Source organism: Copadichromis virginalis, linkage group LG6 (assembly GCF_057382275.1).
Source record: "Copadichromis virginalis isolate Kocher_CV1m ecotype Utaka linkage group LG6, C_Virginalis_male_GT1.1, whole genome shotgun sequence".
NCBI lineage: Eukaryota > Metazoa > Chordata > Actinopteri > Cichliformes > Cichlidae > Copadichromis > Copadichromis virginalis.
Window position 1 is genome coordinate 28,782,727 of NC_140623.1, and position 144,179 is coordinate 28,926,905.

Here is a 144,179-nt window from a genome sequence, read left to right on the forward strand (position 1 = left end):
TCGGCGACTGTAGGAAGGAAAAACTCAGACAGGAAGAAACCTCAGACAGAACCAGGCTCGGAGAGAGACAGCCATCCACCGTGACCAGTTGGGGTGAGGGGAGGGAGACAACACAAAAGACTTGCTGTGGAAGAGAGCCAGAGATTAATAATAACTAATGATTTAATACAGAGGTGTGTATAAACACATACTGACTGAAAAAGGTGAGTAAAGAAGAAACTCTCGGTACATTGTGGGAACCCCCCAGTTCACTAGACCTATTGCAGTGTAACTAAAGGAGGGTTCAGGGTCACCTGATCCAGCCCCAACTATATGATTTATCAAAAAGGAAAGTTTTAAGCCTGATCGTAAAAGCAGAGAGAGCGTCTATCTCCCAAATCCAAACAGGGAGCTGGTTCCACAGAAGAGGGGCTTTAAAACGGAACTTTCTGTCTCCCATTCTACTCTTTGTAGTCCCACTTAATACTTTTAGTGCAGCGTTGTGGATCAATTGACTATTTTTCAGGGAGTTTTTAAAACAACCTGATAAAAATGAATTACAATAGTCCAACCTAAAAAAAAGATATTTCAGGGAATCCTTTTTTAAGAAATTCACATCCAGCACACGGAACTTTCTTTCTGTGGACAGATCTTTATAAAACATGGTCGTCCTGCTCCTTATCTTTTTCATTTGTCTGTGGCTTTACGTCCTGATTTTCAAATATTATAACAATTACAAGTGTGTTTTTATTTCGCTTTGTCAAATTTTTGCTTAGTTTCCATGCACTGTTTGCATCTTCTCTATCAGTCAGTGAAGTTCTGCAGTGCATATCCTTTTGCAGTCTCCCATTCTGTTATTTCCTCCAAGCCTTTTGGCATGACATGGCTACTGAGTTTGCATCAGAGCTGGATAGTCTCATGATAGAACTGGTAGATCCAGCATGATATTTGATGTCACAGTGATCATTGTGACTGACAAAAGACAGGCAACAACAAACAACAAGCTGATAAACAAACCCTACACTAAATCTCTGCGCTCCTTTTTTCATAAATAGACTATATTTAAACATGTATATTTCCTAAAAACTGAGTTTAAGATTACATTGAAGCTCTGTGGGAATATAATATGTCGTTTTAAAATGTATTTTTTATATAAAAAATATACATATATTCTGTGTATTATGTAAAAATTACCTTTCTTTATAACTAGAAACTAAATCTAAATCAATGTTATATTCATTAACTTATATTATATAAGCTTTGGATCCAGATGCTGCTGTGCTGGTAGTGAGTGACAAGAGTTCTGAGCCGAAACGCAGACAGTGTTTACTGTCACTGGTTTGTTTAGCTTGCCACTGCATTTCCCTCTCTCTAAGAGAAGGGGAATTCAAAGTCACACAAATAGATAACATGTAAATGACAAGCAAATCGACAGGGGAAGTAAGGCTAGTGTTTCCCTGACAGAATGGGGTTTGCAGAGAAAATGAAAAACTCAGAGTCCGCAGGTTTGAGTAATTTCTCTGTCATTCAAAATAGTTATTTTTAACACTTGAATTTAAAAGACACCGAAAATACAGAAATACATATCTTGGGTTTAAGTGAACGTAATGTGCGCATAAAACGCACACATGAAGCGTGACTTCTTTTCCGAGGCCAACATCATGCACAGGTCTAGAAACACACGGATTACCACACAGTTCCACTTCCCAGCTCTACACTCTCAGCGGCAGCAGCAGCCGTCGTCATTGTGCTCACATGCGCCTCGCTCATACACTTCCTGTTTGCCGTGTTTGTGAGCCAGTTTTTGTATGTAAAGCGCAGAACGGCGTACGGCTCCGCTCTTTTTACCCAGGATGTGGGTTTGCCTATTAAATCGTGATGTGCGTGTTGAATGAATGGCAGCGACGCTGAACAGGAGACACCTTCCCTTGGATTTTTTGGACTTTTAAGACACGCACAGGGGCTATGGAGGCTGGCCAATAACCCACAGGTAAGACTGTGAAGAAGGAAATATTTTATTCTAAAGGCGACCAGCAGTGTTCCACTCGCAAATGGGTTAACTGTGTACAGATATGTTTGTGTTGAATTTCATGAACCTTTGATATATGACAACAGACTGTTTGTGTCACCTGTGCGCATCTACGTTTGCATCTAAGAGTCGACAGTTTATGACGCCGTCAAAGTGAAGCTGCTTCTGTCATTCATCTATTGTAATCTAGTTGTTCCTCATGTACGTGTGTTTTATGGCACCAGAGCTCGTTTCTCAGCAGTGTTAAAAACTGTTTTGTTTTCTGTCAGCATCAAACACTGATGGGAAACCTGTGATCTGACAGACCTCCACAGTCCTACCATTATGGTGACTTCTGCTTTTCTAGACTTTCTATGTGATTCATGCCTATAGTATTCAGTGAGGAAGTATAGAGATGCAGAAGCACGTGTTAGATGCCTGGATGGTGTCTAAAATATATGTTGTGATTTTTAGAAGGAGAAAAGTACTTGAAGCTAGTGGGACCAGGCGATCAGATGAAGGAAGAGTTGTGGGTCAGCACTTTAAGTTGCACCAATGAGCTGAAAGGTTTCCTGTCCTTGGGGTCATTTTGGTTGCCATGGAAGTCTATTGGAGTTTAACCAGGGATGCAAGCAAAGGATCCCGATTTACTCGAAGCTTCAGTTCAGGGTGAGAAGAAAGACCAAGTTTTCTTGATTGTCCACCCACAGAAATGCCACCAAGCAAACTGCTGAACTCGTGATACCTGTTACTGGGGAAAAAAAACAACAACCCTTTGCTGTTCACACATGGGTTACAAGTACAATACAATTAAAGGTCACTCGAGGAGCTTTTTGAATAAAGTGCCTAGTAATTTAGATACTTGTCACCAGTAATGTAATGATGTAGCTGCATTTGTCACACTGTGATTTTGAGTGATATTGAGAAGACAAAACAAAAATATAAGATAAAACTCACTTCAAAAAAGAGAGAAGATTTTTAGACATTCTGCAACATCACTTTTCCATGTTTTGGGCTGAGATTTTGCTTTTTACGTTGCGTGGCCTCAAGCAGACCCAAGTGATGCATCTAATCATATCAGTTGTTTGCAGTTGATGAGACTTCCCACATTTTCCTTTGAAGCTATGAAAGGTTTTGTATAACTTCCTCTGCATATGCAGAAATGATCCCTGGTGATTGTCTTCGCAACCAGATTCACCAGAAATGATCTGCTGTGTTTTTAGGTCAGGATTGTGATCTTTGTAGGCGTTCTATTTGTGACTGGAGTCATGTTTCAGGCGTACGCATGATTTACCCACTACCCCATGTCACAATTTTCTCAAGAAAGTTAAAAAATGAAAAAGAACTACACGCTACTCCGTGCTTCCACCCCACCCATTAGATGATGACATATTTGTTCTGCACAACGGCAGGAAGGGATCATCTATTTTTCATAGAAATAGTCCAATTTCACAATCGAGTTGGAATACAATCACTCCTATGTTGAGAAATAATAACTGCTGGAGCAGCTCGCGGACCATTTGTTGTATCGAAGAACACGGACAATCAAGCCTGTTGATTTGTGGGTATGAGATTGTTGACCACAATTTCACATCTAGGAGGGTTGACTGCAGAATCCTACCGCTAAAGTGTGTTATTCGTCAAATTGTTTCCTGTTTGTCTCTTTAAGGCTTTGATATCAGTAAAATCTTCGTGCTCACCTTTACGACACATACTTTGAGGTCAACACCCCCGGGTGTGTAAACACATGCATCTGTTAGCATTCACTATACATATACTATATACTGTTGTATATAGTTAGAACACAGACAAACATTCCTATATACTGACTATGCTGCCTATATGCTGTTGTATATAGTATATATAGTTTTTGTTATTTTGTTTGTTTGCTCAGTCTTGTTTGCAGTGCTTCTACTGCCTCCTCTGAGTTTCATAATCTGATATTAAAGAACCTGATATTTGCATTAAAATTTTCATATGTTTATCAGTGTTTATTCAGGAAGTGAAAACCAAAGTTTACATAGAGTGACCAAACAGGCCCTTTGTTTTGCTGCTGTAATTAGCAGCACAACAGCATATGTGTGCATCTCGTTGCATTATTAGTATAAAAGCTGATGATTCTAAACAGCCGTGCACATGCACGCAGAGCTGAAGAGCAAGTTCACCTTCATTATTTCCTAATGAGGTATTTTCTAGATGCTCTAAAGTAGGAAATACAGCATAATAGCATTAAACAAAAGCCACATCCACACAGTGTTACTTTTTGACCTGCTTAGCTTATATATAATGCCAAGTGGTCACCGGTAGAGGTTGTTTGGACTAAAGGGAAGCACTTAATTACAACAGAGCTTTGGAGTTGGACTGCTGTTATTTCCTAAAGCCATAAGAGGCAGGTTCACATCCACTAGGTCAGGGGAAGAGAGTAAGGTTGGATGTGAATATTGAAGTTGTGAAAGGGTTTGGGGCTGGGGTGAGGGTGATGGTGGGGTGTGTGACTGTCAATTAAAATGAGAGGCACGTATGTATTATGCACATATATACACAGAGATCTCGTCCCTGGTCTGTGGGAGTATATCTAAGAGTCTGATCACACCACAACAATAGAGAGGCACCTGCTTCCTCAGCGACGCAGGGAAGCTATCTTCCTGTTAGGAAGCATTCGGTAATGGGATCTGTGGGAGACATGGGAAGAGGTCCGTGAGGAGATGGAGGGAGAGGAAAAAGAGGACATTGTGAGAAAGAGAGGGACGCAGGCTGAGGTGAAACGTTGGATGCGCTGTGGGAAGTTTGATGAAAAACCCTACAAGAAGCACAAGTGAGAAATGGGCTTATAAAGGGAAGATAACCGGGTGGCGGGGGGGGTGTTCACTCTACACAAAAACCAGTATGTAAGAACAATGTTAATGTCATCGTGACAAAATCAAAACCCAGAATTCATCCTTTGGATTTCATACAGAAGCTGTTTCTGTTTGGATCAGCTGTTGCTTGAATGGCCGGCTTTTCTCAGTGTGGAGCAGGCAGGTAAGAGAAAGGAAAAAGGAACTAAACATTTGTGGGTGGAATAGTGGTATAGTCTGGTGGTTTGGGGATGCTATTATTGACAGAGCGGGGAGTCTATCAGAGTCAAACATTGGCTAAAAGCTTAAAAGCTATCTCTGTGAGAGATTACCATTTGGTTGTATGTTGATCTCCTGATGGTAGACAGAGCTATCAGTTAATGTTTTCCTAGTTTGTTTCTTCCTAGAATAGATTGCTTCATGCAGATGTTGAAGATCAAAACACGACACCATCCGTGTTTTTAGTGCATGAACCATGCTTATTTTTTATTTTTTAAGCTCTTTAAGGACTGTCTCTGTAACATAATGCTTACTTCGCTTTACGTTTTTGAAAACTAGCTCTAAACCGTAGAAACACTGCTTGTTGTTGTCAGAATGTAAGCCATGAAAAAGTGGAAGTGACCTTGTTGACTCTTAGGGATGTACTGCATACATCCTCTTATGAAACACCACAAAGTCGCTGCATTTGCAACATGACTAGCAGGTCTATGTAAACAACTTCGATGACGCTTATGGTTGAATTTTGCTGCAAAAATCCCTGTAGTTGCATAAGCCCAGAAAATCCGCAACAATCTGGATGTGGTATATAGCTGTTTTTGCCGTATTTCTATTATAGTGTTTATGATTTCCACTGACAGGTTAATAGTTCAGCAGACACCCTCGCTGTTTTTAAGATTAATAATAGCTGGATGTACATCTTACATTGCAAAAGGGTGTGTGATGGCAGCTTCCTAAAATATATCTGACTTTTCTTTGAGAAGAATACCAAACAAAAGCTTAATCATCCATGTTTGGTAAAAGAGTACTGAATAAGTAACATAGAGGGACTATACCAGTTGGTTCTTTCATATGTAACACTTTCACTGCATCATACAGTGCTATCATCTCTTTTATTACCTTTACGTGTCCTCATTGAACGCCACGTTGGATGTAAGAGTCATTACAACTTTAATTTATTAGTTCCTTCCACATCAACTGGGCTCATATCCAGCTCTGTCCAGCCCTGACAATTACCGGAGCACTCAATACAAGGATCCAACGCACACGGCTCTGTAGTCCTGCTCAGTGCCGCTGGAACACTTTTAGAGACAATACATCTCTGGGGAGGAGGGACGGCTGAGAAAAGTGCTGCATGGTGGTTTTGTTTATGCCTAGAGCTGAAGGTATTGTTATTGAATGGTAACTTTAGGAAAGTGGAGTGCTGTGGGATAATTGAGTTTCATTCATCTGGCCTCCTGAACTTGGGATTTGCATGAACTTCCTGACCCGTGCCTATGGCAAGGTTGGAAGTTTGGATGTCAGTGCTGTGCATCTGTACTTAAGCACGAGTTGTGAGTAAAAATAAGGACAATTGTTTGGGGAAACAATAGCGCACATTTTCCTAAAGGTGTTTTGTGCTGTGCTGTGTTGTCAATGTCCACAGCACTGTTCCCTATGAGTTGTTGTGGCTCATAGGGAACAGTCTGACATTTTGAGAAATATCCTTGTTAACTTGCTTGTTAGATGATGATCAACTATTGTTCTGGTTCATAGGTTAATATAAAAGTCACTTAAATACAAATTTACAGTTGGTATCTAAATGTTTTAGCTCATTATGGAGACTGGAAACAGGAAGTGCACTTTCCTTGGTTCTTTCCAAAGATAAAAAACTGCCAAATAGTATCATCTTGTTTAGCTAATCCAAGAAAAAGAGAGGCGTAAAAGCAAGCTGTTTGTTCCGTATCTTCCATAAGGTCATTATAGACATTTATCATTATGACGTCTTTCTTCAACAGATTTTTTTTTTTTTACACATCTTTTGTGGACACATACAAGCATGTGATTCAGTCTGTGTTAATCCAAGTTAACCAGCTGCTGCCCGTCTAACTCTGGCCAAGAAACAAGCACATTCCCAAATGCCAGCCTGCTCTCAAGCATACAGACTGTTGGTGGCCAGGGTTGTGTTTAGGCTGTGGGGACTTAAATCTAGTTTCACAAACACTAACAAACTTTCCCTTCCTGGGCAATGTCTTAAGTACTTGAATTGCAGACATGTTTTACTGTTACTCTAGAGTGGGGTTACTAATAGACTAACTAGCATTTGATACATGTCAGAAAAAATCTCCAGGTAATCAGTGTAACTCAACTTCCTGTCCTCTGAAGTCAAGGATAAACAGTTATGTGCTTATGTGTGTCAGTGTGTGTCAGTTAGAGTTATTAGGCGTGTAGGTGTATAAAGATCAAGTGAGTAATTTGGTAACACCGTTCATCTGTCAGCCAGCATGTATTTCTAGCTTTCATCTGAAGTGGGGAATTTGTGAACCTGTCAGGGGAAATTTTGAGGAGATATAATCAGACACACAGCTTGATGTCATTACTCATTTCTGGTCCTGGTCTACCATCACTCCATAACCATTCTTGTTGAAGATTACACTGACTAAAAAAAATGTGAATGTGAAATCAGTGTGGAAAAAAAGCCATTATTACTAAATGAAAGTTATTTTTTTTCTTGGTACTGTTGACACCGGTGATGTTTCTGTACACAGCATGCTGATAGTTTTTTTTAAACTTTGGCACATTCAGATTTCACTTAAAGGAATAAAATAACTCTTGAAGGACAAACTCGATTAAGCTGTTGAGCGTTTCTGTCGGGGGGAGGTAGAAGATCTGATTGGTTGCTCTGTTTCTAAAATTGTAAATCTTCTAAAAGCGCTGTCGCCTTCATTTTAATTTTAATTTTATTTTTGTTTTTACAGAAGTATTTGTTCTGCTTCTTATATTTGGATGTTTCCTCATGCTTGCACATGCATTTATTGCATTTCCAAATTCTTAAGTGAGTCAGGAGAAACGTATTGAGGAGATACGTAATGCATTATCAGCAAGCTTATTTCTGACCATGTTAAACAATCTTTTTCCAACATTAACTATGGAAAACGCGCCTGTTCTATGTGTACATGCATTAACAAGTTAGAAGCTGTTTATTGGTTTCAATAATACATTTAGGCCCCAAATTATTGAATATGTTAACCCTAAAACTAGAGTATTGCACATGAAAATGTCTCTCATGCCTCTCTCGTCAATGCAACCGATACAGAGCTACTTTTATATATTAATTAACTAGTTGCGTATGCTTCTGGAGCTCGAACTCATTGTCCAGCCAGCCAACTTTAAGCTTGTTTACATCCTCTTTTAATAGATCGTAGGTTAGTTTCCTCTTCCCATTACAGAGGCTGGTCATGTGTGAGTTTGCTCATGCAGATTATTTGGGAAAAACATGTAAAAATGCATATTCAGCAAGAAATGCTGATGTTTCCCCCAAAATGTTCAAAAAGCTGTTGTCTAACCTGGATATGAAAACCATCTGTGTAATACAACATATCACACAGCTGGGGTCATCATTGCATCTAATGGGGTCATTACATGCAATTAGGTCATGGTAACATTGTGTAGCTGGACTCTGTTATGGGAAGTCTGGAAAAATCTAAGAATAATTAGATTCATACCATGCCATGGTGAGTTGGATGCAACTAAGGGTGCTTGAAAACCCATGGTTTTCCTGACAAATTATGAGAGAGTGCACTTTTTGTTGTATCGAAAGCAACAGGCTTCTTTGAAAATGGTTTCTGTGGCTATTCCTAATAAGAGTACAAGCTGGCCCACACAGAAACACCTGTTTAATTTGAACTGAAAGGCTAGATGGGGAAATTTTATAGTTGCCCGTGAAAAGAGATGTTCACTTTACCGTTTTCAAACCTATGAACTACTTTCTTCTTTATAAACTGTTTGGTTAGCGGTTAGGTCCAGTTTTCAGCTCTGAAATTGTGTCGTTAACCTTCTGCCACCACAAATGTTGTTCTTCTACATATAAAAACATCCAAGAATTACAAGTGACTACTCAGCCCATTTTAATTTGACTGGCGGACGCCTGTGTTTTTCCTTACGCATATGTCTTATGAGATGTGTTCATAACAGAACTGAAACAGCTTGCCACACCTGGGTTGTCCTCAGTTGCTGCATGAAAAACAGCCAAACGCGCTGATAAACTGAAAGTTTAAAAAAAAAAGTGAAGTTCAGTACATCCTCATGAGTCAGTGGTAAAATATGACGCACATTTTTGTCATACAGGAATTCTATAACAAGCTCTTCCTCGCCATATCTCTCTCATTTATAGGATTGCAGAGTGTGTGTGTGTGTGTGTGTGTGTGTGTGTTAATTTTAAAATCACTTCGGGCTGGGGGGTTTTCTTTTATCCTGTTAAAAATGGTGAAAATTGTTTGCTTTCCAGTTTGTTTTCCTTTAAAATTTTCTCAGTCAAAGCTTGTTGAGCAATATGTAATGTCTTAAATCCAGAAATTCCCATCCTTGTACAATGTAACTGCTGAATACACTATAACTGAAGCAGGTCTGCTTAAAACCGTTGTATTAAAGTGGTCACAGATCCATTTAAGTCTTTAGATAAATATGGCTGCTTTGAGGCAGCGGAGGTTTCTGTCAAATGTGTTTAGGACATTTCAGGAACTATAGCAACAAAACAGTGACACAAATAGCCCTGTGTCTGTTTTCCTTACCACTTAGATTATGGTTTGTGTATCTTCTTCTGACTGATTTTCATACTTGCCGAGTGAACTGCCTTCATGCAAAGTAAATGCGATAACACAACACACTGTTGAGGAAAAGAGAGGAGCATGTGTGTACGTTTGCATGGGAACATTATGCATGAATGTATTTGAAGATAATCTTCCACAGAAGACATTAAAGGGCATTGAGATGCTTATCATATTTCGGTGCTTAATAATCATCTCTCTCCTGCCTCTTTCCAGAACCTGAGTGGTGAATATGCAGCACACCTCTTGTACAGAGGACCGGATCCAGCATGCTCTGGATAGGTGTCTGGATGGACTGCGGCAAAGTCCCACAGCAGCACATCACTGGAACGGTAAGATCCTGCAGTTTTACCAAGGACTTATAGGATCACCGCTAAGATCTGGTTATAAAAGAAGGTTATAATCAGACAGCTGATCCTGTGAAGCCTTAAAAAGCTTTTCTTGGACAAACGCCATCCTCTGAATTTTACAACACCATTTTTTTAATGTGCATCTTTTTAGAGATGTACAGAGCAAATGCTTGGTTGTGCTCCTATCTGCCATGGCAATATAATCACATCATTTGTTTTTGTTAGTGTCGTCACTGCACCAAATATCTTTTAATCTTTATTATTTTTATAATAAAGAGATAAAGCCACGAGGAGCCTGATTCAGAGTTTCATACACAGAGTCTGAACTCTGTGTGCACAGATATAATTGTTACATTTGTTATATGGAGTTATATTGGTCGCAGCTCATTCTGTCTCTCACTTCACCTCCTTGTATTGTGACTTGTATTGGTTCACTGGCATAGTTTACTGGGACAAAATGTGTGGCTAAGCCATCGTAAATGTCAATAGTTCTGACTAACTAAATCGTATCACGGCATTAACCATGGCTCTTGTTAATATGTTTGTTGTAAGTTTTGTAATTTTATCTGCTTACAGCAGGTTTTTCAGTCTAAAGTGCCATACAATGAACAGAAATCGTTCATTACAGGCGTTCATTTAGAGTGTGGGGTCAAAATTCTGTTTCTAGGAAGGTAAAGGCACCACATTTTCTCAGAAGTATCAACCTCTAGCAAGCACATTTGGACATGTGTAACATGTGGTGTTGACAGAAAAAGTTGTTTGTTCACGAGCTCTTAACACAGGGACTGTGCGCGACATACGCTCAGAAGAGTCTGAGCTGCTTGTTGATGACACTGTTGCTGAAAGATCATTGGTGGAGCACACTATTGGGTGTTGAAGGAAGTTGTGTGAATAGACAGCTGGGAGGAAGTGGTGGTACAGACCGCAGCGTGTGTGTGAGGCATCAGAAGCAGGAGGTACTGTGATGCAGAGTATAAAAACAGGGCGGAAGATCAAACTGGCATCGGCCTCCGCACGTCAACCAGTGTCAGATAGAATGACGCATACCTGTGCAAACTGATCGGTGGTGATGATGTGATTTTGGCATTTAAAACGTGACCTGAAGGTCTTAGTTTGGTGTTCTCGTTTCATCATTCGTTTTTTCCAATTCAGAGCTTTTATTTTTATTTTTGAAATGCATTGACCGGATAAACTTCCAGGGATATGTAATGTGCTACATTCACGTAAACGTCCACATGTTGAGCACAAGCCGTCTACTGAAGCACTGATGTATTACATTCTGGATCTTAACAGGATCATTCAAAACAGGCAGCTGTATTCCCATAACCAGCAATATTAAAAAAGACTAGAGCTCCCAAGTGGTTAGGTGTGATCATGATGCAAATAGCGCACTGCTTTTTAGAGATGTTAGGTAGCGCACTTGGATGCAAAGGCCTGTTTATAGGACGGCATTTGTGTTTGACTGCTAAAGCTTTAATTCCTTAGATTGATGTGCAATCTAAGTCACGGAGATCGAGGGATCATATCAAAATAACATGCTTGTGAGGAGTCAGGTGTCATTTTCAGTTGTTTTTGTGACTGTGATACACCACACTCAAAAAAACAGATCGGTGTGGTTTGAAATACTGTATTCACAGATCTACTTTGTTGTTTTTAATTCAGGTTTCTGTTTCACACTGTAACAGAAAACAGTAAAACATTATTATGTATACCAAAAGCTTTATATTGAGACTTTTGATAAAAAGTTAATTGATTATCTGGGACTTGCCAACTGCACTTTTACCAAATTACCCTTTGTGAATAACCTAGTGCAAAATAAATCTTTCAAACTGAGATCTTATCTTGTTTTTATTTTATTTTTTTCTAACAACAGGAAATCCATCCTGTCGTATTTGTACATACACAAACATCCTTAGTGAAACAGTGAACAAAAGGTGATAATACACACCTATGATACGCACCAGAAGTGACAGCTTGAGACTTCAAAAAGCTGTTGGGTGTTTTTTGCAAACCAGTGTCAGAGCCTAGCACAATATTGTCCAGTGCCTTGTTTCATTACCACTATGGGGTACGTTTGATGGCTACTAAAAATATGTAGAAAATTAGAATCGTAGCATTAGATATTAAATATGTGAGAATGTCAAGCATATATGTTGTTTATAGCTGTAAAAACGCATGTATTGCAGTGCTGATGTGCTCAGTGGGACAGTCAATGAACCGATGGAGCCTGGAGGAGCTGGTGAAGAGAGATCCGGACAACTTCATCATCCTTTTACAGCAGATCATCAGGAAGACCCGAGAGGTGAGAGGTCAAGGAGAAAAGATGTATTAATCATTGATGAATGAATGCTATAATAATCAAAAGTCTACATTAACTAATCCTTACTCGCTTTATGTTGTGTTCATCTGTTCGTGCGATCAGGTTCAGGAGCAGTGTCAGTATGAGCTGGTGGCTCCTCTCGCTATCATGTTCTCCTCCACGCTGTTGCAGGTACAGCTTGTCTAAAAACAGATGTTATCAAAATATGTGACCTTTCTTCACCTCTCAGTAGCATTCAGAGTGTTCCAAGATGGTATGAGCTTTCTCCATCTTAAAGTTCAGTTAGTTTCTCAATTCAATCCCCTGTGACGTATGTTCAAGCAGTTACAGGATAATTACATAATACTAGAAACCGTAACAATGAAAGATGTGAAAGGAAGCCTTTTCATCATGCAGAAATCATGCCTACAGAAAACCTTTGATTTATCCGTTTATTCTTTCTTGCTAAATATTTTATTTTACATATATTTTTGTAATATACAACAAATGAACAACCATAGTATGACCCAAACATGACAATAAGATATGTAATACATTTCATTTCCTGAAAAAAGAGCAGAACTGAAAAGAACAGTTTTGTATTGCTTTGTGTTTCCACCTCTTATGAACTAATACATCCCACTTAATGGACCAAATGGCTCCAATTAAAAGCATTCTCTGATCCCTCTGGATCAAATTATGATTGTTGATCAGCCAGTTGCTCCAAAAGAAAATGGTCTTTCCGTATTGGATCAGTTAGGCACAGTTATTCACTATATAAATAACAAGTTATTTAAATAATTCATCGAGGTTTTATATAAAACAGAGTAATAGTTTGAGTTATGCTTCAAAGCTTCTAGATTGTAGAAGTAGAACTGAATTATGAACAATTATGATAATCGTAGTTTCAGTATGTTGTTGGTCTTCTGAGATGGATCTTGCGGTCTACAGAGCTCCTGTAGAGTAAAAACATCTTTTTGTGCTTTGGTCTTAGACACCGTACTGCACTGATAACACAGACCTGCTGGAGGAAGCCATGGATGTGTTTTGCCATTTCCTCACATGGCCTGAACCCTACTGCAGTGTGTGTAAAAAGCTTCTCTCCACAATACAGCTAGAAATGAAGGCCCCAGGTAAATATGGAGAATGTTGTTTATTTTTTGTGGTCCTTCTCTTCTTTATGTGTCTGTTTAATTCACACATCTTTGCCCTCTTAGACATACTATGCTTAATTTACCTCTTGCTTATCCACCTGTTGTAACTGTACTCCCCCTAGTGATAAGTCAAAGAAATGCATTTAGGATAACGCTTGGGGGGAAAAAAGAGCTCTGCTTGTAGCGTGTACACCTGACAGAGGCAGGATGATGACGTGGTTTCAGGTTTAAGAGAAACTTCTTCATTCTAACTGGATATTGTTTGAAAACGGATGTAGTATCAGCATTTACAGAAAGCAGAAACCACAAATGAGTGAGGAAATTCAGCTGAATGGTCAGGTATTTCAAAAGATTAAAAAAACAAAACAACAAAAGACGACTTAAGATAAGATAAGATAAGATAAGATAGAACTTTATTAATCCCTCGGGTGGGTTCCTCTGGGAAATTCGATTTCCAAAAAAGCACAGCACCGACAGAAGTTACAGAGTTATACACACACACATATATATAAATACAGAGACAATATAAATAAAATATACGAAGGGGATAAATAGAATAAATAGGAATAAAAATAAAAATACAAGTGAATTGCACATTTCAAGTATTGAGTCTATTGCACCGTTGACTATTTACAAAAGTATTGCACAAAAGGTATTGTACAGTGAGGTGAAGAGGCACTACAGCTTAGTTGTTCCCTCCTTTGTCCTCCTGTTTCCCCTCCCTCTCCCCACCAGAGAGGAGTTAAACAGTCTGATGGCGTGTGGGACAAAGGAGTTTTTAAGTCTGTTAGTTCTTGTCTTTGGGAGAAGCAACCTGTCACTGAACAGACTCTTCTGATTGTTTATGGCCGTGTGCAGAGGATGCCTGGCATTGTCCATAATGTCCATCAGTTTCTTTAATGTCCTTTTCTCTGCCACTGTCACCAGAGTGTCCAGCTTCATGCCGACCACAGAGCTAGCCCTCCTGATCAGTTTCTCCAGCCTGGATGAGTCCTTCTTTGCTGTGCTGCTCCCCCAGCACACCACAGCATAGAAAAGTACTCCAGCAACCACCGACTGCTAAAACATCCTCAGGAGCTTCCTGCAGATGTTAAAAGACCTCAGCCTCCTGAGGAAGTACAGTCGGCTTTGGGCTTTTTTATACAGGTGCTCTGTGTTGCATGACCAGTCCAGTTTATTGTCCACCCACAGCCCGAGGTACTTGTACTTGTTGACCACCTCCACCTCCTCCCCCTCTATCTGAACCGGCAGTGGACCTGCTCTAGACCTCCCGAAGTCCACAACCAGTTCCTTAGTCTTTGAGGTGTTGAGTTGCAGGTGGTTTGTGTGACTCCATGCGACAAAGTTCCTCACCAGACTTCTGTACTCCTCTTCCTGATCATCCCAGATACACCCCATGATGGCTGTGTCGTCTGCAAACTTCTGAATGTGGCATAATTCAGAGTTGTAGCAGAAGTCAGAGGTGTACAGGGTGAAGAGAAGAGGGGACAGCACAGTTCCCTGTGGTGCTCCTGTGCTGCTGACCACTGTGTCAGACGTGATGTCCTTCAGCCTGACGTACTGTGGTCTGTCGGTGAGGTAGTCGGAGATCCAAGCCACCAGGCAGGGGTCCACCTCCATCCTGTTCAGTTTTTCTTGAAGCATACAGGGCCGGATGGTATTAAAGGCACTGGAAAAGTCAAGAAACAGGATCCTGACCGTGCCTTTTCCCCCATCCAGGTGTGAGTGGGCTCTGTGTAGGAGGTACAGGATGGCATCCTCCACTCCGACACCCGCCTTGTATGCAAACTGTAGTGGGTCCTGGGCATGTTGTACCTGTGGTCGGAGGAGGTTGAGGAAGAGCCGCTCTAGAGTCTTCATAAGATGTGACGTCAGTGCCACCGGTCGGAAGTCATTCAGCTCATTGGGCCGGTTCTTTTTGGGGACCGGGACGATGCAGGATGTCTTCCATAGGGCGGGCACTCTCCCCAGTCGCAGACTGAGGTTGAAGACTCGTTGTAGCGGCTCCCCAAGTTCAGCAGCACACGCCTTTAGCATCCTAGGACACACCTTGTCTGGGCCTGCTGCCTTTCTGGGGCGAAGCTTCCTCAGTTGTCTCCTGACCTGATCCACTGTGACACTGGGAGATGTTTGGGAAGAGGGGAGGGGGGGGAGATGTCTTGCTGCTGAGAGAGGGATTGGAGGAGGGGGGTGTCATGGTGTCAGGAAGGGGGGGAAGCGAGGGAGGTAGGAGAGTGGGGATTGGACTCTGTAGTGAAGGTGAGGGTGAGGGTGGGGGGGTTGTGGGCTGGTCAAACCTGTTGAAGAAGTTGTTGAGTTCGTTTGCCTTCTCCACAGTCCCCCCCACTGTGCTTTTCTTGGTGTTGTGGCCTGTGATGGTTTTCACACCATTCCAGACCTCCCTCATATTGTTCCTCTCCAACTTCTGCTCCACCTTCCTCCTGTAGGTGTCCTTTGCTTCCCTCAGGCAGCGTTTCACCTCCCGCTGTGCTGCCTTCATCTCCTCCTTCACTTTGCTCCTGAAAGCCTTCTTCTTCATGTTGAGGACAGCTTTGACTTCCTGTGTTACCCACAGTTTGTTATTAGGATAACACCGTACCGTCTTAGCAGGGGCGACCGTGTCCACACAAAAGTTGAGGTAGTCTGTAAGACAGTGTGTCGCCCCCTCTATGTCCTCACCATGTGGGCTTAGGAGCACATCCCAGTCTGTGGTGTCATAACAGTCCCTCAGAGCATCCTCCTTTTCTGGGGTCCATCTCCGGATGGAGCGCGTTGTGACCGGCTGCCTTTGGACGAGGGGTGTGTATTGTGGCTGTAGGTAAACCAGGTTGTGGTCTGACTTCCCTAGTGGGGGGAGGGGGGTGGCTCTGTATGCATCTCTCACATTAGCATACAGTAGGTCAATTGTCCTGTTGCTTCTTGTGGGACAATTCACAAACTGGTGAAACGCAGCCAGAGTAGAGTCCAGTGTGGCATGGTTAAAGTCTCCAGATATAATAATGAAAGCCTCGGGGTTTTGTGTCTGAAGTCTTGCTGTGACTGTGTGTATTTTCTCACAGGCAGCTGTTGCGTCGGCCCTCGGAGGGCCGATTTGTGAATGAGTGTTAGCTGGTGTAGTGTTTTGGTGTGTATTTGTTGTTCGGATAAGGTCACAGCCAGAGGTACCCATACCTCATTTATTCATTTCAGTTGACTTTAACCGTCCCGTGAGCAGCATTGGCTAATTTTAATGATTAACAATATTAACACTTCAATAATTTATTAGTAATTAGGTCATCAGTTACCCTTCATCTGCCTCTAGTTATTCCACCACAACATTTAATGTAGTCATGCTTTTTTTTTTGGTGTCAATTCAAATGTTTGTGTTCTGTTTTCCAAACAGGAATTTCCTTTCAGAGACTGGTGAGGGACGAGCAGGGCTTGAACACATCCATCCAGTGCTCAAAAACCATGTAAGGCTTCCCTATGTCACTGCTCACTACGTTAAAGACTATAAAAATATAGAATATGCATGTAAGCATGTGCCTATGTAGAAAGAAATAGCATATACAGAAAAAAAAATTTGCCACAACTAGTCCAAGTGCTGGTGATATTTGATATCTGCATTTGCAAAGGTCCTATGCTGCATAAGCACACTGTGCTTTCTCTACCTTTGAAGCACTGCATGCAGAGGATGGTGTATGCTTAGTTCACTTTGGTGTGTTAACTTTGCACCTTCTGCTTTCTTGTGAAAAAGTTGCACAGCCATTCGTGCTGCATTTATCCGATCCCACGTGTAAAGTAACAACAAAAATAAACTACAGGTGCCATACTTAATGACACCATGTGTGATGTGTCATCTCAGTACTTTGAAAATCCCTTTCCATCCCCTTTTCTACCCACCAAACCTCATCATGACCATAGCATCCTGTTTGCATCGTGTCCTGCATACAGTGTATAGGTTGTGTACATTGTGTACAAGTCAAGGTTTTACTCTAACACTCCGTGTTGCTGACAGGACTGTGTTGCTGATGAACCCCAGTGAAGTTCCTGCTGACTTTGTTTCAGTGGCTGAGCAGCTCAGCTGCGTTCAGCACTCACAGAGAGAAACCTACATCACTTTGATTAAACACGCCTTCCAGTCCACACTAGGCACCAAGTACCCTCTGCACAGCATTCACAGAGCTCTGCAGGTAAGTGTGCTAAATGTACTGTTCTGCAAATATTGATTGTAAAAAGCTAGGAAACTTTGTGGTGTAGTACAAAACACACATTTTGTTATAGTTGGGTTGTTTTTTTTATTCTCATACAAGCTAAATAATCACATTGTTTCATTGTAACTAAATTCATTTCTTTTAGTAAGATATTTCATTCATTTTTAACCCACAGCTAATGGGAGAAAGTATTTTTTAGTGTACTCTAAACCTAACCTGAATGAATATGTTAATCTACCATTAACCATCTTTACTTTGAATTTCTGACATTACATTTGTTATATAAAGCTACAAAGACTTAAGTACATGCCTTTTTAATAGGTTTTGATGGTTAGATAAATGTAGTTTTTATCTTGGCTCTCCCCGCTGGCAGGAACAAAGATGTTCGTTGCTAAACTGAACTGAATAAAAGGGAAAAAGACTCTAGCGTACGTACGATATCGTCGTAAGGAGTTGCTTGTCAGTAGTTTTATGTTTGAAGAATGTTTTCAGGATGTGAGATATTTGCTTTGTAGTTCCAGCCCAAGATTTAAACTCTGAGATGGTTACTGTAGTTTGGAAATCTATAAATATTTATTAAAGGAAAATGTTATGACATCACATGGTCAAAACCTGTACTGTCCAATATGAGATTAATATGAGACCATGACTTTTTGCAGGAAAAACCTGTGAATGAGCTGGAGGAGATCTACTCCTTGGTAAGCGATGCCTTAGAGGCAGCTGCTACCATGAGTGAACCACTGAAGGGGCGGAGTCATGTCATCCAGGGACTGGAGAAACTCAGGGAGAAGATAAAGATCCCTGCTTCCAATGGAAGGAAGTCTGATGGTAAGGCTGGTTTTGGTAACTGGGGGGTTGGAGGTTGGAAGTGTGTTACATGGCACTAATCCGACTGTTATTTTGCTCTTCTCTTAGGAATGTTGCAGACGCTACCCCTGCCCACAGCCAAATGTTACATGTTTAACTGGGAAAAAGATAACTTTGGTAATAAACTCAACTTGTATTTATTTGTACTTCATATTTGGGAATAAACTTTTTCCTATTAGCTGACAGAGAATTTGTAAATCAATCTCTTAAGGATAGTTTTTCCTGGATCTTTCAGCAGGTGTTTTTCTCTCTGTTTTGATAGCTAAATTTAAATATTATTTTCTAAGTAAGATTTATATCCTGTTTCCTGCAGATGTTCTGAACACCCTTTTGGAGCATGAAACTGGCTACCTGTCCACTAATGAGCAGGAAGAAGAGGGTGATATTGATGACGAGAGGTATGTGACAGAAATTGATGTGGAAGAAGACAAAGACGAGGAGGAGCATGGTGTTGAACCTTCTGCAATATCTATCATCCCTAGTGACTACCGCAACAGCCATCGTGCCTCTACCTTCTCCACGATCTCCTCCACATCCAAAGACTCCATGTTCTCCACCTTGTCTGTAGCCTCAGAATCGTACGCTCCCTCCCTTCTTTCTATCACCTCTGGAGCTGATAGTGACTACTTTGAAGATCCTGATGACTACATTTGCTCCTCTCCTGTCGCTGAAAAATGTTCGCCAAGGTCAACAAAAAGTTCAGCTCGACTAAGCCAACACTTCTACCGGCTTTTCATCAAACCCAAGAGCCCCCTTTCCCGGGCCAAAAGTTTAGGAAACACTGAATCGAAAGACCTTTTTGTGGTGCGAGAGAAGCGTTCCAACTCCCTGCCACAGCAGGTCAGATTACATATTCCTGAACCCTCACTCCAGCCACAAAGTCAAACCCTTAAACATGTCTGCTTCCGAAGGAGGCCTATTCTTAGCAGTGATGAAGACATTAAGAATATTACGCTGAGGGTGGTGGTATTTGGTGCTGATCATGTAGCGGGGAAGGTGGCCCGAGCATACAATGACCTCAGGAGAAAGGAGACTGCATGTCCGCGTCTCAGCAGGGCTTTCAATCTTCAGTTCTACTTTGTGCCAGTGAAGAAAGACTCTGCAGTAATAGCAGCTCGGAGAGGTTCTAGTCCTTTAATTCAACCTGGAGCTTCAAAGGGAACAACCCTGTGTAACGTAAGTGCAAGAACACCACCACCAATATCAAATACAAGGCACAAGGTCTGCTTTAGACTAAGCTACCTGAGGCGTAGAGCAAAGAAAACATAATTTCAAGATGACTACAGAATGATTATTTGTGATTTTTTTTGAACAGAAAGACAAAATGTCCATAAAGGTAAATGTATGACACTTTTGCTCATGCAGGACCACATGGGCATAGGGGACAGTACTAATGACATTGCCCATCTCCTTGGTATGCTGGATCCTTGGTACGAAAGAAACACCCTCAGCCTGCTTAACTTACCAGCCAACATCGTCTGCCAGGTATAACTGTAGTATAACTTTTCCACCACCAAGCCAAAGCTATCCTAAAGTCTGTTATTCCTGTTTATCCAACAAAGAATTTCACCATGTATCATAAACTCTTTGCTGCAGCAAACCTCAAAAACAGAGTCCGAGTCCTACGATAGCTCATATGAGCAGCGTCTACCCATCCTGGCCGACTTGGTCCTGTACTATTGCCGCTATGCTGCTCGGCCAACTCTAATCCAGCTCTATCAGGCTGAGGTTGGTTACACGTTAACACTTAAAATGCTTTTTTGGGGCTTTTTGTTCCCCTTTCTTGCAACTTCATTCACAAGTTTTTTTTTTTAGTATCAGAGAATGGCACTCTGCCACTCATTAACAACAAAACACAGTTTCATATTCAGTGAATAACGGAGGAACTTTGGTCTTGTAGCTGACGTTAGCTTGTGGAGAGCGGAGGACTGAGGTGTTCGTCCACTCCCTGGAGTTGGGTCACGCCGCAGGAACGCGAGCCATCAAGGCCATGGGTAAGTCAGACGCATGCATCAAACATTTGCATTTATACATAGCCTAGCAGCCACATTTCCTTACAGTGACATGGATTATCATTTATTATGAGGCTGAGACTACTAAATTTATAGTAGGGAAACAACTGCTTTTTTTTTTTTTTTTTTTTTTTACATCATGATTCACTTCTACTTTTCAAGTTTCACTTGTCAACACTACTTGCACTTCTGATTTTTAATTTCTTTGGAGAAGTTAAAGTTTAGGGAAATGTTTTTATGTCCTCTATCTGTTAGTTACTGTGCAAATGACCTACCCTTTGTTTCCATTATGTAAAAACTTATGACAACAGTGGCTAAACTACACAAATGTCTTTTTTTCCACACCAGGAAGTACATTTAAAAATATTTTGTAGACATATTGTTTTGTAGCCCTTTTAAGTACCGTGGATTAACAGTTTATGTGTGTACGTGTGCTTTTCTTTTTTTTTCTGTAGGTGCTGCCAGTAAACGTTTTGGCATTGATGGTGACCGAGAAGCAGTCCCTCTAACTTTGGAAGTTGTGTACAACAAGGTAGGATGGCGTTTGGGTTGTATCCCTAATTAAAATTTGTTTCATAAAGCTGTGTTATAAACAAATTTTATTTGTAATTATGACATCTTATCAGGAGAAAAACAAACAAACACTTTAGTGCAGTTTTCCACCGCCTTAAGAACTGGTTTAAGTTATATGGTCGCTTCTTGAGTCACAGGAGATGATGCATCAAACTTCTGTGACAAAGCACAAAGACTTGCACAAAGGTTTGGTCTTTGTGGTCATGTGGTCTGAATCATTAGAAATTGGTAAAAGTGACATCTCTTTGTCTTTCAAAATCGACACAGTCGTCTGGAAGCAGTCATGATCATATCTGTTTTTCTCATCTCCCAAAACTGGAATGTTTTGGGTTTTGTTTTTTTTTTGTTTAAATAAAAGAGCCGTAATCTTACCCTACTTTTCCTCTCATTCAGGTTGTTATTAGCGGCAGAAGTCAGTGGAAGCGAGAAACCAAAGTTTGTACTTCAGTAAACTTAATCAAAGCATGCAAGAACCCTGAGGAGCTAGGTATGTAACTCTTTGTGTTTACCATTAAAAGTTATGTCTGTTCACAATTTCATTTCAGGGAAACACATTCCATTCTTCACTGTCAATTCGAATCATTCACTTTCTTATTCCCGTATTACTCAAGCTAGTTTTCTAATCGAAACCCTTTCTCAAGGTGAAAATGAACAAAATGTGCAAGTGTATTCTTAATTGACCTAAAATGATGTCTATCAGACTCAAAGATGGAGTGCCTGCAGCTGACAATGACTGAAGTCCTGAAGAGACAGAATGGGAAATGCAAAAAGGGCTACAACCAGGTGAGCAATACGTGATATCAGTCTGCCTTGGTGGTTTGTGGTTATGAAAGTGCAGCACCAATCTACTTTCGCAAACAGCTTTGCAGCACAGCCATCACTGAAGATGGAGTCCTCGATACACACTCGATTTCATCTCAAAATCTCGACTGAATATCTAGTCACACACGCAAGCATGTATGGGAACCGTTTACTGTCTGACACCGTGATGGAACAGAAAGCCACAACACACAAACAAGAACACAATTCTTTTGCTGGTGTGTGCTTTGGCAGTAGTATTGTTTTGCAGCACTGTATGCTGGTGTGTTAACCTAGTTTGGGTTTGGAGCGTTTATTTATAAGAGTTTTTAACCTCATCAGCAAAATGTAGACCTGATTAAATGATTGAACCCATCTGAGTTGTTTTCAATGCAGCTCGGTCGAGGTGTGAAAGTCGTGCGTGTTGTTTAAAAATGATTCCTTTTCGTGAAGTCTTGTTGGTTTTTGGTAAAATGTCTGTTCGTGACAATTTGCTCCGCTTATCACCTTTGCAGCAACTGACTGTGACTGAGGTGAAGGTGGACAAGGTGCAGGTCAGCGGTGTTGAAAACACAACTTTTGCTGTGTGCCTGGACCAGGATGAGAAGAAGATACTACAGAGTGTCACCAGGTTTGGAATGAAAATAAACACGTGCACCCAAATGAAAAGAAACCGGAAAGAAGCTATATGTGATGGTAGCTAATTGAGACAGGTTGTTTCACATCTACGTGGTCTACATGGTAACACAACCATACGTTAAGACACAGCTTTTTCTTTTCTTTTCTTTTTTTTTTGGGGGGGGTGTTTAGAAGAAACATTTGTCAGAAAAAAATAGTTTAGAATCACAAAGACATACAAATTAGATTTTAGCTCTTGATTTGTTCTCGGAGCAGTTTCTCTCTCTCAGCTGCGTCACCATGGCCCTCTTTCCTCTCAGGAAACGTACACAGAAATGACAAAACCCACTTACAGTACACAGTCCTTGCAAATGTTTGTTTTTCTCTAACCATATATCTCCTTCTTTGTCATCCAGGTGTGAAATATCAGTGTGCTACAAACCTGACAGCTCCACTGACTGGAGGCTACGAAAATTCCAGGCCTCTGCTCAAATCCAGCCACTCCACCCGACCTTCTGCTCCCTCCTCTGCCTGCCCATAGTCACTTTTAGTGGGGCTCTTCCCTGAGACTGCCGACCACTGATCTGGGAAAGATGCTCTGCACTGTTGTGCATATTCTGTGAAACTAGAGACTAACTAAAGAGGATATTTTAATATTTTTTGCTAATTTTTATGAAGTACTTGGACAGATTCACATGATGGTGCCTTCGACCTGCAGTGGGGTGCAACATTTGGAAACATAAAAACAGGAATAGTAACAAAAGTCACCTGATTATTTTATTTTATTTTATGTTATTTTTTTATATATATTTACACGTACCAGAAGACCCAGGCAACCAAGAGACCGAGTTGATTGTGTGTTGTTTTCTTTGTACACAGCAGTCATTCTGTGTAATTAGGGAACACTTTGGGTTTCATTCATCAAGTTTCACTTCCTCTTTCTGCACTGACAGACAAACATGACTCCACCCACAGTCACATTAAAATATCCTCTGGGTAAACAGGGTGAATCTAGAGAGTCTTGGGTGAAAAGATACACAAACTAGCAACACCACATGCTGTGCTACCAGGCTCCTGGTGAGGGAGATGTTAAGACTGTGGTATATTGGAGTCAAAGTTTACCAACTTTTCTCTCTGGAAATCCATGTGGAGGTGTCTATTGGGGGTTATAATCAGATTAGGTGACAATATCTGAGAATGCACACTATTAGAGAATATGTAAATATTATTTTTGTAAATATTCTGCCGTGTACTATAACTTGAAAATCACATCATCATTTTTATGCCTGTTATACACAGTTATAACATTTCTCCTAAGGAGTTACACTGTACTGTTTTAACTGAAATTATAAGTATGACCAGCAGAGGGCCCCAGTGACTTTTTTATTTGACTTCACTTGAAGTACAGTGTACTTGGAATAAAGTGTCTTTGTAATTACTGTAACATATTTTATGAACGAAATGTTTTTGATTTTGTTTTTAAATAAGGACACCAGTAGGGGAAAAGGTGTTTAAAAATAGATTTGGATGTACACTTCCTGCATGAAAAGGAACTGATTCATTGCACTTTACACTCAGTAATCTGTGCAATTAAAATGTTATTGTTTTGTTAGTGTAAAGGGATAATATCCTGATGACTTGACTGACACTGAAATTGAAGCACTGCAGATTGGTATAATTAAATGACATGACAATCGAGCGAACAGGCGGTTAAATTAGGTACTTTTTGTGTTTAAATGTCAGATAAATGCATGACACCAGTGCCCTCCATCTACATGTGTCCTCTGATGAAAGTGTGATATTTCTTTCTGTAAATTATATTTGTCTATCTATGAAACATCTTCAATTCAGAGATCATTAAAATATGTATATGTCTGCAGAGTAAGTCGACTCAATTTATAGGCTACGTTTACAACATGAATGAACAGTGAATGAACAGAGCAACGTCGGACTGCTCTGAAACTGTAAGTGTTTCATATTATACTGCATGCCACGTCTGAGGTAAAAATGAATACCCTCTGAAATGCAGCGACACCCGTGCGGTCATCTGTAAGTAAAGATATACACCTTCACATATATATCTTTATATAGAGACATGCATGTAAAACCAGCATTAAACAGTTTAAAATGGCTTTACTGCCACAAACACCAATTATGATCTGTGACATCTATCTAGTCATCTATCGAAAGCTCGTGCTTAGATGATCATTTCTGGTTAAGCGCTCTGATTGGTTTCCGGGCAGTGGGCGTGGTCAGCAGATTGTTCTGCTGTCAGACAGATGACTGGAGTGAAGCGACAGAGACGCAGAAATAGTACAGTAATTTAAGAAGAGCGAATGAAGCTTCCTGCATTAGCTCAACTTTAGGTAAGTTTCCCTAAAAGCTAGAATATCTTCGTTTCACCAACTGCTGACATTTTTAGTTTACTTAACCCGCTGCTCACTCGCGCAAAAGTTGGTGTCGACGACTGTTAAATTGTAGCTAACATACTGAAAGTGATGAAAAATAATTTGCATGCAGTTGTGCATTCAGTTTAAGGTGAAACTGTAAATGGCCTGCGTATTTTTATTGTTTATGCTGTTGTTTTACTTCAGAGATTGGCCGCTAAGTTTGAGATATGCTTTTTTGTTTATGTTGGCTTTTTTTTTCTCTTTCTTTCTTTCTTTCTTTCTTTCTTTCTTTCTTTCTTTCTTTCTTTCTTTCTTTCTTTCTTTCTTTCTTTCTTTCTTTCTTTCTTTCTTTCTTTTTGCCTTAACATTGTTTGTGTTTGTACACTGGTACACGATTTTGTCAGCAGTATACACTTACTGTGATATATGGAGATAAGATATGTCAGTGGTTTTAAAGTAGAGCTCCAGGCAGAAATATTTGACAAGAAATTCTGTAGCTGTTGCTCATGACAGCTGCAGTGCCTGGTCTCTCTCGCGCTGTGTGTTGTTGTTTTTTTATTCCGACTATATTTTCTGAATAGTCTCTTACGTGCAAGCTAGCCTGTTCAAAAACCTCCCCACATCCTGGCTTGTGACACGGGAAGACAGGGGGGCGGCGGTTTATTTCAAGATTAGCAAGATTTTGATAACAGTGCCTGATCTGATTGAAGCCCCGGCTCTCTGTTGTGTCTGTTTGAGTCTAAAAGTAAGCCGGCATTTCCTCCAGCTTCCTTGTTTTAGATCTGAGCTTCCTGGCACCACTTTGGGGTTAAGTGGAATGATGGTTAGTTGTAGTTGAAGAAAGCAGATGGTCATTTGTGGGTAGTGAATCAGCAGCTATTTTGAGGGGGGAAAATGGATGATTGTCTCTTTTTAGGCTGTCTGTGAATCGTGATCACTGGTTAAGCAAATGTGCAACAATATCTAGTGAAGCAAAAAGAAATGTAATGTTACTTAAAATCAGACTACTGATGTCAGCTACTGGGTGAGGTTTTTCACTGACAGATGAAGGATGGGTGACTTCACTGCTTAAAATATTTAGGCTATTACCTCATTGACGCGGTTTTGGTTTGGACGGTGTTCAAGGGGAACTCATGAGTATCTTGCAATAGCGGGAATGAACAACAAATGATCATAATATAAATACACAGAATAAGGAAAATTAGTTGCACTTCGTTCATTATAAAGATAACCTTATCAATGCTGCGGTCACTCATAAACAGTTTCTGGGGTGAGTCAAATGCCTGCAGTGAGATAATGCAGCCAAGAAACATGTTCTGGAGTGTTGAGAGGATGACCAGAACAGGTGCACCATGAGACACAGGACCGCATTTAAACTGTCTCGTGTCAGCAGTGGAACAGAACTTACCTATTTAATTTAAGGATGATTAATCATTAAATATAGACTTTAATAGAACTTGCCTATATAAGTTCTATTAATAAGGATAATAATAATCATTAATTATATACTATACCCAATATGCTTATTGTGTAATCAATTATTAATGTGTTCAAAATAACAATAATAAACAATTAATTACATAATTAACTACATAATGCTCATGCTGTAAGCCATGAAACAAAAACAGGGTCAGTGTCATGTGCTGATGTAGTGGCGTTTCTCCACAAAGGATTCTTAGTTCTTAAATGTCAACCACTTAAGGGCAACATTTGGGAGAATTTTGGGAAATGTATCTTAAAGGCATCCTAACAATAATCTCTAAAATAATCTCTAATTTTGTTTAGTAGATCAAAAACCAACAGATGAGAATGCTGGCCCGCATGAGAGCACTGATAGCGCTAGAGACAATGCATTACATTTGTGTTCTGCTGGGAAGTGTTTGGTTGGAATGCTGAAGACAGAGAAGAAAATTCTTAGGAGGAAAAAAAGTGCTCAAGGAAATACTTTAGTTTGTGGCTACGGGCTACAGAAAATGTCTTAATTGTGTCAAGATGGGTCAAGATTGTTCCTGCATCATCATAATTATTGTTGGTCCAGGATCAACACTGAAACTGATCGATCATGTTGTGATGTCATAGCTTTGTGATGTGGGGAGCAAAAGTAAAATGAATAAATAACAAAAAATGTTTGACAATGTAGAACTCTCTTCTGGAACAAATATATTATAAAATACAATAAATTAAATATATAATACATTTGGCTTGCTGTTTGCCAAATTTGGCTCAGCCATGTTGGTTTGACACATAACCTAAAGACATGGCAGGAAGGACTTGGGTAGTTTCAGGTGTTGTGGGTCACAAACAACTTAATAAACCTTTTAATAGCTGCTGTTAAATTTAGTTGGAAGAACATCCTCCAACATATCTTCAGGCTGTGTTAACTTCTACGGCTTATTTAAGAATTTGCAGCATAGTCAGACGGCGTGACTTCCCACTACCAGTTACTTGAACTAATGTATTTTCCATATGTCGTATACCATCCTACAAACCACAGTGCACTCTATATCACTCGTTATATAAACAAGAAAATTGAGAAAACTGAATAAACATATTAACAAAAGTGTATTTTTAAAGCAGGTTGGAAAAATAAAAGATATATAAGAGATATGAGATATATGAGAGAAAATAGGAAATAAAATAAATCCTAATCTTTACTTTACTTTAAAATGAATCAAAACAAGTTGGTCAAAATGGCAGCTGCTTTCGTAAGAACAGCTTCACACGTTTGAGCATTTGTGGCTTTCCTTATCGTGAGTGAACTATCTCTACCAGTTACGCTTTTGGACAAAACATTGCGTTTTAGGGTGCCACTTTGCACTACAAGCGTGCGATGACGGCTTGTTTTTTTTCATAGAGTAAATTTTCAGATAGCGAACTTTACTGAGAAAGCTCTGTTTTGAAACTTCTAAAGTTTTTTTTGTCACTTTATAGTTTTCAGATACAGCTTTGGACCAGTGTTAGCCCACACAACCGCTGAATTTTCCCAAACACAAATTCAAAAACACAACCTTGCAGAAAGTGATTATAAAACACACTTAGTTCCACGTATAGCAGATGCCAAAATACAGACGGCCGCAGACTGGCCTCACTTTGAGACACTACCCTTTTGTTTGTTTTAAGGGACATAAAAATAAATGGCAATACTTCTTGGCACAGTTCTGCAACTGTGGGTTCCTTGGAAAGTAGTGGCTCCATCGTAGCCACATGTGTGAAGATCTATTTGTGCTGCTGTTTTTCTTTATGTGACGCACTTGGCACATCCTGTGGCGGTAGCAGCGGGTCACTTTACCCCAAAAGATTTTTTACTTTTTCAAAGTTTACAGCTGTGATTCACTGTCGCCCATTTTTGCCCACTGTGGCTGAATAAGATCTGATATGTGGTTAGACTGGTGATCTTGGGCAGCAAACGAACAATGTTTGTTGTTGAGACCTTTGCAGTAATATTACTGACTACTGCAAGAACAACTACTTGAATTGAAAAAATATATATCAAAACATGAATGTGAGTTAAAGTCCCTATAGGCTATATACTTTCAATAAGGGCACTGCTAACACATACCTCAAACATTTATGTCAGTCAATGAATAAAATTAATTTTCTTATTACATTTCAATCAGTCTTTAGCCATGTGTGTATGAGAGACATTGCACTTGATTAAACAGATAGACTGATAGCAGGGATACCATCTCATCTGTTTGACGGACAGTACTGTAAAGTATTAGGAAACCCAGCCAGACTATTTTCTTGGTTGCCATGTAAGGGAATCAGCTGATTTGTGGCTATATAAGCAAACAAAATATGTGAAACCTATTCGCTGCTTCTTTCTAAAGATGTCTTTACAAACAAGCATGGCAGAACTGCATGTGAAGATTGAATAGCTGATTTAGCTGTCTATAAAAATAGCTTACTATTCATTAAGACCAAAAACATAAATCATTCATACTTCTCTACAGTGCTCCGGTTATCCTCAGGTCTTCTGTCTGAGGTCACAGCTGTACTGTTCTTACAATGCTGTCTGTGTTCAGAGCTGTCGATCATTGAGCTGAATGAATTTAGATGTATGACTGAATGCGAACACTGTTCCAAAATACTTGTGTAACAAATGTAACAATAATATTTCAGATGAGTTTCACTTTCATAGCAATGTTTGAGGAAAAGCAGAAAAAAGCACTGTAGTCAGTGTTATGAATGTGTGTAGTTAAACTTGTAGCCTTAAGGGTTTTGCACAAAAAGTTCCTAGTTTGCAAACACTGAATTTGTGTATATCAGCCAGTACAAGTTATGTTTTAAGTGCTTTGTGCGTGGCATGATGTATTTGTTCATGGGTGACTACACACAAGTAAGTGTTAGCTTTCATCGTCATTTGGGTTAAAAATACAATTTTTTGCAAAACTCTTGTTCTTGCGTGTTACCTAATTTAAGCTAAACGCCACATCCTCACATGAACCCTAGTGGTCCAAATGACCCACTTCTTACAGGCAAGGCCTTACCAGACACACACACACAAACTCTCACATGCAGACCTTTAAGGGAAACTTCTCTCTGTCTTGTTTTGTCCAGCTTCCTGTTGCCTGATGGATCTAGCATACTACACTAAGAGGCATACCTGGTGCATGTAAACCTTTAACTTAACTTAACCAGATCCTCCGATCTGAAACTAAAAACCTAAAAGTTTTGTTGCAAATATTTGTATCTCCCCTAAGGAGGAGATAATTCCTTGTTGGGCAAGTTTACACACAAACATGTGCACATTCAAGCACCCAAAAGGACTTCCGCATATTGTCCATTATGTTGATGCAGGAAATCAATTTGATTGATATCCCTTGTTGCTCATGCAAGATTACATGTCTGTTTTTGAAATATCTTTGCAGCTTTCGCTTGTGCAGGTGTGTGTCTGAAAAATTATAGCAGTGTTCAGTTACCTTTGCTTTGTTGTAATCACAGATGACAAACTGTTGGTTATTGAAGAGAGGGACTGTTTTGTTGCTCAATGTGAAGTAATTCACACGTAGAACAAAGTAACAGACAATCAGTGTCTATTCTGGGTTGTATTGTTGTCCATTTCCTGTGTTATTCTGATAACTAGTTTTCTCAATTTTTGCTTTGGGTTTTACTTTATTTTTCTTAATTGACTTCAGTGGGACTTTACACTATGTCTTTTTTTTCCTGAAAAGAAAAAAGAAGTCAAGGAACTTGTTTATGCTTTTTACTGTAAGTGATAACTCACTGTACCACACGCATTAATATTTATGTGAACGAGTCCAAAAGGTGTCACTCCACACTTGTTTTTCAGGTATTACTTGTTGTCTACTTGTGGGTAAAATTGTGCAGATATGTACTGTTGCACTCTGTCCAACTCTGATGTGAGAGACGATTAAACCTGTGTCTGTCAAAAGACCCTAAGCTATCCTAGGTTGGGGATTTCCAATCAAGCAGACACACATATAGCCTCACCTCCCCTGCATGCATCTAAACACCACCTTTCTCTTGCTCTATGAGCACACTTCCACACAGTGCTGTCAGGCCCTTCCTGTTTTCTGAGATGTCTGCAGTGTGCCTCAACAGAAATGAGCGCTCCTGTTTTCTGTTAGGTAGCACCGTCCGAGGCTTCAGCTGACCACTGCAACGCTTGCCAATGACTGCTTGTACAAGAAAGGTGTAGACAGTTGTGTACTGTAATGTAATCAGGAACTGAATGGCATTAACCGTAAATTGTCAACACTCATGGGGAAATTTGTGTCACTGGCATGAGGCCAAAAGGTAAGTGACAGGATGGGACCTCTATATTGACCTACTTTTTTTTTTTTTTTTAATTTTTTTAAATTATTAACTGTTTGGGTTATTTGTAAGGTTTCAGTGAAATTGGCAGGGCCAGAATGTGCTTTATTGTGGACATGGTGATAATATATCCAGAACAACGCAGCAAAAACACAGGAAGTACAACATGTGAAGTTGGAACTAAGCTGAAAACCGGACTGTTTATACACCTTGGGCTTTGGTAATGAGAAAATGAATGGGAATGAGACACAGTTAAAAACAATGAAGTTAGTCAAGAGAAATAAAGTAAAAAAATAAAGCAAAAATTGAGAAAACTAGTTACCATCCTAGATATAGGATTGCAAAACAACAAGTCATTACAGTTATCAAAAGGGAGTCATGCTTTTGCTGCCGTTGTAACAAGTCACCTCAGGCATCAGATTTATGCATCAGTGTTTGTAAATCGAGACTGAAGGCATACCTTTTTTATCTTTGGGAACTCTTTAATTTAATTAAATCTAATTAAATTCAAATTAAATGTAATTAAGTTTATTTCAAAGCTTTTGGTTTTATTAATAAAGAAATTCTCATTCATTCCTAAATCAAAGAATCAACTTTGTCAGAAGAAGATGCTATTGGAATAGTAAAGAAATTAAAGCATGAACCCCAAACTTCAAAACTTACAACACTAGAACAATAAACTCAAACTTACCTATATTCACAGGCAGTCCTGAATTTAAATACATGAAAGTTGCAGACTATGAAAATGTCAGAGCAGCTATGCAAACAGTAGGAATGTGGTCATCTCTACCAAACAATCACGTGATCTACTTAAATGAAAAAAGGGCTTTTTTGTTGTAAGGTGCACCATGGTAGTGGTAAGTCGATGGCACAATATGTGTGTGAGTTGTTACAGTGGAATAGTATTTGTGCATGTAGTTACTTGTTTATTACCTGTCTTTGTTTCTGTTTCAGCTAAAAAGTATGAGTGTAATAAATCACACGATCATATGTGTGTTAGGTAAATTTAACTTGACTTAATCTTGTGATTTTATGCATTTTAAATAAACATTGGGTATTTGCTGGTGTATGTCTGCAGTTGTAAATTTTAGCATTGTATTATTTTTGTGCATATATATTTTTGTCAAAAACATGACATATTGCTGCATGAGGATTGCAAACGAACACTTGATACAAAATAGTTTGGAAGAAACCTGAACGTCCAAATAACAAGTGTGTTTTTTAGGAGGTGTAAACAAACCTTTTATATTTATTTACATACCATATATGGATATTGTAATGGATATTGGTAGGACTACATAAGACGACTTAAAGTTCGATGCCTTGATCATGAACATTTTTTTCATTTCAATGTAACGCAGTTAGAAGTCCACCGTCTCACCTTTTGCAGTGCATTTATTGCAGACTGGGATTTTCAAACTGCATATTTAGAAATGCTCTCAATGATAGGGTACATCTATTTTTAAGTTATTTCTGAGTTGAAGTTACTTCTCTCTTTCTCTTCTCTCTCTCTCTCTAAATATAGAGCATTGTCTGCCCACTCATTTGACAGAAAGGAAGTGCTACGTATGTGTCAGCTCCTGTACTGCATTAATGGTTTCACTTGAAAAAGCCAACATAGAGTCTACACTTGCAACCGTGTGTCAGTGAGAGCCAATGTATGCATTTGCGATGCATGTTTATGTGCATGCATGGCTAGTTTTGTGTCTGCATTTGTTTATACCTTAGAGAAACACAAAAATGAAGATAATATCTTGAGCCCTCCTGTGTATTAAAGGGGCCAGCTGCACAGCTGAAGATCTATGAAGAGAAAAAATGAGTGAGAGAGAGAAGGGGGAATGAAAGACAGTGAGAAAGAGAGTGATCATGGTAGAGGCAACCGGAAACTTGTGGTCAAGCAGGCAGCGTTGAACTGCTGAGGCAGCGCTGTTAACACTGTTTTTGAACACGCTGCTTTTCTTAGAGGGATCAGGGCTAAATCCATCATACTAAGTCCTTTCATTGTACAGACCCATTCAGTTGAATGACCTGAATCAGTGTGTGTGTGTGTGTGTGTGTGTGTGTGTGTGTGTGTGTGTGTGTGTGTGTGTGTTAGAGAGAAAGGGAGGAAAAAGGTCAAATGGGTAAACTTAGAGATGGAAGAATAAGTGGCAGGTGTAAAAGTTTATAAACGCGAGAAACCAAGGTATGAGTAAGAAGTCTAAAAATAGAAACAAATCCAAATACGTTCATTTCAGAAACCTGCACAGACACCCCCCCCCCCCCACACACACACACACACACACACACACACACACGCACACGTACCCACACACCCCTCCACACACCTCCCTTCTTCGTAACCAAAAGTAACTGAGCTCGTGCCCACAACTCTTAGCCTCATACAAAAGGAAATACATTCAGAAATGAATCGCTGTCCTCACTTGCGTGTGATTCACGGTCTCACTCGCTTTCAGTCTCTTTGACTCCTGTGACTTACATGTCAGTACAGCCTGTGTAGTGCGTGAATATAGCAGACTTGGGCGATATATTTGCCTGTCCCTATATGGAACAGGGTAAGTTTATGTTATATTATCTCTATTTTACTTTGTGTGTTAGAAATGGATTTGGATGCTTTTTGGTTATAGTGCCATCGTGTATGAAACTAAGAATATAGCTTTTGAGATTTTGTTTTTATTTGTTAGATACTAAGAGGATATCTACTATAGATTCTAAGTGAAAACACTTAGTTGTCATATTTTTATTTCTGTGAGTCTTGGTATGTTATGCTCCCGTCTTTTGCTCCTTCTCTGCTGCAGTTATTTTATTCAGCATTTTTCTGAGTAGTGAAGAGAGCAAATATTTATAACAAGCTGTCTCCATAACTGCAACAGTTCCTTGAAAAACAGGGTGTCTTCCTGATCTCATATACCATTTATCATGAACATAAAGGATCTGAAACTAAACTAACCATGGCCACAATGGGTGGTTAGTTCTCAGTCTTGGGCAAATATCACAATGAATTTGTATTACGGGAGATTTACAGATGACTCATAAACCTGTGTGGGACTTTCTACAAAGTAACTTAAGCACGGGAAGTAGGCTGTATTAATTATAGACACTTTTAATGCTTTTAGGTTGTTCGTGTGGAACCAGTTCTAATTATTTTATCTGTTAACCTTCAGTATGTGGTGTGAGGTGTGTGAGTGTGTAGGTGTTCACGTAGGTAGACTTTGAACACTTACCATACACAAATGCAAAACATGTCTCTTCTGAAGATACATTGAAATAGAGATGTATTGTCACTGTCTGAAAACACATACAGTGCTGGTATTAAAACAAGCCTTTCACTCTGCCCTTAGACAGGCAGAGTGAAAGGCCGTCTGTCCACTTAGTGTTTGTACGCAGACATGACAGAACATAAGTGACGCTCACTTTCCATGTCTATTTCCTGTCTACAGCTGATGGACACATGATGTGTGTGAGACCTGACCAACATGGCCCTATGGGATAGCTCAAAAAACATGTGTAGTATGGAGCCTACAGGTACAGATCACCCACTCAAATAACTATACACAAAGCTCAGTTATGCAAATTTAAAACAGAATCTTTCAGACTTAAACTCCCAGTGTCTCAACTTTTATTATCAGCTGACGGCTCCCCTACAGTTCCAGAGCCAGAGCTCTACCGGAGCATCCAGGCTGTGCTGCCCAGAGAAACCGACCAGCTGCAGCAATCTGACTGTTTCAACAAAGGTAAAAACAAACCAGAAAAAAATCTCAATCGCCTTATCCAAAATAATATCAGATGTAAAAGATGTGATAGTGTTTGTCTGTTGGTAGTCATCAACATCTTTTGGATTTGCACTGGTATGGAGAAAAATTTGACACCTTTGGTGAGTGTGTTTAGTTTTCTGTGTTAAAAGCTCATGCGTGCATGTGTGTGTTTGTGCATGTGTGTGCAGGGATGCTGAGATGGACGCTTCATAAGAAGGTTCAAAAGAATCCTGCAAGTAGCTTGTCTCTGGTGTGGTTACTGATAAAGGAGCTGGAAAAGGTACTTGATCTCTAAGTCTCTGAAGCACTACCATTGACACTCTTAAATTACAATTTTAAAGGAAAACATCACCATAAACCAACAAATGCTGACAGCAAACACTGGAGGTTTTGAAAAAAAAATGCTTCCCTTTTCACACAAAGGAAACTGCAGTTATCTGGGATTCATAGAAACTGAAATTGGATTATTTTATTGAAATATGTGCACCCTGTCATATGATGTGTTATCTCTGCAGGCGGAGAGATGGGACTCTCGCAAATGCATCATCCCATTGCTCCACACACTGATGTATGCCATTTTCCAGGTATGGTTTGTCTGCCGCATTAGTACTCTGTGAAAAGGTACACAAGAGCTGTTTGTTTCTGTTAATTCACTTATTTCTTGTTGTTTGTTTGCATTCTAGGCTTGGTTTTGTTAACGTGAATATAGCTAAATACATTTAATTGATATATGTGTGGTTATTCTTTTCAATATTTATAAAGTGGTTTACTGGACTGCAAAAATAAAATAAAACCACGCATTGCTTTTAAAGCATGTAAAGTAGTGTGTTTCACTATGGTAATGTCCGTAGCACCTAATAGAAGAATTTTGAGAATTTTGTGTTTTAATTCCTAGAACAAATTGACTTAACAACACTGAGAAAATTATCATTCATAAGCATAAACGCAAAGTTGTAGTTGTGACTTCTACTTGTATTGTAAACCTTGTGTGTGTGTGTGTGTGTGTGTGTGTGTGTGTGTGTGTGTGTGTGTGTGTGTGTGTGTGTGTGTGTGTGTGTGTGTGTCCTTAATGGTGACATTCCAGACAGCATATATTCCAGATGAACTCTACAAGCGGGTTTACGACTTCTGTAAGAGGCTGCTGACGTTTCCTCACCCCTATTGCACTGTGGGCCTTAGCTACACAAGACAGATAAAAACTGAACGCTTCATTCCAGGTATTATTTCTGACCTTGACATAGTGATTGAATTTAAAATATGGGGTAAGAAGCTTGTATATGTTAGAACAACATGTTTAAACAGCTGCTGAGGCAGATCAGGGTCAAAAGAGATTGTGCTTTTAAGATTGTGGAACTCACTTCCATTGGACTTAAGATCAACGGACATTTATACCTGTCTCTTTTATGATTATTGCAACCATATAGTACCATTTAATGCTGCTTTAATCTACAGGTCTAATGTACCAGAGGATGGTCATAGCTGAGCAGAGATTAAAAACCGTGCACTATCCCTTCCAAGAGAGGTGAGTTAACTCTAAATAATGTACTTATTGATTGAGTTAAACCCTTTTAGAACTGGATATTTACATTTCCTCAGCTGTCTTCTTTGTTCAGTCTTTAAGTCTTTTTTTTATATCTGCAGGGTTTTTGTTTTAGCTGAACCAGAGGTCTTCTCTGAGTCCTTGGTAACAGTTGTGTCGGGGGATTTTGAGGTATCAGCTACATCTTCAGGTCAATTTCTAAATCCTCTAGATCACATGCGCAGTGTGGTACAACACTCTATACAGGCTGCTTTAGGAGATGAGCATTGCCATGGGCCAAAACTCGCTCAAGCCCTCAAGGTCAGTACACTTGTTCTTATTATTGGAGTTATGTTTTGTAGCAGTGTAAAGTTAAATGTGGACATTTTCTATATGCCTCACTTGTTTGTTTGTTTGTTTGTTTTTAATTAGACCTGGTATAGAAGTCACTGTTTCATTTGAACTTCACCATCTAGGACAAATGTGACTCACATAGTGTGAACACATCCTGGTCCCTCTCCCCACTCATGCAGAATAAATTTTCTGAGAATTACAGTTGAAATTAGTCAGTGATTGGTAGAAGTAAGATCGGATGTTTGGGTAAACATACTGCAGAAAAGATGACGATCTAGCGAAAGCATTGAGGAAGCACTGCTGAGTTTAACAGGTTCTGTAGAAAGCCATTTAATTATTTATTTTTAATAATACTAAGTCATACGAAGAGGATATTCTGTATTTTTTATTATCACGTGAATTGCGCGGCAGACCACCGCCGCTGGTCGCCCGCTAAGGACAAGACGTGAATATGTATTACACTTGTGGGGAGGCTCAAGTCAATGATGAAGGGTGCACAAAGCAATCATGCGCCTGACCTAGTTCAAGTGACATGCTTGAATCATGTTTCTGTTGGTGGCAAGAAGGAGCTCTTATATAACAGCTGGATATAAAATTGTGTAGAGTCATACCAAACATCATGAATAACGGGGTGTTGTTTCTGAGCTGCATGGTGGAAATGTCTCCTGGCACCGGTCCTAAGATAGCACCTCAGCAGAACACACACAGGGGCAGGCATACGCACATTTATGACCTCTCACCTCTTTGCTATGAATACATCATCTGTATATGTTTATTTTCCCGAGAGCGTGTGTGTTCAGCCAGTTGTTTGTCTGTTTTGCAACAGGACATGGGGCAAGAAGTTGAGCCATATTTTCAGGAAGTGTTGGCGTCGCTAGAGCAGAGCTTGGAGGAGGGCGTCAGAGGGGAGGGGGGAGTGCTGAGGAGCCGTCTTCTCCAGCTGTACAACGAGATTCTTGCCAATGCAGACTCAGGTAGGATTTCTCTGAAAAGCAAATGCAGAGCTGTGCCAGACCACATTTCTGTTGGCCAAGGTTCGTCTGTCTGAGTCATACATGAACTTACAGGTTTAGGTAGACATGAAAGAAAGTGAAAGAAGTTCAAGAACCACAGTCACATCAAGAGGCAGAAGCCAAATGGAAAATGAAAAATCAAGAAGTGATAACATCTGGTGTACCTGCTCTCTTGATATTAATTGATAAAAATAGTCATTACAGTCTCCATGAAGTAGAAAGAAGGTGCACATGTATAATTTATAGTCTTTATAGTCCTAACTACCCTTATTTAACCATCTTAAGCTTGGAATCTGCTGACCTGTTGGGCATTCAGGGCTTTTTCAGCTTGCAGTCAGGGGAGTATTGAAATGCTAAGGCTCTTGGTTTTTTTTTTACTAAAGTAATCTGTGAGTACTCTTTACATTCAGATCAAAAATGCCTGCAGTGTCACATTTCAAAAATTATTGTGGTTGGGAAAAATAGACCTTTGCAAGTTTCTAGGGCTTTGTTGGGTTGTAATTATAGCAGGATAATCAACAAAAATGAACGAGTGTAGAAATTATGTCGTTGCAAACTGTATGACAGAAGCTCTTCATTTGGTGTGTCCAAAGCATCTCAACATTAAAAGGGCCAAATCTCAGTCTAACCAAGCTGTGAACTGTAAACCAGTCAGTGTATTTTTCAAGCATTATCTCTGATGGACATGTTTTATATAACAATGTGGCCTGGATTCATCGCCTGTTGCTAAGATCAAACACGACCTTCTGTTTAGCTGTTTCCCCCATGGCCAATGTGTAAAGTCAGCTGTATGTATTATTAGTATTTCCAGGTATACATTTTCATGACACTCTTTTCCCTGCTGTTATCACATCGGTTTATCTGATGAATCTGCCCTGGCTTCATCACAGCTGGAACACTGAAGGATAGACAGGGGTGTTTACACAGAGGAAGTTGTAGAGTTAGCGAGTGCTTTTTTTAATATTCATTGTGACAGTTTTGGTCTCTTCCTCTCTCTGCTTTCCGCTGTGTGTGTTGCAGAACCATTGTCTGGTGGACCACTATGTGACTGCCCTCTTCCTAACCCAGAGATGAGTTTCCACCTGTGGACAGCGGATCTGGATATTTGTGAGTGTCTCTTAATGCTGGCGGGACTCTAGAGGATGTTGTTGCAAACAGTAAGCTGAGATGAATTAGGCCGAGACTTGGGTGATACACCAAAAATAAAAAATCCATCATCTGACTTAAGGGGAAAAAATATGTTTTTATATCTTTGCTGAATTGCTTCCTTGTTTGATATTAGAAACATGATGCCAAGTTTGGTTTTGTTCCACAAATCTACCTTTTGTCCTTTCTCGCAACAGTAATAGTTAAAAATTCAGTCCAAATCAAAGCTTATTGAGAAAGAGAAGCTTTTTTAAATAGTTAGTGCAGATATGATTTCATTCAGTTACCAAATAACACTTTTTAATATACCTGAAACCAGTAAAGTCAAACTACAAGAGTCAGTCTGACACTGAACATTAATTAACACTGATTTCACTTATCAGAGATTAACACACTTAATGCAACAACATAATTTAAGCCCATATTGAACTGAATCAGTGGAGCCCTCAGAGTGACTATAGCTGAAGCGAGTGTACGTTTATTGAAATTTTAAATGATTTTTAAATTAAAACTAAATGTGTACACTGCAGTCTGGCACAATAGAGAATACCTCTCTGAGCACAACTAAGGACTCCTACTGAAAGATTCACACATAATTGGGAAACTAGTTTGTTGAAGATGTGACTTAAAGCAGCATCTGAAGTAGTCATGTGATTGTGTAGACAAAAGTATGACAACTGTCAGTAAGTAATGCGGTAAGACCAGATGTGACATTTATTGAAAGGACTCACATACTGTAGCTCAGTGTATATGAGTCTATATGACTCCATATGAGTAACATTATCTGTATTGCATGTGCATAACAAATGTTCAAACTGTTGACAGGGCGAGAGCTGGCCAAGTGGCTTCGATCCAGTTCCATGTCAGAACAGTTCTCCATCATTGAAGAGCAGGAGGACCCCGAGTTGGGTGAATCGCCCATTGACATGATGCCATGTGACATGACGCGCTTTTCCATTATGTCCAACGACAGCGGTATTGAAAGGGACCTGCCGCCCAGCACTGAGCCGTCCCAACTGCCATCTTTGGATGCCGTCAGCATGACTGGACCATGGGAACAATCCAAAAAGTAAATCTAATAATTTCTATTTCGTCATAATAACAAGTTTCATTGTAGTTTGCATGGTTTAATATGCAGGTTTTGTACTGTAGCATAGTGCAAAACTCCGGTCTGTTTTCCAAAGCATGCTTTTGAGCCACAGTATTTCATGTAAATTGCCCCCAAAGTCATGTGAAATATGGTTGTACCTAAAGGTCCTCATCAACAGCATGCATACTGTAGGAAGCGTTCATACAATGATTTAATGCTCATACCTTCTTGTTCCAGTGAGCAAGACTCAAAACTGTTGAGGCGCGGAGGCATCAAAATGAAACCAAGCGTAAAAGACAGTATGGTGCTGATACAGGAAAATATGGAGGACCAGGCAAGCCTCACAGGAGCGGGAGGAAGTGGAGGGAGGGGAGGAAGAAGAGGGATGACTTTGCAGAGAAGAGCAGGAAGCAGTGTGATGCACAACCCCTTCTCCAAGCAGCAGAGACAACTTACTGCCAGGATAGTCATCATGGGGACTGATAGGGTGCTGGGCCGCCTAGCTAAAGCCTATTACTTCTTCAGGTGAGGGACTACTCACATCACACAATGAATACAGTTTTTGATGACGATGCATTGACCAATTTTGCTTTGGCGCTTTTAGTATTCTAGGTTCTTATGTGGCCAAATATATAGCTTTTATTTGTTTGCTACTGCAAGCTGTGACACATCATTTATGATTTCTGCTACTTTATTACGCTATACTGTAGTCACTTTCGAGACAGAAACCAACAGAGCAAATTTAGCAGTGTCTAAACAGATGCAGCTGGGAACTGTCTCTTGTGGTTTAAATCTACATGTAGCTACATAGGTTTTCTTTCTCATGACTTTACTGGTCAGTGTTTGTTTGCGGTTTTTTCTCACTAGATTAAGTACACAGTACCTGGAATGTCTTTTTACAGAGAAAAATTAAAGTAAGCATGAGAAGCTCAGATTATTCAAATAGAGGATATAAGCAAACTGTATTTCTGTGTGATGTTAAATGTGTTTGTTGTAGTATAACAATGACCGCTCTTTCTATTTTAGGGAACATATTTTAACTGTGTGACAGTTGTGCAGGTACATTAACTGAAAAATGAAATAAAATGATGTCATAACAGCAATAGGAAGCTACAGTAGGAGGAAAATCGTTACATCAAATCTTGAATTACAATTTGTGTTCACAGTTACTTAGTTTACTTTATTACTGGTCTATGAATCAAGAGTACTTTTTCTATTGTAGGTATCTGGCTAAATGTTAAAATCCAATCATGCTCAACACACTTTAAACTCCTCATGAATCTCTGGTTTGCTTTTGCAGAAAAAGGGAAGCACGAAGGCTTTTTCTCACAATGAAAGTCGACCTCCAGTTTTACTACATCCCTGTTTGCAGTCCCAAGAGTCCCAGCTCCCCAGTTAAAGTAAGGGAACTTCCTCTTTTCAGCACACCACTGATTATTTGGTAAATAACAAACCTCAAAAGATAAAAAAAACTGAATGGCTTCTGTTTAACCAGAAGATCAGTATGTGAAACTTCATATTCACAAAGTTTAGTTTATTCTCTGCAGTAGTGGATTGGTGCTTTGATGTAATGAGCCACATTTAAGGTATTTATGGTTTCATTTCCATGTTCCTTGTTTGTAGGAAAACCACCAACAATCCAAGGGGGATTCCTGCACTCTTGGTTCCTATTTGAGCAACGTTGACCCATGGTACAACTGCAACATCAAGAGCTTGGGTAGAATGATTCCCAACCTGGCTAAAATGGTACGATAAAACATATTTAAAAGCAGGGTTTTGTTAGATACTTAAAATGTATAACTAAATGAGAGTGGAGAATTACTGTAGACAGTGGCAGTGTGTGTTGGAGTGCTTGAGGTAAAGCACAGGAAATTGCATTGCATAACATACTGTGAGGAAAATAAATATGTTGATTTCACTGAAACCACAAGTAAAGTAAGCTTATATCAAAGATTTCTTGACACTGCTCTGTAAACTCAAACAGGAAATAGAAGACTTCTGAAACTGGAAAATGAACAGTGATATACATGCATGTAAACTACTGTTACAGTTCATTGTTTGATGTGAGTTTGGCATTTGAAAAACGAAGAAGTTTCTTCGTTGCAGAAACTTCTCAGTATACTCTGGCAAAGCTATTTCCTTCTTTCTTTTCCTCATACTTAGATTAAATTCATATGTAAAATAAAGTTTTATATGCCATCGCTTTGGGTTCGTATGGTGCATAAGAGTTCAAACTGAAACACAAACTCTGAAACTGTCAACTTAAAGAACAGTAGCTTTAGCATAGTACCAAAATTAACAAGCGCTGTTGCATTTCCTGCCTTTCGTGGACTATTTAGTGACATCTATTTCAGATACAGTTGATTGATGTGCAATCAAAATGACTATGCAGTTACAACATTGTGCAGTCAGGTTAATTTTACAGGTCTTTTGTTTTCTATAGCAACAAGCAAGCAGCGAGAGGCAAAAAGAGCCCTTCATCTCTGATATAATTTCCTATTATGTCCGTACTGGTCAGCAGCCGGTCTACTTCGCTATCTACTTTGTTAAGGTAACATTACATATTTTCTTTGTGGTCTTTTTTTTTTCTTCTTTTCATCAGTGAAAACAAAATTTATTCAACACAATGCATGTGAGCATTGTCAGTGTCTTTTTTCAAATATAAACAAATTTTTTAAACGTTGTGTCATTTCCATTAGATCTCATTCAACATCATGACGAAGGAGCCAGTGGAGGAAGTGTTTCTTACCCATCTGGACATGGAGTTCCCTGAATTCAGGCATATCACTGCGTCAGTTAGAGGTAAATTGTTCTTAGAAGTGTTTTTCCCAGTATTCTATGTTTTACTGTAACTGTGCACAGTCAAGTTTAACCACGTTCCTCTAACCAACAAGGAGATAAACACAGGAAGAGCTCGGGGGAGGTATGCGGAGCTATGGTCTCAATGAATTACAGAAAGGTAAATTTCTTTTTTTTTCTTGGATTGCTATTAGTGCTAGTTTAGCCAAACTTCTTAACAGTTACCAGAAGATGTGCTGAAAAATTTCCCACTCCTGATTCTGTAGCTTGTGTTGATGCATTTGTGTGAATGCATAACCACTCATTCTCACTTGTTTGTGTCGTGGTTCTGTATGAGTGCAGGTGACATTAAGTGGCCGTGACATCGATGAAGGGATTTCGGTCAGGATGACAGGTGCTCGGATCAATGCCATTCCTTCCAATGAAGCAGAAGGTGCAGAATTTTCTCAATGAGTCATGCTTTCAGTAGTTTTGTCAATACGTTTTTAAGTTCTGTGTTTTCTTATCCTTTATGTTGTAGATCTAAACTGTCTGACACTGATGATAAATGAAACCTCCGTAAAGACGAAAAACAACACTGTGGTGAGTTGACCAGATACCACAAGCATATATATGTATGTACATATATATATATATATATATATATATATATATATATATATATATATATATATATATATATATATATATATTAGGGGTGCAACGATACACAAAATTCACGGTTCGGTTCGGTTCGATACTTTGGTGTCACGGTTCGATATTTTTTCGATACAAAAAATGTTCATGCATTTTTAATTTGTCATTTATTAAAATTATAAATATATATTTTAACTCAAAAGTACAGTTTTTAAATTTAACCCTAACCCTTGTGCGTGTTTTTTATTTTGACAGCGAATGCGCACCTGCGGACCACTTATGTGCAGCCCTGGTTATTTAGCTCGTCATATCGCAGCCACAGAAATTCTTTTGTCCATGAAACCATAAAGCTGCACTTTCTTTTTGCCTTATAGTCTGATTTGTCATAACTTCTCTGTTTTGTGGTAAGCTTTTCTTTGGCTGTCACTTCTTCACCCTGACCTGTCTTATTTGGCTCAGCAGAACTGAAATGCTTTTACACACGCACTCACATAAGCTCAGCGATTCTCTGCGCGATCAACCTCTCACATGTGTAAGCTGCGGGAGATTTCACTTGTCATGTTTGCATAGTAAGCTAACGATTAATAAGACGATGTCAGAGGAATTGGTGCACAAATTATCATCACTCACAGATCAGTGCTGTCGCTCTCTATACACAGTTCGCACGATTGCAAAGTGAAAGCAAAAAAACAAGCGCAAATTCAAACGCGACTTCAATATGTCACATATTGACAGTGGCTCACCGATGCCAATGACATAATTACCCAGCTACATTTCTGAAAGAATGCAAAAGCATTGACATATATTTTTCCTACAATAGCCCGACGGGCAGGGAAGAGAAAGATTTTGGTAGCCCGACTGAAAAAAATCGCTAGCTCCAGGACGTCGGGCTAGCGATATTGCAAGCCCTGTATCTGATTGAGGAATCACTCATCTTTGGAAAAGAGAGTTTATTACAGAGAAATGGCTCTTTCCAAAATAAAAGCTATACTATCCGCTTCTTCTGGGCTATATTCTCAGCAGCATAAGGAGAATCATGTGCTAACAGCTGTCTAAATGACTCGGCTAAAGTTAGTAGCATGCTTGCTTTTTTTTGTCTGCTTCCACTTGTCTTTGCACTAGGATGATGTCGGCGTAAATGTGCAGTCATATTCGTTGTGTTCCCACTAGTGCTTTCAGGTTAATCTCGTTGAAATGACCTTAACGCCACAACACGGCAAATCTCCGTTAACGAGCTACCGCCGATCGCTCCGTGCATGGGGCTAGACGGCCAACACGTTAACGAGCTAACTGCGCTAACACACTAGTTCACACCAATGTAATTGAGCATTGCATGGCACATCCAACATACTGTTTTACTTTAGTCCATGACTCGCTTACCTTCAGGGTCATACGTCACATGAAAACCAAAATAATTCCAAACGCCAGATCTGAATGAGGGTCAATTTGCCTGTTGCAAGTAGAGCTTAACTTCTGTCTCGCTAGCTTGCCCTGCGCTCTTCCTTCTGACTATGCTGTCTGTGTTGAGCGCTCAGTGGATCTGCGCTCGACAGTGCAGCCTAGGCGGAGTAGTCGAACACAGATTCACTGAGCGCTCAACACAGACAGCATGGTCAGAAGGAAAATTGATAAAATAAATTACAAATGTTGTATTGTTCGATACATATGCGTACCGAACCGAAAGCACTGTATCGAACGGTTCAATATCGATACGAATATCGTTGCACCCCTAATATATATATATATATATATATATATATATATGTATGTATATATATATATGTATGTATATATATATATGTATGTATATATGTATGTATATATATATATATGTATGTATATATATATATGTATGTATATATATATATGTATGTATATATGTGTATATATATATATATATATATATATATGTATATATATATATATGTATATATATATATATGTATATATATATATATATATGTATATATATATATATATATGTATATATATATGTATATATATATATATATATATATATATATATGTATATATATATATATGTATATGTATATATATATATGTATATGTATATATATATATATATATATATATATATATATATGTATATGTATATATATATATATGTATGTATATGTATATGTATATATATATATATATATATATGTATATATATGTATATGTATATATGTATATGTATATATATATATATATATGTATATGTATATATATATATGTATATATATATATATATATATATATATATATATATATATATATATATATATATATATATATATATATATATATATATATATATATATATATTAGGGGTGCAACGATACACAAAATTCACGGTTCGGTTCGATACTTTGGTGTCACGGTTCGATATTTTTTCGATACAAAAAATGTTCATGCATTTTTAATTTGTCATTTATTAAAATTATAAATATATATTTTAACTCAAAAGTACAGTTTTTAAATTTAACCCTAACCCTTGTGCGTGTTTTTTATTTTGACAGCGAATGCGCACCTGCGGACCACTTATGTGCAGCCCTGGTTATTTAGCTCGTCATATCGCAGCCACAGAAATTCTTTTGTCCATGAAACCATAAAGCTGCACTTTCTTTTTGCCTTATAGTCTGATTTGTCATAACTTCTCTGTTTTGTGGTAAGCTTTTCTTTGGCTGTCACTTCTTCACCCTGACCTGTCTTATTTGGCTCAGCAGAACTGAAATGCTTTTACACACGCACTCACATAAGCTCAGCGATTCTCTGCGCGATCAACCTCTCACATGTGTAAGCTGCGGGAGATTTCACTTGTCATGTTTGCATAGTAAGCTAACGATTAATAAGACGATGTCAGAGGAATTGGTGCACAAATTATCATCACTCACAGATCAGTGCTGTCGCTCTCTATACACAGTTCGCACGATTGCAAAGTGAAAGCAAAAAAACAAGCGCAAATTCAAACGCGACTTCAATATGTCACATATTGACAGTGGCTCACCGATGCCAATGACATAATTACCCAGCTACATTTCTGAAAGAATGCAAAAGCATTGACATATATTTTTCCTACAATAGCCCGACGGGCAGGGAAGAGAAAGATTTTGGTAGCCCGACTGAAAAAAATCGCTAGCTCCAGGACGTCGGGCTAGCGATATTGCAAGCCCTGTATCTGATTGAGGAATCACTCATCTTTGGAAAAGAGAGTTTATTACAGAGAAATGGCTCTTTCCAAAATAAAAGCTATACTATCCGCTTCTTCTGGGCTATATTCTCAGCAGCATAAGGAGAATCATGTGCTAACAGCTGTCTAAATGACTCGGCTAAAGTTAGTAGCATGCTTGCTTTTTTTTGTCTGCTTCCACTTGTCTTTGCACTAGGATGATGTCGGCGTAAATGTGCAGTCATATTCGTTGTGTTCCCACTAGTGCTTTCAGGTTAATCTCGTTGAAATGACCTTAACGCCACAACACGGCAAATCTCCGTTAACGAGCTACCGCCGATCGCTCCGTGCATGGGGCTAGACGGCCAACACGTTAACGAGCTAACTGCGCTAACACACTAGTTCACACCAATGTAATTGAGCATTGCATGGCACATCCAACATACTGTTTTACTTTAGTCCATGACTCGCTTACCTTCAGGGTCATACGTCACATGAAAACCAAAATAATTCCAAACGCCAGATCTGAATGAGGGTCAATTTGCCTGTTGCAAGTAGAGCTTAACTTCTGTCTCGCTAGCTTGCCCTGCGCTCTTCCTTCTGACTATGCTGTCTGTGTTGAGCGCTCAGTGGATCTGCGCTCGACAGTGCAGCCTAGGCGGAGTAGTCGAACACAGATTCACTGAGCGCTCAACACAGACAGCATGGTCAGAAGGAAAATTGATAAAATAAATTACAAATGTTGTATTGTTCGATACATATGCGTACCGAACCGAAAGCACTGTATCGAACGGTTCAATATCGATACGAATATCGTTGCACCCCTAATATATATATATATATATATATATATATATATATATATATATATATATATATATATATATATATATATATATATATATATGTATGTATGTATGTATGTATATATATATATGTATATATATATGTATGTATATATATATATGTATGTATATATGTATGTATATATATATATATATATGTATATATATATATATATATGTATGTATATATGTATGTATATATGTATGTATATATATATATGTATATATATATATATATGTATGTATATATATATATGTATGTATATATGTGTATATATATATATATGTATATATATATATATATGTATATATATATATATATGTATATATATATATATGTATATATATATATATATATATATATATATATATATGTATATGTATATATATATATATGTATATGTATATGTATATATATATATATGTATATATATGTATGTATATGTATATGTATATATATATATATGTATGTATATGTATATGTATATATATGTATATATATGTATATGTATATATATATATATGTATATATATGTATATGTATATATATATATATATGTATATATATGTATATGTATATATGTATATATATATATATATATATATATATGTATATATATATATATGTATATATATGTATATGTATATATATATATATGTATATATATGTATATGTATATATGTATATGTATATGTATATGTATATATATATATATATATATATATATATATATATATATATATATATATATATATATATATATATATATATATATATATATATATATATATATATATATATATATATATATGTGCAAATATTTTTTAACAAAGTGCATTATTTTGCAGGAGCCGCCAAAGTTTCGAACCAGCAACATTAAAATTCGCACTTTGGAGAGACGTTCTTTCACTGTTATACTGGACAGAGATGATTCCAGGACCTACAGAAATGTGCAGAGGTAAAAGAATGTAGTCTAAGTTGTATTGTCAGTGTATTTTGCCTGGTGTCTCATTGGTAAAGGGAAAAAATGTGTGATGCTACATTGCTAACAACTACAACAGTACTAGTTGGTAAAAGAGAGCTGCAGTTGGTTCGGGAGCTAATTAGTTTCCACGCAGTCCAAACTGATCTCCATGTTAAATATGTTTTTGTTTTAGCATCGAGGTCTCGCCCTGTGTGGATCCAGGATACTGTGTCCAGAAAACAATGAGGTCCAAATACAAGTTGGAAGAGGATAAAGATGCTGGACTGAGCAAGTACATGAACAAAGGACTTCCTCTGCCAATTAATACATTTGCTGGCATCATCAACTGATGTGATGAAGTGACCCCACAGAGACACTTTTAGTAGTTGTGGCAGTGGCAATGACCTTTCTCTCTTTTAAACATCTAATCCAGCAAATGAATAGAAATCACCTCTGAGTCATGATGAGCTGCTTCCGAAACTAGAGTTTCACTCCGTCAATCTGAAATGACTGGCACATTGACTGGCAGTACTAGTGTCAACTTTTGCAGTTAATGAAATAACCTGTAGGCTGCTTTTATAGTCACAGGACAACTTTTTTTTTTACTGCAGGTTATGATTAAACCTGACGGTGTTCATTCCTTTTGAATATCCTGCTGTGCCAGCCGGAATAATTCCAGAGTACAATGTTGTCTCTGACAGTGGAGAGATCAGCAACAAGCAAAAGCACGTAGCTGATGAGTATTTGGATCAACAGTCATGTGGCATAATAAAAACTCAGCAATCTGGAAATTTTGCTTCAAAAAGCTATCACTTAGTGGAGCAGATCTGATTTTGTAACAGTTGCTCTACTTCATAGACACTACCGTTTTCTGCTTCTTTGACACACACACACACAAACACACACACACAGTATACACACAAGAATGCTGACAAACATGACCTGTCACCTACTGAAATATTCAAATTATTGAAAAGCTGGTACGATGACAGCTGTCGCTTCCTCTTGCTTTTGTCCTGACACAATCTTTCAAATACCTTTTTATCCATATACATGTTACATAATGTAAGCTGTTAATAGGGTGCTACTGTTTACTGTAGTTTTTGGTTTAGTGTTTGGGAACTTTTTTGAATTCTAGACTCACACTGTAAAAACTAAAACACTGTGCAATGTCAGATATTACTACAAAAAAAAAAAAACAGCACGCACAGCTACTGTCTACCAAACAGAAGTGACAGATTACAGTTTGCCTGCCTTGTAATGTATGTGACAAACAGCTAAACAGTGGTCAGTAAATGTCTCCAGTCTGCTGAAGTGTGAAAATTACCCCTAAGACCAATCCACGTACTGCACTGTGTTAGATGAAGTAGATAAGTTGCACTAAAACTGCATAATTGTTGATCAATTTATTTTAGGAAAAACTTTGTGTGAGGTGTACAACATGTTACTGTGTAATTGTAATTACTGTATATGTCATAATTGTAGAAACATTCGTGTGACATGCAGTCATCATATGATATGCTCTGAGTTCTAGATGTATGGCTGATTGAGATCTGACACAATCATTGCTTCAGATGTTTATGCAAAAAGGTTGTGTGGCTATAGGTGTGAGTCTGGGGGGCAAAGGTCTCAAACTCAGGAAATGGAAATGATGCGTTACGATGTATGTGGCAAAAAAAAAAAAAAAAAATCAAGTGTGTGTATGTGTGTCAAATAGCATTGCTGGGTAAAATCACAAGTTTGAAAATCATGATATATTTTGCACATTATTTTCTTATATATCATATATTAAGTATGGTTCCAAATGTAATTGTGTAAATAACCGTGATTGTGTAAAATAAATTTAGTTTTTTTTAACTTGGAGTCTTGGATTCTTATAACAACCACGGGGGATTTACAGTGTTATGTGCATAGATTGTTGGTCAAAGTTGGCAAGATTTAATTCAAGGGATTATACAAAAAGTTTGCATTAACTGTTTAGAAATTACAGTCATTTTTATACACAGACCCCTATTTTCAGAGGTTCAAAATTAATCGACAAGCAGTTTCATGGCCACCTGAGACGTCTTCCCTTGCTTTATTGTGAAGCAGTCATTCAAAAAATGCTTTTCACTGTAATTTTAAATATCAGTTCCAAAGAGAACCTTTGGGAAAGCGAAGATTGTCGCCACTAAAGCTGAAAAAAAAAGCTGCAATGACCAGTTCAGCAACACCAAACAACCTGAAAGACCACAAAAGGCAGCTGAAATGATGAATTATTTCCATGGTTAAGAAAAAAGACTTCATAACATCTAAAAAAAAAACTCAAGACGAGGAGAAGGTAGGTGTATCATCATCATCATCATCATTACAGTCAAGAGACGCCTTCATTCACGAATGAATGCCTTCATGGAAATAAACAACAGGGTTCACAACAAGGTGAAAACCACTAATCATACCCAAGAACAGGAAGACCAAATAAGAATTTAGCAGAAGACATAACATAAGCATAACTGATTTTTGGAATTAATGACCAGGAAATAAATAAAGAAATAAAAATGATCCATGCACTTGAAAGTATGTTTGCTTGTCCAATTAATTCTGAGCCTCTGAAAATGGAGAACTATTTATGGGAACTGTTGTAATTCCTAAAACATTTAATTTAATCTAAAAGTCTGGGCTTCAATCACATATCGATTGTTTCAATGATAAACCCACTGTGACGTGCCACCAGATGACGCTATTTATTTGCTATCAATCCGCGTTTGCGTTGACCAGGTAGTAACACTAGCAGGCTGCAAACGCGCACACACACGTCACCTGTCGGAGCGGGTGGAGATCACTGAAGCATCTCGCTGTCTCTGCCTCAGCAGGTTGTTGACTGACTGGCGATGACTTAATGAAGCACAACAACTGCGAGACCCTCCCCTGTAGCTGTCTTTGCTGTTCCCCAGCCTCTGCGATTGGAAGCACAGAGAATAGAGGAGCAGCTGTTGGACCGATGGATAAGAAGCATCAGTACGGTTCACTGGAGCGCACTGAATGGAGCAGAGACACCCACAATGCAGGTTATCTAGTAAACAATTGCTGGTTTATAATTACTTTTCGATAATGTCAGTCACGTTTAAATGACGTCTTAAGTGTGTATGTGTTTTGAGTTTACTGCAGCATTACTAAATTCTGTGCATTCTGGTTTTAGTGTGAAATGTTCTCATTAGCATTGCATTGCTACAAATAGTATCTCCTGTCTTAACTGTTCGGTGAACTTGTGGTGACCTCATTAGCTTTGTACACACACAAAAGGAAAAAAAACAGATTAAATGTAATAATTTAATGTATCGAGCATATTAAAAAACAGCATTGTCTTTGAATATATTTATATCATTTTGCGCTTATTAGCATACGTTCCTCGTTTAACAAACATGCATTATGTAAAGTTTATTTCTTGTGTTTATACAACTATGTAATCTAAATATATGGGTAAATTTGTAAAACACACAATAATAGGCCCTAACAATTAATTGGGAGTGTTTTCAGCACTGATAGATCAGATCAATGTATTTATCCAGTAGCAGAACAAGCTGCAGCTCAGAAAATGTCAAGAATCCACAGGTGTCTATTGAGTGGCAGTGTGTGTGTGTGTGTGTGTGTGTGTGTGTGTGTGTGTGTGTGTGTGCCTGTTTGTTTCCTTGCTTAATTAAAAGTAAGGTGAGGTTACTTAGAGACCAGCTATTCAAATAAGGAATAATAGCCCACATGTGGGTCTTGGCAGGACGCTGGCATCATCTATTAGTAACTAAAAAGATAACTCATTTATGCCTCATTATGACATTAATTCAATTTTTAATAATCATTAATAATGCCCAGTGACTTGATTTGTCTGAATAACAGTCTAGTACTCAAATAATGAATGGAAAAAAAGGCAAGTGAAAATTTATTTTCAAGGAAAGTGACTTTAACTGTTAATTAGCAGCATTTCTGTTTTTATTTTTATTTTTTTATTGTAATGTCTTTTTTTATTGCAGACTCTCTGTTAAGCCCTCTATGTTTTTCCTCTAAACTAAATGATTTTCCCACCCCTCTCTCCTCTGTGTTTGCCTTGGGGTCTCTAATCAGGCTGATCTGTCTGTCAGTATGATGGTTTGCCTCATTAGGCATAGAACGTATCAGGGCAGTGTAAGAGAGAAAGTTGGAGTCAAAGAAAAGAGTAAAACTGAGCTCATAATTTAATTCACATCTTTAGGGGTTTAGATGAAAAGAAGGGCAGGGCAGAGTAGGAGAGATACAGAGTGAGGCGAAGCAAAGGCAGATGAGAAACACTAGCAGTGAGAGTGAGAGAACGGAGAGAAGGTGTAAAGGAAGTCGAGTGATGAGTCATAACTGCTCAGTGGCAAAATTACTTGTCTTAGAGAGCCTTTGCAGCAGAGCATATTGTGTCTACTGATATAATTCAAAGTGCATTTGACTTGTTAACAACCCATGTAATAATAGATCTGACCTCAGGATACGATACAGTGTTAAAAACAGATGGGAAAATCCCTATTCATAGTGACAGAGAAATTTCCATGGTTGAGAAAAAAAACTTCACAACATTTAACCAAGTTAACAGGTGGACGTACCATTGTAAAGGCCCACGATCACAAATGGAAATACAGAGGGTTTACAACGAGGTGCACACCACTGCTTATATATGAGAACAGGAAGACCAAATTAGGTTTTGTCAGGAAAAAATGTAAAAGACACTGTGCAGTTCTGAAAAGAAGTCCTTTTTTGCACTATAATGATGCAAAAAGAAAAGTACATCTTTGATCCAAAGTATACCGCATCATCTGTCAAACATGGTGGAGGCAGTGTTATGGCTTGGGCTTGTAACGCCAGTGGGATCAGGTTACGAGTGTTTTTTGATGATGTGACTCCTGACAGAAGTAACAGGATGATTTCTGAAGTGTGCAGGGCTATACTCTCTGCTCAGATTTGTCCAAATGCTGCTAAACTAACTGGACACACTTCACAGTGCAAATGGATAATGACCCAAAGCACACTACAAAAGCAACCCAAGAGTTTTCCACGACATCAGGACACATTATAGTGTTTAACCCAGATAGGAAAATCCATAATCGTGTTTAAAAAAGAAGCTTCAGCGAGTTTTTGAGTAATAATAATAATAATAATAATGGATTGCATTTATATAGCGCTTTTCGAGAACCTCAAAGCGCTGTACAATTCCACTATTCATTCACTCTCACATTCACACACTGGTGGAGGCAAGCTACAGTTGTAGCCACAGCTGCCCTGGGGCAGACTGACAGAAGCGAGGCTGCCATATCGCGCCATCGGCCCCTCTGGCCAACACCAGAGTAGGCATACATGTAGTGAATTGTCTGTAATATTTATCTTCAAAGTGGCTGCAATGTCTTTTTGTGACAAGTCAGTTTTATTTTTGTAGCTTATTTTAAAATAATGTCAGCTGACCAAAGTGCTGTACTGTATTCATACATCACTACATCAACAGTAAATATACACTAAAAATGATCAAATAAAGTAAATAAGGCTGTGTTAATACAAGTCAGAGTGCCCTGTTCAACTAGAATTGAAAGAGAGTGAGAATAAGTAGGCTTTAAACAGTGTTTGAAAATGACTGAGAGACTGGGAAGCTCTCAAGGTAGGAGTGTAGATTTCTGAAAGTTCAGCAGAGTAGTGAATTTCATTTATGTAAAACCCAGGTGACCAGCTGATTAAATACTCTGCTGTGTCCTGTTAGCGACTATTTTGTTTTTCTTTCACTTGCCTCTATGCCATAATAACACACTTTTTAGTCCCCATATCTAAACCTTATATATCCCATCTAAGAACCAAAACTGAACACTTACCTACACCTAACTGAAACCTAAACCCCCAAAACTAAGTGTGAAGTCCTCCGATCATGCCACAATAAAGCTTTCTAACTTAAAGCTAATGGCCTCACTAAATGTTTGGAAAAATGCACACACTGCTGTGACCATGTCAAAAAGATGAAAAAACAGGTTGAACACTTAACTTAATTTTTTTACAATCCATTGTCACCTTTTTACTGCAGACATTTCATGTCTGTAATTTTGATAACAAGAAGAGCACAGTTGGCACAGCAGGTAAAGAGACTGAAACAGATTGCTTCAGTTAAACACTGATTTCCCTGCGCTTCAAGTGTTAGCTATAAGCTGAGCTAATTGCCTACTGGCTCCATAGACAGTCAGAGTTGTTCCTATTCTCTATAGTTGGAAATAAAGTGAGAAAGCACACTGGCTCAAAGGTCAAAATGCTTTTCTTGAAACCTCATGACACAAATTTCTAGTTTTTACAGTTTTTAAGTAAGACAGTAGAACCAAATTGCTGGGGGGAAAAAATGATTATATTGAAACACAAAAGACCAGTCGCACATCTGTGATGTCGCACAGATGTCTCTTATGCAGCAAAAAACAAAACAAAACAAGCTAATCTTTCATAGCAATGTGAGTCCATGTAAACCTGCAGTTATCGTGAAGTATGGTTAATGCTTTTACCCTGAAGTCACCCTGGAGTTTGAATTTCTATTCTGCTTTTTTGTCAGACTAGTGCAGAATAAGTGTTTTTACTGCACTTTGAACCTAGACAGCTCTGCCCCACCCCAGGGCTAATTGAGGCTTGAATAGAGATTCCATAATAAAGCTCCACTGAGTGATGGTGTGTATATAGAAAGACTTTAATGACCTCGGGAGGTAACAGGGACAGACTGTCAGAAGTGGTATCTCCCTGGCTGTGTTCCTCTCAGCCCATAATGTAAGGCTGCTCGCTGCAGGGAAGTGACAGATGTCCAGCACCGCTACACTGATAAAAGGAACAACTCAAGACAAGAGGTGACCTGTTTCAGTTATAAAGTCACAGTAGCTGTCATTGTCGGTCTTCAGCCATCTACTTTTAAAAAGGTCAGCTTCGATTTGTATTAGGTTTTTCCCTGTGTTTTCTGATCTACATGCTAAAATAAATGTTTTGATAGAAATTTGTTGCAGTTTAATGTTTGAATTAGCAGCTGCTTATTGGTTGAGTTCAGTGAAGCTGCTTCTGCTGCTCACAGTGTACAGCAGCTGCTCTCAATGAAGTACTGTCTTTTTGTACCACACAAAATTTTCTGGATGCTTTGGGACAGATTGTGTCTATTTTCAGCAAGTTTTGCAATTTTTTATTGTGGGTTAATGTTTTAACAGTTGATTTCTTATGATAAATCTAGAGCCTGACAGATGTCAGATTATTTAGACTGATACCTGTACTGATATTTGGTGATTTAACAAGCTGATATGTTGGCCAATTACTTCTTATTTCTTTCAGACACCTGAAATCCAACATTTATTATGTTAGTTATAAGATAACCTTTATTATTATATTTATTATATGTTTATAAAAACACTGGAATAGGATAGGAGTAATAATAAGATACTGAATATGACTCCTTGCTAAGATATTATAACAGTGCAATTCAAAAATTAACTTGTTTTATTGTCACAACAAGTGCCAATAAAACGATAGAGCTCTGCGACTTTACTGGGGGCGATCGTGGCTATGGGGCGATCGTGGCTCAAGAGTTGGGCGTTCGTCTTGTAATCGGAAGGTTGCCGGTTCGAGCCCCAGCTCCCACAGCGTCGGCCGTTGTGTCCTTGGGCAAGGCACTTCGCCCGATGCCTACTGGTGGTGGTCAGAGGGCCCGGTGGCCCCAGTGTCCGGCAGCCTCGCCTCTGTCAGTGCGCCCCAGGGTGGCTGTGGCTACACTGTAGCTTGCCATCACCAGTGGGTGGATGATTGTGTATAGTGTAAAGCGCTTTGGGGTCCTTAGGACCAAGTAAAGCGCTACAGACCATTTACTCAGACCAACTGGTTGTTATGTTTACATTTCCACAAGCGTGGCCAGCAAGGAAGTTACAGAATGCCCTCTGGTGGGCAAACTATGCAAAATAAACACCCTTAAAGTGTTTTTCCTCACAGCCGTGCTTTATTTATTTTTTATTTATATATCAGCCATCAGGCTTTTGTTGGAAGTTATCAAGGATCTCTGTGCTACAACATGCCACAAATTCAGCATGTTGTAAAAATAATTTGAGAATTGTTTCATTGTTCCTTCCTATTAGCGTTCATTGTAAGTTATTTTGCGGCCAGCAGTTAATTATTAAATGTCTTTAAAGCACAGCACACACAAAAGTATTAAATGTTGTACGTGTATTCTAGTCTATGCAAAACAAGGATATCACATAGTCACATACCACAGATTGTAAATTTTATTTATGAACAGCACATGTGGAAATTCTAAAAGCAGGCAACTGCAAAATTAAAAAATGATGTGAAATATTACTAATAAACATTAAATATAACAACTTGGAATAGAATGTTTTTTTTTCTTTATGCATTGTGACAGGCAGTTAGAGACTTTGTACAGCACAACATGGCAGTGTAAACAAAACTGCAGTGGAAGGGGTTGACAGCTTTACTGCCTTACTTCCTGGCCCAACGCATCATGCAATTAAAGTGTTTGTGTGTATGCAGTTATGTGTGTGTGGGGGCGACAGCCATGCAAGTTGTGCCAGCTGCTGACACATGGTAATTTGGCTGTGACACTCTGCTCTTCTGCTCATCTAGCAGCAGTTTCTGCTGCAGCTGTTTATACAGTTTAAAATGCAAATTCATATGCGTTATGGTTCTGAAATGCCACAGTAGATCATCTTCAAAAGTGTGCACACATCACTAATCTGTGTGTGGCTTGTTTTAACCTACTGAAGAGTCTATAATCTAAATGCCTTGTTAGGAATGTTGTATTTTTTTCCAGTGTGTGGTCTTTTGTCCAACGTTCAGAAAGACTAAGTCTCTCGCTGTCTCTCTTTCAGAGGACGACGTGGTGTCCATGGCAGACTCCACCATCACCGTGGATGACATCGAGGGGGAGCTCTTTAAGATTGAGAGGATCAGGGATGTCCTGGTTAGGAGAGAGTCAGAGCTCAGATACATGTGAGGACTTAAAATCATTGTTTGCTGTGGGTGTGAAAATTCATTGCTTGTTAGATTTTAGTTGAGCTGGCAGATGATTTATTTTGTCAGTATTATTATGCTTAAAATTGCACAACAGAAGGTAAAATTAATGCATGAAAAATTGAGATCCAACTGTGTTATTGTTAAATCTTTACCACTAGGTGTGTAAAAATGAGAAATCGAACCTTACAATTGACAAGTAGGGTCTTTTTTTAAATCTACATCTAATAGATAATTACACTGAGTATAATGGTAAGCCTATAAAAAAGAGGACGATGTAAAGTTATTTATATACTTTTTGTTTTGTACATCGTGCCACAATTTGCACCGAGAGCAGTCACTTATTCAAGAATGTGCACTTTCTGTATTCTGCAAAGCAGAAAAATAAGAGCAAGAAGGTTGCACAGTGGTGCATGAGTGTAAATATCCATTTTGGGCTCTTTTCAGAAGCTGCACATCTTTGAAAATGGTCTGCCTGAGATGTGGTTAGGATTGCCTTTGAGCGTGATGTTGACACTTTGTTATCATGCTAATATTACGTTAACATGCATTTGTAATCTAGGGCCTATTTTTGCTGATGCATAAACATTTTAAAACCAAATTTCCATGGCAATCTATCCAAACTTACCCTTCAAATGTTGCTAAAAAAATTAACTGATTGATCGAGTGGCATGAATTTACTTACTAGGATGTACTAGAATTTTAAATTAGATTTGTAGAAGTCAGTTTTGAAACTTGATGACTGTGTACATTTATAGTTTAGATGCTTCAAATGCACCTCAATGTTATTTGAAATCAATTTTTTGATTTTCTTCATCAGTCCTGGAGGGCAACTTGTAGATTCTGTAGTAAATCTGAAGAAGATAAAGGATTCAGAGTTTTTAATGAGTGCAAAAATTAAACAACCTATAATATTTGCAGTGATGCTTTCCCTATTAAGAGCAGTGTAATCATTTAGGACACGTTTCAGAAATAAAACCTCAGGCATAATTCCTCTAATTTTTTTGTCTGTAATTCCCATCAGCTACACCCTAAACTACCCCCATTACAATTTCAATGGCTCCACTGCAGCTTCCACAAAGCTGGCTAATACATGGATATTTATTCATATACTCCTCTGGAAGATAGGCAATTGCCCTGCTCAGATGGCAGGGGGAATGCGAGGAGTGACGTGTGTGGAGTAGCAAGCAAGAGTCAAGCGAATGGAAAAATGGGAGACTGAAAGACCGAAAGAGTGGATAAGGAGGACATGTAGACTAGAGTAGCAATCTGAAGCAGATTTTTTCAGGGGTCCTCATGCAAACAAATACCAGGATTTATTTATTTATTTATTTATTTATTTATTTATTTATTTGTCTAATAAGTTACGTTTCCATTCCAAATCGCCATCTCTTGGCCATTGGCCATTTTATCAGATGCTCATGTAAGGATGGGATCTGACATAACAGGTAGACAAGTGTGGCGTTGAGTCTCTTTTTCTATTGACAGTGATGAATGTGTGTAATATGTATGAATGTGTGTGTAGCCTTTTCTGTGTGTATGTGTGTGGTTTGTAATAAAAGTCTGTTCATAGGATACAGAGTTCATGCGATGGCCTCTTGCTTGACAAGCAAGGCACGGAGGGGCTTCCATCCCTCTTCACTATCAGTAATGATCCACTCACACTGATTCTGTGAAGGGTCACTGAAACAGAGAACGGCTATCTGGCTCAGACCTGCTTCAGGGATTTCTGCTCAGAAAGATTGTGTCACCTCCTTTGTTAAATATAAGATCAATAACAAGCTTTCTCTGTTTGAATTTCATTTTTTTCCTATTTCTCTTTCTCATTTTATTGACATGGCAACCAGGGATTCAGTAGTGCTTCGTGTATGGTGAAGATGTTTTTGGTTTTTTGTTCAGCAGGCACAGTTCTTTTTATTTTTTGCCATGACAGAAAATGGTTGCTTAAGAAGTCCATATGTCTTGATGAGGTCATTATCTCATTTCCCAGTGAGATGGTAATTACAAACGATGACTCCTTGCTGATGGTAATGATGGTAATGGCCTTGCTGAACATCATGAACATTCAGGGGCAGGATGAAGGTTTATGCACAAACTCTGGAGAGCCTGGAGGATTTTGCACTGAGTGCTTGCTTTTACTCCAGAGACACTATCAGTTTCAAATACCTGTTTGCTGCTAAATGATGATGTAAAGTCCCATTAGTAAGCCTTTCTCTGACTGAATTAATCAATTCTCTGAGTCACTAGTCTTTATCCCAGGCTACATGAGAACTGTATTTGTCTAATAAGCTCTTTAAGTGGGTTTGTCTTTAAATAATATAACCCTAACCATTATACCCTGGCAAACTACTGACCATGAATTCTGTTTAACAATATATATGGATGAAGCAATATGTATGTGAAAAAAACAAGAAAAAGCCTTTAGTAAAAAACAAAATATGTTACTGACAAGTAATGTTGGAACATGTAGTGTAAAAAGTGCTGTGATTTTCATCATCTGCAGTGCTTACATAAGTGCTCTTTTTCTGTTTATGTGTGCATGTGTTTCTTTTACGCCATCATGCCTGAACAGGATGGATGACATTCAGCTCTGCAAAGAGATTACTCGTCTGAAGAAGGAGCTTCACAAATTAGTGTCCATACCAGGTAGAAGTCCTTTGGGTGTTCATGATTGCTGCTATTGGACCAAAACAAACAAACAAAATCATGATGACATATTGGGGAATAGGTTTGTTCACTCTGTTGCCAAGAACAGAATGAGTACATCAATTCCACTACCACACATTTGGAGCTGAAGCCAGCAAGTGCTTAGCTACGTTAGCATAAAGAGCCAGGGCAAACAGCTGGACAGGAAATTTCTAATATTCATGCTTTATCTAAAAGTTTTATTATGGCTTAGCATAAACAAGTGGAAGTAAACAACAGGGATGCAAAAATAATTATGGACATCTTATCCGACTCTCCAAACCTGCTCTGCAGTGCTGTTTTTTATAAACAGATGAAGCAAACAATTTACAATAAATAACGTAGCCACTGATGGTTGATCAAGAACTCAACCAATGTTAGGTGCATTGTTTTAAAGATCTTGATAAAGTGTTTCCTTTGCTTCTGGCCTTTATACTGACTTGCTTTTTCCATAGGTTTCATTTTAACTCTTAACTATAAATGATTGAAGTCAACTGAAGGATCAATCAAAATTTTTGCATGTGCGTTATTATAGTTAGCTGTTCATTCATCTGCGTGCACAAACAGTAACATATTACTCAAAGTAGCTAATGTGGGACATAGTCCTGATGTCGTCTTCTTTCGTGCTATTCCAGATAATGACAAGTCCAATGATGACCGGCAGAAGGAGGAAGAGCTGCTACAGCAGATCCAAAAGCTGGTAGAGACCAGAGATTTCCTCGTGGATGATGTTGAATTTGAACGTCTCAGGTGTGCTTTCATCTCAGTGATTTACAGATGGCCTAGACTGGAGTTCTTTGGTCACTTCCACACGTGAAATCTGAGTGAATCATTAAAAATGCAGTCCAAATGCATATGCAGATCACATGGAAGTAGATGCAGGGAAAAAAGCTTGATATGTTTTTTTTTCATCTTTCATCCCTCCTTAAAATCTTCATAATGACTGATAAGCCACAGATTCGCACCTCCTCAGTAGTCACTAATGCTGATAAATTTTTCTCTCAGTTCAGCATCCAAAATATGCATGTCTCCACAAAGGAGTTCTTTTGCTCCCCATGAAAAAAGTTGAATGTTTCCTCAGGCGCGTGGCTGCCAGAGAGGGTCCCACAGAGCGCACAGCAGAGAGCCATTTCAATTAAAGATGTGTCAGGGTGCATCAATGAGCTCTGCAAGGGGAGCTCCTGATGATTTAAAAAAAATAAAAGAAAGAAAGAAAGAAATAGGTTTAATGAGCCAACTGATGTGGAAATGACACATAGTGGATCATCATTGCTTATTAGTTTAAAGCAGGCTTACCATAGGTCAAAATAGTTCATGTTGTTTTTGAGATCTACTGTAATCGACTTCCAGTTTGTCCATTTTGCAGCAATAGAAAATAAATGCATCTTAAAATGTTGACCCAGATGCTTTGCTGTGAGGATGAATTTGCTACCAGAGTAGCATATTCATCCTCACAGGTTCAAACATTTCACATTTAATTTGCATAGCTTGAAATCTAACGTTGCCTGCGAGTGGACAACCACGTGTAGAATAATAAGCATGTTTTCTAGGTTTGATCTCACAGTGTATAAAACACTGTTAGTTTGTCTGAGCAGCGCTTTCTGCTGGCAGCTGACGGCATGCTGTGAAATAGCCGCAGGGCTGCTGGGAAGGTGAGAGCCGCGAAGAAGGAGAACGGCAGTGCGTTAATGGGTGCAGAGAGGAGAGGATGCATGTGACAGCGCCCAAGGCCACGTTGTCCATGCTCATAAATATAAAGCTCTCTCTTCTGTTATTTTACTTTACTTTTATAAAATCAGGACTGTTTATCACAGGAGAAATCTCTCTGTGATCTTTACCCGAGAGTTTTTATCTTTGAGACATTAATAGTAATATAACTGAATATAATTCATTAGATATCACTTTTAAATACATATGATATATATCCATATACAATAAACACTGCAAGTATCCAAGTTATATACACTTATTTGCATTTGGGCTGTATTCAAATAACACAAAATGAGACTGCGACATTCACTAATATGCACTAAGCGTATAGAAACCTTTGCCAGGAAATCTTAACTGCCAGAGGTGCATTAGCTCGCTTATTTAGTGGGTGTCTGGGGAGGATGTTTCATCTCTCTGCTTTAGTAAAAACCAGCCTTCTTGATTTTTAAGGATGCTTCGGATAATGAAAGAATACCTGTGGAAAAGATTTTCTTTTTAATATTCCTGGAACAGGGGGAAATTTAGGTCATAACAGCTTTGTCATTTTTTTGTGTTTTACTTTGTAATTGTAGTATTACATGTGTATTCATTTTTACAGGGAGAAAGAGGAAGATAAAGAAATGGCAGATTTTCTGAAGTCCAAATTGCCAAGAAATCTGAAGAAGACAGGTATTCAGTCATGAAAGCTGAAATGTTGTCTTTTTTGAAAGTATCGACTGATAAAATGGAAAATGGGTGTGCTGAGACTGTGCTTTAGACCTGACTGAAGAATGTATGTATTTATGTTCCCAAAAAATAGATTCTGTTCATCTGGATGCAGCGTTTTTCAGTGGGAGAAATGTTTCGTCCAAATGACTTCTTCAGTCTTAGCTAGTTGGGGAAACCTGCATTCTGCTGTCACTTGGGTTTCGCTTCTTCCAGATGAACAGAATCAGTTTCTGAGGAATTTCCTTAGTTGGTTGATTAAGCATGCATCAGGATATGCACTTATGATCTTTGCCATAAATGCATTAATTATCAGAACTTATTTATACAGTATACAGTGATTGATCTTGCTGTGTATGTATGTGTGCACACAGATGTAGATGTCTTTTGCAATACATAAATACAACACAGTTCACTGTACCGTGTTACAGGTATGCCAACCAGAAGGGCACCCACCCGGGCTCAGCAGACGTCTTCGCCCCTCACCAAGACAGGACTCACCCTCCTGAAAGAGTGCTGTGGCTTTACGTGCTCCATCATGTAGACTAAAGCCAAATGACAGCGCTCCTCTGCAGTGCTCTTCCACAGGACTCCTTTTTCCACTTTTAGCTCCAAGAAGGACTTTAAAGCATGGGTCGAGCAATGACAGCGTAGTGAGCTATCCATCCCAGGAATTCAGGAAGCAACTTCATCTATATTTATTTTATTATTAATTTATTAGCTGTGTCTTGGCTTTGCAGGTCAACCCAGTGTATTTGTATCTATTTGTCATTTTCACATTGGGTTTGAAGGACAGAAACCTCCTAACCCTGGTCATTGTAAGTAAGTTAGCACGTTCTCTTAAAGTAAAAGTGGAAAAAAAAAACTACTATAGCCCACAGGTTTATATCAGGATGCTTCACTGAACTATGATTATTGTCATCTCCTCAATATGTGTGTATGAGTCAGCAGGATTCTAGACACCGCTATAATGTTATTTGCATTATGAACACTACAATAATGAATCTGGCATTAATCGGGAGCTCTGTCAGGATGAAGTTGCCTGTGATCTGACTCTAGATCCAAATAGGTATGACCTTTTGAATAGTGGTGGTTTGTGAAGGAAGAGTTAGTCATCTATTTCTCTCTATTATTCTTAAATGATTGGTAAGCTAGCCAGGCTCAAGGAGGGTGGCTTTTGGCAAGACAGGTTTGGGTAAAAGGAAAGCGCATATTGGTGTTTGAGATTTTGGCAAAAATGACTAAACCTAGCCCTAACAAGTTGACATCGATGACAGCAGTGTTGTTCAATATCGAGACACAAAGCCGTACATATGCCACTGTACTCTCAGGACGTGGGGTCTTGTAGATAAAGGTCTTTAGTGCACAATGAGTCATATATACAGGACATGGAGTTCATGGATGTAGTGACCAATTAAGCTATCTTGCATCTCTTTGTGTTGCAAAGAGGAGTTGTCGCCATGGAAACCCACATCTTTAGAATGGAACAGTGAGGAAAGTTGGACGGATCAGAGAGATGAGACTTCAAAAGTGTAACACATCCAAAGGCAATTGCTATCATGAAAGGCAGGCGGAGAACGAAATAAAATTACTATTGCCACTTCCATTATTTTTTTCAATATTCTGGATTTCCAAAGCATCTGAAACTCTCCCGCACTCTTTCGGATCATCTACAAAACAGAGATTAAGTAAACATGAGATTGTTTTACTCAGTTGAAATGTAGATATGCTGAGGATACATGTCTCTAAAGTAGATTCTGTTTGAGACCCCTAAATCTATCTAATTGGTTTAAATGATGTCTCTTCGACAAGCTTTCAGTTCTTTTCTAGACTTTGAAATGGATACAGCTGGCTCTTCACTTGAGTGATTGGGTCCTTTGATCAGTCTCAGCACTGTCATGGAGCCTCGGGTCATTTATCACTCAGCAACCACGTCTGATGGCGTCATGAAAGTCCAGAAAGGATTCAATGATTATTGAAATACTGTCTCTAACAGCCAAATTAAAATATGATGTAGCAAGTAAACTTAGCCATAATATAGGTTTGTGCAAGTTTTTTGAGAAGACAGTATACTCTGATGAAGGCTTCATTTTCTCTTTCTCCGAGATATGAAGTGAAATGATGATGTGAACCATCTCCTAGAACAAAAGCTTTTTGTTAGTAAAGGTAGGCCAATTTACAAATTCGCATGGAAAGAAATCATCATACCGCCTTTCTTTTCATGCAGATATTGCCTTTTATGTTGGTTCCTATGACTGAGCTGCACAGTGATAAATAAAGCTTTCTGCTCTGCAAAGACCTTCATTTCTTCTGTGTTGAGACTTTGAGCGTCTGTCATGTTTATTCTATTTCAATTTTCACATTTAGACATAAAAGCAGCCCACCAACTGAAAATGAATGCTACATGCCCAGACTGGGTATCCAAGAATTTCTGTGAAGAATTCTTGGAAGAGACCACATCACGTCTTGAGTTAGGCAGAGTTCACAGGATGGGAGCCACAGAGAGAAAATGATCTAAGAAGGAGGGTTGAAGTGGCTGAAAGCAGAGGAGCTGAAGAAGACGGGAGAAAGGCAGTGGGAGGGCACAGAGTTAGAGAGGGGTCTCATCTTCGGTGTTAGTCATCTATAGTGGAAGCACTGTGACTTCTCACAAGGGCAGCTCTCAGTGAGCACCACCTGAAAAGGGCAGGCCTGCCATTCAAATGTCATAATCACACAGGCCTTGGGCACAGATACTGTGTGTATGAAGAGATGGCACGTGTCTGTTTGTAAGGGAGAATTACAGAGAATGATTGAATGTTTGTGTGGAGTGATATAAATATTCTTGCTTCTGTGCCTCGGCATAATGAGCACTATAGAGTAGCTGTCATTGCACAGTTGCAGCAACAATACTAAACTATAATAGCATATTCATCTCATTTATTAGGGCGTGCTAGATAACAAACTTTGCTGGATTCGGAGGAACAGAAGATGGCGAGAACACCTGCTGAATCTAAATGTGTACATTCAGCCCTTGAATATTATAGTGTCAAGCAGCCTGACAGTGACTGAAGTGTTCAGTAATGCATGTGACTTTGCAAGGACGTAGATGAGTAGCACTGAATAAAAAGGGCAAAAAGGAAATGAAACCCACTTGCTGCCATGGATACCACAATTTCTTTCTCTTCCTCTCTCTCTCTCTGTCGCTTGTTCACACGCGCACACACACACACATGCACACACAAAGAAACCTCTGCATACAATTACAAATACCACTTATACTGTTCTAGATTTATTTCTTACTTAGACACCAGATGAGAAAAGTAGAATGTGTCTGTCTCATTTCTACTCGTAGCACCAGGCATATTTTCCATCATTCTATGAGGCTTGTTTGTTACAAAGTGCTTAAAGACACAAATAGCTAAAACTGAACAAAACACTCGCACACACACACACACACACACACACACACACACACACACACACACACACACACACACACACACACACACACACACACACACACACACACACACACACACAATAATACCATGGGAAAAAGGGAGAATGGGTGAAAGGCAGAAGCATGGTCATTAAATGGAGCAAGAAAAGTTGCGAGGAGGCATTTTAAAAAGCTGTCAGATTGGTGCTAAAAGGAAAAACTCCTCATGTTGTTCTTGTGGTGGTCACTTTTCCCTGAAACACTTACTGGAAAAGTTCTTTGATCCCAGCATGACCAGCACTGTGTGTCCTGGCTAATTAACAGTCCACTGACATCTGAGCACCAAGGATGCCAGCTGCTGGCACACAGGCTGCTACAGGCTGACTGTGTCATATTCTTTTATATGCATAACCATGGCGATGGTTTGTACTGTATAAACACAGGTTATGTGCGTTTGGTGATAACATTATTCATTTTTCTCTGTTAGTCAGTGTCTGTTAGATTGCATATTGTTTCCAGCTACTAATGTATTGTTTCCAGTTCATATTACCTGTTATCTCCTTTCAGTCAGGGAATGGCCCGATAAGTCAGAGGTAATGACAGCTTTTGCAGTGTTAGCGCCTTTACTTGGAAGGCTGCCATGTTTAATTAACGCTCTCCAAAAGTAACTAATATGGGAAACTGATTTCCTGTCGTTTATAAAAAGCAACTCTGACTCATTCCCCTAAGCCCTCCCTACACACTCCCTCTGTTTCCGTCCCCCACACCTCCTAATGTGGTTGCAAAACACTCCCTCAACCAAATAATCAAATGATTGCAATGCAGCGGGTTGCCAGGTCTGGGTCCCTGTTTACTTGCCTGACATTATGTCAGCAGCAATGTCATGCTAGTGTGGTTTTGCTTGCACAAGTAGCAATGACAGAGCGTGAGTGTGTGAGCACCATTAGGTCTACCTGTGGTTTTTGGAAAGGGTATGCTAAATATGGCCACAAAGCTTAACCGAAGCAGTGCAGTTTCTTTACCTATATTTACTCCTTAGTTTTTCATTCATGTTTTTTTCTATTTGCATGTTAGGTATACTAAGAATTTGCAATGTTTGTTAAATGGCCTATATTTATATTTGTATACAGTGTTATTTACAGCCCTATAGTTTCTTACTGTAAAATATTTTACGGAGAATTAAAGCTTTACAGCATGTAGCATTTACAGCATTGTTATTATACAGTAGTTTTATTTTAGGGTTCCTACTGTAATCTCCATAAAGAGCTTTCTTTGCAAAATATGACTGCCTGTCCTTGCATATACGTTAGTCCTTTTACAGCAAGGTTATTTGTATGTGAATTTATTCAACAGCCACATTGAAGGTTAACGCTGGCCTGATGTGATTAATCGCTGCGAGAATCTGTCATGGTGGCCTCTTGCTGTCTACACCTCTTCTTGGTCACACCAAGACTGGAAACCACATTACAAATGCACAATACATGAGCAGTCTGCACAAAACAACCAAAATAAACACCACAAAACATTTTCATTAATGATCGATGGAGAGCTTTTCATGAGTCTTTGTGTCCATCATAAAAATATTAAAAACAACTGGTTTGTAAAACTGCCTGGAGTGGTGGTTCCCTGTTTAAGATGGAGGACTGCAGGGTGTGCTCCAACTACAGGCGGATCACACTCGTCAGCATCCCTGGGAAAGTCTATCCCAGGGTACTGGAGAGGAGAGCATACCTGTTAGTCAACCTCTGATCCAGCAGAAACAACCAGCTCTTTATCCTCTTGAGCAGCGGTCCCTGGTTTATGTACAAAAATATTTTCATGGACCGGCCTTTAAGGTGTCGCGGATAAATATAGGGAAATAAAAACAGTACTGGTACCAAAAAAGGAAGATTTATTCATAACACACGGGGGAAAACCCAGGTAAACCGAGTTAACGATAAAAGCAAAAACCCTGAAAGCCATAAATTTCACACCCAAGCCTCAACTCTTGCGGCCTGGTACTAAACGACTCACGGACCAGTACCAGCCCAGGGGTTGGGGGACCGCTGCTCTTGAGGACATTTGAGGGTGCCCAACCAGTCTACATGTGCTTTGTCGACTTGGAGAAGGCATTCAACCTGGTCCCTCTGGTTATCCTGTGGGGGGTGTCTGGCCAGTTGTTATGGGCCAATCAGTCCCTGTTTAACTTTTGCGAGAGCTTGGTTCATACTGCCGGCAGTAAGTTAGATTTATTTCTGGAGGGTGTTGGACTCCACCATGGCTGCCCTGTCACTGAATCTGTGCATAGTTTTTATGGATAGAATACCTGGGCATAGCCAATTGTTGGAGGGTCTCATCTTTGCTTTTTGCAGATGATGTGGTTCTGTTGGCGTCATTGGGTCACATATATTGATTGAAATAGTAAGGTCACAAAAACAGGTTGCAGAAATTAGTTTTGTTGAAGAGTGGCTGAAATGCTGCTCCTCCACATTGAAAGGAGCCAGCTGAAGTGGTTAAGACATCTGACTAGAATGGCTACTGGACACCTCCTAGATGGTCAGAGGGCCCGGTGGCGCCAGTGTCCGCCAGCCTCGCCTGTCAGTGCACCCCAGGGCAGCTGTGGCTACAATGTAGCTTGCCATCACCGGTGTGTGAATGTGTTTGAATGGGTGGATGACTGAACGTGTAAAGCGCTTTGGGGTCCTTAGGGACTAAGTAAAGAGCTATACAAATACAGGCCATTTACCATTTAGGTGAGGTATTCCTTCTAGGAGGAGGCCCTGGGGTACACCCAGGACTTGCAGGAGAAATTATATCTCTCGGCTCTTGGGAACATCTCGGTGTCCCTCTGGATGAGCTGGAGGAAGTGGCTGGATGGATAGATGGATGGTTATTTTTCTCTCAGTATTTGCATACTGTTTTTATAATTAACAATACATTACTGTACAAAATGCCATGTATTTATAGTTTGTTAGAGCATTGCTAATGTGTGTGGAGTATATTACATATAGCTGTTTAGGTGTAGGTTACCGTGCCTTTAACGTGTGACACATGGTGTTAGTTTTTAATAGATTCCCTGCAGCGCTTATCATGTCTTCCACCTACGATCGTACAATTTTATAGTTTTACATGTATTTAATAAAGTAGATCTGTTAATTGTCTTGGGTCCTATTGTTACATGTATAGAAAGATTTTGTTTTGCATTAGCATTAAACATTCCTATTGAAATGGATACCTCCTTTGGGTCACATTTAAATAATGACTTTGGAAACTAGGAGTTACTCTAAAATGCTAAGGATAACATAAGGACATAAAAGAAGCAGAAATAGAGACGCAGGAGCAAATCAGTATAGAGGGAAGGAACAAGTTTACCTCAAACTTGAAATTTGATTTGTGATTTTGGACCATATATAAAATTGACTTGAAATTTGATTCACTATATGTAACAAATGTTATATAAGCTTCATTTGACAGTTTGTAACTGTTGATACAGTACAAACAGTTTGATGGACAATGCATTGTAATGACAGTCACTAATAGCACTACAAGCATCTTTTGAGTTATTATGACCTTGCCTTCAGCAGACATGAATTATTGCTGCCTACACTGTTTTTATTATAATTTTTTTATAATGTAAAAAAAATTGTGAGACAGTTGCACAAGCATTTTTGCATGAATTAGAATTAGTCTGTTATTAATAATAGAGGCAGCCAATACAACCTTCGGCCGGCTATGATTAATACCCCTTGTCAATATCTCACGGCTGATAAATATCATCTATTTTGAGCGCTTGGTACTCTCTGGAGCCATATGCTGTTACTACGTTCCGATAAATCAGTAGCAGAAGTCATCTATACGCGTACTTCAGCATTCGACCTGCTGTCCTCTGGCTTCATCTTGTGGTCAAACAGAGTAAGCGCAACTAAAGAAGAAGAGCGGTACCACATTGTGATTCTCTGCCAAGTTGAGTTACACGTCAGTAGGGAACCGGTACTGGTGAGTGGACGTGTACCGTGCACGTCAGGCGGTTCCCGGATGCACCAAACAGAAACATGGAACGGGTAGTGGTGGAAGTGCCGATCAACAACGGTGAGATTCATTCCACCTCCACGTCTAACGCGCCTTTCAGCCACTTAAATAACATCTCCTAAACAGCATTTGCTGCTGCTCTCGATTAGTGCAGAGATGCTCCTCCTCCTCTTACGCATTTGGTTCGGCATTAAATTTGCTGTAGCCACAGTGGCGCTATCAGTGCTTTACAGGTTGTCTCGCTTCTCTGATTAATCTGTCGTAGCTGCAGGCTACTGTCAGCTTGTACACAGTGTGAGACAGTGTAGTCACAGAGTTGCTGTCATCTGTCAAATCGCAGTTCTGCAACTGGCACACTGCCTTTGCCATTTAACCTCTCTTCTCCAATACAAAGGCCCAGTTTATTCTCCATCGTGGTTTGTTATGTCTTTTCCATTAACAAGCAGTAACATGCAATTGCACAATTAAACAGGTAACAGTGAATTAAGGAAAATAATCCAAACAAATAAACAAATAGACTTTAATTCTATTTTAATCAAAACACATGCGGTTTAATATTTCGCAGGAAGTCTACGTCAGGAAGTGCAGGTTTTTTTTTTTCTTTGATTTTCAAGATTACTCTAGATTTTTTAGGTGTCGTGCAAATTAAGAGAACTATAATGCCACAGAGTCAAATTCATGTTTGATTTTCAAGTAGGTCAGAGGTCAAGAGGACCTTAACTAAGCCCACTGTGTATGAAGAATATCAGATCACCAATACACCTTGCTGTATTTCAGCATGTTCTTTTCTACTATTTTGGAAAAGTTATTCTGTTCTATTTCCATCTTAAGGTTTCCCCCTCGCTTGTCCTTCCACAACCCCACGAAAGCGGCAGGTGCGGTTTTCAGCACGCCATGACATCATCCTTCTGCGAGAGGTTATTGCACAGAATCCCTTTGCCTCCAAAGAGCCAGGTTTGTCTTTTTTTTTAATGACTTGTGCTTGAATGCCGACAACTGCATTTTCTGCATGATAAATGTGTGTGGTGGGGGAAAAAAAAGTTGTATAAATGTATTTTCTTCAAGTTGTTAAATGTTTCGGTATTACAAACCTCCTGTATACATTAATGAATGTGTGAACTGATTGATTTCAGGACGGATTTGGGCACGCGTGGGCGAGATTATCACTGCTGCCCTCCAAGAGGAAAACTTTGAGGTGGATGCCAGGAGATGTAGGGAGAGAACCATGCTGCTGCTAGACTACTACAAGAAACAAGACTTTCCCAGCCTACGCAGGTTGGTTCAGTCAACACAATGCCAAAGCCAGGAGTAAAGAAATCTTTGCACCGTATGCATGATGTACACTACTGGCTTTACTAGCAAGTTTTAGTTTGAGCACACGTGTGTGCTTTTCCTTTACTCAGGTTTGGAACAGAGAGATTGTATGCCCAGAAGGAGGATCTGCTCCATGAAGTTTTGGAGCTGGAAGCTGAGAAGGGACTCATAGTCAGCAATGATGGCACAAAGTACCAGGTGAGTAGTATTATTATTGTGTCAGCAGAGAGAGAGGAGCATGTGTATGTGTACTACAATGCTAGTGTAAAAAATGCCTTTTTTAATAAGGCCTAAGTCATCATAAGTGATAACCGTAATCCCAACCCTACTGCAACCCTGTATTTTTGAGAAAGGTGCTTTCTTCTGTGGAAGAAAATGTGATTTTTTTCCCCTTTTTTACAACATAGACCTCAGAGGGTTGCTTTAGAGGGGTAGATAAATCACTTAAGTTACAGTATTTCACTTTTTTTCTATACAGTTACAGATTTATGGAAATATGGCTGACCAGGTTAATGGGAACATTAAGAATGAAAACACTTTAACATTCTCTGCAACGATCTGCCTATTTTGCTGCTCATAGTTTAGCTTATACCCAGAATTACAAGTCACAAAGGAAGGGCATCTGGCATAAAAATCTCTCAAATCAAACATCTAGGAAATAAGGAAGCAGCTAAAAATCACTACATGTAGCACAATCAAGCTCAAGTCATTTGTTGCAGCATTTTTACCCAAAGGATCATATTCACAATCATAAAGTAAGCAAAGACATTGAGTAAAATGTATGTATTCTTTGTTGTTGAACAGATCTCTCCCTTATATTTCTTAGGATGAAGAGCGGAGAAATCGAGTCGCAGAAGAACTAACTCTACCAGAACAGGACAAACCCAACATCACAATCCCGCAAACAACCACTGCAGGTGAGCAGATTCAAAACACAGGGGCAAAGGATGTGTAACCATCCACACTGGTGTCACAGATGCTGTTTAATGTCTAAATCTTAGTGTCATAACAGCTGGGAAAGACAGTTTACAGAGTGTCGTGGTTATCGCTCATTAAATCACCAGGATTTTTCAGTTAAAATTGTGATTCAAGGTAAAGACCCTTTAAAAAAAAAGATCAAATTTTTCTATTTCTGCTATGGTAGCTTTAGGAACAGTAGCCTGAATTTTCATTTAATTACAGAACAAGAAGAAGAGCGTGAGGAAATGACAGAGCTGTCAGCAGCACCCACAGCCAAGCGGCCCTGCCAGTGCTGCTGCCAGACCTACTCTGAGATTCTCAGCTTCTTGGAGAAACGCTCAGAGGCGGAGCAGCGGCTTCGAGAAGAAGAGCTCGCCTTGCGCCGTGAGGAACTGGAGATTCAGAGAAGTATGATTTTTGCCATAGTCCTTGTAATATCTGCTGGTTTTGTTATCACCTTCATACTTATAGTTATCTTAGTTGCTGTTTTCTCTATTCCCCTGTCTATGTCTTCATGTCTAGTAAGCCTTTATAGTTCAGTGTTATTTATTTATTTATTAAATTTTTGCCAGCCTCACCCTCATTAGTTTCACATGTGCTTAATTGTTCCCACTCATTTCTTATTTCCAGTAGCCCAGGCATGAGAATACTCAGTGGGCACTTAATTAGGTACACTTTGCTAGTACTGGGTTGAATGCCCTTGTGCCTTTGGAACAGCTTTAATTATGTGCGGATTACTTTAAACAAGGAAACATTCCTCATAGATATGGGTCTGTTGAGATGAAATCATCACACAGTTGCTGCAGATTTGTCGGCTGACCCTATATGACGCAAATCTTCTGTTCACTGGGCATTGTCACTAATAAGTAGCCTGTGATATTTAAACGATACTAGATGCTACTAAGGGGAGCAACATGTGCCAAGACAACATGCCCCCACACTATTAACATTACCATCCCGAACCACTGATACAAAACAGGGTGGATCCATGCTTTCATGTTTTTTACGCCAAATTCTGGTTCTACCATCGCAGAAATCAACACTTAAATGATCAGGCAACATTTTTCCAATCTTCTTTATAGTTTTGTTGAGTTTGGTGAGTTTTGTGACCAAAACTGTAGTCTCAGATTTTGTAGCCAAAGGAGTGGCATCCAGTGTGGTCTTCTGCTTCTGTAGCCCATCTGCTTTATGGTTTGATGTGTTGTGCATTCAGAGATGCTCTTCTGCATACCTTGGTTGTAATGAGTGGTTATTTGAATTACTTGACATGTTACTTGAATTACTATTGAGTTAATGACATCAGGGACATATTTTCTCCCACCGAAAACTGCTTTCACTGGATGTTTTGTCTTTTTTGGCCATTCTCCGTAAACCCTAGAGATGGTTGTGTTGCAAAATCCCAGGGGATTTCTTGAAGTACAGAGACCATCCTGTCTGCCATGCCAGATTCAAAGCCACTTAAATCAACTTTTTTTTCCCCCAGACTGATGCTTATTCTGAACTTCAGCAGAACTGAAGCATCATGCTTAGGTTTTTATGTTATGTTTAAAATGCAAGTGTGCATGAATAATGATAATAATGTATACTTTATTGATCCCCGTGGGGAAATTACTCCTCCGCATTTGACCCATTCACTCAGTGAAGCAGTGGGCAGCCACTAAGCAGGCGCACCGGGGAGCAGTGTGTAGGGACGGTACCTTGCTCAGGGGTACATCAGGGTAGCCGTTCAGTGGATTCGAATCCCCAACCTTCCAATCATGGGGGCGACCACTCTACCTACTGAGCTATCCCTGCCAAAAAAACCAACAAAAAAATACTAGTGTCTATACTAATAAAAAGAATACCACTCAACTGAAAACAATACCCTCTAAAACTTATCTGAAAAGAATTTTATGAAGATTGTCAAGCTGCCATTGTGCTGATATCCATTTTCACTTCACGTTTTCAGGTAAGATCGCTCTGGAGAGAGAACGTCTGGGAGCTGAGAGAAAAGAGAGGGAGCGGAGATTTGAGCTTGAGAGCCAAGAGAGGCAGGTCATCTTGGACCTTTTAAAAGAGAAGGTGCTGAAAGGCTGACAAATTAAAACTTTATCACCTGCATTTTGATGCATTTCTTTTTAGTAAATTTGCAGAGGTTGGGAGTGGGAGGGGCAAAGTTATCCACTAAAAAGAGGAAGGAATGCAGTGAAACTAGAAATAAAAGATTATGAGCGTCAGATACTGGTTACCTAGACAAATGTGTGGAATTGCTTGAAAAAGTGTTCAGACATCTTATTTATGTGCACTTTCTTTTGTTTTATAGTCTTAAACTGGTAAAATTGGCTTTTCCTTATCAAAGTACACTCAATCATTTATTTTTACAGGACAAAACTGATAAAACCACCTGGCCTGTTTCCCCAGACATAGTAAAGCATAGTGCTGGTAGCATTATGAAATAGGGTCCATAAAGAACTTAAATATGAATTTAATTATGCATTTAAAATGCATTTTAGGGACTCCAATTTACTGAAAACAAAGCCAGATCCACCAGAAATATTGGAATTAAGTTCAGAAATCCAGGTGTGCGAAGGCTCTGAATATTTTTGCACATAGATTTGCATTCATTCATTAGAAATGAGCTATAAAGCACTGAAAACAGCACAAAGTTTGGAGACTAAAAGCAGCTGCAGAACTGACATACAGGTAATGACAGCATCTATAACAATCAGCCGGCACAAACTGCCCCACGCTAATTGTTATAAATGTTAAGAGACTAGGTGAGTTTTATTTCCCGTGACAGTCTGAATTAGGTTTTTATAGCACTGCAGTAGCTGAAATTAAGTAATGGAAAGGATAAATAGGCGTGGTGTGGCATCTTAGGTGTGGTGATCCACTGAGCCAGAACTGGCAGACAGGATCATTGTGTATGTTCTGTTATAAAAAGTCAATAAAGCTAGCCTTTTCCTAGAATGACACCAACAACATTATAAGCTCTTTTCAGAGAATATAAAATTGTTTGCAGTGCTAGAATGGAAAAAAAAGCAAACATAATAAATACATAATAGCCTGTATATTTAGGAAATTGGGGTTGTGGACCTAAATGTTTCTTAGCTCTGTAGCATTTACCCAGATAATTACTTTACACATGCCTTATTAAACATTTTCTATCTGAAGGCATTTTAAAAAACATACATAGAAATAAAACTATATTTTACTGAACAAATTGCTGTATTTTGACTGGTAAGCACTTTTTAATGCAAAAATTCACACTAAAACAAGCCATGAAGTCTTTCACTTTATTCTTCAGATTGTAAGAATTGTTTTTTTTTTGTGTTCTTGATAAAAATTACTTTGTAATAAAATATTAATGAATTGATTAATGAAAAGTTAGCACCCTTTTTGTAAGCAGTTGTTAAAGTTGCTAATCCCTCGTAGGGATCGGTCAGCCATAAAAGTTACAGTATAAGGTAGATATATGTTCACGATGCAGCACTTTTTAAAAAACATTTTCTGCTGATGTACACATTGGTGTTTTTTTTATGATTACTTTAGTTTACATGATAGCACTACTGTGAAATTATATAGAAAACAAACTTGACATGTTATTTTTCCTTACAGTGGGTCCCCACAATGTGTTGTATAAAATATAAGGCAGATAAACAAATTGTTTTAACCGAAAAAAGGCAATGATGTCTATTCTGCAAATAAAACAAATAGTAAAGAGTGTTCGTGTGGCAGTTTATAATCAACATTGTTTACATTTACCCCCTCTTATTCAAGCACAGTATTTTTTAGAATCAAATGTACTACATGTCATAGTGCTGTTATAAAGTGATTCATCATCATCATACATTAATCTCCTAAATATTTAAACTCATGAGGTGGAACATCTTAGGTCTTGAAAAAAGGACCTTTTTGTGTGACCTCACATGGAGCAAGCTACTTTCCCATTATATGCAAGGTTTTGTTTACTAGGAAATGTTACACAAATTTGCAGACTGTTTACTAGACTTGTTGTGTAACTACTAGTGATGAGGGTGGTCACTTTTAGGTAACATGTTTCTCTGTATTTCTCCTCATTTTCCAGAAATGAATTCTTTCCTTTGTTTTACTTATTAAAATGGAGCTCAAATGCAGACCTTGTCAGGAGGCAATAGCACACACACACACACACACACACACACACACACACACACACACACACACACACACACACACACACACACACACACACACACACACACAAACTTATTCCATGGGGAAATTATCTTGTCTAAGACAGTAACTTGTCTGTACACCTGCACACATGTACTAAAATATGTGGATTAATAAAAATATCTTTTTAAAGAGGCTAAAAAAATATCGTAAAATTACATGTTTTTCAGTAGAAATGTAAAATTAACTTAAAAACTCAGTATTTTGTAAATGATTTGATGCAGAGGGCGTTTTTTGTTTCTTTCTTTTTAAACCTATTTTAATCTGCTGGTACTGCACCTTACACCGAGCGATTACTCACTCGCTCCAGCGTTGTCTCATACGATTTAAAGCAAGAATCTTTTTTTTTTCCCATTGCAGTCCAGTGCAGGGACAGAGGGGTAAACCAATCCCCGCAGCTCCCACCACATTTCTTTTTTTACTCCGTTGCGCTTTAATTTTAGGTAATACGAATCCCGGTTTCTGATTGGTTAAAAATTTAATCACGCACGCCTGCTATTTCTAACTTCTTTCTGATTGGGCCTCCAGCTGTCAGTCGCGACTTTCCCACATCCAATGAGCTTGTGCACGTGGCGTTTTTTTGTTACTGCGACGGCTAAGATACAGAAAGTTTTAACGCAGCTACGTTTTAATTATCCGGGCGACGTGTTTGCAGTAGCGGGTTGTTGCTGTACCCAAGGCTGCTTTTGGCACCTTTCAGTTCCCTTAATAGTTTCGAAAAGCAGCGCGTTTGCTCTGAATGCGTCACAACGTAAGTGACCGCATGGAAACGGAGAGCTCAGCTTTCCATCTGCTGTGGACTGTGGTAGAGTGGGGGTTTCTGTGGCGGTTGGCGATTTGTGGGTGGTCGTTGATTCGCTAACGCTAGCGTTGCATCCACATTACACGTGGAGCATGTGCTCTTTGTTGGTGTAGCGTATGTACAGTGTTTTTGGTTGTAGCGTTTTAGTGTTTATTGTATTTTTATTAATTTAAGAATCGTCCGCAAGGCTGAGATCTCAAACGTGCTCGAACTAGATTCAAGTATAGTAGTCGGTTTTCAGCTAAATTGGGCACTTTAAGATAAACAAAACCAGAGCCCACAGTGAGTCCAAACCAACATGCCAGTTAGACGCTTTGGGGGTCACAGGTCTTTGGTTTCTCAGTCTCAGTCCCCAAAGCTGTCCTATGGTTACACGAAAATGAACATTGCCAGAGGTGGCTACCGTGTTTTTTCTGCCAACTCTTCCACCGCATGCACCGAGCTGGCCCAGAAGATAACAGAGTAAGTGAAATTAATAACTGTTGACTAAATGTGTTCGTGTCATTGCAACATATTTAACGATTTAATAACGATGAGTACACAGTCATGTTGATTCGTGTGTGATGTTGACATGGCCTTGCTAGCAAGCCAAGTCTCTGTCAAAACACCACGTTACAGCTGCACGCGTGTGACTTTACGTTGTTTTTAATTCAGTACGACAAAAACAATCACTATTGTGAAAACTGTGGACCAAGGCATGACAATCACACTACTCTCGCCACAAGATGTTGGTGTTACTGCTCAGCGTAGTGTGACCCAGTGTACATGGCCTACATTCGTACATTACGTAATGCATGTTCAAAACATCCTTTTAACACACTTCAACAAGTTTTATGGCAAATACTGAACCAAAGAATAAAAGCCTTAGAAACGGAGATTAAAAAAAGACTTTGCACTGAACATTTTAAGAAAATCCAATTAAGTGGATATGCATCACCTCATTGTACCTGAAGATGTGACAGTAAATCTGCAAAAGTATTGATGTTTACTTCAACTAAACTGCCTATCTTACTTTTTGATAACTGATTCCAGATGTCACTGCATGCTGTGTAACTATTTAATCAGCTTATTGGCTGTAAAACTTGAATTTATGTATGGTCCAATTTATGTACCTCAATGGTCAACATAACCAAACCTGCCACTTTTCCTAAAAATCATTTTATTTTGAAGTGCTATTACATAGTAACGAAACACTGAGGACGGCACTGTACAGTGAAGTTTTTTTTTTTATTAGCTAATGACAAATCTGTTTTTTTTCTGCAATGAGAGATAAACCTGTCAGTGGTAATCATTGTTACAAAGGGAGTATGCTTTTCAGATCCAGGTCTGTCTTCGAAGTAAGCATGGTATAGATTTACTACTGGGTATTACTGTGATAGGCAAAATACTTAATTGGCTGTGATTCATAGAGCATGTACACGAGGCAGTGTTTCTTTTGGTTAAAAACAAGTGGTTCTCTTACTGTAATTTGAAAGCATCCTTTATTTTTTTGTTGTTTTTGTTTTATTTGTTTTTTTGCTCCTGTAGCCTTGTTAGATAGCCAGATGGAAGTTGCACTTCCCACCCAGTAGGGAGGGGAAAGAATCAAGGTTTCTTAGTTTTCAGTGCTTGGCAAAGTTGCAGGAGATTTTTTTTTAGCCAGATTATGCTTGCGTTTTCATTTTGTGTTTTCTTGGGGAGCAAAGGTTTTAAAAAACAACAGAGAAAATAGAGAGAAAAATATTAATGAATACTGTACTGAATATTTATGCTAACGTGCACTCAGAGGCTGGGTGTGAATACGACTGGAACAAAAACATCCTTATTTTTATTCTTCCCTGGATGTGATGAAAGGAAAACAACATGCTTGAAACCTTCCCTGGTTAGACAAATATATCTTTCTATGAACGGGAAAAAATGTCCCATATGTTCATCCCCTGTTTTGATTAGGCTACTTTATGGTACTGTCATAACAAAAAATTGAAAAAGTCTGAGATTTATGAATGCAAACAGGGTGAGGCAGCAGTGTAGAGTACAGACTGATGGGTTCTCTGCTTGCATTTTGGCTGTTGCTTTTTGACCTAAATAGCTTCTAGTTAAGATTTCTAAAAAAAAATTTTAAGAACCGCCAACTTATCAGAGCCCAAATTGAGGTGTTTACCTTTGAGACTAACGGTAAAGAAACAAAGTACAATTTTTATGATGTGATCCAGGGGGATAAAGCAAGTAAAGAAATTTTGTCTCACCAGTAAGTTCAAACTTCTAAATTTATATCAGAAAATAGAAAAGGTCAGTTATCAGTGACCAAAATTATTTGTTAATTAAATGTATTTCTTAAAATCATTTAAGAAACTGATCATTTCACCTAGATAAATGGATTTTGACACACACGATGTTGATAGCCAAAATATAAGGTTTATTTCCACACAATAATGTAATAATTTTAAACTTTAGTTCTTGAAGTTCTTCAGATGGAGAGCTATCAAACTGCTGGGCAGAAAATAGTGTCTTAGTACAAAAATAATATTTACACGCTTCAGTTAGTGCAGTACACCAAGGTATGTTTTTTTTAACTCTGTTTTTTTTCCCCCCAGGCGTTTGGGGGTGGAGTTGGGCAAGTCAGTGGTTTATCAAGAGTCAGATTCAGGTGAGGCCAAGCATTTAATGTCAAATATTAATGAACTATGGTTTCCTGTTGCCACAGTAACTCATGAATACATAAAAACTGTGCTTTTTATTCAGAGACTAGAGTGGATGTGAAAGAATCCGTCCGTGGACAAGACATCTTTATCATTCAGACCATTCCCAGGTGAGACAGATGTCTTTAGCAAAAAAAAAGAAAAATGATTCATCTTTTAAAGGTAGTATTTGGTGTTCTTAAATGTCTATCATCCAGCGACACCAATATTGAGCTAGAAAAAACAAAAGGACAAACAAATGAAAAAAGCTTAGATTAGCTTGAAAAGTTAGCTGGTTTTGACCATGTCTGCATGACATTGAGTTGTTGAGATGCTTAGGCAAACCTAATAAAGTGGCCAGTGAATGTATATGTTTTACAAGAAGTGAAAGTGAACGGTTGGCTGGATTAGGTGGAACCGAAAAAGATGACTCCAAATGAGTGCAAATGTATCACTTTCTGTTGGATATGTAAATGACCAATTAACTGTAAACACATCAGCTAAGACAACTTTATGCTTTGATAAAATAATAAAGTTCTGATTAGACACAACTCTTAATCTATTTATTTAATGTTCTAAAGTACTTTATTACTGAACTCAGAGTGTTTTCAAAGTTTAATGTTATAAGCACGTGCCCTTTATGCAACACAATAACATGGCCAGCTTTTTAAAATCTAGATATGACCTCAGATAGTTACTAGGAATTCTAAAAGGAGTCGAAGCATATCTATTTTTGTGCTGTGACTCAGTTAAGTTTGCCTTTTCATGTCATGTGAGGTGAGTTTTCCACCTTGTTTGTCATTCTTTTGCTATGACAAAAAGACTGGCTCTAAAAAAACAACCAGAGGTATTCAGTGTTGTCGAGTTCTAGCGCTTCTCCTATTGAGTGTGCACAGAGGCAGCAGATAAGTCACCTGCCTATCTACATGTTGTGTCTTGCCATCAAAAACAAAAAACAAAAGTAGTCAAACTGGTCTAATAATAATATAAATAACTTTCCTGACAGTCGTCATCACAGCACAGTTTTGATTTGTAGTTACTATAGATCATCTGTTAGACCTTTTCTTACGTGCGAATGTTTTTCCTGAGTCAAACTTGTCATTTACGTTAGCTGACTTTTAAAGCTGTTCTTCTCTCCGGGTTCACAGGAAAAACCTGTTTCGATGGTGCAGGTTATTTGTAAACGATGCAAATAAAATAAAAAAGTGAACCTTTGTTCAGATACAGTGGTGTTTGCACTGTCTGTGGACGTGATGTTTGCAAACAAATGTTTAATGGCAGACCGAACAGTCTCTTTCATCTCATAATTATAAAGCATCGTTCTGTATTTTTTGTCCCTAGATTCAATATTCCATACCCGTACCTTACAGTCCGTGGCACCTGATATGGTCTCTTATGTCTTTCTTTCTTTTGATGTTGTGTTGCTCAGAGATGTCAACACAGCTGTCATGGAGCTGCTTGTTATGGCTTATGCCCTAAAGACGTCCTGTGCCAAGAACATCATCGGGGTCATTCCCTACTTTCCTTACAGCAAGCAGTGCAAGATGAGGAAGAGAGGCTCCATTGTCTGCAAGCTGCTAGCATCCATGTTAGCTAAAGCTGGTATATACGCTGTTCTCAATTCCTTTGTCATCATGTTTTTTTATACCCAGTAAAAGAAAGTGCAGATTAAAGTCAACAAACAGTCAATGACACTAAAAGTAGGAGGGGAGGTACATTATAACTGTAGCTTGAATAGTTAATATTGTTTTAGTAGTGATGCTTTATCAGGACCAGGTTGAATTAGTTGTTTTTTTTTTTTTCCCAGTCTGACTCAGTTTTTACTCCTCAGCCGTAAAAGGCCTGCGGGGGATTGTCGTCATCCTGCTGGCTAGGCGGGTGGCGTGGACACCCATGTTTTTGAATGCGATAACTTGAGAACGAGGAGGAGTCTTGTCTTGCCTGCTTACTGGGCCTGAAGACAAGATTTGTTGACCTTTTAAAATGGTTGAAAATGTAAATTAAAAAAAAAAGTCAAAAGGTGAATAAACGTGATACTTTGTTGCCTGTTTCCATTCATGTTTGTTTTTTAGCACAATAACCTATAGCAGTTAGTGTTTTTGCAGGATTCATAGGATGGTCTTCTGCCAGAATGTTATTCAGTGTCTAGTTTTTCAGTATGTTCCTGGTCTTGCTCAGTCATACTGTTTATGCTTCTTCCAAAGTGCCAAATGGCAAACAAATACCTGCAAGTTGGTAGAAACAATCTTCCTGTGTGATTATAAGTCAGCCACTAGAAGTTGTGAAATCGACAAATGTTTCAAAATTTGTGCAGTATGTACAGGCTTAGGGATGTAAGAAACTGTACATGTAAATGTATTGTTTTACAAAACGTCCTACCTTTTTATTGTTAATTCCATTTGCTTATTTCAGTTGTCTTAGTTCACTGTGCTTAAAACCAATGATTTAATAATTTGCGAAGCTATCAACTTTTAAACAAATCAAAATGTTATTTTTCTGTCACCAATCTTGAAGAGCTTTAATTTCATGCTACAGGCATTTCTGAAACTATATAATCTCACACACATAAACATATCTTATGTGTTTGTACTGCAGGGCTAACTCACATCATCACTATGGATCTTCACCAGAAAGAAATCCAAGGCTTTTTTAACTTCCCTGTTGACAACCTGAGAGCTTCCCCTTTCCTCATCCAGTACATTCAAGAGGAGGTTAGGTTGCTTTATACCGTAGGCTCAACAAGATGTGCCTCCTCATCAAACATACACACAAATAGTGTTTTACTGTTATGTATAAATGGTTAGAGGTCAAGAGTGTTTTTTTTTTTCTCTTCAGATCCCAAATTACAGAAATGCTGTCATTGTTGCAAAGTCCCCCTCGGCTGCTAAGAGGTAATTTGGCAAGTCTGACAATGCCGATATCTTTAAAGTTGCTATTATGAAATGCATTAGTACTGTTTCTCTTGTCTAAGGAGCTTGGAAAGCTGTTTCTCTTGACTTTTTTTGCCTTAAAGTGTTACCCTTTGTGAGCTAGAAAAAAATCAGATAAAAGCTACACACACACCTTAGTACTCAAAATGTAAAAACTGAATTAATGGTGCAGCCAGGTTTTTATAAACTGTAGGATGTTTTCAAGCACGAGGTTCTTCCTCATACTTGAGTCTTGTGCTCAAAGTCACATGGATACTAAAGTCCCTATAGGGGCCTGCCTGGTGTGTGGGTCCTGTTCACAGAACATGACATCCTTTTTTTTTTTTTTTTTTTTTTTTTTTTTTGTTAAAGAAAAAAAAAATCACTAATCATAGGTTTACCAATCATAGCAATCATAGGTTTCGGAGCTATTAACACTGTGGGCCTGCACCATTTGATTGCTTTGCTCATGTATGAACATACTGGCATGTATGCTAATTTAAGAAAGTAATATTAAAACATATTTATGGTTCTTCTTTGCATGCTACATATTAATTGTGCAAGACAAAGCAATCACCTACAGGCTCTGTTAGCATTACAGTTACTTGTTTAAAGACATGCATGACAGCACATTCCAGTAACCCCCATGTGCCACTGCACTTAAAATTGTTTAGCAAAGTTTATTTGCAAATGATAACATACACATAACAAAGACTTAATGTCGATGTTCATTTTGTGATCAGCTACTACACATATATGACTTGTAAGGATCTGAATGTTATAAAAATAATTCCCAACACTATAAATGCAATATACATGTTAACGATCTTGGTGCTCTAGGGTTTTTTTTTATAGTAACTTTCAAGCAATGGGAATAAGAAGAACTGAGCTGAAAGTGAAAGTGTGGACAAGCTAGAGACTAAATTAAGAAACAAAAGAATGCCTAACGCTTGTATGGCCTCCTAATTGTGCTTTTGTGTTTTCAGTATACCACTTTTTCTTTGTTGGTGTAATCTCTGTCCTTTGCAAACTTCTTTCTGCTCTCTTTTCTCTGTGTATTTTTTATGTGTTGTTTTTGTCAGTTTCTTTGACATTGTGTGTCTGCATGTTTGTCTGTCCTAGAGCTCAGTCTTATGCTGAGAGGCTGCGACTTGGGCTGGCAGTGATACACGGGGAGGCCCACCACTCAGAGTCTGATATGGCTGATGGTCGACATTCTCCCCCTTTGTCTCGTGCTATCACAGGACACACTGGCCTGGAGCTACCATGTAAGATAAATGGCGCAAACCTATCTGTATCTGTTGTTGTTGCTTTTCTTTCTTTCTTTTTTTTTCTTGAAGCCTTGATGGTCATTTACAGGTATTATAATTTTACTGAGAAAGGAAACTGTTTTATTACTAACTCTGTTTTTTGTTACTGTCTGTCTTTAGAAAAATTCATTTTTATTTTCATGTTGATTGTTAGAAAGCTTCCACAAGCTCCCTGTTCCTGTTTTGATTCTTTGCCAAGACACCAGCAGTGTTCTTTTAATGTTTGACTTCCTCAATTCTTACCTTCGTGTGCATAATAATCATGAGAGCTGCCCTGTAAAACAGCGCTGGCAGAGTCCTGACTGAGAGGCTCTCCCATTGCGTATTATTTATTTTGACCACTAACTCAATGGTATATTTCAGGTTTAAAACATTGTGTTTTCAAACATGACATTTTCAGTAAGAATATAACGTTTTCCCAAAAGCTTGCAGGCCAGCTCTGCCTCAGACATTGTTATAACCACCTGTGAAATATTGCAGGTGCTACCTGCCACCGTCGCTTCCTTCATTTCAGCGCCAGATTTATTTCCCTCATCTCATTCCACCCTATGTACTCTCCTTCCAGCTAAACCATCTCCCCCGTTCTCCCGCCTCAACTTGGAAATATGTCAGCAATATCTTTTTGCTGTCTCCAGCAAGGGCTGAATCTGACTCTTCTTATGTCATCTCCCCCAATTTCACTTTGCATTGATTACATAAAATGTCAGACCTTCTAAGTCTGCTCTGAGTTTTTAGAATAATTTTTTGGGAGGGGTAATTTAATTATTTGTCTAACCATGCCATAATGTTTTGTACCATCCTATCCTTTTCCACAGCAAGCAGCAGACAGGTCCCATTCCCTGGGATAGAGCTTCCAAGTATGATAATATTGCCTGAATCCACTCTTGCCTCCTATTGATTGTTTATGCTTCCCTGCATGGAGTGACAGTGAGTTGCTGAAGGCTTCCACTTCTAAGTGGTGCTGGTCACCTGTAGAACCTGAATGAGCTTTCCTCTTTTTAGGATTAAATCACTATTTTTTCCTATCACACACTGTTCTGAAAGATGAATACGGCATTTCAAATTGACGTTAATGAAACCAGTTGGTGCAGCAAAAGAAGGGTTATACCCCATACCATGTCAACATTAAATACTGTGAGTCATTTTTTGACCTACAAAGTTATTTACAGTGAATTTCACATACACTGAGTGAAATGCACTGTCTTGATATTCATCTTTGAGCCACAGTGTCTCATGAGTGATCATGGTAATTGCTGGAAGCCTTCGTTTTTGCATCATCTGTTAAAATAATATCGATTCTTATAAAATTAATAATCGTTACCCGAGTGAGAAACTCTTAAATTTCTGATATTATGAATAAAGTATTAAATTATGGGCTGAAGAAAAGCCTCTAGGCCAGGGATAGGCAACTCCAGGCCTCGAGTGACGGTGTCCTGCAGGTTTTAGATATCACCCTGGGTCAACACACGCCTGAATCAAATGATTAGTTCATTACCAGGCCTCTGGAGAACTTCATTACATGTTGAGGAGGCCATTTAGCAATTTGAATCAGCTGTATTTGACCAAGGACACATCTAAAACCTGCAGGACACCGGGACTCAAGGCCTGGAGTTGCCCACCCCTGCTCTAGGCATATTAGCATTTTAGTGTTAACTCAAAACTATTGTTCATTTATTGCTTAACGTGAAAGAAATCCTGACAAACAATAACACCACCCTTTGATAGTTATGTTTTGCACTGTGATTACATCCTCTTGTTTCAAGTTTCTGTTTTTGAGTTTTAGGTGTCAGATTCTGCGTGATTCTTTCTGTCCAAAACGTCTAAATAGTATTAAGACTTTAGTTTCATGACTTCCTTCTCAATCCAGAAATAACTATTTTAAAATGTATATTTTGCACAGTAGCCTTTGTACATCTGATTTTTGACATTATTGGGATTTCCACGTGGGAAACGCAACAAATACGACGTGTTGAGTTCTAGACCTGAATCACTTGTTGCTTGAAATCCCTTCAGGTACATTTTAATGTTATGTTTGGGTTGAGCAACTTAAATTTCCGATGACCCTTAGTGAATCTCCAAGATGAACCTTTTTATATTCTTATGGTTGTAAATAGTGTTTTGGATTATAAATAAGAATCGATTCTGGTCTGTTTTCAAAGGGAAACCCAGTTCTGCAGTCATATCTACCACTGTACCAAAAGCAGCTGTACGTCTTGGTTTGGATTTAGTTGGAAGCACAAATGTGAAAACTGTGGAATTATATATTTTGCCAAAATCTTAACAGTTTGAATGGTACTGTGGTAGCTGAAGCTTATTGGGTTAAAGCTGTCTGCATGGTGTTTGCAGGTTTTAACCAAATCCCTTCTCACCAAATGTTCATTAACTTTACTTCATTCCAATAAGCTTCCTCTGATTTGGGTTAAAAGAAAAGACCCGTCTTTTTTTCCAGAGAGCAATGCTAATATTTTTGTGTCTTTTAGTGATGATGGCAAAGGAGAAGCCCCCTATCAGTGTTGTCGGCGACGTAGGAGGCCGAATTGCCATCATTGTTGTAAGAGCTCTAAGTTTTATGTGATTATCTTAAAACTACTATTTTAACTGAATAATGGCATCTCATACATCTATGTATTGGTAGGAAACAGCTTTAGTGGGGGGTTTATAAAAAAGTGCAGTGTGATCATATCTTTTCCGTGTTCAGAATCTATTGTTAATTTTCAATAAATTAACAATAAATAATCATCTTTCCAATAAAGGATTTCAAATATGGTTAGTAATGCCACTGCATAAGCTACAGGGGAAAGGCTTCTTTTTGTTTACACCAAAATGTAAATGCTGAAATTCAGTTTTTGTCTGTATGTGTGGGCATTTTCTTAGGATGATATTATAGACGATGTGGAAGACTTTGTTGCAGCAGCAGAAATTCTGAAGGAGAGGGGAGCCTACAAGATCTACGTCATGGCTACACATGGCTTGCTGTCAGCAGAGGCTCCGAGACTAATAGAAGAATCTGCTATTGATGAGGTAAAATAATGTGCACTTGGTATAATTGATTATAATTACCCGTTACTGACATTAACTTTTAGCAGTCCATGGAAACGCATCAGCATTAGAGATCTGCTGTACTCTTTCTGTAAAAGTAAAATTAATGGGTGAAAAATTTCACAGCCAAACCTTTGAAGCAGTCTCATCCTAGGTATGCACTCACTGGCCACTTTATTAGGTACATACATTCATTCAACACTACTGTCTTATCAGGCAAGCACATGGCCGTGTCTCAGTGCGTTTAGGCATGTAAACTTGGTCAAGATGACCTGCTGAATTTCAAACTGGGCATCAAACAGGTGATTTAATGATTTTAAGTGATAGAATGGTTGGTGGTGCCAGATTTGCTCATCTGTTTTTCAGAAATTGCTCATCTACTGACATCTTCCTCTTCTCTGGGAGAGAATGCTTTATTGATGTCAAAGGAAAATGGCCAAACTGATTTACACCTCGGTTTCTGCTGCGTCACTGGAGCGTTAGGGTCAGAATTGAGTGTAAACATGAAAGCGTGGCTCCATTCTGCATCGTTTCAAAGCGGGTAGTGGTGATGTTTATGGTGTGGGGAATAATTGCTTGGCATACTTAGAGCTGCAAGTTAATGTTGCTTGTTACAAATGTATCTAATTATCCCAAACTGGTTTCTAGAATGTCACAGTGAGTTTATGTAGGGGTGGGCGGTATAAACGGTATACGGTAGAAACGATATAAATTTGGCCAACGGTAGAGATTTTGACTATACCGCTCTACCGCGATAGCACATGTTGATGGTGTCATCCAGCTGCGCCTGTTTTGGTCAAAAGCATTGCAGCGGCTGCAAACAGCATCATCTGCAAATTATGCCGGGCGACAGTAATAGCAAAGAGACGAAGCACTTTTGGAATATGGGGAAAGCCAAAAACTGCGCTTCCTCCACTTCTGTACGATTGATTCATTAGTGCTGAATTCTCTCGCAGCTGCTCTATTCCCATGTTGTTGCAGTATATTCTGCCATGCAATTGCATTTGTCCCTAACCACCAGAAACCCTCACGTGAACTTTTATCGAGTGGCAAAAAGTTTGTAGCACATTATTATTTACCAGCTAGTTTGACTTCAGTAACCTTACAAAAGTCACTGCTGTTTAGTTTTCTGTCTTCATTTATGCTGTAAGTGATAGCAGAGCTGTACGTTGTAATTTTTTCAGAAATCTCTCTGTCAGAACATGCTATATCATGTTTAGGTGGAAGCTAGCGAGCTAACTTCCTGCTAACTTCTAACTCCGTTGAATTTAATAAATTCTGTTTTCATGGATGCCTGGATGTTAAACTTAATTGTTACACTTGGTAAAGCAGCAACGCCGATCATTTTATTAAAGATGAAAGAATTTAGACAGTTTTTAACTACTCCGCAAGGCTCCTGACTACGGCAGCCGTAATGCTCCAACAATCCATCAAGCGGTGCGCCTTCATAGCTTACCAAAGTTGTACTAAAACATTTTTGACAAATTTCTGCGCGCCGTTTGCCACATAAAATCGGTTCGCGGTCAGTAAGCACAACCAGAATTCATACATAAGGCACACTGTCGATTTTTGAGAAAGTTAAAGGATTTTAAGTGTGCCTTATAGTGTGTAAAATATGTTATACAGAAGAAAAGAATATATCGCGACATATATTGTTACCGCACATGCTTCAAATTATACCGTGATATGGATTTTAGGCCATATCACCCAGCCCTAAGTTCATACTCTCAAATGGCCTCCATAGTCACGAAATCTTTATTTAATACAGCACTTTTTGGATGTGGAATGGGAGCTTCTCATCATAGATGTGCAGCTGACAAATCTGCAGCAACTGTGAGATGTCATCATATCAATATGGGCCAAAATCTTTGAGGAATGTTTCTAGAACCTTGTTAAATCTATGCGACAAAGAACTAAGGCACTTCTGAAGGAAGTAGGAATCAAATGGTAAATGGCCTGTATTTATATAGCGCTTTACTAGTCCCTAAGGACCCCAAAGCGCTTTACACATCCAGTCATCCACCCATTCACACACACATTCACACACTGGTAATGGCAAGCTACATTGTGGCCACAGCCACCCCGGGCGCACTGACAGTACTAGCAGGTTGCAGCTAATAAAGTGTGTGGTGATGTCCATCTACTATATGTCTAATGAGATGTATTCCTTCCCAAAAAGGGAAATTAACAATCATAATGTTTTGTGTATATTAAATCTTTATTTGTTCATCTTTTTATGCTTTCATGCTTGGGTGTTGTTTTGTGTTATAGCTTAAGAAAGAACAAAGCTCGAGAGTTGGGGTGAAAGAATTGCTTTTAGTCATAACAAACGTTAAAAATGAAAAATACAATTTTATTAACATGTATGTGTAAACATGCAATTACAAGATGTAATAACATTTGACACACACAAACAAAAAAATTGAAAATGCACTACTAAAGAAAGCTGCATTTATCCTTAACTTCCTGTGTTGTTAAATAATAGAAAATGTAAGATTGTGGTTCAAAAAAACCTGTGTACCTGTGTGAAATACAGCAATAAAAGGGTACATTGTGCTTTTAGGTGGTGGTGACCAACACTGTTCCCCATGAGGTCCAGAAGCTTCAGTGTCCAAAAATCAAAACCGTGGACGTCAGTATGATCCTGGCTGAGGCGATCAGACGCATCCACAATGGAGAATCCATGGCCTATCTGTTCCGCAACATTGCTATGGACGACTGAGGCAACACACACGTACATTTAGGCTACATCATTCGTAAGCACATACACTGAGGACCAATCCAGTTTGCTTTAAGCTCGGCTTTTAAGCTGTTACAGTTGGTTTTCCTGTTAATCCTTAGAGAATAACTGACTCCGTGTACTGTATGTTACATATGAAACTCAGACTTTGCTTTATTTCTCATTTTTGTTACACAGAAGAACTTTACACACTACTCAATGGTTTCACTTCGCTAATGTGTCTTTCATGCAGTCTTGACAACATAAATGTCACAAATGATGTATCACGTGGACCCTCTCATTACACTGTAGCGTTTGGCAAATAAAGCTGTTCTTCATGGGGCTTTTTTATGTTTATTTTTTATCTCTATTTATTTTTTTGATGCCATCTTGATTCAGAATGATAAATGCTAATAACTGGGTGGGGAAGTAAAGCGCTACACCACATCTGGCATTTTCATATACATTCATTTGTATTTTAGATGTGTGAAGATTTTTGTGGAACTGCCAGAAAACTACAGTAAAGCCGCTTCACACCTGAACTGAAACTCTCGGTAGCAGTTTCAGTCACTGTTCAGGCGGCTGTTTTTGTGAAGCATGGAAAAGCATGAAGTACCCACCTGCAGTTAGTTTACAGTACTTCATGATTAATACTTTTACAGTTGTCATATGTGATAACGCACAATACTTAGGAGGAAATGAAATGCAGTCCAGATAAGGAAGGGGGAAAATGATTTGTGGTTTTGGAGCCAGGCCGTTGAGATTTTCTTTTTTAAAATAAATTCTGCAAATAGAAATCTTTTGCAAGCATTGTAAAGTAAACTAGATGATCAGAATTTCAAGTGTAAAGCAGAAACTTTAATAGTGGATGCTGCTTTTTATTAATTAAAATTGAATATAGTTTTCAGTTTACTTTTTTTCAACATATTTCAAGCAAAGGCAAATTTATAAGTGTGTTACTCATCGAAACATGACATTTTCACATGCGGACACCACGTAGACATTTCGTAATCTTTGTGTTTCTGTCCAAGACCCTGAACTTGTTCTAAACGCCTCAGAGTCACTTCAATCTGCTGAGGAGCTTTGACCAAGTCTAGGAGCAGAGACGTGTTATTGGAAAAAGTCAGAACTGTTTAAATAGTCACCAACCCAGTAAATCTGATCATTTAGCATCAGTAAAGCATTCTCAGTGGGATAATAAAATATGTACATGTATTCTAAAGAGCCTAAGCTATTCCTTGGTGTAAATTAAAGTACAACTCCATGTAACAAGATGACAAAAGCACACACCTGCATGACTGTGAAGCTGTTAGGCCTCCCTTCCTTCGCAAATGAGCAAGAGCAGAGTGCGGAAGAATGTTTAAATGTGGACTGAAAGAGGAACTGCCCACAAACGTTTACCAGGCCACTTCCTCAAATTAAAACAGGAAACTTTGTTCAGTCTAATCTGAATGGGGGGGGGGGGGGGGGGTGTTCGGACCAGAACTACAACTGTCTCCCAGTTGCATGTAGGGGAACCATGCACAGCTATTTCAGGAACTGCATAATGATCTGCGATGTCACAGCTACACAGTAGTAATGCACAACTGTTCAACTGTTCAGTATTCAAATGTTGTGATGCTAATGAGAGGCTTCATTTGTTTTGCTTAACTTTGTCTACCATTGTCTCAGGGGTGGAGACAGTAGTGCTGACCTTACTAACATATGCTAAAGTTGCTTTCATCTTAACACGTAGTTCCAGGAGACGTAAAGTCTTTTTTTTTTTTTTTTTTTTTTTTTTTTTATAGATTTGGCTGCAGGTGTTTTGGTGTCATACATAAAATCATTTTCCTCAATAGGCCTGCCTTAAATATGTCTGTTTTTAAAGGTTGTATTTAACCTGTATATAACCTTGTTTGCAGGTACCACAGTAAATATAGCGTACCCACATTGAGGCCTCAGTTAATGTAATGTGTGTTTTTCACCAGCAGATGGCAACAGAGGTCAGAAAATACTGGCAGGCGTGTGCAGTTAAGAAATTTAGAGCACAAATTGTGCTAATCACAATTGCTTTTACCGAATGTTCTCATTTTTTATTTTGTTTAAATCACTTGTCACAAGAAAATGAGTAACAAGAACAGTGAATACTTAATTTTGTAATTTTATGACTGCCCATGCAAAGGGAATGGTAGAGGGAACATGCTGGGGCCTCACCCAAAACAAACAGTCTTTACGGTCCTATAATGTATGCATGGCATTAACAAAGAGATGCTTCTAAGCTTTACTGCATCATATTTAACCATCTCATATTATGTAATTATACCTTTCAGTTTAGCTTTTTGTGTTATAAGAGGGCTATAAGACTCCAAAACATGTTCTAGAAAATAATTTTTGCTGTAAAAAGTCTTCTTTTTGGCTTCCAACTTTATGTATACACTACTTTTTATCAGCACGGTTTCTATTGTCTTTTTGCTTATTTTGTGACCTTATTACTACCTTATTCATTTGTAACCTCCTGACATCCTTTAATGTAAATAATAATTCCGGTGCTGTGGTTAACACTGTTGCATCATAGAAGGAAAGCCCTGAGTTTAAATCCACTGGCCTGCTGGGGCATTTCAGTTTAAGATATGCATGAGCATTTTGAAATTGGCTGTAGCTGTGAATGGTTGTCTGTCGCTCTGTGTTAGCCTTGTGACAGGCTGGTGATTTGTGCAGGGTGTATGCCTATCATTCGCCCTATGAAAGGTGGTAAAGGGTCCAGCCCCTCTGAATTGCATGGGTGGAATAAAATTGACATTGTACTTCTTCACATACATATCAATGCTTATCTATTTTTCATGTCTTTAATTATGTACCTAGGTATGTTTATTTACAGAAACGGAAACATTTTCACAAGTGTTGCTTTTCGCTTTTATTACACATTAAAGACACTATTCCACATACATTTGTTAAATAAACAGCTAAAAAATATATGAATACATGTGATGATAAAAAAATGAAATTTATAAAAACAAGCATTTTGAATGGCCACATCAAAATGAAAAGTGCATTTATATTTCCATTTGACCACAGTTTTTTTAATGCAAGGGTAATGTTATGCTTAGTAGAAAATCCCAGTTAAAAAAAAATTCAAACAGTATCATGTGCTACAGGTGAATCACTAAGTTAAAAAAAAAATTATATGAGATATACAACTTTTGCAGTGACCACACCTGATACATATATACACATACTTCCCCTTAGTAAACAAAGGATAGCAACAGTCCAGATAGCTTAACATGAGGAAATGCAATAGCTTTACAGTGATCTGAACACCAGCAGCATGTCACCAAATAAGCAACAACAGCGTTACATCAAGTGCACATCTAATTCATTCTCTCCATTTAATTTTAGGTTCACAGATATTCATAAGGTAGCAGTCTGTTTAGGTTCGGTCTGTACTTATTTTCTTCTTCCTGAAGTGTTTTTTGTGTGTGTTTGTGTGTGTCCATAATCCCAGCCAGGCAGCTCTTATGATGTCCAGGTTTCTCTCTCGTTCTCTCTGTCCAGCACCACTGAGTTTCACAACATACCTTCCATATTCTCATCCACCCTGGCTTTTTGTGAATCAAAACACCATCTCCCCTCCTGTGACACTCACTATGACAAAATACAGCTGTTGGTCTTGTTCATGGGTGGCCGAAAATCGGTGTCTTTTGGAATGGTCTCCCTGCGTCGACGTAGTGCGGGGCTGAGGCGGCTAGGAAGGTTTGCCTGTTGCAGGAGCTCCTTGAACACTTCAACGACATTGGAATTTTCCTTTGCTGAAGTTTCCACATAACTGTTGTTCCAGTCCATCTCTACAGTTGATAGCACATCCTCGTTGGACACTTGACGCTCCTCTTCTCTGTCCACCTTGTTTCCCACCACCACAATTGGTGTGTACTTGTCCTCTTTGATCTCAAGAATCTCATCTCGGAGGCTCTTGACAGCCTCCAGTGATTCTGGGTCATCCACAGCGTACACCAGTGCGAAGGCATCACTGCTTTGGATTGAGAGCTTGCGCATGGCGGGGAAGGAGTAGCTACCGCTGGTGTCCAGGATTTCCACAGTGACCTTGACCCCGCCAATGTCATATTCTTTACTGTGCAGCTCCTCCACAGTACGCCGATGTTTGGGTTCAAAGGTGTCTTGGAGAAAGCGTCTGATAAGGGCCGTCTTCCCCACGCCTGCTGCTCCCAGAAACACTAGGCGCACGTGTGTCTTCTCCTTCACCTCCAGAGACATGTCTTATTTTTCTTTCTTGGCCCAATTGAGAAAAGAAAATGTCCCAAAAAGTGTCTTATTTAATGCACTTGCAAATATTAAACCTGTCAGTAATCTTTAACCTAAATATTTTCTCAAGGAAATCTCTCCATGTGCAGTTTGAAAATTCTTGTTCCTGAGCTTCTTTCCTTTTTGTTTTTTCACCTGATAGTTTTTAAGCTCCCTGTCGAAGCTGCTTATTGGGTGCTTCACTGTGCCCTAAACCTACACACACTGCCTTTTATGCCTGTTTTGGTGAGAGAGCTCAGTGGCCCACCCCTGCGATTGCAGCCAATCAGCTCAAGGCAGCCTGTTGAAGTACAACATCTTGACAACCAATGATTTCAGAGTATGTAAATCAGTGTAACGGGCCACTTCAGGCAGAGAAAGGAGGCACTATATGAGAGTGGATACATGATAAGCATAGCATAGAAAATATTGTCTGAGTAGAGCCTGATTATTATTCCAAAGAGTTGCAGAGTACTTCAGTGGAAGGAAATAGTACCTCAGGTTTGATAGTATAAGGAAAGAAATGCACACAAATAATCAGGTAATTTATTTCATTAAGCAGCATTTTGACATTTTCTTTGGTTGCAGCACGATGGGCAGTTTTATCTTATCTGTTGTATTTATTCGTCATAGAGTTCATCTTGATTAGACATGGTCATCCAATATATGAACATAATTTCTGATGATAAAAGCTCTGATGTCTTATTCACCATAAATTGCTATCAGTAACTCATTTGCAATAAATAATATAAGAATGCATTCGTAGAATGATAAACAGCCATCTCAGGTGATGAATTCATGGTGCATACAAAACGCACCATGAATTTTTTGCAAAACCAAACATTGTCCATAAGATCATCTTTACTTAAAATGAACAGAGGAATTGAAGGTCAGCTTTCAGGTAAGGTTATCGTTTGATTAGCAACAGCTGCCATTGCATATAATAATTTGGAAGTTGAGATAATAAACAAAAATCAAGCAAACAAAAGAAATGTGACTTAAGCTCCTCAGCCTTTATTATTCACTAGTGTGGCTATTACTAGCAAGTATGCCTCTAGCTGTCTAAGAATTAATCCTGCCTGCTTTCAGTTTGTTCCTTGGGTGTGAATCAGACTTGTGAGCCTTTCTAAATTCCCCTCCAGGAGATTGACATCGTCTCACAGCCTACCTGGTTTGTTAAGTTACGCAGCAGCGTGGAAACATGGCAAGCTCTAGAGAACACTGCAACCTGTCCCAGCTGCTCATATTTTTAATATGCACTCGTTTGCTTTCATCTGGGGACTGCTGTGTCCCAGAGCAAAGTGCTGTGGGAATTCAGCTGTGGACTAAAACAATGGGAGGAAGTCTGTGCTGGGGAATTTAAATTTGTAGAAACGCAATTTCACAGCTTGATTTGATCGCTTTCAGACGAGTCAAAGGTAGTTCAGTTAAATCACAAGATAAACTGTATCCTGTTGTTAGGCTCAGGTTGCTTTGTACGCATTGGATTGTATTCTTAAGAATACATTTCAGTGCATTAATAGTTTCAGAAATTACAAGATTGTCAGCATAGCAGGTGTTACTTGCATAAACTTAAATAGTGGTCTTCTTCAGGCTCTTGTCCTTTACTTTGTGTAGTATTTCATTTTATTGCTATAGTTATTAGATACTGTGTACAGTGTGCACTGTGTGCTAAAATACATCAATGACATGATCATTGCATAAAATATTTAACTGAGCAACAGCATATAGTTGGAGCATAAAATAAAAATATATTTAAACTACTCCAATCTAGACAAAAAACTTACTTAAGCGCTGTCATTAAGCACAGCTTTACTGTAAGTGTTGGCTTCTTGTTACAAGCCTTATGTATTAGAAAATGCAGTGGAAATATGTAAATTAAAAGTGGACCTCACACAACGTGAAGCCCTGCCCATTAATAGTTAACAAAGTAAATGAAAAGTGGCCTTCCCATCTGTTGCCTCTGGATGTTTTTTTTGTGTACTTCATGTGCCATTATGTCTCACATCCCAGGCATTTTTCTATTTACGGTCACGTTGCCCCGTGGAGATGATAATGACCAGATGGCGTTGCCTGACGGACTGAAACGAATTCAGCTCTGATGTGTGTTAGCGCTGTTGTATACCATAGAACAACATAATGATTCCGTGGCTGTTCAGTCCAACGTGTTGATGTTTGTTTGATGCAGAAATAGCACTTTTGTTTTATCCTCCTGTCGTCTGAACGCTTTGATTTTTAGTTTACATGCAGTTTTCAGTGGCAGCTCAACAGGTTGCTTTGTTTCCACGAGCTGCGTCGTGACACTATTGTAATGAATGTGCCATTCTACTTCAGCTTATTTCCTTTTGTATGCATGCACAACCTTGCCCCAGTGGCAGTGGCACACAAAATTTATTGGAGTTACAGTTTGTTTGTTTTTTCCCTGTGCAACTAAAAGAAAACTAAGAAAAGATGCAGAAAAATGCTTAAAATATTCAAAGTAGTACACCTCTTTCTCTCTTTGTTGACATTGTCGTTCAAGGCTAATCGTGAAAATATTCTGTAACTGATGGACATCAACTGGAGCACCTCTTAGACAGGTCTATCAGTTTTTGTAAAGTGACATCTTTTTTGCATTTTTACCTCTGCACACGGAAATGGTGGATCAATAAAGGTGTAATTTGATCTGTAAATTTTTCCAAACTGCTTTGGAATTAGCCATTTTATACACAGTCCCCAATTTTCTGAGAGTCATTGTCAAAGTCTGTAATCAAGAAACAGCATCATGAAAGCAATTACACGGTTGACAATGTTCATCACCATGCTGATGTACTGGAGCAAAAACGTAACTGGCCAAAAACTTACTAAGACCTAAGTGTAGGTGAAGCTTGAACCAGTACTCGGGTGAATAACTGAAGTGCATTGGGACAAACACACACTTAGTCCAATTTCTTTTTTTCTTTTTTTTAATCGCTCTTCTTTTAATTCCATTGTAGTTAATTAGAACTTTTTTTAAGCAGGAAAAAGGTTAATATTAGTGTTACTAAAAAGAACAAAAATAAAACCTCTCAGGTACTTTTTGTTCAGATATCAGTCCCCGAACTGTCTTTTAGCCAAAGTCAATAATGATTAGTTTTACATCTTTATCTGAAACAGGGCTCCTTGAGGCTATGAGCCCCTTGTGTATTATTGAGAAGCATAGGCCCTGGCTGTGTGTATTGATAGAAAGTGGCCTGTGTCTTGGCCCCTCTGGCCTGATTGTCTGCACTCCTGTTGGAAATGCGTGCACTGCACTGCTGTCTTGTCAAGATGACATGAGATGATGGTCTTGCAATCTGACAGATGCCAAATATAAATGTTGCCCTATGTCATAGTTGACCTTGGCTGCTACTCATGCATCCTTTGCCTCTATATGTTCTTATATAAAGTGAGATGTTGTTGGAAAAGTCTGATCTTTCAATACTTTCTGTCATCCCTTCTGTTGCTGTGCTACTTGGCCCTAAGGCCATTTTTTTCCTACTAAAGAAGATATAAATCTTTAAAAGTGGATCGTCTTTAAAATATAATATGGCTCATTTGGACTATAATTGGCTCCAAATGAGCCAGTTGATGTCCAATGAGCCGTCGAACATTTATCAATAGACATTATGTTCTAAATAGCTTACTGTGGTAATTTTGTGCTTAGTCATATGCCATCCATCATAAACAGAACTGTGAAACTGGTTAAAGGTTTAAGTAGCACGGTTTATGCATGCTGATGATCATGATATTAATGCAGAGGGTTTGGTATTTTCCATGATTGCAGGTACTTGTCATGACAGCTTTCTGCTGTCACCATGAAATCTTTCCTCTGCAGCTGTAACACTGTGCTGATATTCTACTGTGCTGTGCAGTCAGAGTCGCACCTTGTTGAAGCAAATTGATTCGTGCATGTACAGTAGATGAGCAAATAGCAAGTAGTAAATGTTAATGGTAGAAATGATACCAACTTTATGGTCATGTTTTAACTTTATGGCCGCACAGCTGGCTTTGCCGCCCCTGTCATTTATTTCATGACTTCCTTAAATAGAAAGTAATCATCTGCCTTTTTTCTTTAGTATTTTCTGAGGAAAAAAGCTTTATTATTAAGGTGAAGTTATAAGCGTCTTGACGCATGCTCATCATCATCCAGGTAAGGAAATCTCAAAAAGTTGTCACTGTTCATCTAGGCGTCACTTGACTCCACGAAGAAGCCTCTTGGACGAGTGACGAAACATTTCTCCCACTCAAAATGCTACATCCAGATGAACAGAATCACCTTTTTGGGGTAAAGTTATAAGCACAACTAGCTGATGAAATCGTTTTTTAATTATATTTGACAATCAGGCTTGTTGTTTGTGCTCAAATATTGTAGCAGGCTATCCTCATTCAAGGACTGACAGGATGTCTCCCAGGATATTGTACGTCAACAGTCAAATCATCTGTATGGCTTGCCAACTACTATTAGGGTCATTGCATCTTTGTCAGTGTACAGATAGACATGCAGTGATAATGGTTATCACTACGTTCCACTGGTGTCTCATTCATGGCAAACACATCAGGACAGATTATTGTGCACATATTTATCTATGTCCTTTGGCATAGCTAATGATAGTGTTATAATGGTAAGTTAAATTATCATAATGTAATATGTGTCTGAGTCATTTTAATTTTTGGGATTACTCCAGTATCTGTCTACTGATTTTGATTTTAAGGGATGAATGTGCTGGTATTGTGATTTTTGTTATTAATAAATGCTGCTAAAGCGCTCCAAGTACTTTTTCTGCTGATGGGGTGGGCATACATCGCCCTGCTGCTGTAAATACTCACTAAAGCTTGAGTAATTTACATCAGTTTAGTCATATGTCACATGTTGACCAAAGTGCTGCAGAGCAAATAAAATATCAGATAGTTAAATAATACAAATAATTGATAATAATAATAATAATGATAATCCAGTCTGGATGTAATAAAAGCCTGAATGACCTTCTCAAGGTTGCTAATAGAGAGAAATGTTTTAATGTTTTAACTTTAGTTTAACGTCTTAACTGAAAGTCACTGGCTTTAACAGCTGATTTGATCTATAAGTCAAATTGAAAAAAGAAGCAAAGATGACACCAAAATTGGGGATGTATGGGAAATGTAGCTGTCTGTTGGATAAATCACAAAGGTTATAGTTTTTAGGGAATTGTTTAAATCTGGATATAAAACAATCTATTGAAATTTTTTTTTAACGTTCTCTGGAACCATGACAGAAAGGGAAATCAGAATGACAATAGTGGTTAAAATAATGAATTGTGTTTGCTTTTTTTACTGTTACGAAGTACTTTTCCTGTTTAGTTATATTTTTGAGCATTTTGTACTGTTATATTTTTCTACTCGATGTAGTGAGATGCATAAAAGAGCAACTTTTTCCAGTGTGAGCTAGTGAGCTCTGTATTTGGTGGCTGTCTGCTCCTACTCTGTGGACAGGAGTACGTTCTGGTGACGTACCCGGTTTTACTTACATTTCAGTTTGGTGACCAAATCCTGTAATTTGTTCTTTTCCTTATTAAAAGGTGATAGCAGCTTGCCCCTGTCTTTTAATTTAATTTGTAATAGAAAAATTATTAAAAACCTTTCATTTTGCCTCCCTGTCTTCTTTTTTCAACCCCCACTTTTTGCTGCTTTCCCACTTCCCGTGGACCTTAAACGTAACACGATGGTTAAAAAAGTACTACCAGCAGTAGAAAAAAGATGAAGTTAAGCTAATGAAAAACCTTTCAGAATCCAATTCAACAGCAAATAACCACATACTTTGTATAAGTCCAAATAAGTTGAGATTTATTGCTACACCAACCAGTAGGAGATGCCAAGCACCTACAACACAACAAAACTTTTTAAGTGGGAAAATCACTCTGGTTATATGACAGCTGTCAGCCCTGGATGTCATTTGGTTGTTGAAGCCAGCAATGTAGCTCACCCCGTGTCTTCTCATGAGGTTTGTTTATGGTATAAAATATAAAATGCTGGCAGAATCTGCCACTGTGGACAATTCACTTGAACACTCCTGTATCAGTCACATTTGGACACTCCCACAGTCAGTGACATACAGATACACACACTGTGGAAAAAGTGGCTCTTTCATGCATCTTGTAGGCTGTGCCGTTGTGATCTTTCTATTTTTGGGTTTCCATTTTTCCCCTGTAACTGCAGTGCGATTTAGGCCAGCGAAGCACAATATCATGTCTGGAGTGATTTTTCAAAGCACTGACCGTTACTCTCCTCTTTTCAAAACACTCTTACTTGGACAGATTAGGGTTGTTTCCTGAAGCTATGCACACTTCTTCAGCCTGATTTGTTCTCTTGTATGTTTTGGACATTATAACGTTGCGCTGAAATAGTTTTCTCTCCAGCTCCCATCTGTCTCAGTGTTTTGTGGAACGGCCTCAATGAATCTATGGAAAATGACATGTTCAGTGAAAAATGTGTATTTTTAGTGTTTCACTGATAAAACTTTATCTGAAAATCTGGGGAAAACAAAAAAATCCTGGTTCAGGTCACGAAAACATTTCTCACTTTAGGTTCATTCTCGTTGTGGATTCTCAGACTAAGTGTTGCACAAAATGTGCTCCTGCATAATCTACCCAAGCCAAGCAGAACCACTTGCAACAGCATAATTAACAGCTCCTTCTTGATTAGCACCTCAGTAAGAGTGTCAGGAAGGCTGTCACAAATCACCCGAGTTTTATTAGACACGCATCACAGTGGTCTGCAAACATAACAGCTGCTAAACAACATACTACCATACTATATCTATTGAGTATAATAGCTAACACAAACCACTATCTCACAGCAACAGCATCCTCTCAATCAACAAGAAAATCTTCAAACCAATTATGCACATGGCTATTGGATGTGGGAAGCACGCGTAGCGATATTGTATGCGAGTCTCTGTGCCTGGGGGTGAAAAAAAGACTTCATACAAATTATATTAATATCTCATTTGTCCCAAGCTACTGATTCTCTATTAAAATGTGTTGAGGTGATAAATAGATGTGGAGGATCATGGTGAACCACAGAGGATCAAGAATCCAGAAAATTAGGGTTCAGCTATTACTATGAAATCTTTTGTCATTATTTAAACCACAGAGAGGATTTTATTTTCTTACAGAGAGGGCAGCAGATTTCTGTGTCTTAAAGTAGGGGGATTAAAGCTCGGTTACAGGATACCTAAGCTACTGAAACACATTTCTGTTCATCTAATTATCCAGTTGATGATTACAAGAAGGGCTGGACCCTGCACAGATCACCAGCCTATCACACCCCAGACTTATTTATCCTATCATATTATACACAATAATAATTTTAATGGATACTGTTGCTTTTCTGATGTGTCTGTAATGGCGTTAATAGTATTTATTCAAGCCATCACAGGTAAACATTTCTGCAAAAAATAAAAATAAAAACAGTTTGAGTTCAAATTATTTTAACTGGAATAAATGGATAACAGTGCAATGACAGCAAAAGATGAATATAAATATTCCTTTTTTTTTTAAATTATAGTCATTTTTCCAGATTGATTGTCATTTGATTCTTTTTTTCAAATGAGGATTAGGGGAGAGCTGCAACCATCTGCACTTTCATGTTACAAAGCAACCACTATCTGTTATTACTGAGAGCTTCCTGCTGAAGGGTTTAACTGAATTTCAGTAAACCGATCAGTAAACTGATCAGCGCGTCATATCTCATTCCAAAATATAAATAGCTCAAATAGCGGTCCATAATCAAATATTTCAACATGTTATCTCTCATCCTCATAAATGTGGGCGTGCTGAATGCAGTCCACAGGAAACAAGTGAAACCAATTGAGCCGGCAGCTCAGTCAATGACTCACCTCCAAAAGTGTGGCTTAATGTATCCTGTTCTATAATCAGTTCACTGTTACAGCAGTGACTCAGCACCAGGATGTTTCTGACAAGCAGAACCCTGGTACCTTCTGCAAACACTTGCTGTGTGAATGTTTTTGTGTGTCAGTGAAACAGGAAAAAGGTAGCTAATGAGAAGTTTAGGTATTTCTGGAAATCGTGTGCATATGTCAAAACAATATTAGAATCATTTTAGTTTAATTATGTCTGTGAAGGTTCTCAGTCATCCAGGTCATCGTAGTCAAAGGAGCTTGCAAAGAAAAGCGTCTGGACTTCTTTAAGTTGCTTGAAGACGTTTCACCTCTCATCCGAGAAGCTTCTTCAGTTCTAAGGTCAAATGGTGGAGAGTCCCAGATATAAACCTAGTGGGAGTAACCCCCCACAGGGGGACAAAAGGACCCCCTGATGATCCTCTAATTGCCTGAGCCAAGGTGGGAAACTGGGCGTGGGTCCCAATCAGCCAGAGTTTCGGGTGTGTTCATTGTGAAACCTGGCCCCACCTTATCATGCGAATTCCTGAGGTCAGATGGCCCAGGATGTGAGTGGGCGTTAAGGCGTCTGGGAAGGGAACTCAAAACTGGATTATAGATGGCAGAGAGTTGGTGTCGTAAACCCCCGCCTCTGTTCAAAGATGGTCGCTCACAGTGGACATAGATGGCTTCTTTAACTCCTCTTTCAAACCATCTGATTAGGTGGGGCCAGGTTTCACAATGAACACACCCGAAACTCTGGCTGATTGGGACCCACACCCAGTTTCACACCTTGGCTCAGGCGATTAGAGGATCATCAGGGGGTCCTTTTGTCCCTCCGTGGGGGGAAACTCCCACTAGGTTTATATCTGGGACTCTCCACCATTTGACCTTAGAACTGAAGAAGCTTCTCAGATGAGAGGTGAAACGTCTTCAAGTAACTTAAAGAAGTCCAGACGCTTTTCTTTGCAAGCTCCTTTGACTTTTGTTTAATTAGTTCTGTTTTATTTACATAGCACCAATTCACAAGTACAGTTATTCAATTCATTTTATATTGTAAAGACTACAATCACATGACCCCCTCTGAGCAAGCAGCTGGTGACAGTGGGAAGGAAAAACACCCAGTTAAAAGGAAGAAACCTCCAGCAGAACCAGGATCGGGGGGGGGGGCAGTCCCCCCTGAGAAGGGAAAGAGAAAGGGGCAAAGAAAGTGAAGGGACAAAAGGCAAAGTATGGGAGAATGAGCCAGACTTTAAAAATTACTAATGACTAAATATAGTAGTGTTGTATAAAAACTTAGAAGAGATAAGCGTCTTCGCTTATCTCTTCTAAGCTTTTCTCTTTCTAAGTTCTCTTCTAAGAAACGCTCAGTGCATTATGGGAATCATTATGGGTAGGGATGGGTACCGGTGTCCGGTGCCATGATGGCACCGGTTCTGACATAAACGGTAGTAACCAGACCGAAAAGCAGCGCACATTTCGGTGCTTTATTTCGGTGCTTTTTTTTCCTGAGCTGTGATACACTTTAGATTCTAGCCAATCATTTTACGTTTCCGAGGATCGTAGGCGGGGCCAGGTACGTACGTTCTGTTAGAGCAGAGCTACAGATTAAAAATGCCCAAGGCGAAGCGGTCAAAAGTCTGGCTGTACTTCATAGCAAAATATGCAAACTCAGCAGCAACAAGTGCTTTAAGCTGATACTGTGATACTGTCAAAGGAGGTAACACCTCAAATCCGATGAAACACCTGGCGACGCATAGCGTATTTTTTAAAAGCCCAGAAATGCGCCGTATTTGATAGCTTGCTGCGAGACCTCACACCGAGCACATCTACTGCGGGTGGGTTGCCTGTTATGCAACATCCCCCAAAAACACGAAGAGGAGAGTCCTGGCCCCTATCCCTGCCAGTGTAGCAGAAATGATGACGGATGATGGTGGCAGCAGCAGCCGTTCTTTTCTGCGTGAGTAGCTAATTTACGTTGAGTAGGCTAACCACGTTATTACATTAATGCATGTAAGGTGAACTAGCAAACATCATCATAGCTACATGCGGCTGTCCTCTTGTTTGATGGCAGATACTCCCTTCACCCTGGCTAAAAAGGCTAAAATGACCAAAGAAAAAGTGGAAAACAGTTAAACATGAGAGGTTTAGGACAAAGATTGTGTTTTTTCCATTGTTTAAGCACTGCTTCCAGCCAAGAGTGATACCATATATGCCCCATAGCTGCAGAAAAGGCTAACATTGTTATATTTTTACAAAAAACAGCTGAACATGAGAGGTTTTTGGACCAATTTTGTGTTCTCCATTCTTTAAGCACCGGTTTGAGCACCGTTTGAGCACCGGCACCGTTTCAAAAGTACCGATTTGGCACCGGTATCGGATAAAACCTAAACGATACCCATCCCTAATTATGGGTATAATGATGAACTGATACTTTGTTTTGAAGTGGGGCTTACTTCAAACAGCACATGCATACTCATTGAGCAGCATTAGGGCCAAACCTAAAATGCATCACATTTTAGTCTCTTAGGGAGTTTAACAGAACACAACAAGCAGTCTAAATTACTCCACTCAGTGTTGCACTACACACCTAAATGCATAGTTATAGAGTGGGGTTTACATCACTCAGCCATCCATCGATCCATCTTCTTCCGCTATATCCAGGGCCGGGTCCCAGGGGCAGCAGCCTAAGCAGAGAAGCCCAGACCTCCCTCTCCCCAGCCACCTCCTCCAGCTTATCCGGGGGAACACCAAGGCGTTCCCAGGCCAGCCGAGAGATATAATCTCTCCAGCGTGTCCTGGGCAGTGTTGGTCAAGTTACTTGAAAAAAGTAATCAGTAACTAATTACTGATTACTTCCCCAAAAAGTAATCCCATTACTTTACCGATTACTTATTTTCAAAAGTAATTAATTACTTAGTTACTTAGTTATTTTTTAAAAACACGATTTACAACCTGAATAGGTGATAAAGCGATAGATCTTTCAGCCCAATTCTACTTTTTCTACATAATCCATCATACAAAATGTAATCAAATGGAAAAGTCCCCTTTTTTAAACTTGTTTTATCAATTTTAATCTTTTAACTTTATGCATCAAGCAAAAATTAAATTATATGCACCATTCTCTGACTTGAAGAAACTAGTTTAACATTTAAACCTATTTTCTGCACATTCCAGCACATAAAATAAAATATTTTTTGTGTTTACACTCAGTCTTTCAAATAGATGCAAGTAAAACACAGCAGAAAATAAATAAAGTCAAAGACTCAGCGGTCCTGTTGCTCTATTTTCACCTGTAAAGCAGGAGTGGGGTAGGCGGAGGTTTACCCTCGTGCAGGTGTGCCGCTGTCAGTTGAAGAATCCGCGAGTTTCTCTGTGAATTTCCCATTACATCGTAGCACACTCGATGCTTGTTTAGGTGTTTTTTTCGCTGTAAAAAGAAGTTTTCTAATGTTTTTGTCACTTTTTATGGAACCAAATTCAAAATAAGGTCAGTACTTCCACACTTTAAACGCTGCACGCTCATACTCTCTCCCGCGCTTGATATATTATCCATTGTTGATCTGCAGACAGCTGTTGTCACGAACGTGGCACTAGCTTATTGTCATGAGACATTCTTGTAAAAAAATCATGGTTTTAGTAACGCAGTAACGCAGTTCCTATGGGAAAGTAACGGTAATCTAATTACCGTTTTTGCAATAGTAATCCCTTAATTTACTCGTTACTTGGAAAAAAGTAATCAGATTACAGTAACTAACACGTTACTATCCATCTCTGGTCATGGGTCACTCCTTTGCATTGCTCAAAAATCTAAAATACTAAACACTTTAAAGGGAGGGAGACCATCTGTCCATTAATATGCATCCGTGAGCCTTTTTGGGCCACCAAGACAGTATGTCTCTTTTTTTTTTTTTTTTTTAACACAGCATCTCCAGCTGTCATTGTTATAGGATTGCAAAGTTGTACAGGTACAGTATTTCAAAGTTTGTGCTCTATATATTTGAAGTAGTTTAGAATAGCAGTAAAGGATTGCAGCTTTTCACTTATGAAGACCCTTCAAACTTCTCTTACTCCAGGTATATTTCTATTTCCTTATTGTCTACCTGCAGTCTATGGTAAATGTTTTTGACATATTTTACATTTTAGAAATCTGTCATTGTGAATTGTGGTCCATATTTACCACGGGTTTGTGTAACAAAAAAACTTTCTGATCCAAATAAATTCCTTTTATTAGTGGAACTCTAGAGTTTTTAAATCACCCTAGCTTTCAGTTTATTTCTCTCTCGTTTAGTTTTTTTTTTTTTAGTGTATAAATCTGCATGTGCGCACATGTGAGTCAGCAGCTGTCAGTTTGCACTTGGCTCAACAATGTGACAGTTGGGTAATCAGTAATGCCACATCCTGTCAGATTCAACACAACAATTCCAAGGGTCCAAAAATTTTTCAAAAGATGCATTTTGAAATCTTTCCAAGCATTAATTCATTTGTTACTGATGCATTAATAAACTAATATGGTTATATATTATATATGTGCATGTTTATGGGTGCATTTATATTCTTAAATGTTTCATGTATTCCCATCTACAAGTGCAAACGTAGTCATGGCTCCTTTATTGCTGGCGATGATTAACTCTTAAATCTGTCTGTTAATCTCAAAGTCTGTCATGTTTTCATGATTTAATGAAGGAGAGGCAGCCAATGCCAGATCCTCCCATCAGGCTCATATGACACACAGAGAAGGACAGCAGTCACGCAGAGCTGGTTTTCAGATAGAGAAGAATCATATTAACTGTAAGTAATATTTATTGGCCAAACTCACTGAGATTCATAGACTTAAACAGAAGAGATAACTGAATTACTCATTTCAAAATTATTTTTTTATTGATATTTGACCTAATTTTGACTTAATGTCGCTGAAAAGGACAATGCCACTACCTCTCTTAGCCATTATCACTGGATGAACAAGCAAATGGGATCAATATAAGACACGCTGATTATTAATTAGCAGCTATGTGTGCAAGAGAGAGGTTATTATTATTTTCACATAGAAAAAAAGAGTGCGTTGTGTTTCTAGCTTAACTAGATACCCTAACTAAAATTACATAAGTCTTTAAAAATGTCAGTAATTAAAAACTTTTATACTGTTTCTAACTAGCAGTGCAGACCATTCAGTATGTGGAACAGATGCCCCTCAATTTTTTTTTTTTTTTTTTTGGTTTGTGCTTACTGGGAATTTCCATGCATATTTATTATGAAATGGGCCATATTGAATGTGGAAGAGAGAAGCTGTTGGTCACAGGCATTCAGCTAATGAGACTCAAAGGGTGGCATATTTTGGTATTTTTTTTAATATTATTTCTTTTCATTGCTTTCAGGGTTTAGATGTTAAAATGAGTTAGGTTGTGTGACTTTACTTCAAGGCCTTTTTCCAACCCTTATGCTTGACTTGACAAATCTGTTGTTTCACAAAACCTAAGTACCAATTTACAATTCTGGTTTGCAAATGTTGCGTCTGCATTCATGTAATTCTGTTTACTCTAATTTTTTAATACAATGATTTGCAAATCTCATAAACCTGTTTTTTATTCACGATAAACAGGAAACATATCAGATGTTTAAAATGGGAAAATGTAACAATTGTAGAAAAATATTAGCTCGTTTTGCCTCGGTCCATTTTAAATTAGCTTTGGCCCAGACAGAGAAGACAGCAGTGTTTCTGGGTCATGTTCACCTATGACTTAATCTTTGCATAGCATACCTTTAACCTGTATTTATGGATGGCACAGTGAACTGTGTTCACAGATGGTGATTTCTGGAAGTTTCCTGAGCCCATGCAGTGAATTCCTTGACAGCATTATGCCAAACTTTAATGCAGTGCTCATCTCAGGGCCCAAAGATCACCTGCAATGATACTGACTTTTCTGACCTACTAAAAATCTTGGATGAGCTTGAATCTCAGTGACCTCGACCTCAAAGTCAAAGGTTATGTTTACTAAAAATCTTGTGAATGCGATAACTTGAGAACAAGGCAACGTAGGACTGAAATTGATATCACAGGTGTGTCTACTAGAAGGCTGAGGGTTAGCAATGGCAGTTGCCAGTATTTTGTTTGTTTAACTTACTTTTCCAGCCTTTTCTTTCCCCTCTCTCTTACCTTTTGAGGCATGTTGCTGCCATCAAATTCAAAATGAGCCATTAATTTTTTCTTAAAATGACATTTTCTCTGTTCATTCTGGTTTCGTTTACATTTTCAACAGAATCCCAACATTTGTGGAATTTGGTTTTTATAGAATTCTTTGGCGAATGTTTAAAAATATGTATTTTTGATGAGGTTGATGATATTTGACACATACTGTCAAATATCATCATCACAAAACAACACCAAAGTATTCAAATACTGTGTGTAGCAGTTTTACTTTATGTTGGCAGATGCAGTACAGTTAATGCTTGTGTGCATGAATTAAGTCAAGACAGCAGGAAGCAGTGTGATTATAATGGCATTAAAAAGCATTTTACATTTTGTATTATATTCTGGTGAATACTTAAAGATGTATTAAAGTCAAATCAAGATATAAATGGATTAGTAGTAAGCAAAAGGGAGCATTTTTGTCCAGCAGCTTCACCATTGCTGTGTTTGCCTCAATTTTCAAGTATTTTTTTTTTTGCTGTTTACACTGATTTAGAATGGATAGTCAAGCTGAACTTTTAACTTTTAAAGCCATCTTAATTTAATCATTACTTTCAACATCATAAACTGGTATAAATGCTGGGAAATTAACTGGACCGTTACTTTTGCTGTTAGGTCATTGAAGCACATCCACTTCTTAACTCGCTATGGCATTTGGCTTCTGTTGTAAAAAACAAAAAAGACCCAAAAACACCCCAAAACAAAAACCCTTTGGCCAGGACTAACCCATTGTCATTTGGTCCAACAGCTATTAATATTACAATATGCTGCAAGGAACAATATAATATAGTGTATGCATGTATTTTCTGCTTAGCTTAGCACTGTGGATGTAGATGTGCCAGTGTATATATGTATATCTATATATGTATAGCAGGCACTGTAGCTTATGTTTTACTTTCTCAGTAACATTGATTAAGGCTTAAATAAAACCTCTTGTTAATGTTTTTTCCCCCTTGGTTTAACGATGCACGTGCATTTTAATGCACAAATACAGTGAGTGATACTTATCATGCTTCTTTAATTACTTATGACTTTATGCACTGGTGCCCATTCCTTTGACAGGCTGATGTTACACTGATCCCAGCTCTGCTGGTGCTGCGTTACCCCTTAACTGGTCGATACTCTATTAATAGCAGGATAATGACTTGAGATTCAAGGCGATACATTCAGATTAGACAAAGCTTCCATGAACAGAGGATAGAGTTCAAATGACACATGCAGCTAATATTAGCAGATAACAGCACATAGCAAGCTCAAGTCATTAACCCTGGTCTGAGGTCAGTACATCATGGAGCTGAGAGATAACAGCATGTACTGTGTTAATGCTATATACACACAATATATAAACACAATATGGAAGTACATTACATTTTAGCAAAGAAAAGCAATCATTTTGACTTCTTTGTGATCTTTTTACTAATTGGAAGAAAATCTCTTTCTCTGTAATTATAAAACCCAGTTCTCATGTTTCTGTGAAAATCTGAGTATAAAAATACTTCATGCTGTTATGAGATACCCAGGTCGGACAGATAACCTTAACCCTTTCCTGGACGCATGGTGTGTCTTTAATATAATTCTGTTAAAATGAATTCAAATTGATATTGTGCTGGTTTACACATTCACTTCCAAAGAATGGGATTTCCATATCCTGTGGGAGCTTTGTCAGAAAGTGGCGTAAATATTTGCCAAATCAAACGTGCAGAGCTACCTGCAGTGGTGACCTCTTGTGAATAAGGGAGCAGCAAAAAGTAGCACTCATTCAAAACAAATCCCACTGCCCCTGCTTTCTGGCATAATGTAAAAATTAGAGCTAACTGTACTGAGCATTCAACCATGGTCTGGTCATAAATACAACATCGAACTGAGAAACATGTATGTTAACTTAGACATGTAAAACTAGGCATAAACCCCATTGTTGTGCTTTTTTTTTCTTGCTCTTGTTAGCCATTCAATGACTTTCCATCGTCTTTTTTTTCCCTATTTCTCTGATGCTCTGTACAAATGCACTATACTTTGCTGCTGGCCCTGAAATTTATTACAGAGACATGTTTAGAAAACAAACTGCAGATGTGTTGGCTGTAAATTAATTTCAAAGGGAACTCAAATTGTGAGCTTTTGTGAACTTTGTATGCAAAAGTTTTCTGCTTCTTTCATAATTGAGATTTCAGACTGACATCAGTGACTATGCTTTTGCATTGGCAAGCTAACAATATTATCACTGACCCATATATTTTCTCCCTCCAGTAGATTTTAAATTAATACCACGCATGCGGAGTTCTGAAGCTCTGGCCCAGAAAGTTAAAAAATGGATGTCATGTTGAGCCCCTAATAGACTTTCATTTTTTACATCCCATTATGAAGCCACGATCCAGTGACTCGCTAGAGTAATTGCTGTTATTGTGTTAAATTTGTGTCATTTTGGAAAGCCAGTATCTAGGGCACAGTGATGCTTTGCTATTTATTACATGACATTTTTGTTTATTTACTGCTCAGCGCTTTTTAATTGTAGGGTTCGGGTTTATCTGCAGGGAAATTTCAGTTTGAGATTTTAGTGCGTTTTAGTATTTTCACATTTTGATATGACGACAGTGTTAAAAAATACTATAAACACAAATTATTCTCGAAACATCACGTTTTACTTCAGCTTGCAATTTATGATTCTTATGATCGGGGAGAGTCAAAGTCTACAATGGCCGCATCACGCAAGCAGCATCTAAAAATGTCCATCTAAAATGAGCATTACGGCCTACAGCCTTACCACCACCTGTCGGAAGATTCTATCAGTGGCCTGTTTTTCTGGACTGACGTAGGAGAAGTGAACATCAAGGTCCTTTTCTCGCTCACGTCCTCTCAGCTAATTCTCTTCATCACTGGCAGTCATGTTGTACTGCAGCCATTTAAGCAGGGAGGAAATGAATCAGCATTATATCACCTCATATCAAGTGTGATAATTTGTCCTATTTGTATGTACTTATTTTTCCAACATGTTAACTTGTTACTTAAACTTATTTCACAGCACAATCTAAACAACGACCCCCAAAGCAGTGTTGGCTGTTGGTGCGTTGGATCAGTCCGTCACATGACGCTGATACACCAGACGCGCCTGTGTGACTATAGGTTACTTTTCAGATGCTGTCAGAGTTAAATGTGCAGGGTTTTCTTTAATTTTTTATTTGGCAGACATTAATCTGTAACTGCTTAACAGGGCCTGAGTGAAAAACCTCTTCATATTATCCTTTTCAGAAGTCTTACCTCTATTGAACTGGTAAATTTACTGAAATCAACCACAAGCCAAACCCAGTGCCCTTTTTGACCGTTTTAAAAACAGTTACCTGGCTCCAGAACTGTCTTCTTACTCTTTTTTGCCCATGTTCCACTTTTCCATTCAGCTTGGTAGTTTTTGTCAAATACTGCTGGCAAACAGAACAGCTGTCATGGGCCATGACTTACCGCACGAAATACTATGTTAATCTGCTGAGTAGCTGCCAGTAGAAATCTGGGTTTCGGTCTGAACAGATGAGTCAGGGATGAAGTAGTCAGTAGAGCCATAGCCTGTTATATCACCAACTGTTGAATACAGTCGACGCAGGTTTATTTATGTTCATTCGTTATCGCCAGAATATGAATAATCAAAAATATTGGATATAAGGGTGAGTCCCCATGTCCTCAAGGTCTCTGCTCCCACGCTTTGTCTTCATAAACTCATCATGAGGAGCCTGAGTCTGCAGAGGGTCTCAGTGCTGGGCCTTGTTCCTGTACCAAAGATGCCAGGATCACAGACCTGTGGTACTGACTTATTATGTCACGAAGACCCTGGACCCCATTCAGTTCTTTTACCAGTGTCGTCTAAGAGATGAGGACGCCATCATCCACCTGCTCAGTTGTTTCTACACCCATCTGCACCAGCTGACGAGCACTGCGCGGCTCATGTTTTTTAAATTTTTCCAGTGCATTCAGTACGTTCAGCTTGACCCTCCTGGATGACAAGATGACAGAAATGCAGCCCCTGGCTGCCTCTCTCATGTCCTGGATTGTTGATTACCCGACAAGAAGACCACAAAATGTGCATCTTCAATATTTTACGTCTGATAAGGTGATCAGCAACACCGAGGCACCACGAAGGACTATCCTCTCTTCTTTGCTCTTCACACTATTCAGCCACTACACAGAGACCTGCCATGTTCCAAGTTTTCTGATGACTCTGCAGTGGTTGGATGCATCAGTGAGGGTGATAAGACAGAGTACTGGACTGTGGTGGACTGCATGTCTTCGTTGTAATGAGTGGCTGATTGAGTTACTATTGCCTTTCTATCTGCTCAGAGCACTAGTGTCTCTAGAACTAAAACTAGTGTCCTCTGACATCAGACATCAGTAAGAAACGTTTGCTAGACCGCCGTTGAATGTTTAAGTAGACAGACCACACCTATGGGCCTAAATGCGCTGAGTTTTGCTATGTTACTGGCTGATTAGATAAGTGCTTTGACAAGCAGTCGAACCTGTTCGACTAAGTGACCAGTGAGTATACGTGACCTAGTTTTCCTATACTTTCACAAACTTTTCCGTTTCACTTGTGGAGAAATGTTCTTTACCATCACATTGCTTCCTTGTTCTATTTTTGCATGACTTCATGCTGTTTTTATCATCTGTAACGTTGTACGTTTTTCCAGATCCTCTAGTAGGGCAAGACTACTCAAATGAGTCATGGCTACGGCTCGATAAATAATTCTGTTGACACTACAGAATTTGAGATATTTTCCATAGCATTTCACTTGTTCTTTATGTATGAAGTGCCAGCTCTGCTCATAGATTTTAGTGAGACTAAGAATACTGGAGATGACAGCATCTTCAAAAAGTACACTGTCTTGTGGCTTGCAGGCTTGTATTTCATGCTCACTGTATGATTCAGAGGGTTTACTTTCCCTCGTCTGTTTCACTGTCCTTCATTTAGCCCTTTAGCCCTCGCTGTGTTTGGGACTTAGACTCAGCAAGAGTCATATATACACAAAGCTGCCTCTGCATAATTGTGAGAAATAAAATAACAATTAATTAACAAGTATAAATGATCATGAATTGCCTGCTTTAATCAGCATGCACAAGGAGCTGCTCTACCTCCTCTAATCAGCTTGAACACAGATCTGTGGAGTCCTGAGAGCATAAATTCACCAAGCCAGAGCTCAGCTCTAATGGCTTTGTGGAGCAACGAGGTGAGAGGAGTAATCACTAAACATGAACATGGTACATTTCTCCGAAGCAGGTTCAACAAACTGAAATTCCCTTCATCCCCAAAGTCTGTGTTGTTCAATTAAAATGCTTCTGTTGGACAGCAGCATTAATCACAGCATGTTGGACTGCTCCATGTTTCTCAGCCTGAACGTAGCGAGGACATAGGTGTGACACTGAAAGTCTAATTAGGAATAAGCATGTCAGACATTGTAGCTACTGGAGCCAATAACAAACTGACTGCGTGTATGAGGGAACAGACTGACTTCACTTTGACCAGGGGCTAAAACATCAGTCCTCTGAGTTTTCAGCCTGAAAACCGTATTTTGTTGCTTCTTCCTTCTTTCTTATATCAGTGTAAAAATCTCAATATTTCCTCAGTTTGTTTTAGCAAACCTTATAGGAAGAATTAAATGTGTAGAGCAGAATATGAAACTGATGTGCGAGTACCAGTGCACCTGTGCTTGTGGACATTTGCTTCCCTTTCAACACTGACCACATTGTGTCTTCTAATGAAGTATCTCTGAGTGGAGGAGTTGCTTCTCTTCTTTGATGTATTTCTTTCTGCATAATTGTCAAGTGTTGGTGCCAAAAGGAACCACAGAAAACAAGATTTCAACCCCAAAGTTTGATTCCATCATGTTCTCGCTCATGCCTTGTGTGCAGATGCTATTTCCTCTATAATAATGTATCTTTTCAAATAAACTATAATACAATAATTCCAATTTATATAACCACTTGGAATCAAATGTTTCCAGTGTTTTCCCAACCAAGCTATTTCCTACATTAAGAAAAATAATTTTCATTCTCCATATATACTATATGTGCATGACATGCGTTATGTTTTCATCTTATATTAATCCCCCTTATATGCCACAGTGCTGCTGACAGGTAAGCTGTAATAGGCGACAGTGGGAAACAGCCTGCTGGGCATTCATGTGCTAAGAAGTCACATTTGGTTGTGTAACTGTCAGCTATCTAAAGTCTTAAATTTAAGTCTTTCGTCATTTCTCTCCTCTACAGCTGCATGCTGCCTGAGGATGTACACAAGCAGAAGACGACAAACAGCATCCCTAAAAAAAAAAAAAAAAAAAAAGGAAAACAAAAACATTTTTCTGATTTTCTTTAGTTATTCTCACCCAAAATATAACCAGTGCAATGTTCATTTAGGGCATTCCCTGTACCAAAAAGGGTACACGTGCATTTAATATGCAGTATTTTCTGCTGTCAGTTTTAATATCTGATTGACTGCTACCCGGACCTGCACTGTGCCATACACAAGTAACAGATCACTCTGTAACTTGGTTTTGGTTTGATTCAAGATGAAAATAATTACAACTGGATGTAACTGTTTTTTGAAAGTCTTATTTGCAAGTATGTCAGACTACAGACTCCCTCAAATTGGAGCCGGAGCAAAATTAAATGTGTTTCCAAAGTGATTTCTGTCTGCAACAGATGCACATTTAAAATTTGATGAGAGCTTTGAAATAAACTTTAAATCTAAGCCCTTGAAAAAGTTAGTTGTTCTCTCTTTAAAGGACATTTCTGCATTGGTGCATTGATAAGCCAGACAGCTGTGAGTCAGTCAGAGAGATGTTAGCTTTACTGTCTGTGCCCGAGGAAATGTTCTGCTTATTATTCTGCTCACCCTGTAAACATTTCATTAGTGAAATGTGAAGATAGGCATTTTCCCTCTGAAGCTGATGAAATTGTTATTGTTCCTATTTGTAGGTTTGCCCCCCTGTTGCGTGTAGAGCTAATACCTGAACTCAGCGTGGATGTATGTAAAAAGGCAGCTCATGTATTGTTTCCACCTCTTACTGTCTGTATAGAAAGATGCCATTCTTTTATAGAAGAAAAGCAGATCTCAAAAGAGAAAGTAGAAGAAAGAAATTGTTTCAAAACAAATACAATTATTTGCATGAAAATGTGTTTTGTGACTATTTTTTGGTCTTGCCTTAAACCAACTGGTATAAAAAAAATTGACCACACAAACTTACAGTATTTATTAATGTGTGGAAAGTGTCATCATCATTCCTGGGAAGGTGATCTATGGCAAAAAAAATGTTATTCTTGCTTTTTTTGTTGTTGTTGTTATTATTATTTGGGAATGATTCACCACAAGCTAATCAGATTCCTTTCAGCTTCATGCTTGCGAGGCAGAAGGATAAGCTGGTTGTGACTTTCCACGCAGAAGTGTGCCAGGCAGATAGTAGCTTCAGCCTTATCAGTTTGTGCATATGCTTGAGCAGCAGGATTTGGGAATATACAAAGTGGGGCAGATGGGGTCTTTTGGATGCATAGAGGCTAAAGAGCTCTGGTGTAATCTTGGTAATGAATGCTAATGAGAACTTATTGCTGACGTTTGTGCTTGATACTCTGATGTGGTTTTTACAAACAGCGGTGTAGCTGGCGAGTACTAACAGAGCGAATCAAAGAGGCTTTATGATGAAATTGAGATTTTTTTCATGCTTTGTTTAGTATTCCGTGTCTTATCACATGCATCCACTTTACTAATGCATAAAATCATTTTATTAATTTTCATGTGACAGACTGGTGCAACTCTGCTCTGCTGGATTGTAGTGCTAAATTTTTAGGGAAAAAATGACACAGTTTGTGTGAATAAAATAATGTAATATGTTATGAACATCGTTATACAAAAATGGACAAGCATTTCATTTATTGTAAAAAAAAAAAAAAAGGAAAGGAAATAACACAAAACATCTGCACTTTAAAAACAGGAAAAGCACATTTTCAGATTTCTTCAGCCGAATTCGTTATTTGTAATGGTAATTCAAGAGCTGAAATTCAGAAATTCATAGCAATGTTTATAAAAGACAGTCTGACAGTGAAGTGTTGATAAGTTATTTATTTATTCTAATGACCAGCCGGGAACGAGACTTCTGTCTCAGAAAACTAAATTCAGTTGTAGAAGTGTAAACGACCTCACTTCTCACTTGATAAATGGTCTGAGCAGTATTTTCCTCCATTATCCCAGTCACTAGTTTCAGGTCTTACTGAGTAAAGCATGATGTTCAATTTATATTTGTTTACATTTTCGAGTAAAATAATAATAATAATAATACAGAGTGTACTTGAGGTTGTGCTGTTTTTTAATTGCCAAGTCAAAACCACTACTCTCCCGTCATGTCAGGTTAAAAAAACAAAAAAAACAAGTTACTGCCAAAATGCTCTCACAGACACTCACAAAAATTATATTACAGTGGCCACTTTTAAAATTAATAAGCTTAACAGTAAGGTTCCTAAAACCTTACACAGCATTATATGCATACTTTACATGTTCACACCAAACAAATAAAGGAAATTTTAATTATTATTATGTATGTGCTTAAAGAATGGCAACATTCAGTATGTTTTCTAAAAACAATGCAACCATGTAGTATAATGCTGTTAGTATTTTATATAATATGGAGTTAGCCATATATAACATTGTATATAACACCTGTATTGGAATTTATTTGCACAGAAACCCGTGAAGATTAAAGTAACAGCTAGTACAAAGAAATCTTTGCCAGTATCAAATGTTCTGCCACAGTGAGCCTTCCATCACATTTGATGACAGAAAGATTAAGAATCCCTACTGACATCATGAAAACTCTTAACTGGACAGAAAATGATTGTGTGCACGAGATAGAAGAAGCTAATCAGCTGGGAAAATCCTGTTCCTGTATGTTATCACACAAACCAGTGCTCACCTCTTTTACCTTAATCCTGATGATCTCTTTCTCCTCAACTCACTCCATCTTATCCTTTTATTTCTCCTTCTGCCATTTCTCATTTTGCAAACACTCTCTCTGTGTTTCATCACAATGAGGCTACAACAGAAACACACTGACAGGAACAGACAAACCTCTCTGCGCTATCTTTAAGGTTATTTCAATCTGCTGAAGTGGATTTAAAGAGCTTTACAAGCTCTTTAAATTCAGACCAATGTCTGAGTTGAATATTTGATATTTGATCCTGTCAGTTGAACCCAGAATGTGATGAATAGCCTCTCAGCAGTGCCTCAGTGATTGGTTAAAAGCTCCAACATAACACCGTCAAAGCACAAGTCCTCTAACAAGCCCAGAAGGCAAAAAGGAGCAATCAAGTGCATGTGATGATTCACAGAACATAGACAGCACTGCTTCTTTTAAGATTAATGGCTTTTCCACTTGTTGTGTTACTGACTATGGAATTGCCTTTTTCTGTTTCAGTGTGTACTGGAAATGGAGGTTAAGGTTTCAAATTGAGGTCATGCTTGTCAGGGGATGGAAAAAACTAAACCTTTTGATCCATTTTAATAGTAAACAAAGTTAGCTCCATACATATTACACAGCTCGATGTTCCACATACTATGGATGTGCATTGCTTTTGGGAATTGGGGATAGAAAAGGAATGATGCACCAGGTAGCCTGAATTAAATCTGGATGGCTGAAAGTGCTTGGAGGCCAAAACACCACCTTTTCCGTTTGTACCTACTCAGATTGACTCGGCACGGTTTGCTGCTTTACTGGTCCACTGGGGGAACTGAACTAGTTAGTTTGCCAATTTGAGGTTATTATTGCTAATTTTAAAGGATATCAGTTGAAATGTCTGTGAAGGTTCTCAGTCATCCAGGTCATCGTAGTCAAAGGAGCTTGCAAAGAAAATCGTCTGGACTTCTTGCTTGAAGACGTTTCACCTCTCATCCGAGAAGCTTCTTCAGTTCTAAGGTCAAATGGTGGAGAGTCCCAGATTTAAACCTAGTGGGAGTATCCCCCCACAGAGGGACAAAAGGACCCCCTGATGATCCTCTAATCGCCTGAGCCAAGGTGTGAAACTGGGTGTGAGTCCCAATCAGCCAGAGTTTCGGGTGAGCTCATTGTGAAACCTGGCCCCACCTTATCATGCGAAAACCACCGCCTCTGTTCAAAGATCTTCAAAGATGGCTTCTTTCACTCCTCTTTCAAACCATCTGTCCTCTCTGTCCAAAATGTGAACATTGGCATCCTCGAACATAAAGGATAAAGGTCACTCTTTCGAGGATGCCAATGTTCACATTTTGGACAGAGAGGACAGATGGTTTGAAAGAGGAGTGAAAGAAGCCATCTTTGAAGATCTTTGAACAGAGACGGTGGTTTATAACACCAACTGTCTGCCATCTATAATCCAGTTTTGAGATCCCTCCCCAGACGCCTTAACGCCGACTCACATCCTGGGCCATCTGACCTCAGGAATTCGCATGATGAGGTGGGGCCAGGTTTCACAATGAGCTCACCCGAAACCCTGGCTGATTGGGACCCACGCCCAGTTTCACACCTTGGCTCAGGCGATTAGAGGATCATCAGGGGGTCCTTTTGTCCCTCTGTGGGGGGTCACTCCCACTAGGTTTAAATCTGGTATTTACCTTATTCATTAACATAAATGCTGTATGAAGTTTGGATAATGAGAAAAAAGCACCAAAATCAATGGGGTTCTCCTGGGAAAGCAGCAGATGCTGCAGTAGGTTTAAAAGCAAGAGCAGGATTGGATGTCATTAATCTGCTATTTATAGAGATCTACTTAGGTTATCATTGATTTAGTTCTAGCCTATACACAATGTGTTAGTATATTGTTGGACATGAGAGACTATCTACAGGTCTCTCCTAAAAATAGGAAATTCAATTCCAAGAGTAAGTAATATTTAATGTAATTTATAAGATGTAGTGGTATTTGGGGGAAAATAAAGTCTTTGAGATGCAGAGTAAAAGGAAAAAGCTACAAGAACAAGCAACCAGTCAGCTAGTTTCAAGTTCCTCTTTGTTATATGAGTTATATTGTGAAACACAGCCACGTTCACTTTTTAATCCACAAGTTCTTCCTCCTTGCTGAACTTATTGATTGTGTGCAGTAGTTATAATTCATTTGAACCCAGCTATTCAGTACAGACTCACTACAAAGAACTCCTCATCTCCATTTTCTTTTTAACACTCGCAAACTTTGCAGTCTTGAGACCAAACTGTCACAGACTGAAGTAACGCTACCCGAGGCAGTTTATCTGATTTGCAACAAGAGGCTTCATGAAGCTTTTTACATTTTTAAAATAAACTTTTCACATTTTTTAGCAACAGTGTAGTAGACTTATAAACAAACTTACAGATCCACTGTGCACTATTGGCACCGTGAGAAGGGAAAGCATAATCCTAACATAACCTTTAACAGTTTTTCGTGCAAACATGTAAAGGTGCTGACAGAGTTCATTCATCCCACACAGTGTGATGAAGTTTCAGTGAAGACCATTTTGTTCCAGTTTTAGAGGCATGTCAGGCTTACGGTGTATGGCAGTTAAAACACGGCAACGCTGATTTTGAAAAACGTTGATATTGACTTGATATTGAAATGAACTGATTCCACCAGTGTTTAGAAAACAACGCAACTTTAGTAAATCAGCCATAAAACTAACCACACTTGGGAGTGCTATTTGGAGATTATCCCATTTATTAAACCTGGCTTTAAGTTTGTCAGGTACATCTACTGTTAACATATTTTAGGATATTACTCTCTGATATTGTCTGTTTGCATTGTGGCTGACTTATTCCAGTATCACACTGCAATGTTTTTGCTTTGCAAAGCCAAGAACATACTGCACTGCAGGCTTCTAAATCAATATCCCAGCAGATATCCCATAAATAAATCTCTTTTCATAGATGATGAGGTTTTTCACTCCACCACTGCTGGATTCCTTGATTCTCCATAGGACACATCAAAAGGTCACCCTCTGTGCGACAAGTTTGTGAACACATTACATACACTATGAAGAATTTCTCCCTGTTTAAAACCTTACGAGTGCCACACCTCTACAGTGTGTGGCACTGGTTTTATTGTTTCCTTGGTCTCTTAAGCAGCGCGAGGCAGTGGGAGTAGTATAACTGGTACACTCTCTCCTTTCTCTGTTGGACTTCTTTACACTGCATTCACTAATCTATGCTCCTCTTGTTCCCATTATCTCCAGCATCTACCTGCTTTTACCTCACTGTCTTACATTTAAGTCCTAATTTTTAATCCAAATAAGATAATAAATAAAATGATTATTAATAACTAGCTTAATAAATACAAACAGTTAATCAACAGTATTTCTATATTTTTAATTTCTAAAATTAACTTTGGCTCCAGTGAAGGAGTTCCCTGGTAACTGCAGTCTAACTGTTCATTAGTTAACTTTTGACAATTATGTGCCAGAACAAATAATCACATACCCATCATAATGAGTTAAAAAGAGAAAATGGAAAAATAGTTGATATAGTTTGTGTCTGAATTCTCCAAATCACAGTAAATAATACAAGTTTGTGGTCTTTAGGAAGGCCCTTTTTGGAAACAGGTTTTCATCTCAGTAGTTAAGTGTGTGCCTGTAAGAGTCAGGGTAGACTGCTGTCAGCACTGCCAATACTTATATACATTGGTTTATATTCAGCTCTTTATGTGCTCAGTATGCAGTATGCCCCATGACTTTACAAGATCATCCTACTGTGGAGTAACCCGGTAGCATCATTAAAGTCCTTTTTACTGTAATGGTCAAATTAGAAAATGTAACTAATTTGCTTAAGGTGTACATTATAATATGCACTATAAAATGACAAAAAAGAAACATTTCAAATATTGAAGTGCATACCTGCACTCAACCTTAACCTTATTAATATATGGTTTTCTTCTTTTTCTTCTCTCTTCTCCTTTCTTCCTTCCCTCACACCAAACTGCTCATGGCAGATTGCCGCCCCTCCCTGAGCCTGGTAGTGTCAGAGGTTTCTTCATGTTAAAAGGGAGTTTTTCCTTCCTACTGTTGCTGTGTGATTGCTCAGTTTTCTCTGTATTATTGTAGGACTTAACCTTACAATATAAGTGCCTTGAGGTTGTGACTTGGCACCATATAAATAAAACTGAAGTGAAGTGAATTACAGTTAGTCGTACAAAAGTGCTTCAGACCTGAAATACCTCAAAGTAGCTAGATTGTTTTGTGGGTGTGTATAATGCGGCATAAAGATGGATAATGTATTTTAAACCAACTTTAAAATAATGTTGAAGCAGATACTGAGGCACTTTTAAAGTCACCCACTAAAACCAAAGTGGATCTTTCCCACTTTCACAGCTTTATTTTGAACAGCGGCTCCTGAGCGATGCAGATGTAAAAGTGAAGACTGCTGAAATAATTCATACTCCAGAAAAAACCCCCATGTAACTTTAAGCAGCTTGCAGGAGAAACATTATGAGAGATGCAAACATGCCTATAGGGGGGAAAAGACATTTACTCAGATATGGAACACAGCAAGAGCACATTTCTATACTAATGTCTCATATTACCAAATATATCACATATTCTCCAATAAGATGGATTCTGCTGATTTCACACAAGAAGCACAGATAAACTGACAAATATAATCCTCACATGTCTATTGTAAACTGGCACAATTAATGGTTGATCATGTAGAACGAGGTCACAATTTTATACTTTATTAAAATCAATGTTTATTTTTAAAAAAAGCTTCAGTGCTGTGTGTCATTAAAATAACAGCAATACCATAAATTCAAGGTAATTCCTAGGTGTGTGCACCTATCCACATTTGTGTCATGGCTCAAAGAGAAAGCAATTTAATAACACAGTTCTTCACAGTATTATAATTATAAACACTGTCTATAAACCCTGGCATCCACAGAAATCCTTCACCGGTTTTCTATAGTAAAGACCACAAACTAAGAAATGTTTTTGTTAGATGTACTAAATTTATAAATAAACAATCTCCTTAATGTGTCTTCAAAGTAATGAGTTGTATCAATGGGCTTATGTTTATTGGAGTCATGTTTATACATTAATGAAGCATGTAGAAGGAATCGTTCTGCATATTTAAGCTTTATTTTTCTTTTTACACTCTTTCACCGCCCTCACTCTGTCTGTCCCCGAGTCTCTATTATTTTCCATAGGCTGACACAGTTCTTAGTCGCCATGGAAACTGTACTAGCATGTCCCACTTCTAATGGGAAAATGAAGGAGCTTCGCAAAAGGAGCAAGTGAAACAGGAAATAAAAAGCAGATGAAAATGAAAAAAATAAATAAAAAGCAATGGATACAGGTCACAAAAGGAGAGAACTACAGCGTCGAAACAAACCAACCACTTATGCCTTCTGGAAGCCAATATTGAGTCAAGACATCAGTGCCCAAGGATACCTTTTGTGCAGCAGGGAGACACAGGTGGCATCTGGCAAAATGGTATTACATTTGTATGGTTTGAGAACGCATTGCAAAAAACAGAGCACTTAAGTTAAAATAGATCATTTTAATTAGAGTAATAGAATAAAGCTGAAAGTCAGATGCTGTCCTGCCAGTTTATAGATTCTCGAAGTTAGTGAGGTGAGGGTGTCAAAGTGAATCCAAATGTCTGTTTCCATGACTTCAGCTAAGCGTGACTGACTTGTCTCCATCATAGCCTTAGGTTATCTTGCGTGATGCTCATGCCAGTATGAGCATACAAACAGAGCTGATTGTAAAAACAAAGGTTTGGCAGTCTCTTTAGTTCTGGCAGGGAAGCAAAATCATTACTGGGCAACTAAGAATCTGTGCAATCTTCTCTTGTTTATGTGGGTCATTTTGAATCATGTTGCATGTAGTGCTGTTTTTTGATATCACTGTTTAATACTGCAAACATTATGCTGCACTTTTCTACGTTACAGGTTTTCATTTCAGTATTATTTTACAAATATAAATGACAATGTTTTTCTTGAGTGCGTTATAATGTACTGCAAGCTGCTTGTCATTAAAATCAGTTTGACATTAGACTGTGTATATAAGGGTCATAAAAATCAACAGTCTGTCGCAATTTTTCTTACATTTTCCTGTGATGCACATCTTGTGATGCATCAGACCACATGTTAACTCATTTGAATGTCACTAAAATTATGAAATCATTAAAAGGCAGTAGACTTGATTGCGTTTGTATGCATCTGCATAGTAAATCAGTATCATTTTATTGCAGTTATAATCAGTAGAAAGAAATGTTTTCGAGATAACATTTAATGTGTTGTTTAAAGGAAACTGGGGTCAAAGTGAGGTAAATGGATGAACTAAATAAACAAGGTCAAACATAGACAGAAGCTCTCTCACGAACAGTCTGGATGCCCTTTAACATCAATCATGCATAAATATCAAATGTCAAAACAGGAGAAAAAAAGCAAGACAGAAAAACCTTTAGTGACTTGGGTTGAGTGAAAAAAAAAAACAGTGAGAGGGTTGGATTTTGGTTTGTTGAAGCATTAACACTTTTGCTGATGTTGTTATGGTAGCCTATGCAATACTTAGTAATACATTTCAGTGTTCCCATAATATAGTGTAGATAATATTCTTTCTTAGATATAGGACAAAAACATTTTAAACATTTAAATAATTAACCCCAAATAGTAAACCTTTAGTAATAATTTAAATTAATGAGTAGGAAAATCTCTGGTCAGGACTAATTCTAGTTTGAAATGATGACCTACAGGTGTGAAGTAGGACTTGTTGCTCAATCCTCATTGAGGTTAGAATAAAATACAGTTGTCTCGTAAGAACTCTTCAGGCTAATCTGTGTGGCTAAGTTTGTATTTCTGTTGTTCAGAAAGGTTACACTGACACTGAGAGTGTTTTTTACTCTGTCTACAAACCTTTCCAAAAAATGCATTTATGTCTAATATGCATGCATATATAGGACTGCTAGAAATTTTGCATTACTGATTTGTTAAGTGCTAATTCTTTGCACCAAGTATTCCAGTCTAATCTAACCTAATCTGTGTCTTAGTGACATGATATCATTATGTCAGTTTTCCTGAGTGTTGAGTTTTTGTTTTGGGTTTTTAAGCTGCTTAAAACACCCTTTAAAAGTGTCGTGCATCATAAAAGCCTCACACAGGAGTAAGTAACAATTGATTATCTGCCACAAAGAACGTCATAAAGATGCCGAATAGCCATGTTTGTTCATTTTGACCTGTTAGATGTTATAAAGTTAAAACTGGGATGTTAAATGCTGCTCAGTGCAGTGTTGGTACATCAGCATTCTCTTTTAATATTGAGCTTCAGTAAACATCTCTGTTTTGGACATCTGGGTCATGTAAGTCTCCTTCCCGCTTCTATCGATTTCTATCATAATGATAATAAAATCTGACCAGCGACCAAATCAATAACTTCATTTAAGATCCCTTTTTAGCCCTCACTTTACATGTTAATGCAATGCAGGTGGTATTTTCACACTGCAGTTCTCATCAATAGTGCAATATTCACCAGAAAAAAAAACAGATAAATACTGTATGTAAACTTTGTTTTGGTGTAAACTAACTGAATACATTTTGGGCAGAGAGACGCTGCATGTGTCTGGGGGTTGAAGCTGTGACTAATGAACTATCACATGATGTGACTGTGATCCCAATGCATCACTCTGCTCAATGACCTATTTAGTTACATGAGAAGACTTGTATTGAAAAACAGTATTTGGTGGACATATTTTGTGTCACACCCACTCATTTCTGAAGGCTTCACTGGCCGGATGATGCAGCGCGAGGTTACCCAATTGGTTAAATTTTGACACATGAAACATGGGCACAAATAAATACTTCTGATCCATTAACAGACCTGGGTATGAGTGTTCATTTGCATTCTGTGTGTGTGTCTGCTTGTGCGTGTGGATGTTTACCATGTTTGTATATCTTTGTGGGGACTTCTCTTTGTTTACTATGCTTGTGGGGACCAATGGGCCTTTTAGGGACAAAATCCCTGTACCCATGAATTTGAAGGCATTTTTGAGACTCAAAGTGTGGGTTTAATGTCAGCGTTACAATTAGGTTATGGTTAGGTTTAGGCTAAGGGTTAGGATTAGGCATTAATTTTTGATGGTTAGGGTTAGGATAAGCATCTAGGGAACACATTATGTCAGTTAGATGTCCCCACAAAGAGATGAAAACACGATGGTGTGTGTGCCTGTGTCTGTATGTGTGCACCTGTGAACATGGGCCATTGCAAATATTTATCCATAAACAGGATATATTAATGAAATCGGACTGTTTGCTAATCCTAAAAGACTTTATAGATTCCCTCCCCCACATTCTCTCCTGCTAAAGCAGTGTCAATATAGACTTTATTCCCGTTTAGTCACATATTAATGCAAATTCTGTTCCACAAGGCTAAAATAAAAATCATTACCAATACATATGTTAATAGCTTGAAAATAACTGCACAAAATCAACTTTGTAGAGTATTTAATTTTTGTCTCATTTAATTTGTAGAGATGAAATGAAAAAGTACGAAGCTGCACAGCACAAAGTAACAGTGCCTACATGCGACTTTTAAATAAGTACTTTCCCATCTCAATTTCCAGACCCAGTATGAGTCATCTATCATCATATGGTAAGTGAAAATAGTTCTATCACTGTATCTTTGTTAAAAAAACAACAACAATTATCTGCTGTGACAAACACCATCTTTTTAGAAGACCCTTTAAATTGGCTCTGTCATCTTAGGACTGTGACCCCCTTTCAAGAGTAACCTGCCTACAGGTTTATTAGTGCTAAATCACAACAGCAGTCACCTCAGCCTGCTATGTACTTTAAGATAAAGTTCCTTTCTCAATTTATTGTTTTTCACCATACCATTCCTTTTTTCAAAAGATCGATCTAATCTGATTGATGATACAATCTGATCATGGAAAGCAAAAGTTTAAAGCACTCAGACCAAATGACAAATGAGAATTGAAGCCCCTTGTTACAATTACTGCCATATAGGCAGGCATACCTGGGTTTTAGCGATTACTCAAATAAATGAGGATGGCAGATGGAAGAAAATTGATGCAGTGGAATATAACCTGACCATCTGGGTTTTATTCTGTGAACACACTGAACCTTCAATCAGCCACCAGTATTGTCTCTTGTGCAATGCCCTTCTGATTATGAAGAGAATGGATGGTGGAGTGTCAAATTTGCAGATTGAAGTAGGACAATGACAATAATTGCAAATTACCAGGGATAAAAAGAAAAAGGAGATATTTGGGGAGGTAATGGAATATGGTTCTTTAAAGTTCTTACCTTTTGATGAGTGTGGTTGATCAGCAGTAATGTTTAGGTGGGTGGTATGTGTTAAAGTAACATCTGCACGAATGCCAAAACCATGGTTTCCCAACAATACATTATTTTGTGCCAAGATGATAAATGTTATTTGCTTCACCTCGCAGGGGTTTTATTGTTGCGGCTGAGCCGAGAGAACACACAAAGATAGCTTTCGACATATGTTAATCAATAGCCCATTCAGGCAAGGCAAGGGAAGGTTACCCATATCTCTCAGAGTTTATGCAACAAGTAGGCTACTTGAAGCTTTAGTGATCCATGTGCAACTAAAAGCAGCTTAATTTAAGTCTGTCTCTGCCAACTATATAACAAAAAAAATGCTGAACATTTGTTAATAATATATGCAAGAAAGAGGAATTTATTTTTTAAATATAGGCTTTATTTCTCTAATCGTTCAATTAACTGTATATTTCAAAAAACAACAAAAAGAAGCCCATTCATCTGAAAATGATCAGGTAGAAGGACTGGATGGAAAAGGAGGGAAAAACCACTAAAAGACGCAAAGTGTGAAGAACCGTTACTTAATAGCACTTAAGGAAGCAAAATTCACAGAAATGAGGGGTGGCTCAAGATGGTACTGTATTGCACAGTACTTGTATATGTCTAACAGGTGAGGGTTACAGTGGTGCGTAGTATCCCCAAAGTGCATGCAGTCAAATGAAATTCTACCTTTAGCACACACACCTAAGCAAACATGACTGGTTGCTGTCCGTGAACTGCATGAATGCACAAGCGTGTTTGAGTGTTCCTTTGAGGAACAAAAAAAAAGGCTGTTTTTAAATAAATATTGAAAAACACATGCACATGTATTTGTGGAGTCATGGCTCACTTGTTATTTTTTTCAATGCATTTTCCATACATCTTGCTGGAAAGAACATTAGCATGAACCTGCACTTTCACATATGAACTGTAGGTCATCATGTGATTTACAGGTTGTCAGAGATTTACAGTTAACAAACAGTCAGGTGAATAAACAACAATGAGACACTTGTGTAGGTTAACGTGCTGCACGGGTGAAAAGCTCAGAGCAAATCACACCGAACTGAAGTATTCGTTTATTTTTATAGGTTACATCGTCAATATGCAAATATAATCACATTTCCTGTCACGCAGGTCCTGATGTCTGTCTGCATGCAAGCTGTGTGTGTGTGTGTGTGTGTGTCACAGAGTATGTGTGTTGCAGGTCAATTTCTAAGAATAATATAATGCAAGTCAACTTCTGCGGATATGTATTTCTGTGCTGGTCTCTTGTCAGTGTCACAGGGTCAGCTTCCTGTTTTAACAGAAAACTGTCTGGTGAAATATGTATAACATAACTTTTGAAGCATTAGCAAATAAAACAATAAAAACTCCCTGACACAGGCCATATGCGGTTTTTGATCGTTAGAAACAGGAACGGGCTTCAAACATGATGTTGATTTGGGGGGTGCTGATGCTGACTTCCTTTACTTTTAGGCTTATTCTGTTAAAAAAAGGAATTCTCACAGTCCATATGCTTTTAGTCACTACACATTAAATTAAGACTTGAACAGTGACATGTATTCTACAGCTCAGGAATTGCTGTAATATTTGGAGTCTTATTATGGGTCTCAGAAGACTGGACATTCTGATTGTTAGAGGCTTTCCACAGGCAGGGTCTCTTCAGATGAATAGCTTCTGTCTTCATTCATCCAGTCTTTTTGTTGCTGCTCCGTCTCTGTTGTGAATACCTGGGGAGACAGCTCTGGCACATAGCTTGAGAGCATATATTGATGTTTTTCCATACCTTTCAACTCTTCTAATTTTCCCATGTTACCTTAACAGTTCAATACACTCCACGCTGGAGGTGAAAGGAGCTGAGGCACAGCTCAGCTTTACCACTGAGTTATTCATGCATTGGTCTTACTGAAGCAACAGTTGTTGTAGAAAGTGTGCCAGGAGTCTGTATACACAGTGAATGGTTAAAATGGACAAGCCTGCCCTCTACCAACTTCTTTGAAAAAGCCGAGAAGAATAACACAACTGTGTTCAAAATCAGTCAGCGATGGCAACAACAGAGATAGCTGAGTCATGTATCTGATATGTCATGCAATAACCATGGTGCAGCAGAGAGATGAAGTGTTCAATTACACCTCCTGTGCTGTCACCTGGGAAATTTACAGATAGTACACCCTTTTAGTGTTTGACCCACCACTGCTTCATGAGTAGCCATGACCTAAAATTGCAGTTTTGATGAGTTGAGTTGTAAAATTGTGCTCTCACTTGTAGTAACGGGAAAGGGCTAAGTGTATTTACTCAGGTAATACTTGTGTACACAGGATTTCCATTCTATGCAGCTTGGTATGTTTTCTTTCTGCCCATAATTTCAGAGCGAAATGTACTCATTACTAAAGCAACAAATGCAGCTCACTTTCATTCACCTACACCTTAATAAGATGATGAGGTTTTAATTAATGCTGAGTGACATAATTTAATTTTTCAAAGTAGCATCAATCTCCAGTTGTCTTGCTTTGCCTGTAAGTTAACTTCTCCTACTGGCTCTGCTTTACACGCTGCATTAGTACTTCTATTTGTTCTGACCAAACAAACTAAAAAAAAACAGTCAGATTAAAGTCAAAACACAGAGAGACGTGTTATGTACTAGAACACTGAAAGATATGATTTGTTCAGTAAACATTAATCCAGCCACAGCATGCTGCCAAATCAAACATCGCACCTACGCATGCTAGCTAACCTTCGATTGGGCAGGTTTACAGCTGCTTAATGAGAGGATAGAAATGACAGTTATTATTTTAATTTGCAGCTTTATATTTTCATTCTAGTTCTACATTAGATTAGCTTTGTATATATTACAGTTAATAATAATCTGCCTACAACAGCTGATATTGTTAGGGAATTGCCTCAAAAGCTGATATTAGTTTAATCGTAACCATTAGTGCCCATTGAATCTGTTTTCAGACTAAAATTTTCTACACTACAGCTATTTCCATGTTTATTTCCCTTTGAGCGGATCTGTGTTGTTGTGATTTATGTGTAGTTACTGGGAAAAGAACGAAACACTAACATTAGCTCACTGAGAAACAAAGATATTATGGCTCTCTGGTGTAATGTGAAGAACAAGCTTTTACGGTGATACTTTTACTAATATATGAGTAGCTGTCAAACAGTTCACTGATCATTTGCAAAAGAGGGGTTTATTTAGCTTCAATCAAGGTTTAGAGTGCATCATAGTACAGAAACAGTGAAGGTTTCAAATGATTTTCTCATGACCTCGAATTGGGGGCTCGTTTTTGTTCTTGTCCTTCAAGATCTTCTTCATATACAAAAGTTAGTCATGGAGTGCCATGTGAAATGCAGATTATTAAACATTAGGTCTCCCTCTTCTAAGTCCCTGTTAGTACATGAATTAATAATTGATCAACAAATTAATTTACTGAGATGTCTCTGAAGGTTCTCAGTCATCCAGGTCATCGTAGTTTAAGGAGCTTGGAAAGAAAAGCTTCTGGACTTCTTTAGGTTTCTAGAAGATGTTTCACCTCTCATCCGAGAAGCTTCTTCAGTTCTAAGAGCAACTGGTAGAGAGTCCCAGGTTTTAAGCCCTATGGGAGTGTCCCCAAGAGCACTGTGAATGACCATCTTTGAACAGAGGCGGTGGCTTACGACACCAACTGTATGCCATCTATAATCCAGTTTTGAGATCTCTTCACAGATGCCATAATGCCGACTCATATCCTGGGTGAAACAGAACATTTAATAGTATTTCCTGAAAACCCTCTTTTGTCTGATCATAACATTTAAATTTACAATAATGGATTAAACACAGCAGATGTCTTTCTGAAAGCACTGATAAAAATGTTGAGTCAGGCATTCCTTAAATGTTAACTTAAGGGGATTTTTAAAATTTCCTACAAGACTGCTCAAAGAAGTCTAGCATTAATTAATTATATCAGTCTTAAAAATGATCAACCTGTCTCTATTAATTGGCTATGTACCCCAGGGGGTCTCTGTTTTCTTTGGAGTATTGTAGGGCCTTTGCCTTACAATTAAAAGTGCCTTGAGGCAACTGTCGTGATTTGTTGATATATAAATAAAATTAAAATTAAATTAAAATAACACTGAGATGAATCGTGGAGCCATTTTGATCAGAATATGCCCTTTAAATTATAAACATCCTGTATGAGAGTGACACTCAAAAGTGATTTCATACATTTATTACATCTATTGCAATTCATCATTATCAGGTTGTTCTTGAATCTCTCTGAAAAACTTTGAGTTTATTCAGAACTCTGCAGCAAGAGTAATAACTGCGGCATTTCAAATCCTTCTCCTCACATACAAAAGCTTGAATAATCAAGCCCCATCATATCTTCAGATCTCTCATCCTAACACAGAACTTTGCTCTTGGACATCAGGCCTATTTGTGGTTCCTCCAGTTATCAAAAGCAGAATGGAAGTCAGAGCCTTCAGCTTTCATGTCTGTCTTATATGGAACCAGCTCCCAGTCTGGATTTGAGCAACAAATACTCTCTACTTTTAATATTAGACTTTTCACTCTCTGTGCATTTATACACCAATACTGTATTTACCCATTATCAGTAAGTGATCTTCATCGCTCTCACCTATAGTTAGTTTTGTGCCGTCTCTCTCTGTTTATCTCTTCTTTCCTTTCACCCAGTTGCAATGGTTGACCTGAGCCCAGTTCTGCCTGAGATTCCTTCTTCTTTTTTCCCTTCCCATTGCTGCCAACTGCTTGTCCATAGGGGGTCTTCTGATTGTTGGGGGTTTCTCTGTATTATTTTAGGGTTTTTACCTTCCAATATAGAGCATTTTGATGTGACTGTTGTTGTGAATTGGTGCTATAAAAATAGTATTAATTTCACTATAAATATAAAAATACACTTACAATTATATCTTTAAACATATGCTGCTTTCAGATGAATATGTTGTTATTCTGATCTCATCAGAGACATTCAGAGACTGGGGTTGTGAGCTGATATTGATGTTATCTTTTATAGATTTATAAAATATGTCAAACTTGTTTGTTTTTTTTGTTTGTTTTTTTGTTTTTTAAATGTCTTGGGCAGTCATGTAAATGAAAGCACAGGGTTTCTGTAGCCTTCTACTAGCTTTTTGGCCAAATAATCCAAAGCCAACTCCCATTTACCGTAATGTTAGGTAACAGGCTATCAGTGCTTCGCATAAATCTCAGCAGTTTGTTGACATAATCTGGCTTTTATCTCCCCTTTCCATTCCCCTGCCTATCCCCCCTCCCGCTCTCATCTATCTTGCTTCAGTGTTTGTCGGTCAGTCCGCTTCTTATCTTGTCTCATTCGATCTTCTCCCTTGCCCCTCCCTCTGATTTTGTGTATGGTATAGAGCTGTAGCAATCGGCTTGACCAATGACCATCTGGCTGTCAAGGTGATAATGTAAACCTCCCCAAGAGAAGATTACTCTCGCTTACTGGGATAATTGGTCAGACACACACTTAAACACAGAGACACACACCGTCGAAGCCAAGGCACACTGTAAGACACCTCTCTGTTTCCATGGGAACATAACCTGAAACCTCTGTATACACTCACTAACGCATCCAAGTGAATACATAGTACACCCCCCTCTGTGTACTTTGCCCAGATGAGGTGCTCACAGGAGAAACCAACTTCCAACATTGAGAAATGATGCAACAAGACAACATGATCACTAATAAAAACAGGGACAAGGTTTTCTGGGGTAATGGAAATATCCTGTTCAACATGACTCTTTTTTTTTTTTTGCAAGAGTAACAAGAAATCTTTAAAGAAAACAAAAGATTCAGTTCAGCTGAATTTAATTTAGAACAACACACGTCATCTCAGGGCATTTATTTAGGTCGAGATGCTTCAAATTTTATGAAGAGCACCCAGTGATTTCTGCAGTACAAACATTTAGCATAACTGGGCAGTAAACCTGCTAACAAGAAAAACATTTTGGTAGAGGATAGAAATATGTATGCCTCAGCTAAAATTAAAAAATAAATGTAATAATGCATTTGATATTTGTGTTCAAATTGTTCAGCAAACTGTTAGTGGTTTAATGTGAGACCAAATTCACAAAACTCTTAGTGAAGAAAACTGTTTCTTGTGAAGTAATATATTTGTCTGCATTTACATGGCAAGCGGACCAAGACAGCTTGGACAGTCTGAGTCCTTAACCGTGAAATTAGTTTAGGATCGTTGTTTGTCCAGAGGGCGACTATCTGTTTGTAAGTTGCTCCACCTTGTGGTTAAAAGTGGATATCACAATTAAAAGCAATGATCCATCCATCTTCTTCTGCCTCTATTTGTAACTTCTTCTTCTTCTTTTTTTTTTTGAATGAGTTTGCTTTCAGTTAGTTTCCAGAGGGGCTTGCTTGTTTTAATGCAGTTTATGCAGTTAATGTAGTGCTGCTATTATATTTAGGGCATATGCCAGATGTAGGAGTCACAGTACAGTTATTAAAATCAAAACACTGAACCTTTTGAACACAGTTTTTTTTAGTTTAGTTCTATTTATCCATAATAACCTTGAGATGAATAACGTAAAATAAAGACAGCAGTTTACTGAAGTAAGGATTTTTTTTTACTTAAACATTTTGGCCATCTGCTTGCTCGTTAGCAAGTAGCATCTTCAAAAGGAACTCAATTTTGGAAAGTCAAAACCTCAGGATTGGAGGGACTGCTATGCCTCAAGTGTCTGGGTGGAGAGGAGTGTCGCTATGAGTGTGTGTGCCAATAAACCACAGATCAGAAACATGCGAGTGTGTGTGTGGGGGGGGGGGTGAAAAGGTGCAAAAAGCATAAGGACAGACCGTAAAATGTGCAAACGTCAAGAGAGAGCGGACACAAGGTAATAAAATAGAATAGAATTAGGATTGTAAGAGAGAAGAATAGAAGAGTGGTGCTCCGTGGATCATGTGAGGTCCCCAAGTGGCTGAACATACAATGAATAAGTACCAGATTTTCCAGAGTCACCTTTCTCTTTTTTTTTTTTGTAGACATTTTTAGTCCAGTTACGCCTGAATTGTCATGTTTGAGCAAGATTTTTGCTGCTCAATGTGGAGCTATTATGTAAAAACAAGTAGCTTTTTGTTACATTCATCTTAAGGTTAAAAAGGGAGCAATGGGCCATATATCCTCCAGCTACACTGACAGTAAGCCTTATGTAACTGAAGATGCATCTGTGATACTATATTCCAATTCTCTGTAATATTTTTTACTGCCGAAGAAGCTCATGAAATCATCATTACAAAAAGCTAAAGGCTCAACAGAGCTGTCTTTGTCTGTCTGACTATAGGAGGGCTTCCCCCTCAAAGATCAAAGTTGTGGGATTTTGGAGGGTTTTTCCAAGTAACTGCTTTGAAGCGTGTTTCTTTGGATTGCACCAATGAGCTGGTCTGCTTTGATTTATTTCTAGCATTTTCAGAAACTCGGTATATTGAGTGTCATAGTGAAAGTGTGTGAGTGCACTAATGGAGTGTATATAAAATGCATATGTTGGATGTATGCAATGCATAGACCAAGACACAAATAAACACAGAAAACACAGTAAGGTTTTACTGTGTTTGCTGAATTTTGCTATGAAAGTTGAACGTTTTATTCTCAGAGCTACTGTGTTTGCTTTATTTGTTTCACTGCAGAAGGTGTTGTTTAGTTCTCCAGCAGTGACACAGCACAAATTACAAAGTTGAATAACCTTTCTTAAATGAGGTTTATAGCATATAGCTAAATTTTCAGAAAATCTAAAGTATTGTGAAAAAAAAGGAAAACGAGAAAGCAGATTTTTTTTAGTAAGGTCATTTCCTATTGATAAAACTACAGTGGAAGTCCTTTACTGAGCTCTCCTGCTTGTAAAGACATGCATTATTCTTTTTCTTGATTAAAATCTTTATTTAAACTTCAAATGTATAACATCCGACAGAAGAGCATTACATTAAGATTCAGAATTAAACTGTTAATTTCAAATTTAATTAGCTCATTATCACTCAGTCTGCAAGAGAATTACTTTGCTGACATTTCTGTAATTTGCTTTGCTCTCTGCAAGAACACTTAATTTGCATCATTAGCATTATTTTTCAAAGTTAAATATGTGACAGATCAATTTCGGTGCAAAACACATTAAAACAACACAAACATTTTCATAAAACATATCAGGACTGATGTGCTGTGACACTGCGGGAATATACATTTGTTTATAGAGCTCCCCAATTATGGGGTGGAAAGTAAGTAAGTCCCAGTTATGGACATTAAAACCACATTATTGTAAAAACATTTTTATTGTCAAGACGATGGTTTGTGTTAGGCAGGCATTAGTTAGGCTTCCATTTGTGGTCAGGACATTGCATGTGTGTAGATGTGTGTGCTGTGCATCTGTCTGTGTATACTGTGTCAGGTTTGTACTGTAACTGGATGCATCTGTCAGCTCTCAAATATGTGACCTTGGATTGGTTTACCCACTAGATCTCAGCCAGTCTGCTACATGACACTGCTTTAGTGAGAGCATTAGCTGAGAGTCACTCTGACTTGAAAAGCCTCTCAAATGTTCTGTCTGAAGAGGGTGCAGTGAGCCGTTAAAAGGCTCAGTTTTTGCCTTGGAGCGGGGTTTGTCCTCTGGCGTTTAGGACTCACTAGTCAGAGATTGAAAAGCAAACTGAAAGATGAGGAGCATGAATAATGACTTGAGGCAATATTCTTGCTCAAGTTTACTGTAAGCATTTTTATGAAACTAAGGTGACCTGTCATAAAGTGTTGTGTGGCAGGAAGATTGCAGACTCGGATGCAGGACTCATAATTCGGGAAAATGAACTAAAGAAGGCAGCTTCATTGCTGTAAACTTGCTAAAAAGTACAAGAGACAAATAATATGGGGGCAGAAGCGAGAAATACATACAGTACAAGGAACTAAGAAACACACTGAGCACACAACATGAGGGAGGTCACAACAAGTGCTACAAGAAACTGGGGTCTTAAGTACACACAGGAGGTAATTAGGAAAAAGGAAGACACTAAGGAACACAGGTGAACCAAATCAGGGAAAACAAGACATGGGAAGCAAACGTTTTCACAAAGCACACAAGATGAGGGACTGGCAATATAAAACAGGAAGTAGCAGAACACCAGAGACGGAGACTTAATAAAGAATAAACTCAAAACACCGGGTCAAAGACCCAGGAGCATTGCATGAACAGGTTTTCATGTGTGGTGTGTTACAAGCTACTTAAAGAACAGCCCCAGTCAAACGAGCTGGCTATTATCACTTTTTAGCTAATGAAAAGAAAAAAAGAGAAACTTTAATCTGCATTTTGAACATGCACGCTATTACTTGTTGCTTGACTAACAGTTCAAATATGTCCTGGAGTATGACGTGTTTCAGAAGGAAAGTGGTCAAAGAGGTCATCTTTTACAGTCTACATTGTGGCCGAGAGTTTTATTTTCATGGGACTGAACAGCTACACACATAAAGCAGTGCTCCAGAGACGGACCTCACACACACTTCAAAAGATATTTTCATCGCTCTGTTTAAAATTGTTGTGCATTTTTTTTCTTTTCCATTTTCATTGTTTAAGTCTGACAGCAAGTGAAATTACCACAACATTTTCTCCTGTGCTTTCCTGTGATGTAACTATTTTGATATTTGATTTACTTTATATCAATCAGCTCTCACCTGGAATTAATGATTCTGAACTAAATTGCCTATGTTTACCAGGCTGGTGCAAAGTGTGGTAAATCAGCTCGTTGAATGAAAACATATTGCTCCCTAGGGCTGCTCAATTAATCGAATTTTAATCACGATTACGATCTGGGCTTTCAACGATCATTAAAAATGACTGAGCCGATTATTAGCCCCTCCCTCATTTATCCGCGACACCTTAAAGGCCGGTCCGTGAAAATATTGTCGGGCATAAACTGGTCCGTGGCGCAAAAAAGGTTGGAGACCGCTGATTAAGAGGACCCGAGGGAAGCTCGGAAAGCTAATGTGGCGAGACGAAGTTGGGATATAAAGTAAATACTCTTTGCAGTTTTAAAAAGACAACGCCACCCTGGGAATTTCACCCAGAGAATACTGAAAGTAACACTAAATCACCAGAAAGGCACTTAGGTTCGCTATACTCAGTCCAGAGACGAGGTTCAATGATCAACAAATTCACAATTTATTAATAATTATTTAAAACACCATATAAAAGCACAATCATAAATATTCAAATACAAATATGCTTAAAAAGGTATTCAGAGCTGAGGCTTACCAGTGGAGGGGCAGGGATGCCACACACAAACTAAAGAAAGAAAACACACCCAAAACACAAGTGCAGCACACTATCACACACACACTCACACTAATAAACTAAACAAGGCAGGTGTGTACACTCAAGGGATCCCACCACCAAGGCACCCTAGTCTCCTCCACGTCGGCACTCCGCATCTGAATAAAAGAAACAAAGAAAATGTTAATATATTACAACAAACTAATGTGTAGCACCGGGGGATAACCCAACTGCAGGACCACACTGGTGATCTACAGCTAGAAAAAGGGCCTCCCACCAGTGGTGTAACAGAGAATCCAAACTACAAATCAAAAAGCAATAAAACAACATACAATCTGAATAAAACTCTAAAATCTGGAGCAAACGGAATCGCCGTACTGCTCCAACTTGCCGTCCACAGACGATAAGTTAACAGTCAATCAATATGCACGCCAGCTGACTCCGATAACCGGCATGCATATGGCCGTTGTCCACGCCGACGTCCACTGTAAAAGCTGACAGCAGCAGGGAAAGAGTTCTCACAACGGGAACAGACGGTAAAAGCACAGCAAGGCAAAACAGCAGCACTTCAGTTCACGTAGCTTGGCGCAAAACTAAGGCCCACACTTCCTGCGAAACATAATAAATAATTACTATAAAAGAACAATAGAAGGCAGAGAGCGTAACAAAAGTTGATTACGTACCAAGTAAGCCGGGTCATAGAATGTAAGCAGAATAGCTCAGAGGAGGCTTCTATAGCTACGACCAGCCGCGATGGAGACTTTAGAGGAGTAACCCACAAACGATCTCTACCACACCGAGGAAGTCAGGTGACCAAAAAGGAGATCACAGGCAAGCAAATGCAGAGACACTCAAATGGCCACTATTTATACCAGCGCCCCCTAATGGGCCAGGCTGAAAGTGGGTTGGACCGAGGGATAACATTCATCCTGCCACACTAAGCAGAAGTTATTTGGAGAGTGACTGCCGTTGGTTGAAAAGAGTTTAAAAAAAAAAAAACTTCAGTGGTGTTGCACACTATTTTATATTATTTTTTTAAAGTCATTGTTAACCCTTTAGAGCCGGTCAGAGCAGCACGCTCCGTTTTGCGTAACTATTTTTAAATCCCTGTAGAACCTGAACCGTGTAAGCTAGCGCAATAATTTGTTTTGCATATGAAACCGGAGGAGTTGTACTTACATCTGATGCCATCAGCTTGTCCTCGGTCACGGTTTCGTTCCACATATAGCTTTGCAAAAATTGCATAAAAAGCGCTTGCAGGAACAAAAACATAATATTCCAGAAACACGCTTTGCCGATCCTATCAGCTGTTCGTAACACTTCCCACAGTGAAATGATGCACCTGCTGTTTTCTTTGCAAATTTGCATCATAGGATTGTTTTTTGTTTTTCCTGCAGTATATAAAAATTGCTGTATCTCCAAAATAAAACTATGAAGACACTCAAAATAAATTTCCTGTTGTTGTAAACTATTTTTTGCAACTTTATTGTATTTAAAGTTTTGAGGGATAAGCCTCTTAAATTTCTCCAAGTAGAAATATATGTAAACAAAACAAAAGCGATTTTCAATTTTTTTTGTAGTTTATTGCACTTTTTTGCAATTTATGTAATTACTATGGACTTAATGCATACATATTATTAAAATATGGGCTATAACAGTTGTATTGATGTATAGCAACTTGAAATGCTCCCACAAATGGCACTACAGCATGTAAAAAAAAAAATATAAGCTCTGGTGGACTTGGTTCTATAGTAGGTCTTAAAGGGTTAAATAAATATCGTCAAATAATCGTGATCTCAATTTCAGTGAAAATAATCGTGATTATCATTTTTGCCATAATCGAGCAGCCCTATTGCTCCCAAGTGGTTCCTAAAGCAGCTACTTCTAGTTAGCAGCACATATCACCAGAGGGCAGCATCTGTCCAGAAACTCTAGACAGATTTATTGCTTGACTGAAAGAAAAGGGGGTTTGCTACATGACAGTTCTGTATTTCTGAAATAAATCTAACAAAGAGCCTTTTATGGTCTTCATTCATAGAGAACTTTTACACAGATGACAGTGCTGGACATGCTTGAGAAAAAAAACATCCATGGAAAGGTTTATAGCTGCTGATTAAACTGAACCAGTATAGAGTTTTTAATCACTTTAGCAATTATAAGAAAGTGCATTTTCTCTGAGAGTGTTTCCATTTAAACATCTCCTTGTGTTCTTAAAAAGATCCGTGAAACCACTGTGCATTTCTCTCCTAGCCTCTATTGAAGCCAAACAACAACACATTTTATACTGTTATGATTACTGGCTGTCTTCTTATCACCTCACTGTGGTGTGTAATTTTCTCGTTCATGTCAGCCAATAGCACAAAGGAAGAAAGATAAGCCTTTGGATTACGCAAGATGACTCACTTAATCTGATTCTCGACGCCCTGGTTTTGACAAAAAAATCCATAAGTCTCAGTACCTTGTTGCTTCTAATCAGTGTTAATCATTGATTCATGCCTCCCCACATTCCCTATGTCTGGTGACACTCCGTGTGGTGGGAATTCCATTATTTAAATATAACTGGAAGTAAGATTAAAAGGCAAAAAATTGTTCTGGTACTTTCCCGGGCTGTAATTTTGTTGCCGTTGGAGTGTGTTCCTCTAGTGCTCTTCTGGGGTTTAGGATTCTGTATCAACATACTTGCGATGTATCTGTCAGACACGGTGCTCTTCAAGGAGCAGTTGTAAGGCCCGTGTGAACTGTTCCGCTCCAGGTAACTGTGGATAGTAAGCCAGCCTTGTTCGTCCACACTTTTTCCGGTGTACTGTTTCAGAGATCCATCTGAGAGGTTGCGGGAGCCGTGGAACCAGTGGACATTTCCGTCTGGGTAGACTTGCTTGAAGGTGCACACAGGTCCCGTGGTCGTTAATTTACCCTCCACGATCCCACCACACTCTGCAGGGAAAACCACGAGAAAAGTTTTAAAATGCACTCGACGCACACCGCATCATTCAATAATCTCATTTAGCGCGTGAAACTATTAAAATCCTACGCCAATTTTTGCTGTCAGATGAATCACAAGGAAACATTTGCTTAACATTTGCTTAATTATTAACATTTGTGTTTAGATGCATTTTCTTTGTATTTGGTCTGATATGTGTTCTGGTAAATTTGGAAGCAGAGGCAAAAAAGAAGACTGCAATGCAAAAGCAAAGTAAAAATGTGTTTTGTAATAAAAGTTTAAGAAGTTTAAACATATTACTCTGCAATATTATAATTTGCTTTAATAGGAAAATTTAATTGAAGAACTCTGACCTTGTAACTCCACTTTAGTAGATTCATTGAGTGCTCCTCTGTTGGAGCGTTGCTTACACGTGTATTTTTTTCCGCTCTCTGGAGGGAGCATCTTTTTGAAGATTAGCGACAGCCGTCCATCTTCATATTCACAGGTAAAGTTACTCAGAGATGCTCTGTGGAGTTCAGTAGTGATCCCTTTACTGTCCACAGAACACAAAAGTGTTTCCTCTTTGAACCACTGCATAAGTTTGATTGATATTCCATGATGAACCGAGGATGTGTTGCAGTTGAGGGAAACTTGCTCGCCACACTCTGCGGTAATCTTGGGACTAACTCTTAGTTTCACCAACTCTGCAGATAACGATACAGACAAAGAAATGTTTCATGTTTCGTTTTTTTGTGTCTTAAAGTTGGAGGAGGTAACGCCATCACACCATTATTACATCTTTATTAGAATATTCACCCTTTTACACTAACTTAGATTTAAATTTATAGTTCAGATAAGTTAATATGATCCAAAGCTGCAAAACAGTTGTCGCAGATATTTCAAACTCTACTCAGCAAATACTAATTTATAGTAATTTAGTATAGTTTAGTAATTTCACATACCTTGTGTTGTAAAAGCAAATGCAGTCAGAAGCCAGAGCGTGTGCAATGCTGTGAATCCCATTGTCAAATCTTTCACATTTCTCTGTAACATAGAGAACCATCAAACCTAATTAGCTCTCGGTAAATGCACACTAGGTGTTTTCCTGCAGACAGGATGGAAAGCTGACCTTAAAGCTGGATTCATTAACCAGATGTCTGTTAAGTCTTGTTGTTCACCAAAATGACCTCTCGAGAACTGCTGCTTCTCCTGAGCCCTTATTCAGAGCTTGTGGTCCCACAGTCCTTTTGGCTCGTCAATAAATTCTGCATATGCCGCCTCAGACTTCAGAAGATATGAAGTTAATCATTACTTTTAAGTGGAATTACCGGGAAGGCTGAAGCCGTATCCCTGTGAAAGGCGTGGTGTTGAAATCTAAACAACAGTGAGGCTGGAAAGGAAGTGTCGTATTTCTCTGTGTGAGTGTGTGTGAGTGTGTCAGTAGTAAAAAGAACAGACAAAAATGAGACAAAATGAAGACCTATTCATAAAGCAGTAAAAGCCACCACAATCAGAGAATTGTCTGACTTTCTTTGATGTGCTTCAGCAATCTTCTGTAGCTTCATTTTGCTGCATTCATCTCTGATATAGATTTTTTCCCATGGGGTCATTATCCCTGTTTAATTCTGTTCATCTAACCCCAGGGGAAATGCTTTATTGTAAGCTGTTATGGTGTGAAGAGCCACTTTCACTCTGTTAAGGACTTCATTGTGTGTCACTGTAAAGTAATGAGTCATGTTATTTAAAGCTGTTATATCATCATGGGAAAGTGACAAGTTTCTGACATCCACTCGTCACTTACCTTAACCGGGCACAGAGATGGTAAATAAGTGATTTTGCACATCAGTGGCAAATACTGTTTTCCAGCTTTAATAACAATACATAACTTGTATTCAGCAGAAAAAGACCAAAACCACTATTCATGTGTTCTATATTTCTTGTTTTGCTGAATAAAGAAAACAGAAGGAGTAAATGAATGAAAGCCTACTGTGCGAGTAAAAAAAAAACTCAAGAGGTTTATGAAAGATTTATTATTAAAAGATTTATCATCATTTGTGCTAATAAATTCTGCCTGTTGCAAGATTTATTATCACAAATATATATTTGGTGTTTTGCACAATTTCGTGTAGTATCTCCTAAAAGGCTGCGTCAATGTCCAGAAAGTGTACATGATAATGAGATTTCATTGATATGGTTTCATTATGGACGAACTTAAAGCTTGTGTGGTATAAATTTTAGTTTGGATCTCTACGCATCAATCTTAATTTTGACTCTGTGCTCACTTTTCCTACCAATTTGCTAAGAGCAAAAAAAAAAAAAAAAAGGAGAAATATTGCTCACAGTTGTGTAACCCAGCTAAAAAATTGAATTAATACACAAAAATCAAGATGCCTTTTATACAATTGCTTCATTAGGTACACCTTTGCAACTACATGTCAAAACAAATATCTGATGTTTGACAGATATCTGATCTACCAATCACATCACAACAACTCAGACAACTTGCTGGTTGTTGGTCCCAGACGAATTGGTCAGCTGACCTAATGGGATTTTCCCACATAACCACCTCTGGGATTTTCAGAGAATGGTGTCCAAAAAAGAGAAAGTATCCAGTTCTCTAGATAAAACGCTTATGAACCTTATGGGGAGGCAAAAGTAACCAAAATAACCACTTGTTACATACAAGACATGAGCATCTCTTAATACCCAACAAGTTGAACCTTGAAACTAAATCATTCCTGTCAGCTCAGAACAAAAAACTGAGGCTACAACTCGACAACAGATGATTGGAAAAATGTTGCTTGGTCCGCAAGTGTTATTCGGCATGGACAGCATGAAAGTGTGGTTCAGCTTGCTAGTGGTCGAATGGTGTGAGAATATTTTTTGTCACAATTTTGGACTCAGCCTACCTGAGTACTGTTGCTGACCATGTTAATCCCTTTATGGTGACAGTGTACCTGTTTTATGATGGCTGCTCACAACAGGATAGTTTGCCAGGAATCTCCAATCATTTTGACACTCCTGGCAATGACAATGAGGTCAGTGTACTCAAACGGCCTCCACCAGATGTGGTGGAATGGAAGATTCTCATCATGCATGTAGAGAAAAAAATTGCATCAACTGTGTGAAGCTATCTTGTCAATATGTAGCAAGATGCCTGAGGAATGTTTCTAGCACCTTGTTGAATTGATGTCATAAAGAATTAAAGTAGCTCTGAAAGCAAAGCGGGACCAAGCTAGTATTAGCAAAGTGTATAAAATAAAGCAGCTGGTGAGTATATATGTTTGTCCCAGGAAAGAAGTTTTTTTGCTTCACCATTTCGGAAATCTTGTGAATCTTGAAATGTGTGTTAAATTAGTTTTTGTAAAATCCAAGATAACGATGCTTGTGTTGTAGCAAGAAAGACTTACGAGGTCACACTGACCTTTTACCAAAAGTTCAGCCTCGAGTCAGTGTGAAAGTAGATGCCACAATTTTAGAAATATCCGTAGTTAGTTATAAAAATATTGCCTTTGCACAGATGTCAGATTACCCATTAAAAATCTACAGTTCTACAGAACCCAGTGTGTTACAGTCACAGGGTAACAAAGGGTGACAAAGAGCATCACTGAGTGTGAACATTAGTGTTGAGTGAGTGGGTCTTACTGCCATTCTGTATGCACCACTTACTTTTGTTGGAATTTAAATTGATTGCACCTACTTTTTTTAATGTATATTTTTGAGAAGAAATAAAAAGGTCTAGTGACAGTTATTGCTGCAAATGCACAGTACATGCACATGTGAATGAACCCAGGCAGAGATCTGTTGCCCAAAAAGAATATACAGTCTGGCTGCAAGATGAGAAAATCTTTAATTGTTATTATACTTTATAGTTGTTTTTTTGTTGCTTTCTACTTGTGTAGCTCCTCTTTGCTCCTACTTATACTGTGCACAGCTAAGTGCTGCAGTCAGGTATAAGTGGTCCAACTTTGCAAATCTTCTTCCATGTTTGACGGAGAAAGAAAGCAAGAGCAAGGAACGGAAGGAAAACTCTTTACAGTATGCATTAGCTGTGTTGCAGGTCATGAGCAAAATGAATGCAGTTTGCATGAAGTACCTGGAACTCTTCACTGGCTGCTGTATTTGTGTTATTTTTCTTTATTGTTCTATCTATGCTTTAAATTCTAAATTCTAAATTTATGAGAAAAGGTAACATCTTTGATGGATATTTATGAGCACAATACACACCGGCTATAATCTAATAAAGTTTATGAAGCAATTGTGCAATAACAGGTGAGCCTAGTGATAGTCAGCACTGGTCGGCTTGTTTCATCACCCTCTGAATGCACATGTACGACACAATGACTTCATTAGACTTGTTTCTACAAAAGGAAAACATTTATTCTCTTAGGGATTTATCTAGATGCCCATTAACTGGTTACTGTTTAAGCCACTTTAATATAGTCCTTAGGTTGTCTGCTGCGGTAATGTTTCAAGATTCAGTTGTCACGGATGCACATTTTTGCTACTTACTCTATATCCATGACTATGTGAGCACCAAGTTGTGCATATGTAAAGGTAAAGTCTTTGTTTTGCAGGTCATAAGCAAGCATTACCTTCAAACATACTATCTAGTGGTTTAAATTCTACCAATTCAAGTTCAGCAGGTGTTCACAGCCAGAGAGCAAGGCATAATAGGAAGGCTGCAGGCTAATGGCAAGTATGAGGACAACTCAGTTTGGCAGCTGTCAGTCTTGTGATATCGCTTCTTATTCATCGCTTGAGATATCAGCTGTCTTAATCAGTTAACACTGACAAAATGAGAAACACACAAACATAAACTACCTTACCTAAATTCCCTGAAAATCCCTGAAAGCACCCAAATTGTTGTTTAACATGTTATTTATGGTTACCAAATAATTGTAAACATGTAATATTGTAAGATTTGAGCATATTAAAAATGCAGTGCTTGTTCAGTTTAGCC

At 38.6% G+C, this 144,179-nt stretch overlaps 6 protein-coding genes, 1 long non-coding RNA gene and 1 pseudogene across 10 annotated transcripts; 5 read left to right on the forward strand and 3 right to left on the reverse strand.

Annotated features, from left to right (window-relative positions):
* Positions 1-1,716: 1,716 nt before the first annotated feature.
* On the forward strand, positions 1,717-24,375 carry pik3r5 (phosphoinositide-3-kinase, regulatory subunit 5). Of its 2 annotated transcripts, XM_085459715.1 has the most exons (19): positions 1,717-1,969; positions 9,843-9,958; positions 12,163-12,278; positions 12,399-12,467; positions 13,270-13,408; positions 16,812-16,881; positions 17,427-17,601; positions 18,282-18,450; positions 18,538-18,606; positions 18,803-18,887; positions 18,972-19,665; positions 19,855-19,974; positions 20,086-20,217; positions 20,390-20,483; positions 20,957-21,033; positions 21,468-21,561; positions 21,775-21,857; positions 22,388-22,503; positions 22,907-24,375. In XM_085459715.1, exons 2-19 carry the CDS (start codon positions 9,859-9,861, stop codon positions 23,055-23,057), a joined length of 2,553 nt encoding a protein of 850 aa, XP_085315841.1. In that variant the 5' UTR covers positions 1,717-1,969; positions 9,843-9,858; the 3' UTR covers positions 23,058-24,375. The 2 variants fall into 2 exon arrangements, with proteins under 2 accessions (XP_085315841.1, XP_085315840.1); XM_085459714.1 differs by having other exon boundaries at positions 18,803-19,665.
* Positions 24,376-24,768: 393 nt separating this feature from the next.
* pik3r6 (phosphoinositide-3-kinase regulatory subunit 6) lies at positions 24,769-49,183 on the forward strand. Its single transcript, XM_085459716.1, has 21 exons — positions 24,769-24,856; positions 34,099-34,183; positions 34,288-34,392; positions 34,602-34,693; positions 34,929-34,997; positions 35,498-35,630; positions 35,866-35,935; positions 36,055-36,253; positions 37,113-37,260; positions 38,320-38,406; positions 39,271-39,514; positions 39,773-40,060; positions 40,836-40,935; positions 41,159-41,281; positions 41,979-42,086; positions 42,235-42,337; positions 42,430-42,494; positions 42,677-42,767; positions 42,855-42,916; positions 47,837-47,946; positions 48,146-49,183. The coding sequence occupies exons 2-21, from the start codon at positions 34,135-34,137 to the stop codon at positions 48,300-48,302; spliced, it is 2,403 nt and encodes an 800-aa protein (XP_085315842.1). The 5' UTR covers positions 24,769-24,856; positions 34,099-34,134; the 3' UTR covers positions 48,303-49,183.
* Positions 49,184-50,733: 1,550 nt separating this feature from the next.
* pik3r6a (phosphoinositide-3-kinase regulatory subunit 6a) lies at positions 50,734-64,357 on the forward strand. The gene is made up of 6 exons (XM_085460908.1): positions 50,734-50,999; positions 56,817-56,937; positions 59,531-59,604; positions 60,279-60,393; positions 61,952-62,022; positions 62,490-64,357. Exons 1-6 carry the CDS (start codon positions 50,831-50,833, stop codon positions 62,600-62,602), a joined length of 663 nt encoding a protein of 220 aa, XP_085317034.1. The 5' UTR covers positions 50,734-50,830; the 3' UTR covers positions 62,603-64,357.
* A 5,132-nt stretch (positions 64,358-69,489) lies between these two features.
* On the forward strand, positions 69,490-75,492 carry LOC146708023 (uncharacterized). The gene is made up of 7 exons (XM_085460909.1): positions 69,490-69,547; positions 70,319-70,441; positions 70,621-70,762; positions 70,891-70,999; positions 71,628-71,718; positions 71,984-72,169; positions 73,710-75,492. The coding sequence occupies exons 1-7, from the start codon at positions 69,511-69,513 to the stop codon at positions 73,835-73,837; spliced, it is 816 nt and encodes a 271-aa protein (XP_085317035.1). The 5' UTR covers positions 69,490-69,510; the 3' UTR covers positions 73,838-75,492.
* Positions 75,493-76,503: 1,011 nt separating this feature from the next.
* LOC146708024 (phosphoribosyl pyrophosphate synthase-associated protein 1-like) lies at positions 76,504-89,734 on the forward strand. Of its 2 annotated transcripts, XM_085459718.1 has the most exons (11): positions 76,504-77,219; positions 79,331-79,383; positions 79,479-79,545; positions 80,844-81,016; positions 82,010-82,125; positions 82,250-82,305; positions 83,446-83,591; positions 84,449-84,490; positions 86,114-86,184; positions 86,508-86,654; positions 89,236-89,734. In XM_085459718.1, the coding sequence occupies exons 1-11, from the start codon at positions 77,056-77,058 to the stop codon at positions 89,392-89,394; spliced, it is 1,194 nt and encodes a 397-aa protein (XP_085315844.1). In that variant the 5' UTR covers positions 76,504-77,055; the 3' UTR covers positions 89,395-89,734. The 2 variants fall into 2 exon arrangements, with proteins under 2 accessions (XP_085315844.1, XP_085315845.1); XM_085459719.1 differs by lacking the exon at positions 84,449-84,490 and having other exon boundaries at positions 76,506-77,219.
* Positions 89,735-92,269: 2,535 nt separating this feature from the next.
* On the reverse strand, positions 92,270-93,889 carry LOC146708025 (GTP-binding protein Rhes pseudogene; annotated as a pseudogene).
* Positions 93,890-136,158: 42,269 nt separating this feature from the next.
* Positions 136,159-137,221, reverse strand: LOC146708026 (uncharacterized). The gene is made up of 2 exons (XR_014920907.1): positions 136,977-137,221; positions 136,159-136,902 (listed from the first exon to the last, which is right to left on the reverse strand). It is a non-coding gene; the product is annotated as an uncharacterized LOC146708026 (long non-coding RNA).
* A 60-nt stretch (positions 137,222-137,281) lies between these two features.
* Positions 137,282-140,459, reverse strand: LOC146708027 (uncharacterized). Of its 2 annotated transcripts, XM_085460911.1 has the most exons (4): positions 140,346-140,459; positions 140,179-140,260; positions 139,588-139,920; positions 137,282-139,227 (listed from the first exon to the last, which is right to left on the reverse strand). In XM_085460911.1, exons 2-4 carry the CDS (start codon positions 140,237-140,239, stop codon positions 138,839-138,841), a joined length of 783 nt encoding a protein of 260 aa, XP_085317037.1. In that variant the 5' UTR covers positions 140,240-140,260; positions 140,346-140,459; the 3' UTR covers positions 137,282-138,838. The 2 variants fall into 2 exon arrangements, with proteins under 2 accessions (XP_085317037.1, XP_085317036.1); XM_085460910.1 differs by having other exon boundaries at positions 140,179-140,459.
* Positions 140,460-144,179: the final 3,720 nt, after the last annotated feature.

Excerpts from the sequence above, each read along its gene's own strand:
- pik3r5 (XM_085459714.1), top strand. The coding sequence starts at position 9,859 with ATGCAGCACACCTCTTGTACAGAGGACCGGATCCAGCATGCTCTGGAT. Across the intron at positions 21,034-21,467 it reads TGGAAGTTGTGTACAACAAG|GTTGTTATTAGCGGCAGAAG; the intron begins GTAGGATGGCGT and ends CCTCTCATTCAG. Across the intron at positions 21,562-21,774 it reads CAAGAACCCTGAGGAGCTAG|ACTCAAAGATGGAGTGCCTG; the intron begins GTATGTAACTCT and ends GATGTCTATCAG.
- pik3r6 (XM_085459716.1), top strand. The coding sequence starts at position 34,135 with ATGGCCCTATGGGATAGCTCAAAAAACATGTGTAGTATGGAGCCTACA. Across the intron at positions 40,061-40,835 it reads AAAGCCTATTACTTCTTCAG|AAAAAGGGAAGCACGAAGGC; the intron begins GTGAGGGACTAC and ends TTGCTTTTGCAG. Across the intron at positions 42,768-42,854 it reads TCCTTCCAATGAAGCAGAAG|ATCTAAACTGTCTGACACTG; the intron begins GTGCAGAATTTT and ends TTTATGTTGTAG.
- pik3r6a (XM_085460908.1), top strand. The coding sequence starts at position 50,831 with ATGAAGCACAACAACTGCGAGACCCTCCCCTGTAGCTGTCTTTGCTGT. Across the intron at positions 51,000-56,816 it reads CAGAGACACCCACAATGCAG|AGGACGACGTGGTGTCCATG; the intron begins GTTATCTAGTAA and ends TCTCTCTTTCAG. Across the intron at positions 60,394-61,951 it reads GTTGAATTTGAACGTCTCAG|GGAGAAAGAGGAAGATAAAG; the intron begins GTGTGCTTTCAT and ends TCATTTTTACAG.
- LOC146708023 (XM_085460909.1), top strand. The coding sequence starts at position 69,511 with ATGGAACGGGTAGTGGTGGAAGTGCCGATCAACAACG. Across the intron at positions 70,442-70,620 it reads CTTTGCCTCCAAAGAGCCAG|GACGGATTTGGGCACGCGTG; the intron begins GTTTGTCTTTTT and ends GATTGATTTCAG. Across the intron at positions 71,719-71,983 it reads CCCGCAAACAACCACTGCAG|AACAAGAAGAAGAGCGTGAG; the intron begins GTGAGCAGATTC and ends ATTTAATTACAG.
- LOC146708024 (XM_085459718.1), top strand. The coding sequence starts at position 77,056 with ATGCCAGTTAGACGCTTTGGGGGTCACAGGTCTTTGGTTTCTCAGTCT. Across the intron at positions 82,306-83,445 it reads TCCCCCTCGGCTGCTAAGAG|AGCTCAGTCTTATGCTGAGA; the intron begins GTAATTTGGCAA and ends TGTCTGTCCTAG. Across the intron at positions 84,491-86,113 it reads CCCTGGGATAGAGCTTCCAA|TGATGATGGCAAAGGAGAAG; the intron begins GTATGATAATAT and ends TGTGTCTTTTAG.
- LOC146708027 (XM_085460910.1), bottom strand. The coding sequence starts at position 140,269 with ATGTTACAGAGAAATGTGAAAGATTTGACAATGGGATTCACAGCATTG. Across the intron at positions 139,921-140,178 it reads ATTTGCTTTTACAACACAAG|AGTTGGTGAAACTAAGAGTT; the intron begins GTATGTGAAATT and ends CGTTATCTGCAG. Across the intron at positions 139,228-139,587 it reads TACTAAAGTGGAGTTACAAG|AGTGTGGTGGGATCGTGGAG; the intron begins GTCAGAGTTCTT and ends TTTTCCCTGCAG.